The following is a 117,824-nucleotide window of genomic DNA, read 5'->3' as shown; positions in this document are numbered from 1 at the left end:
AGGGAGGCACAGTCAGGGGCCCCCTCCGGCCCCCAGCACCACGCACGGTCCCATCGCCGCGTCACGGTCGCCAGGCCACCGTCGCCATGGCACCGTTGGCCCCATGTCGCTAGGCAACTGTGGCCGTGTCCCGCTGGGGACGCAGAGCCCGCAGCCGCTGCCCCGAGAAATGGGGACCGGGTCCCTTTAAGGACCCCCGTGCCCGGAAGCGGCGAGGGCACTACATTTCCCAGAGCCCCTCGCGCGGAGCTGACGGGTGAGGCACGACCGCACGCGGCCGGCCGCGTTCCGCCCAGTGACGGATGCGCTCCTCAGCCAACCAGTATCACGATCCGCGTCAGTGGGCGGTGCCTGGAGGGAGCCAATGGCGGAGCTGGGCGGGGGCGCCCTGCGGCCAGTGAGAGGCGCGGGGGCGGGGGCGGGGGCGGGGCCCGGGGCCGGGCTGGGGGAAGATGGCGGCGGCGGTCGCGCGGCGGTGGCGGGCCGGGCTCCCGGGGCTGCTCGTGCTGCTGGTGCTGCGCGGGGCCCGCGCCGAGCAGACCGAGGAGCACCTGAAACGGGAGCACTCGCTCAGCAAGCCCTACCAGGGTGAGGGGCCCCGCGGGGGGGGTGGGGGTGTGTGCGCGTGGGGGGACCCCCGCGAGGGGGTGGGGGGGGAGCTGGGCGTGGGGGGGGCCCGCGGGGGGGTGGGGGGGAGCTGGGCGGGGGGTGGGCTAGGCGTGGGGGGGGGCCCGCGGGGGGGTGGGGGGGAGCTGGGCGTGGGGACCCCTGCGGGGGGTGGGCTAGGCGTGGGGGGGCCCGCGGGGGGGTGAGGGGGGAGCTGGGCGGGGGGTGGGCTAGGCGTGGGGGGGGGCCCGCGGTGGGGTGGAGCTGGGCGTGGGGACCCCTGCGGGGGGTGGGCTAGGCGGGGGGGGGCCCGCGGGGGGGTGAGGGGGGAGCTGGGCGGGGGGTGGGCTAGGCGGGGGGGGCCCGTGGGGGGGTGGGGGGGGAGCTGGGCGTGGGGACCCCTGCGGGGGGTGGGCTAGGTGTGGGGGTGTGTGTGGGGGGCCCTGCGTGGGGGGACCCCCTCGGGGGGTGTGGGGGGGGGGCCGGACGGGACACCTGCCGTATGGGGGTGATGGGCGCCTGGGGCGAAGGGGGAGCTCGTGGGTGGAAGGGGGTGCAGGCGGACCTGGGCTGGGCGAGAGGGGCTGGGACATTCGGGGTGTGGGGTGGTGGGATCAGGGGAAGCAGTAACTGGGGCGGGGAGGACGGGGGGGGAAGGAGTCAAAGTGGGGGAAAGGGGAGTAGGGAGGGGGCAGGCGAAGAACCTGAGGTAGCGAGTTGAGTGGGCGGCTGGTGTGGGGAGGACAGGGAACGGCAGGGTGGGGTGCAGAGGGAGCCGGGGGGAGTGGCTAGAGTATGGCAGTGTTTGGGGGGCGGGGAAGATGCAGGAGGGAGAAAGGCTGGGGGATGAGGTGTGTAGGTGGGGTGGGAGGAAGCAAGTGTACCTGGTGCTTTGTGCAGCTGTCTGGAGAGGGAAAGAGGAGGCGGCCAGGCGGAGGGTCTGGGAGGAGAAACAAGGCAGAGAAGGAAGCAGAGGGGTGGGTGGGAAGATGGATTGAAGGGGGGTTGGGTGAGGAGTGGCAAAGCACAGGGCGATCAGTGCACTTTACCATTGTAGGGCTGGTGCAAATGTTTCCCTTCTACCCGCCAGGTGTTGGATCTTCCAGTTCCTCTCTCTGGGACCTTATGGGCAATGCCATGGTCACGACTCAGTACGTCCGCCTCACACCGGACATGCAGAGCAAACAGGGGGCCGTGTGGAACAGAGTGGTAAGAATAACGTTCTCTAGCAATCTGTGAGGAGCGTTGGCACTCCAGGGTTTTGTATCTTGTGCAGAAGTGATTTCTATCTTTGGGCTGCAGCCAGTATGTCTGCATTCAAGGTGGTGAGGGGTAACAAGATGGTAATCGGGATGTCTTCATTTATGGAGTCAAGATTCTGATGGGAATCTGCTGCTGCAGGTTACAGGAAGTGGTGCATTGATGTTGAAGATCCTTTGCTCAAGTGCGGAATGAAGGGTGGATGGGCCTCGGGCAGATTGGCCAATAGTTTTCATGAGAGAAGACAGATTTGTGGAATCGTTGTGCAAAATAAACTCCAGCTACAGTTAATCTGAAACAAGCCTGTTGCTAAATCAGTGTCTTGGCAATGTCTCTGCTCTCGGTGTATCTATAGGAGGTCACTAACCTGGTGACGATGTTCCATTCCACTGAGCTTTTCCTTTGACTAAAAGCACAAAAAGGCAGTGCTTCTAACTGGCTTGCTCCCGGGCAATAGCCCTGCTAATTCTATTATGGAATTTGATCCTAAATCCCTCTATTATTATAGCTCAGATGTCCCATTCAGGATCACCGCTCCCTGTACATGGCACATTCTTTAGAGCCTGAGTGGATGAAGATCCATGTCCCCCAAATACAATGATTTATGAAAGAGGCTTTTTGTTCTGGGGTAATGTGAACTGTGTAGATGTGCAAAAGAACACTGGACCAAAGGCAGATCTGGTATAAGCAGTTGCAACTCAGATAAGTCAGTGGACTTGTACCTGTTTATACCAGTATGAGTTGGGCTTACTGAGTTTATCCTGTAAACTTGATCTGTCGTTCCCCTGCTCCCAGGTGCCAAGGTTCCACCAGAATCTGAAAACGACTAACCTCACCTCTACCTTTAATGCTTGGCCACAGCAGCACAAGTATCTGGGTTCTCTACCTTTCTTTGGTGGCTGTCAGTTTGAGTCACACATTCATCTCTCATCGAATGTTTATCTAACTTCAGGTTTCAGAGTAACAGCCGTGTTAGTCTGTATCCGCAAAAAGAACAGGAGTACTTGTGGCACCTTAAAGTCTAATAAATTTGTTAGTCTCTAAGGTGCCACAAGTACTCTTGTTCTTTTTATCTAACTTAAGTCTTGCCTGAGGAGTGGATATAATTTGCTTATGATGTGAAAAGCTGGAATTTGAGCCAGAAAGTGTCTTACGGTCAGTATATCCCCCTGTGCTGTTCAGTGCAGGCCTTCTCCACTTAAATCTGCTTGGGCCCTCTAACCAACACCCATGGTCTTCCCTTGCTGCGCGATAGCTGGTCTTGTAATGGATCCTCCTTTTTAAAAAAATCACTCAAACCTGAAGCTTTGATAGGATGTTTCTCTGGATTATAGCAGTAATCACACACTTTCCAAAGCTGAAAAATGCCTATTCTTGGTGAGTGCAATTGCAAGGCAAAGAGAAGTGTGGTCTCTTAGCTGTGATGTGGACACAGAAGGGCTTGCTATTAGAGGCTTTCTTTTTAGGGTCTTAGGGCTTTCTTTTAGGCCCATCATCTTGTTGTGCCTATAGTCACATGGTGCAGGATCGTGATGTAGTTTGCAAGTGTGTGCGCTGGATTTCAGTGTTTGGCAGAAAAACACGAGAGCAGTGATTCCCAATCTCTTCCAGATTAAGACGCCCTCCCATCTCTCAGTGGTCTAGCGAGAAGCCCTCTCCCATTTAGTAGTATGGAAAGGCCAGCGTGGTCACAACTCCCTCATGCTTGCATATGCTGGCCCAGGTTGAGCTCATACACTGCAGATCACTCCTTATAATGTCTGGCTGTGCAGTTGTAGTTTTTGTCTGCATTTTGTGCAGGCAGTGAATTTCATTGCCTAAGTTCCGTGATAGGGTATACAGTAGGAGCCACTCGAAGACATGACAGTTTGGGATGGAATTTATCTGTGGGGTAGATAGTGATGCTCTTTCATGTACTGTAGTTCCATAGTAAGCTTCCTGTAGAACTATTATGATTTCTGCTCTCTCCAAACAAGTACCTGTCTAATTCCGCCTGCCGTTTGAGTCCAGAATAGTTGACTGTGTGTTGGAAAAAGAGAGCTTGTTCCAAGAGCAAAGACACTGTAGCTGTACCAAGCCTTTCCAGGTCAGTACTCTTCTTGCAGCCCACTGCGTCAGGGATACTCTGCTTAGGAGGACAGAGTCCTGTCAGTTAATAGCCATGTCCTTTCATTCCATGGAATGAGACAGTTTTAAATCAGACATCGCTAACCCTTCAGAGTGCGTTGGACAGCTGCCTTCTTATATTAAAGAGCTGTGTAAATTGTCTCCATGGAGCTCGGAGGCCTCCCACGTCTCTGTACAATTGTCTGTATGATGTAGGTGCGTCTCTCTGACCTGAACATGTTCTAATTGTCTGTTGTGAGTCTGCCTTCCACAGTGAGTTGCCACGTACCTCTGGTACATATCTGTGGTGCGGGGAAGGCTTGATGCTGCTGCGTTTGGCAATCAATCCCCAGCTACGGACACTCTTGGGACACTCTTGCGAGATGTCTCTGACTGTGGATCTTCCTGTTCTTTCATATGGAAATTCAATACAATGCTGACTACAGCCCTTTTTAAGCATTTTATTTGTAATGCGTTTTCAGATGTGACTTTGAAATGGGCAGTTTCCCTTTACATTTGACTGTGGTCATATGGTACGAGTCCAGGAGTCGAAGTACCTGTCTAGCTGCTGACTCGTATCCAGGCTGGATGACTCGATGATAAAACTATTTACATTCTTTGCCTCGACTGGTTCTACGCTTCATCTGATGTTCATAAAGGGGTGTCATTTGTTCATCTATAGTGATGAAATCCAAGCCGCTCTGGGCCTGATTCTGATCTCTTTCCTTGATTTCACTGGTGTTACTCCTGGCTTCGAACAGTGCGAGATCAGAATCAAGCTCTTTGTTTTTATATCCATGATTCCCTAATCTTCCCTAATCCCCCTGTGATTAATTACTCTTGCTGAAATACAAAAGGTAAGGCCGTGCAGCCTATTGGCAAGGGACATGAAGGACGAAGACATCTCTGCAGTGTGGCTCCATTTAGCGGATGTATTTGTGCTAAGGCAGGCCAGTGCTTTTCCATGAGGCGGCGGATGTGTTGGTGCCATGGCTTGCTGTCTGTGCAGAAAAGCAGCTGTGCTGTCTGGCTGGGGACACTGCAACCAGTTGTGGCTCTCCCTCCCCATCCAGATGGAACAGATCCCAGCTGACATGGGGTCCCTTAGTAATGTTATCTGCCTGCAAGCCAATAGCCAGAAGGGCTGTGAATTGCAAGGGGTGTGTAGGCTATTGTCAAAGTCCCCCTGACTGCTGCACACGCTCTCCCCCTTTCTCTCTTGCAGCCTTGTTACCTCCGAGACTGGGAGATGCAGGTCCATTTTAAAATCCATGGGCAAGGCAAGAAGAACCTGAATGGGGACGGCTTTGCCATCTGGTACACCAAGGATCGCATGCAGCCAGGTAAAATACTCTCACGGAGGCGTCATCTGCAAGGGGAAGTGCTGCACAGAGCCTCCGCTGCCGGCTTTCTCCTGCCCCAGCGGAAACACGCTAGCCAGAGTGTGCCGCCCTTGGCTGTGGATGTAGATTGCATCTACAGCTGCTGCCATCCGGCTCCTATTTGCAGGGACCGACAAGGAGGGAGCCAGGAGCGACTGTGACCCCACTATAGCTAATACTGACTTTGCTCTGCAAAAGCTCGGGGTGACCATTGATGGGGGCTCTGAGGAGTCCAGAGTGGCTATGAATTCAGCTGTGCAGTAGCAAATTGCTTGCCCGGATTTTCAGAGGTGCAAAGCAAGCCCCATTCCTACTGCAGGAATGGAGGCTGCAGTGGCTCCAAAGCTCTGGAAATCAGACTTGTGCTGCGAAGGGCAGTGTCCTAGTGGGCTAAGCATGGGCCTGGGGCCAGGAACACCTGTACTCCGAAACTCTGCTCCCGTTTCCGCATCTGTCAAACGGGAAAGCCTCCTACCTCATGAGTTGTTTGTAAAGAGCTCTGATATCTAGCACTCCTTCTATGTAGATTGCAAAGTGATTCATCAGGTGAGAGTGTCGCTGTCTCCATGTGACAGATGGGGGAAGAGAGGTGCAGAGGGGGAGTGGCAGACCCGGGGATCGAACTTGGGTCTGCGGGGTATTGGTCCTGTGACATGGGCACTGGGCTCTGCTGCTCAGCAAGTGCTAAATGCTGCCACGCGGAGGGGTCTTCAGGCCCCCTAAGCACGGATCCAGGAATGGGCTCCTCTGTGGGGAGAGGGTGAAGGTAAAGGGTGACTTATCCAATGCCACTTGCTAACATTCCTTCCGAGCTGTTACTGGTGCTAAGCCAAGGCTACCTTCGGAGGCATCTCTGGCCTAGATCCTTGGGGGCAAACTCCTTCAAATGGGCATTTGCATGAAGTTGGAGGCCTCCCCACTGGCTCTCTCAAGGAGGCAAATGTCTGTCTGACACTACCAAATATTACTGCATCCTCTTCAAGCTACTCTTGTGGTTCTGCTCCAAGGTGGGGCCCATCGATGGCTTGGGGAGTAAATCTGCCCACGCGCAGGGTGGAAAGCACTCACCCCACTGTCTCTGCTAGAGCGTGACAGCACGCAAGCTGTGTCGCCCACTGTTCACACTCTGCCATCTGTTCCAGGGCCCGTGTTTGGGAGCAAGGATCACTTTCTGGGGCTGGGGGTGTTTGTAGACACCTACCCCAATGAGGAGAAGCAGCAGGAGGTAAGATGGCTTTGTGGCAGTTCCGAGGGAGGTGGGAGATGAATGTGAAGTTGTATTACCGTGGCTATGCCTCCAGAGCTTGGGGGCAGAGTTGGCGTATTAGCTTGTTCAAAAGGGGACTGGAACACGTGACTTAGGAGGAGAGACTGAGGGAACTGGGATTGTTTAGTCTGCAGAAGAGAAGAATGAGGGGGGATTTGATAGCTGCTTTCAACTACCTGAAAGCGGATTCCAAAGAGGATGGATCTAGACTGTTCTCAACGGTAGCAGATGACAGAACAAGGAGCAATGGTCTCAAGTTGCAGTGGGGGAGGTTTAGGTTGGATATTAGGAAAAACTTTTTCACTAGGAGGGTGGTGAAACACTGGAATACGTTACCTAGGGAGGTGGCGGAATCTCCTTCCTTAGAAGTTTTTAAGGTCAGGCTTGACAAAGCACTGTCCGGGATGATTTAGTTGGGGTTGGCCCTGCTTTGAGCAGGGGGTTGGACTAGATGACCTCCTGAGGTCCCTTCCAACCCTGATATTCTATGAAAAGGCTTTGGCCATATTTCTAGCCACAATGCAGCTGTATGTTAGAGATCCCAATCGCAGAACAGTCTAAACGTAGCTTCTTCTCCGGCTCCTCCTGGCTGCAGCTTTTGGTCACTTGCTATTGATGCTGCACTCTCTCCCCTCTCCTGTCTCTCTTCCCTTCGGGTTTTGAGTTTGCTGTCTTCCTTGTCCCTCTCCAGGGGACTAGCAGGAGGCAAGTAGTTCTTCATACATGGAGGGGGCTGCAGGCCAGACCAGTGAGCTTCCCTCTGCAGCCCCTTCTGTGTGTCATGGCATCTGGTGTAGAGGCGCACTCGCAAAGACTGAGCGATCCTGGTTAGTGTCTCCTCACTGCCGACTCCCCGTATGAAGTATCACTGCTCTGCAGGGCAAGTCCTGATGGTGGTGGGCATTGTCTGGCTGCCCAAGGCCCGTGTGTGCAGGCCGGACACACCGATTAGGACGAGCTATAGGCCTACAGCGGCCTTCGGCAGTGGCTGCGTACGCTTTGCAGGGGATATGGGAGAAGGAGAAATGGGAAGCAGTTGTACTCGTTTCCCTTGGGGATTTGGGGACTCCCCGGAAGCTGTCTGAAGTGTGTGGACACTAGCTAGTGTGGACCTGTAGTGTGGTGATCCTCAGCTCTGCATAGCAGTGGCCCAAATGCTAACATAAGAACAGCCCTACTGGGTCAGACCAAGGGTCCATCTAGCCCAGTATCCTGACTGCCAACAGTGGCCAGTGCCACATGCCCCAGAGGGAATGAACAGAACGGAGAATCATCAAGTGATCCATCCCCTGTCGCCCATTCCCAGCTTCTGGCAAACGGAGACTAGGGACACCATCCCTGCCCATCCTGGCTAATAGCCATTGATGGACCTGTCCTCCATTAACTTATCTAGTTTTTTTTCAACCGTGTTATAGGCTTGGCCTTCACAACATCCTCTGGCAAGGAGTTCCACAGGTTGACTGCGTTGCATCGAAAAAATAGTTCCTTTTGTTTGTTTTAAACCCGCTGCCTATTAATTTCATTGGGTGAACCCTAGTTCTTGTGTTATTCACGCCTTCTCACAACACTTCCTTATTTACTTTCTCCACACACGATTTTATAGACCTCCATCATATCCACCCTTAGTCTCTTTTCCAAGCTGAAAAGTTCCAGTTTTACTAATCTCTCCTCATATGGAAGCTGTTCCATCCCCCTAATCCTTTTTGTTGCCTTTTTCTGAACCCTTTCCAATTCCAATATTTTTTTTTTGAGATGGGGCGACCACATCTGCATGCAGCATTCCAGATGTGGGCACAGCATGGATTTATTGAGAGGCAACATGATATTTTCTGTCTTATAATCTATCCTTTTCTTAATGAGTCCCAGCATTCTGTTTGCTTTTTTGATGGCCGCTGCACAGTGAGTGGATGTTTTCAGAGAACTCTCCACAATAATGCTAAGATCTCTCTTGAGTAGTAACAGCTAATTTAGACCTCATAATTTTATATGAATAGCCGGGATTATGTTTTCCAATGTGTATTACTTTGTATTTATCAACATTGAATTTCATCTACCATTTTGTTGCCCAGTCACCCAGTTTTGAGAGATCCTTGTGTAACTCTTCGCAGTCTGCTTTGGACTTAACTATCTTGAGTAGTTTTGTATCATCTGCAAATTTTGCCACCTCACCGTTTACTCCTTTTTCCAGATCATTTACAAATATGTTGAGTAGGACTGGTCCCAGTACAGACCCCTGGGGGACACCACTATTTCCCTCTCTCCATTCTGAAAACTGATCATTTATTCCTACTCTTTGTTTCCTATCTTTTAACCAGTTACCAATCCATGAGAGGACCTTCCCTCTTATCCCGTGGCAGCTTACTTTGCTTAAGAGCCTTTGGTGAGGGACCTTGTCAAAGGCTTTCTGAAACTCTATGTACACCATATCCACTGGATTCATCTTGTCCACATGCCTGTTGACCCCCTCAAAGAATTCTAGTAGATTGGTGAGGCATGATTTCCCTTTACAAAAACCATGTTAACTCTTCCCCAACAAATTATGTTCATCTCTGTGTCTGACAATTCTGTTCTTTACGATAATTTCACCCAGTTTGCCCATTACTGAAGGCAGGCTTACCGGCCTGTAATTGCCAGGATCACCCCAGTACTAGCTGGTCAGGGCTTCCTGCACAGTGCTTCTGTTAAGCTGTTCTGGAGAACATCTCCTGTGCTCTAGAGCTGTACAGCCAGGCAGTGTTGTTACTTATTATTGAGACAAATGTGGGCTAAACCAATGAGTGTGTATTAGAGCTGGGCCCAAACACGCTTTCACTGAAGAATTGCTTTGCAAAGGAAACCAGCATTTTTGTCACACTTTCACTTTATCAGAAAATTTCCAAGGACATTGACAAAGGTTTTGTTTCAGGCATTTGGATTTTTCTAAAGTGAGTGGGGAGGAACCCCATGGCTCTCCTTTAGACTCCAATGTCTGACCAGCTCAGCTGTGCAGCTGGCTTCAGACCTTGAAACTGATTGAACAGATCTGCAGGTCTTGAATCAGCATCCAGTTTGGTTGGAACATTAACAATGGTCTGCCCTTGCTCTATGAAGGGCCATTGTACCCTTAAGTTGGATCCTAGATAATGCTGGGCAGCTGAAGAAGCCACACTGATGCTATTCCAGGGCTTGGAGTTTAATGGAGGATAAAGATCAGAATCCGAGCCACAATGCAGGGAGAAATGACATCATCTCATAGAATCATAGACTTTAAGGTCAGGAGAGACCTTTTTGATCATCTAGTCTGACCCCTTGCACAATGCAGGCCACAGAATCTCACCCACCCACTCCTGTAACAAACCTCTAACCTATGTCTGATCTATTGAAGTCCTCAAATCGTGGTTTAAAGAGTTCGAGGTGCAGAGAATCCTCCAGCAAGTGACCCATGCCCCATGCTGCAGAGAATGGCAGAGGCCCTGGGGGTTTTTCACCTATCTGCCCTGGAGGAAAATTCCTTCCCGACCCCAAATATAGCGATCAGCTAAACCCTGAGTATGTGGGCAAGACTCACCAGACAGACATCCAGTAAAGAATTCTCTGTAGTAACTCAGATCCCACCCCATCTAACATCCCATCACAGGCCATTGGGCATATCTACCCCTAATAGTTGAAGATCAATTAATTGCCAAAATTAGGCTATCCCATCATACCATCCCTTCCATAAACTTATCAAGCTTAGTCTTGAAGCCAGATAGGTCTTTTGCCCCCACTGCTTCCCTTGGAAGGCTGTTTCAGAACTTTACTCCTCTGATGGTTAGAAACCTTTGTCTAATTTCGAGTGTAAACTTCCTGATGGCCAATTTCTATCCATTTGTTCTTGTGTTCACATTGGTACTGAGCTTAAATAATTCTTCTCCCTCTGTGATATTTATTCCTCAGCCTTCTTTTGGTTAGGCTAAACAAGCCAAGCTCTTTGAGTCTCCTTTCGTAAGACAGGTTTTCCATTCCTCAGATCATCCTAGTAGCCCTTCTCTGGACCTGTTCCAGTTTGAGTTCATCCTTAAACATGGGAGACCAGAACTGCGCACTCTATTCCAGATGAGGTCTCACCAGTGCCTTGTATACCGGTACTAATGCCTCCTTATCTCTACTGGAAATACCTCGCCTGATGTATCCCAAGACCACATTAGCTTTTTTCACGGCCATATCCCATTGGCGGCTTATAGTCATCCTGTGATCAACCAATACTCCGAGGTCCTTTTCCTTCTCTGATACTTCCAAAAAGAAAAGGAGTACTTGTGGCACCTTAGAGACTAACCAATTTATTTGAGCATGAGCTTTTGTGAGCTACAGCTCAAGTGAGCTGTAGCTCACGAAAGCTCATGCTCAAATAAATTGGTTAGTCTCTAAGGTGCCACAAGTCCTCCTTTTCTTTTTGCAAATACAGACTAACACGGCTGTTACTCTGAAACCTGATACTTCCAAGTGATCCGTCCCCAGCTTATAACAAAAATTCTTGTTGTTGATCCCTAAATGCAGGACCTTGCACTTTTCACTATTAAATTTCATCCTATTACTATTACTCCAGTTTACAAGGTCATCCAGATCTTCCTGTATGATATCCTGGTCCTTCTCCGAGTTGGCAATACCTCCCAGCGTTGTCATCCGCAAACTTTATTAGCACACTCCCGCTTTTTGTGCCGAGGTCGGTAATAAAAAGATTAAATAAGATTGGTCCCAAAACTGATCCCTGAGGAACTCCACTGGTAACCTCCTTCCAGCCTGACAGTTCACCTTTCAGTGTGACCTGCTGTAGTCTCCTCTTTAACCAGTTCCTTATCCACCTTTCGGTTTTCATACTGATCCCCATCTTTTCCAGTTTAGCTAATAATTCTCCATGTGGCACCGTATCAAATGCCTTACTGAAATCAAGGTAAATTAAATCCACTGCGTTTCCTTTGTCTAAAAAAATCTTAAAGAAGGAGATCTGCAGCCTTTCTCCTGCCACAGATTTGTGCTGATGTCCGGTTACGGTCCGAACCAGACAGTCAAACACACACAGGAGGCTTTTATTTCTGTTCAGATTGGGCCCAGGGCTCAGTTCTGATCTCTGCCACTGTGAACTCCGTTGACATTTGTGGTGCGGCCTGGGATTCTCAGGGAACAGGTTTAGAACTCGGTCCCACATGAGATGGGAGTTCGTGCCTTGGGCTCATGTGCCCAGCTCCCCAGGACACTGGTGTCCACATGGCTCTGGGACTGTCCCTTGCCTCAGAGAAGCCAAGAGCCACTTCCTGAACTGTGAACACTTCCCTTCTACAGCAAGAGGGAGTAGAAACGCTGGACAAGACAGCGTCAAATCACTCTAATAGCGCCTGCAATCACAGCTGCACCCTCTTTCCTTACGTAGCTCTTCATTTCCTACGTGTAACGTGGGAGCACCCTGCTGTAATTTGTGTGTGTGTGATGGACACAGTTGAGGGTGCTGGAGGAATTGTAGATATGGGTGGTGGTGATTCCCGCCAAGCAGTCCTTTGTTGGCATGTTCTAAGCTCGGGTCCTTAGCTCTGGGTTAATGTGCTTTTGTGCTGTGGGATGGGGAAGGGAAGTACAGGGTATAAACTGTGCAGGATTACAGTGTGGGGTTTCTTGGGCCAGTTGCCTTTTTAAGCCATGTATTCAGTGGTTTGGTACATGACTTGCAAAATGTAAGGTACCCTCAAGTCTTGGCGAGGGGACAATGCTGGTGGTTTCCTAGGATGCATTTCCTTCCCAGTTTGCAGATTCATACTAAACTATTTGGTCAGTGACTGTCTTGTTCTGTACCCTTTCTTGCTCTCAATAATCCTTCTGGACTCAGGCTCAGAAGAGGAGGTATACCCCTGGAAATCAGGTATTTGCTCTTAGCTCATTTCCAGCCTCCGAGTCCCCTCCCCTCTCTCTGTCATGGGCACTTCCAGGGTGTTTGTGACCTTGCTGGGTGAGAGAAGGGCATTGCGAGAGTTACAGAAATCTTTATCTGACTGCGGCCAGTATGCCTGGTTCAGAGCCAGTCTCTCCATCTGCCGCCAGGTCCCCCGGCCAGCGTGCTTGTGACAGTGCGCTGGGCTGCTGATTACTTTCTTGTGACCTGAAGGAAGTCTAACGTGTGTAGCCTCCCCAAGCCCCTCACTCAGGGCCTTGCTGCTCGGGTGGTTTTGATGCAGCTGTCTCTTCCTGTGGCATCTCCTCATGGCTGCACAGGTCCTACATGCAGAGGAGACGCTGCAGCTCTCGAGCTTGTCTGTTCTCATGGATCCCTGCTGTTCTGAAGTGTTCCTGTTTCATTTTAGAATAAACAAACCTCTGTTCCCCCACCTTGTGCATCTCCCTGCTACGCAGCATTACGCCGGGGTCTGGCCTTGGTGCAGTGCTTGCCTTCGCTCGTCTTCTCATCCCCTACTCGACAGAGGAGGGTCCATCAGAAACAAACTAAGCTACACGTACCAGTGGCTCAGCTGTGGTGTGTTTAGCCCATCTGCTACTGCAGACCTGGGAAAGGACTCTGCCAGTGGGCCTCTGGGCAGCGTTGCCCATCGAGAGGTGTGGGAGTGCTGGGCCCAGTCTGATGCACAATGCGCATGTCTTGGTGGAATGGATCTTAATAAAAGAAAATCCCAACTCAGAGGAGGCGCGTGACCCCCGTGAACAGTGTCCTGGCTGGCCGGGGCCCCTGGGCTGTGGTAGCCGGATGTCCCTGTCCCAGATCCAGCCCGGCCCAGTGGTTCTACAACCGCTTGGCTGCCTGGCCTGTGCGACAGGCGTGCGGGGGTCCATGCCACGCAATCCACCCGCCCAGGGGTGGCAATGGGAAGTTGTGGGTGGTCTCTGTAGAGAGAACAGAGGCAGAGCCCATGTCCCTCTCTAGACCTGGGTGTCTCGGAGTCAGGTTGAGGCCTGGTGGTAGAGGGATCAGTCAGTCCAGTGCCTCCTGCCAGCACCTCGCTCCCTTGCAGACCCAGTCACGCCGGGCTGCGTGAGAATTTCGAGCGCCGGCCGAGGCTCTTGTCGGTCTCTCGGCCCTGATGTTGTGCTCCATGCTGTCAGTGTCCTGTGCAAAGCCGTGTTCTCTGCTGCCTGCCTGCATTTGCCCTGTTGCCCATGGTTCATATTGCCAGGCCTCCGCAGAGCAGTGTGAGGAGATCACTAACCTGCGGCCTTGTCCCGTGTTCCCTAGCATGTGTTCCCCTACATCTCCGCCATGGTGAACAATGGCTCTCTCACCTACGACCATGACCGGGATGGACGGCCCACTGAGCTCGGAGGCTGCACGGCCACGGTGCGCAACCTGAACCATGACACCTTCCTGGTGGTCCGCTACGTCAAAAGGAGGCTGACGGTGAGTGGTGACTCCTTGAGCTCTCCAGGCCCAGGTCGGCTTCATGTTGGGAGGGCTGGGCTGGGTTGCTCTGGGTTGAGTGAAGTCTCATGTGTTTCAGATCATGATTGACATTGATGGCAAGCACGAGTGGCGGGACTGTATTGACATGCCGGGGGTCCACCTGCCAAGGGGATACTTCTTTGGGACCTCTTCCGTCACTGGAGACCTCTCAGGTACCGCGCTGTGACCCTGGCCGGTGCTCCACAAGTGCTGAGGGTGGGCCTATGCTGTGCCTGCGAGTCTCCGAGCCGGGGTCTTCAGAGCCTGGGCTGCACGGCTGCTTCCGGCACCGGCGCGTGAGCCTGAGTCTGTGGACCTGGCTCTCAGGCTTGCTGCTGCGGGTTTTGAACACACAGTAGCTGCACCCGAAGTGACTGGGGAGCGAAGGCCCTGCCTTCACAAGTGCCTCCGGCCAGACCTAGCACGGTATTGAGGTGCCTGAGGTGTGTTTGAAAATTGCAGGGGGCACCTTCGGGCGCCGAACTCCCCAAGTCATGTCCTTGGAAGGGTCCTTGGCGTTAACCTCAGTCTGAAAGGCTGACGTTTGGTCCGAACGGGACACCGCACCCTTCTGTTTTCAGTGGCACCCCAGGAGCTCACAGGTGACACTTCTAGGCTTGGGGCACCTGAATTCTGCCAGGTGCCGGGGGGCTCCTCTGAGCTGACATAAACAGTCGGAGGATTTCAAATACAAAGGTGCCCACTCTGACTCCTGAACCACCTCAGCCACTCCCTGGCTCTGGGGATACCTGCAGCTGAACCTCTGGTGTTCACAGCCTGCAGTTCGACGGGGGCCTTGGGACATACTTTGGGGGTTTAGAGCAAGCATCCCTCTTACACAGTTTTGCAGGGCACTTCTTGAGCTTTCTGGCCCAAGAGCCATGTGCTCCTGTTCCAGTATAGGCGAGGGGACCAGTCTCGTGGACACTGATGCACAGCTGTCTGGCCCACTGAGGCTCTTGGTGAAACGAAAGCCTTGCCTTTTTCAGTCTGTAACGTCTGTGTGAATTCCGTTCAGATTATGCCATAATACCCGAAAGTACCAACCCCGTCTGCTTCAGTCGTTCTTAAGCCAGTTTAGAACAGGTTTGAATCAAGCCTCTACAAAAGCATGTTGATCACCAATGCCTGGATTCATTGTTTGCTCCAAGTAAAGTTCCTTTTATTTCCAAAATCTCTGCAGATGCTCGGGGAATTGGAGAAGCTGGCTGGGGCAGTTGAGTTGTCCTGCTAATATGTGTGACAGAAAGACAAAGGCAATGAATGCCTGTGAGGATGATTCTAATTTTCTGCCTTCAGGTTGCCAAATGGACTTTAAATCAGAGGTGCTCCCTGGCTGAACAACTCCTCATTTCTCAGTCTGAATTTCAGTGGCTTAAAGGCCCCTCGTGGCAAAGCGTGTTGTGCTGGACACGGTCCAACCACAGAAGATGGCAGGCGCTGCCCCGGGGAGTGGAGTTCTGCTTGCTCCGTGCATGGGTGCTTGGCTCCATTTGAGCAGATGTTCAGTGTTTCCCTCTTCCAGCCCCTCTGCCATCCCTGGCCAAGGTTCCTCTTCCTGCATACTGTCTAAGGCCATGTTTCTCTCGTGCCCCTAGATAACCATGACATCATTTCTCTGAAACTCTACCAGCTGACGGTTGAGCGGAGTCCAGAGGAGGAGAAGCGGGACAAAGAGGTGTTTCTGCCCGTTGTGGACAACCTGAAACTGCCCGGAGGTGAGTAGCGCACAGGTTGGTGAGGTGCAAGGCCGGGACCCACCAAGTACCTGCTCTCCTCAGGAGATGGGCTATTCCATTCATCAGGCGGGGTCCTCACACCATCTGCTGAAGCTCCTGCCTGTGAGCCCCTCTGCTTGAATGGCTCTATTAGCTAACGTTCAGCGTTCCTAGAAGGCGGGAATGATGTGACCGAATGCTGAGTGTGGATGTCCCCACATCTGTCCCAGTGCTCTCTGCAGTGTCGGCTTCTCCAGTACCCCGGAGAGAGGAGCAGCCACGGCCTCAAGCGGGGATTAGGTGTGCCGGGGCACAGCCTGCCCTGGGTCTCCCGGCTCCCGAGCACTGGAGATAGGGTGGAGGAGCTCTGCTGCATGGAGGTAGCCAAAACCCTGGCTGTGCTTTGAGATCCTCTGCAGGCTAGTGACCACGTAGCATGCAGTCTCTGAGCCAGGCTTTCTCACGTCTCTGAAATCTCCCCAGAGACCAAACCCAGATCCCATAGCTCAGGACAAACGCAAGCGCCTCCCTTTGGATGGAGTGCTGGGGAAGGTGGGCGGGTGGATGGCTGTCTCCCCTGGACACCGCAGAGATGGGCAATGCAAGTAAAACCCAATCAAGCTTGTATGCAACCCCCATCACCATAGTCTCTGAGCGTGTGGGATCTGTGGTGGCTAACCCGGGCTTGTGCCCCTCTGCCTTTGCCCCACAGTGGAGGCCCCACTGGAACCCATGAGCAGCCTGGCCCTGTTCTTAATTGTCTTCTTCTCGCTGGTCGCCCTGGTGTTTGCCATCGTCATCGGAGTCATAGTCTACAACAAATGGCAGGAACAGAGCCGGAAACGCTTCTACTGACCTAGGCGCCTGCCCAGCCCCTTCCCTCGGCACACGAGCAGCTCTGCTGGAGTGGGTTGGCACGTGCCAGAGGCTAGCTGAAGAGAAGCCCTTGCCTGCTCAGCCCAGACTTTCCAGAGCCTCTTCGGATGGCTGCTTCTTTGCTGGCCCCCATGGGGACCGCTGCGGTCTCTCTTCGAGGCTCCCAGCAGGAGTGGACGTCCTGGATCACATGGGGAGCAGGCTTCGTGTGACACGTAGCGCATCAGGAGACTCTCAAGGGTGGTGCAGTGACAGATGGGCCGTCCCCCAGCAGCTCTTGCTTTGCAAGATGTTTAGAAGATGCTTGGGGCGGGTGTAGCCGACTGCTGTGTCGTTTCCGTGTTGGTGAGCCTTACGTGTGCTATCTGGGGATGTTCCACAGCCCAGCTAGGAGGCCAGGCACTGAAGACTGTAAAATCCTAGAAAAGCCCCTCTGGCTTAAGGGTGAAACTTGGCCAAACCAAACGTTTCTTGCTGGTAAGAGGAGTAGTGTCCCAGCTCCATGGCCCTGCCCCCGCTGCTCGCGGCCTGTGTTGCCGTCCAGGTGGCTTTGCTGCCTGAGGCTGGTTGGGAAGGCCGAGCTCATCTGCCCCAGGCAGCTTGAAATCTTTAATCCTGGTTTTGCCATAGCACAGCTGAATCCTGCACCCTGAACGAAATATTCCACGTCTCGCTGCTGCTCCTCGTTTGGAAGTGGGGAATGGGCAGCTGTGCTAAAGGAAAACCCCTCGTTTTACAGTCACCCCAGTACGGTCTGGGCATGAACACAGATATTGGCTACTGGCCTCCCAGTGCCACCCTGATCCTGCCTGATCTCCCAGCACGATGGCAGGGAAAGCAAGGGCTCTTCCAGGCTGCACGGTCTTCTCAGCCTCTGATGGAAATTGACCTGAGCTGCTTCCATTCAGTGCCTCCACGATGCCACTGCTAGCCTGAGCTCACCTCCTCTTTCTCCCCGACAGCTGGGCTTTCCAGCCAGGGCTAAGGGGGTTTGCGCTGGTGAAGCATGCACTAAAAAGTCTCAATGCAGCCTGGTGAGACCAGGCCCGTCTGAGAAACCGTCTGGATCCCGGGCCCATTGCACAAGGGTCAGTACGTCTGCGTGCAGGGTCTCCATGATGCTTGTTGCTGAGCATGGGAATGTGGTGGGCAAGGGACAGCTAGTCCCGACCCACTTCCCTTTCGTTCACACGAAGCCAGGTCACGTTGCTGGGGTGGGGTTCACGTGATCATGTTGCTGTCCACATGCATGGACTCACGCAGCGACTCTGCCTGTTTTAACACTGGGTTCCATTGTAATAACCACTTGCTGCTGTCAGGGGGGCCTGTCCCTCCACCGCTGGGTCAGTCTGCATGCACTGCTGCCTTCCTCCCTTCTGTACCCCCCGGCTTGGAGCGCAGGGGCTATTTGCATGTCACCAGGTCCTGTTAGTGGTGTAGGTGTGATGTGAAAAGGCTCTGTTCTTTCTTCCTCACCCAGAAACCTGATGCCAGCATTTGTACGTGGTCCCTTTGTGTTTGTGAAGGATCTAGATCTGGTGTAACCAGGAGTTTGGAAGCGTGCTGGCAAAGGAAGGTCAGAGGGTTTATTGGCCTGGCGGAGACCTTAGCCATGCTTGGGAAAGAGAGTTCTGATCTCTACAAAAGCTTTGCTGCCTTTCAGGGAGGGTTAGTTATTTCCTACCTCAATGACTGCTGTGTTTTAATGAGTTCTTGCTTTCTGTAGGTCCTGCTGAGGGTGCTGAGTCGCTCATAATACCGATGCAGAGGGGGGAGAAGGGTCCCCTGGAAATTCTGGGTATAACACTTTGTCCCTGACACTGTTCCATTCTGTAGTGTCAACAGGCCTGTAGCTGTGAGCTCAATGTGGACAAGGCTTGGCTGGCTCGACACAACACACCAGAGCCATGTTCTCACCTTCTCCTAGCCAACCACGTCTAGCTGGATCTCGTGCCCTTGTTACAGTGACAGTAAAACCAGCCCCTGACGGCTCCTCCTGCCTGTCAAGCCATCTCTGGGGCCCAATAATGAGGGCTGGGATGAGGAGAAGGTCTGAGCTGAGGAAATGCCAGGACTCCTCAGAGGAACCTGCCCTTTGAAGGAGGAAGGTTTAGATTCAGAAAGTCCTCTCCCTTCCAATTCCTGTCACAGCAGCAGAGCCTGGATTCCTGATGTCTCTGCACCCAAGGGTGGCCATGGCCCAACTAAGTAAAGAACATGGTTATTAGCTAAGACTTTCAAAAGACTTGTGATTTTTTTTTTTTCTTTTTAAGTGCCTCAGTTTTTGGGCACCTAACTGGAGACATCTTAAAAAGCCTCCCTGTTTGGAGCAGGGCTCCCAGCCCCTTGTGAAAACCAGGCCCCTTTCAGGGGTCTCTGGCTGGGCACCCAAAATCCCCAATTGCTTTTGAAAGTCTTGTATGTAAACCCTGCCCTGCTCCGGGAGTGGCCAGCCAGGGGCACTGGGACAGGTGCGGTCACCAGCATTGCTCCTGGAGCTGTGCTAACATGGCCCAGCCAGGAAGCAGCTGTTGTAGCCGGTGCTCCGCAGGGAGCGTGAGAGGCGGCGAGCTGCGGCGTTGTTAACCGAAGGGTTCCTGAGATCTGCTGGTGTTGTGCCCTGTTGGGCAGGAGCTGCCAGTACCAGTGGCCAGATGGACGCTGCAATCTGCAGCCTTAATGCGATGGACTTTACAGGGGCATGAGACCTGATCAGCAGAGGTGCAGGTGAGAAACTGTGTGCTCTTTACCCAGACCCCAGGTAGCTCATGGCCTGGGGGTGAGGGTGAAATAGGGCAGGGGGAAGCCAAGTGACTTACTGCAGCTCCTGGTATGGTAAGACCTGCAGCTCTTGCATTGCAGGCCCGTGCTAATAGGAGGACGTGGGCTTTCTGAAGTGTGGAGTGACTGCAGGCCACAGCTTGGGGCCTCTGCTCTGGACACTGAAATATGATCCCTGCTTGCGTATCTTTGAGTTCCGCCCTGTTTCCCTCCCAACGCAGTTCAGAGCCGCGGCCTCTGTAGGAAAATCAGTGAGGAGGCTTCAGGAGGAGCTTCCCTCTGCAGAAAGGATCCGCCTAAGACGTTTGCTCCCGTGACTGCGTATCTAAGCCCCCTGCCCTGAGGGTGGCAACCTGGCATTTGCTGTAGCAGGGTGGCTTCGTCTGGTAGGATGCCTCTGGGGGAGATTTTACATGTGGCAAAGCACGAGGGCAGCCTGAAAGTGTGGGTTCTGCTTTTTTGCCTCTTTTAAAACATTTTACCTGATCAACAGAACTGTATGTGTGTACACCTGTTTCTGCAAGTGTAATTTGTGTCCTGGAAAAACAGCCCCCCCCCCGGGCTGTACTGCACTTAATCCTGGGGCGCTGCTCTTGTCTGCCTGCTCCGGGCTGCAGGGTTTGGGGTTGGGTATTGATGGACCTTATAGTTCTACAAAGACCCCGCCAGGTGTGTACGTGTCCATCTTGGCTCCTCCCAGGAGTTCCCTGGGCACCGTGGGGTAAGAGCTGCACTTCCCCTGCCCTCCTGCCCCTGCTGCAGCGGCTGGTAGGTACAGAACCGCCTCAGTGAAACATGTCTAATTCCTTCCCCGTGCAGGGCTAGCCCCGGGCTGCTGGCAGAGTGCTGGGGGGGACCCTGGGCTCGGGGGGGCTCTTATCTGAGCCACCCACCCTGGCTAGAGGCACAAATGCTAGCGGGAAGATAAAAGCCCCTGCCGCTGGGCCAGCGGGTGCATAAATAACCTCGATCAACAGGGCCTTGTTTTGATCATTACAAAGAAAACGTGACCCCCCTGGCAGAGCTGTGCCTGAGGATACTGGTGTAGGGGGGGTCTCTAGCAGCCTGACTCTGCCCCACTCAGTCCCTCTCCAGCGATCAGTCACTGGTATTTCATGCTACCTCCCTGCGGGGAGCAGTGCTCCCTGCTGGTGGCAGTGGGGAAATACAGCTGCCTCCTTGGGCGGCTGAAAGGGCCAAGGAGGCAGCTTTGCTCCTGCTGGGACTTGCCTCTCCCGGCCAATGCAGCGCTGGCCCTAACGTGACTTCCGGCTGAGGGCAAAAAGAGCCCAGAGCAAGCCTGGGCAGGAACTGCTGCGGGAGGCGAGGCGCGAAGTTGAGGGCTTTCCCAGCAGGCTGGGTGGGGCATCGTCCCCGGGCAGCGGCTGGCGCTCAGGGTTTCATCTCTGCAGCCCCATAGTGGACGCACTTCTGCGCTCGAGTGAGGCACCGTGAAGAACGTCTCAGGCGCTCGAGCCAAGGGGAAGGGCGTCCTTTCCATGCCTTTATTGGGGAACGCTGGCCCTGGATGCTTTCGGCCCAGAGAACGACCTTCCTGGGGGCAGGGCCGCTTCTGTGCTCACGCCGCTTTCTAGCTGCTGAGCTCCAGCACTGTAGTCACGGGCCTGGGCTCAGGGGCCCTTGGCCCCGGGGCCGGAGCAGGAGCCCAGGCCAGCAGAGCGGGTGTGGGGAGCGAGCAGTAAGACCTGCGGCTGCTCCCTTGGGGCAGGGAAGATCCAGGTGATGGTAGGGCAGGGGCTGGTGCCCAAATCCCCAGGCTGGGGGAGAGATGGGTCCCTCGGTGCTGGGGGACAGCCGGCGCTGTCTGTCATCCCAGGAGCTGGGCTGGCCTGGGGCCTACGGGCTCCCGCCGCTCCCCGCCAGCGGCTTGAGGCTCCCAAAGGAATGGAGGCTGCGGAAGGGGTTTATCAGCTTCATGGCCAAGTAGCGCTGGGGAGAGGAAGGGAGAGAGTCAGGCCCTGCAGCATCTCTAGCCAGCAAAGCGGGCTGGGGTCTGCCTCTTCAGCTGGCTCCATGGGCCAGCGCCCTCCCTTAAATGGGGCTGGATTAACCTATTGTGGGCCCCCCTGGGGGCAATGGAGCATGGCGTGGGGGGGCAGCCCCACTCTACCCCGCCCAGTGCAAGGCCCTCTACAACCCGGGAAGGTGCCAGACCTGCTGTGGCCCGCCCAGCCCTGTGGGCCTATGCTGCACACAGCCCCCCCTGCCCAACTCCCTATGCCCAGAGCCCCCTAGATCCCCTGTAAATGCACAGCACCCTGCCCAGTGCCCCAACGCATCTGCCCCACCCCCTCACAGCCCAGCCCCCCCAAGAGACCCCTCCCAGCCATACTCAACGGCTTTGCAGGGAGTGACTGTGTCCCGGGGCAGGGGATCCCTCTGGTCCCCTTGGGCATGAAGCCATCAGCCAGGGCCTGCCCCACCCTGGCTCCCTCAAGACGTGGCTGCCTGGAGGGGCCCAGCCAAGTCCCCCTCACTGTCTTGGCCCCCTGAGACTGGCCAGGCTTCTGCACCAGTCCCAGGTGGCTCAGCTCCGGGGAGACAGGTGGGCCTAACAGGTGCTGGGAAGCAGAGACGCCCGGAGCTGGAGGGGCACCGGGGTCCGGCCAGCGGGCAGAGAGGAGACGGGGCAGAGAGGAGCCCTTGGCTGGGCTGGGGGAGCCAGCGGGGTCCTGGGGCACAGTGCAAGCGGAGCAGGCTGGGGCCCGGCTCCACAGTGCCAGGCCTGGCGTAGTGGGGGCACAAGCTGGAGGGCAGCAGGCCCCGGGGCCCTGTGCTGCAAGGCGCTCCCCCCCACTGTGACCCCTGCAGGGAGCTTTGGCTCCCCCTCCCTGGGCTCCCCCCAGAACTCGGGCTCGGGCTGTGGCCCGTCCCGGGTGGCCCCGGGCAGGCTCGGTTGTTCCCTCCTTTGCCGGCCCCAGGGCTCTGGGGGGCCCCCCGTGGCCGCCGGCCGCGCACCGGGGAGGCGTAGATGAAGGTGGCCAGCAGGAGCAGCAGCAGGAGCAGCGTGGCCCCCAGGATGACCTTGCACTTGTGCGGCTGCCAGAGGACGTAGCGCAGACTCTTGACGGGGGCCGCGAACCACAGGAACGAGGCTTCTGGGCGCCTGCCGGGAGGAGACGGTGTCGGGCAGCCGGGTGGGGGGCTGGGCTCTTCCCGGGGCCTTCAGCTCCCCGTCCAGGCGGTGCCCTAGCTACCCCAGGTGACCCCTGTGCTCCCTGGGTCAGAGCAAGTGGGGGGTCCCTCCCCACCCCTTCTACCGGCCGTCCTGCCCCTTCGTCATGTGGCAGTGAGCACTCCCCCAGTCCCAGGGCCGGAGCAGGGGGCTGGGGCTTCCCCCACCCCCGGAGTCTTCTGGCGGGGTCAGGAGCCACTGGGGGCTTCCCCCACCTGCCTGGAGGCCGCGGCTCTGGTCTTACACCACCCGGCGGCAGATCTTTCCCAGGGCCCCCTGGGCGCAGGCCTGGTGGCCCAGGGGCTGATCCACCCCGGCTCCCGCGGCAGGGACGGGCATGGGGATGCGGGGGAGCAGGGCTGCTCGCTGCCCCGTGGCTGGACCGGGCAGCAGGAGGCAGGGGAGCCTTGGCGCCGGTTAGTGCCCTGGGAACGGGGCGTTTGGGAGCAGTAAGTGGTTGGGCATGTGCTCGGTTATTGATCCTCCTGGATCGATTCGGGGGGTTTCCCTTGTAACGCTCCCCCCTCTTGCCTCCGCCTCACCACCCCCCGCTCGCACAGCCGAGCCGGCTCCCCCCACTTACACGGGGGGCTGCAGGGTGGGGTTCATGTTCGGCTCCTCCCGTCCCTTCCCAGCCGGCCGCTCTTCCGCCTCCTTGGCCGTCAGCATCTCCAGCGTCATCTCGATCTTCCCCTGGAGAAGCGAGGCAGGCATTGGGCCATGGCGGCAAAAGGCAGGTGCCCCCCCCTCGCCAGAGGTGCTGGGTGCTCCCCGGCACCTGCCCGCAGCTGGAGGAGGATCGTGCCCCTGACCACGCACACAAACCTCTGGTTCTCCGACCCCCGGGGACACCCTAGCCCCAGAGGTGAAAGTAAGCCGGTACGCCCCGGTACAGCGTACCGGTAAGAGCCGGTGCACCGTACTGGGGCAGCCCGGCTTCCCCAGGGGGCAATTTAAAGGGGCGGGGGCTCTCAGCAGTGGCTGGAGCCGCAGGTCCTTTAAATTGCCTCCAGAGCCCCGCTGCTGGAGCCCTGGGGTAGCGGCTGCAGGGCTCCGGGGGCTATTTAAAGGGCCCGGGCAGTAGAAGCAGGGGAGCCCCGGGCCCTTTAAATAGCCCCCTGAGCTGCTGCTGCTACCCCGGTGGGGGGGCACTTGTCACGGAGTCCCTGGGCGATGCTCTGGAACTGCTCCCCATGAAGCCAGTCAGGACTCTGGGGCAGTCGCCTTTCTGTGAGCAGCCTGTCTTCAGGACTCACAGCTCACACAGCTTCCACCTTCCTGGGTCTGACCTCGGAGCATTCAGCATCCTCTGCCCCTCCGTGCGCTTCCCCCCCGCGAGTCCACTCAGGTGGGGCTCCTGGGGAAGCCAGAGGGTCCTGCACCCCAACTCCGCAGTCAGACGTGACTCTCAGCCAGCCAGTAAAACAGAAGGTTTATTAGACGACAGGAACATGGTCTAAAACAGAGCTTGCAGGTGCAGAGAACGGGACCCCTCAGCTGGGTCCATTTTGGGGGGCAGTGAGCCAGACAACCACGTCTGCACTTCACTCCATGTCCCAGCCAGCCCCAAACTGAAACTCCCTCCAGCCCCCCCTCCTCTGGGCTTTGTCCCTTTCCCGGGCCAGGAGGTCACCTGATTCCTTTGTTCTCCAACCCTTCAGCTCTCACCTTGCAGGGGGGGAAGGGCCCAGGCCATCAGTTGCCAGGAAACAGGGTGTTGGCCATTCTCTGTGTCCAGACCCCTGCACACACCTGCCCTCTAGGGCTTTGCAATGATCATACACCCTTACCCCACCCCCTAGATACTTAAGAACTGCATAGGGGAAACTGAGGCACCCCCACAATATTCGGAGGAAACATTAAGAACAGGCCCACTTCGTCACATCTCTCCCCCCTTCGAGATCGAACTGAGCGGGGTCACTTTACCCGGTGACCTGGGGAAGTTCGAAGCCACCAATGTTCCCATGGATGCCCCAGCGTCTCTCCCATTCCTTGGTAGGAGTTACACCAGGCCCTTCCAGTTTCACGCCCTCCCTTAGGTCGGGGGTGGTCGATAGCACTCGCATGCCGCATATGGGAAGGTTTATGCGGCCCATGCCCTTTGGCCACCCCAAAACCCCAGGGGGTCAAACTGGGATTGGGTTTTCTCCCAGAGCTCCAGTCTGGAGGGCTGCAATTCGGGCTCTCTTGGTTAAGGGCCCCCATCTTGACCTGGGCCACATACTGTTCACTTACAGAACTAGCATGGAGACATCCCTTTCTCCACAACCTTGTCTCCCCAACAAGCTGGCCCAACACAGCCACTTGGTTATAGGACGGTGTACCTTTCTTAACAGCTTTCACTCCATCTGAGACCTTCTCAAAGCTCTCCACACTGGATCTTTCAACAGGAAAGTCAGTGGATCCATTCACAACAGAAAATTTCTGGCTGTTAGGAACTGAAACTCTCTTGATTAAATCATTTTCACACCCTTCAGTTGCAGTAAACTGCTTGCAAAGACTCCATGAGGATTCCTTTCCCTAGGGCTTTTCTATGCAACAATTCACCCCTCACAGAAATTCTGCCCTTACCCTCTTCACCTAAGGCTTGCTCTAGGGGAACACTTTCCTGAGCAACAACAGACTCTTTCTGGGTCTCCCTTACATCCAGAATCACCTCTGGCCCATCAGGCGGATTCCTACACAATCCCCTTTCAGGCAAACTTACAGACTTCCTAGATAAAAGGTTAGAAGCATTCTCCTTCCCTTTGCCACACACAAGTTCAGAAGAAAAGGAGTACTTGTGGCACCTTAGAGACTAACCAATTTATTTGAGCATGAGCTTTCGTGAGCTACAGCTCACTTCATCAGATGTTTACCGTGGAAACTGCAGCAGACTTTATATACACTCAGAAATCATGAAACAATACCTCCTCCCACCCCACTGTCCTGCTGGTAATAGCTTATCTAAAGTGATCAACAGGTGGGGCATTTCCAGCACAAATCCAGGTTTTCTCACCCTCCACCCCCCCACACAAATTCACTCTCCTGCTGGTGCTAGCCCATCCAAAGTGACAACTCTTTACATAATCAAGTCGGGCTATTTCCTGCATAGATCAAGGTTTTCTCACATCCCCCCCACCCCCATACACACACAAACTCACTCTCCTGCTGGTAATAGCTCATCTAAACTGACCATTCTCCAGGTTTAAATCCAAGTTAAACCAGAACATCTGGGGGGGGGGTAGGAAAAAGCAAGAGGAAACAGGCTACCTTGCATAATGACTTAGCCACTCCCAGTCTCTATTTAAGCCTAAATTAATAGTATCCAATTTGCAAATGAATTCCAATTCAGCAGTTTCTCGCTGGAGTCTGGATTTGAAGTTTTTTTGTTTTAAGATAGCGACCTTCATGTCTGTGATTGCGTGACCAGAGAGATTGAAGTGTTCTCCGACTGGTTTATGAATGTTGTAATTCTTGACATCTGATTTGTGTCCATTTATTCTTTTACGTAGAGACTGTCCAGTTTGACCAATGTACATGGCAGAGGGGCATTGCTGGCACATGATGGCATAGATCACATTGGTGGATGTGCAGGTGAACGAGCCTCTGATAGTGTGGCTGATGTGATTAGGCCCTGTGATGGTGTCCCCTGAATAGATATGTGGGCACAATTGGCAACGGGCATATCTATTCAGGGGACACCATCACAGGGCCTAATAACATCAGCCACACTATCAGAGGCTCGTTCACCTGCACATCCACCAATGTGATCTATGCCATCATGTGCCAGCAATGCCCCTCTGCCATGTACATTGGTCAAACTGGACAGTCTCTACGTAAAAGAATAAATGGACACAAATCAGATGTCAAGAATTATAACATTCATAAACCAGTCGGAGAACACTTCAATCTCTCTGGTCACGCAATCACAGACATGAAGGTCGCTATCTTAAAACAAAAAAACTTCAAATCCAGACTCCAGCGAGAAACTGCTGAATTGGAATTCATTTGCAAATTGGATACTATTAATTTAGGCTTAAATAGAGACTGGGAGTGGCTAAGTCATTATGCAAGGTAGCCTGTTTCCTCTTGCTTTTTCCTACCCCCCCCCCCCAGATGTTCTGGTTTAACTTGGATTTAAACCTGGAGAATGGTCAGTTTAGATGAGCTATTACCAGCAGGAGAGTGAGTTTGTGTGTGTATGGGGGTGGGGGGGATGTGAGAAAACCTTGATCTATGCAGGAAATAGCCCGACTTGATTATGTAAAGAGTTGTCACTTTGGATGGGCTAGCACCAGCAGGAGAGTGAATTTGTGTGGGGGGGTGGAGGGTGAGAAAACCTGGATTTGTGCTGGAAATGGCCCACCTGTTGATCACTTTAGATAAGCTATTACCAGCAGGACAGTGGGGTGGGAGGAGGTATTGTTTCATGATTTCTGAGTGTATATAAAGTCTGCTGCAGTTTCCACGGTAAACATCTGATGAAGTGAGCTGTAGCTCACGAAAGCTCATGCTCAAATAAATTGGTTAGTCTCTAAGGTGCCACTAGTACTCCTTTTCTTTTTGCGAATACAGACTAACACGGCTGCTACTCTGACACAAGTTCAGGAATCTTTTCCTCCTTGCTACAGGTTTCCACACCCTCAGTAGGTAACACAATCACACACACTCATGCTCTCCTTGTGCCCTGGCTAGGATCTCACCCTGATTAGACAGAGTTGCTCCACCCTTTCCAACAACACACTAGCAACAGGCAAAATACAAGCACCAGAATTGTCTGGTCTCGGGGATTTTACATAGACCCTAACTGGATGCGACCTAGTTACAGGGCCATTCTCCCGAGCAGACAGAAACTTAGGACCCTTCCCTTCCTGGGCTTTAGCTGAATCCAGAACCAGCTCTGAGACAACTGCACGACCCTCAACCATCACAGGCTGAAAGGCCCGTTCTGTTAGCTCCACAGACCAAGAAGAGCCGGACACACTTTCTCCTTTACCAGACACCCAGGTTGGGATCTCTTTCCCTTTGTCCCAGCACACAAGGCTGGTCACAGACAACTGCTTGGAGATCAGGGTAGCTCCCTCCATAGGCAAGTCAATACCCCTGACAGACAGAGACCCATTTCCTTCACTGTCCCAATTCTCCACCCAGCTAACAGGTAAGGTCCAGGGACTCTCATCTTCCGCTCTCCTCGCCTTCCCACCCTGCTGACTGGACACAGCCATCAGATCACAAGGCTGCCTAGGCTCATCCAAACTTTCCTTACCAAGCACCTTGCCACTCCCCACAGATCCCCTGCCCTGCCTGTGTCTCCCCCCACTCTGCTGGGGTCTCAGCTCCCACTGTGCTCAGCGCTGCCCTGGCTGTCCCAGTGGGGCAGGCCACTGCTTTCCTCAATGCATCAGAGCCAGGGAGAGTCCCCACTCTTGTGTGCAAGGGGGCAGGGAGCATCTCTCTGTCCCACCCAGCCCCAGGGGTCTGGTTACAGGCAGGCAGGTAGCCTGAGCCTAGCGGCTCCTCCCTGCTGCCAGCCAGGTCATCTGCATTTTCACTGACCATTTCCCTCTCCGCCGATTGGTTCCCTGGATTCAAATTCAAACCCTTGGCAGTTACAGGAACAGGGCCTGGATCCTGTCCCAAAGAGACACAGTCACCCCATAACAGGGTCTCGCAGCTGGTGTCCTGGGGCACCCCAACGACCAGCCAGCCCCACTCCTCCTGGGTCTGCCCAGGGATCTGGACCATAGGGAAGGCGAGGGGTTTCGTCCCTGGGACCCTCACACAGCTCACACAGCCCCTCAGCATCTGAGGCTGCACCACCCAGGGTCTGACACCAGTTCTCTCTGTCCCAGGATCTCGCCACCCCAGGAATGTCTCCCCATTGACCATCCCCTTCCGCTCCCACTGGGGGTCTGAGGGGCCTGGCCCAAGGAAACTCCACACAGACATATAGGTTGGGGTCAGGAGTGGGAGCGTGTCCACCTCCCCACCCATCTGGCTGATGGAGTCTGTGGCCTTGGGACCCAGCAAGGGAGCTAGACACCGGGGCTTTTCCGCAGAGTCCCCTTGGTTCAAATCTCCAGCCTGCTCAAAGGCAGTGAGGTGGGCATCCACATCCCCCCCTCCTCAACCAGGGGCAGCAATTTAGTCTCGAGGTTCCCTGTGGAACTGGCCCCCCGGGGTCTATCCCCACTCACCCCGGGGAGGTCCCCTAGGCCTCTCCGCTCCCCACCGCCAGTTCATCCTGCTGCTGCTTCTGCAGCTCTTTCTCGGGCTCTCGCTGTCTCTCACAGTCCTCTTGCTCTCCCGGACTCAGCTCCAATCCCGTCCGTCTTGATCCCCCGATGGGGAACCCGATCGTGAAGACCCCCATCTGGTCGGGGACAGGAGTCTTGGCGATGCCTGGCTCCCACTCCAGCTGCTCCCAGATCCTGCTATAGCCCCAGTTGGGGTCAGGAATCTGTCCCTTAGAGCGGTCATCCTCCTCCAGCTGCACGATTAACTGTGCTTTGGTGAACTTTCCAACGCTCAACCCTCTCTTTTTGCACAGGGTTACAATGTCCTTCTTAAGGAGACGGGGACAGACCATCACTCCGCTCCTCCCAAGTTGTTGTGGACTCACAGGCCCGTGTGTTCTCAGCTCCCCACGGTTTCCAGGGAGAACCCCTAGTGTGCCAGCCCTTCTCGAGGTCACCACCTCTTTGCCAGGGTCGAGCTGCAGACTCCTCCGCCCCTTGGACTGCTCACTGCAATCCCCAGGGGAACCCTGTTACTGCAAAAGTCCTTCTCTCTCCCCGGGCCAAGCTGCAGGCTCCTCCGCCCCTGAGACTGCTCACTGCAGTCCCCAGGGGGACCCCATTACTGCACAGTCCTTCTCGCTGGTCACACACTCGCAGGGGTTAACCGCCCCCCGAAACCGCTCCTCTCTGAGCCTTCAGCAGGCCTGGTCCTCGGCAATCCCCCTTCGTGTTACTGCTCCCCAGTCACTTACTGCAGGAAGCGCCATCCACGGGGTGCAGTACATCCCACCGCTGCCACCAGTTGTCACGGAGTCCCTGGGCGATGCTCTGGAACTGCTCCCCATGAAGCCAGTCAGGACTCTGGGGTAGTCGCCTTTCTGTGAGCAGCCTGTCTTCAGGACTCACAGCTCACACAGCTTCCACCTTCCTGGGTCTGACCTCGGAGCATTCAGCCTCCTCTGCCCCTCCGTGCGCTTCCCCCCAGCGAGTCCACTCAGGTGGGGCTCCTGGGGAAGCCAGAGGGTCCTGCACCCCAACTCCGCAGTCAGACGTGACTCTCAGCCACCCAGTAACACAGAAGGTTTATTAGACGACAGGAACATGGTCTAAAACAGAGCTTGCAGGTGCAGAGAACGGGACCCCTCAGCTGGGTCCATTTTGGGGGGCAGTGAGCCAGACAATCACGTCTGCACTTCACTCCATGTCCCAGCCAGCCCCAAACTGAAACTCCCTCCAGCCCCTCCTCCTCTGGGCTTTGTTCCTTTCCCGGGCCAGGAGGTCACCTGATTCCTTTGTTCTCCAACCCTTCAGCTCTCACCTTGCAGGGGGGGAAGGGCCCAGGCCATCAGTTGCCAGGAAACAGGGTGTTGGCCATTCTCTGTGTCCAGACCCCTGCACACACCTGCCCTCTAGGGCTCTGCAATGATCATACACCCTTACCCCACCACCTAGAGACTTAAGAACTGCATAGGGGAAACTGAGGCACCCCCACAATATTCGGAGGAAACATTAAGAACAGGCCCACTTCGTCACAACTTACCTTACAGGGTGGGCTGGGGCTGGCTCTGACCCCCCTCAACTCTGCCCCTTCTGCCCTAGGCCCCGCCTTCTGGGGGCCAGAGCTGGCCCCAGAGTACCGGGAAGTCACTCGACTTACTTTCACCTCTGCCCAACCCCTGCCTCCCGCTCTGGGCCCCCGTGTCCTTGCGGCTGGCCCCCAGCTGGCTCATACCGACAGCCGCTGCCTGCCCTCCTCCTGCACCACGCATGGCCACCAGCCTCGGGCAAGCCTTTGCTTGAAGAGGGAGGTTCTCCTGGGGCGGCGGGCTCGGGCCGGGGAGTTGCTCTCGTCCTGCAGCATTTTCAGGGTGCAGTCCCGGGGGCGCCTGGCTGGGCACGGCATGCTGAGCAGTTTGATTTCCAGAACTCCTGCAAGCAGCACAAGAAAGCTGCAGGGAACAGCCCGGGGACAGGGCGATGGAGCCCTTCACGCCGCCCAAGGGCGCGCCCAGAGCGGACCCGACAGAGGCCCTGCCTGCCCTAGAGGGATGGGGCCGATCCCAGGGTGCTGCGCCTCACAGCAGGGGATCCATTCAGAGCCCCCCCCCAACAGGGCTGCTCTTCCCGCTTTGTGCAGGGACCGGGGCACGGTTTTGCGCCCCAGAAGTGGCTGCCTTTCCCTGGCCCTGCAGCATCTGGGCTGCTCTTGGGGACAGAAACGTACACGATCGTTAGTGAGGAGGGGACGGCCCTACGGCAACCTGTGGGAAGGGCAAACGTAACACGCTGCAGGGTAAACGCCTCACCGAGAAAATCGTCAGCCGAGAACTTGTCGTTGTCCCACACCTGGAGGATGAGCTTGGGGGGCACCTTCAGCACGGTCTCATCCAGGCTCCAGAGATACTCCTGTGAGCAGAGTGGGCGCGAGCTGAGTGGGTCCCCCCAGGCTGCGGGCAGGGCAGCTGCGGAGAGTCTGTGGCCAGCACGTACCAGCTGGGGGCCGGGTGACCCAGCTGGGTGGGGAAAGGGCAGCCCCGGCACTCGGCCTGCCAAGGGGATGCAGCGTGGGAGGAAGCGCCAGGCTGCTGGGGCACTTACCAAGTTGCCAGCCAAATGAATGGCTGTTTATAGGCCTGCAGCCTTTGAAGGGTTAATGCCCCAGCGGAGGCTCAGCGTGCTGCTCAGAGGTGGCCTTGCAAGTGGAAACCCCCCCCCACATTAGTGGACATCTGCAGCCTTCCAGCCTAATGCAGGGGCTGGGGCTCCCAGGGAAGGTCGTTATGGGAGGTGGCAGGTCAGGCTGCATGATGCTGGCAGTCAGGGTAGGGCCAGCTGCTGCGATGCCCTCCCCACACACAAGGTGGCAGCACCGACAATCCCTTTCCCCCGGCATGGCCAGCGCTCTGCCCAGCAGCCCAGCCCCAAAGACGGTCAGCGGGGTCACAGTTCCGGCCAGGATGGGCGAGGACAGACCCGGAGCAGGAGACAGGCTGGAGAAAGTTGGCCGCAGAGGGGCAGATTTAGGGCAGGAGCCCGTGCCCCAGGCAGGCAGCGGAGCACACTGGGACTCCGGCCAGGGGCACTACAGGCATCGGGTTCAAACTGCTAGGGGGACTGGCCCGCCTGAAACACAGCCTGGGCCCTACCTGCCCCTCGGAGCAGCAGCGATGGGTGTGGGGCCATAGCAGGGCAGAGCAGGCCGTGCTGGCGCAGGGAAGCGGATGCCCAAGGCGAGCAGCACCCACCTTCCTGGGCAGGACGCAGACCTGCTCCATGGGCAGGAACTCGAAGGGGAAGATGAACCTCCAGTTGAAGTTGCCCTCTCCTCCCAGGGACCTGTAGTGCACATCGGTTCTCTGCCTCTCCTCCTCCAGGCCATCCAGCCACCTGCAACCAGGAGCCCGAGGCTGGCGTGTGAATGGAGGGCATGCGGGTCCCACATCACCCTGCCCCGCTGTGCGACACGGCACCCGCCCTGCCCCGCCCTGCCTCGCTGCACCCGCCCTGCCCCACCCTGCCTCACTGCACCCGCCCTGCCCCGCTGTGTGACACGGCACCCACCCTGCCTTGCTGCACCCGCCCTGCCCCACCCTGCCTCATTGTGCGACATGGCACCCGCCCTGCCCCGCCCTGCCTCGCTGCACCCGCCCTGCCCCGCTGTGTGACACGGCACCCACCCTGCCTTGCTGCACCCGCCCTGCCCCACCCTGCCTCATTGTGCGACATGGCACCCGCCCTGCCTTGCTGCACCCGCCCTGCCCCGCTGTGCGACACGGCACCCGCCCTGCCTCGCCCTGCCTCACTGTGCGACATTGCACCCGCCCTGCCCCGCCCTGCCTCACTGTGCGACATTGCACCCGCCCTGCCCCGCCGTGCCCCGCTGCACCCGCCCTGCCCCACCCTACCTCGCTGTGCGACATGGCACCTGCCCTGCCTCGCTGCACTCGCCCTGCCCCACCCTGCCCCGCTGCACCCGCCCTGCCCCACCGTGCGACGCGGGACGGAGGACGTGGAGCTCCCGGGCAGCGGGGGGAATGCCGTGGAGCTTCTGGGTGACAGACACCTCAGAGCTCGGAGCCGCTGCTGGGGGTCCCCTGGAGCTGTCAGTCACAACGGTGCCAGGTGCTGGACCCCTCTCCCCACACAACGGGCTGGGGCTCTCTCCCCTCCCCGTGGGCTTGAGTCATTCCCCCCCCCCATTTTTAGCCACAGTCACAGACAGGTCAAGGCTTCTGTGAAGTTTGTTTGCTGCCCGCGACCTGGCCCTGTCACTGTCAATAGCCATGACAGCATCGGAAGTGGGTTTATGACAAAGCTCAGACTCCGAGCCCCAGAACAAAGCGTCCCAGCAAAACAGAAGGGTTCTGGCTCCCAGGCTGCCTCTGACGCCGGCCCCCTCAGCCCTGTGGCCAGGGCCCTCCGGGGTCTCGCTGCGTCTCCGAATCTCCGTACGGCAGGAGCCCCAGCCCTGCCCCCAAAGCTGGGGGGCTCAAGCACTTGTCACCCCCCAGCTGGTGCTGGCCCCACTCAGTCCTCAGGCTCCCGGGGCTTGGCAGGCGGCTCTGGCTGGAGTCGGCCCCCGGCTAATGCAGACCCTGCCAGAGCCTCCTTGCACCCCCAGCCACTGCAAACCTCTGCCCTGCCCGGGGAGGCAGCATTTATACCGGCCCCTTCTCCCAGCTCACCCCCCATTGGCTGGGAGAGAGGGAAGCCTGGCCCCGCCCACTCAGCCAGACTCCTGGGCCCAGGCCCTTAAAGAAACAGTACCAGGTTCCCGCCCTACTTCCCATCTCCCCACATCGCCCAGGTCCTTGTGTCCATAATCAGGCCTTTCGGCTCTGAAAGAGCCGTGCCGGGGTGGGGTGGACTGACCAGTAGGCGGCACTGCCCCTAAGGGGCAGACTACCCCATCACACATGCCTGTCCTCCATTCCCTTCCCAGCTAGCCCATGCATGGTGGGGCGTGCAGAGCCGATGGGAAGGGCCATGTGCAGGACCTGGGGGTTGGAAGGAGCTGGGGGGGTTGGAACAAGGCAGAATCCTCCCTCCACCGCTCCTGGGTCAGGCCTCTCAGGTCAGGGGCTCCTGCCTTTCCCCCTTTCTAGCTCTGTGCTAGACGGGCCGGCTCTGCTCAGGAGGGGCCCAGAGCGGCTGGAGCTTGGGAGAAATCCAGAGACATCCTGCTCCCATAGGCACCGACTTCTGGTGTTCCTGGGGGGTGCTTGAGCCCCCGCTCTGCCCTGGGCCCCACTCCCACGCCACCCCTTCCCCCAAACCCCCACCTCCCTCGGGCAGCATCTGGCCAGGGGCTGGGATGTCCCAGTCTCTCTACCAGTGCAGTCCCAGGAACTGCCGGCTGTCGACAACCAGCACAGACCTTGGGGGCTTGCTCTTATGCAGGTGGTTGTTGGCTCAGGGCCCTTGATAGCATCTCCACCACTGCCTGCCCGCCAGGCACCGGGAGCAGAAGCAGCCAGCTAATGACAGACCCAAGAGCACATTGGCTGGGCCCCAGAGCGCTCAGCTAAAGTCCCGATTCAACACCCTCAGAGCAAGACAAGTCTCAGAGAAAGGAATCAAGATCCATATTGATACTCAGCAGCCAGCGATTCCCGCACCTGCCAGCATCAACCCACTGGAGACCCACTGAGCTACGTAGAGAGACTTACCTTCAATGCTACCGGGGGTCAGCACTGGGGACACCGGCAGAGCCATGCGTTTGGGCAGACCAGGGCTGGGACAGCCGGGGCTGCGGGTCGGGAGCGAGGGGCACCGGCAAGGAGGGTGTGGGGATGGGGAGCCGCAGGGACAGCCGGGGCTGCGGGACGGGAGCGAGGGGCACCGGCAAGGAGGGTGTGGGGATGGGGAGCCGCAGGGACAGCCGGGGCTGCGGGTCGGGAGCGAGGGGCACCGGCAAGGAGGGTGTGGGGATGGGGAGCCGCAGGGACAGCCGGGGCTGCGGGTCGGGAGCGAGGGGCACCGGCAAGGAGGGTGTGGGGATGGGGAGCCGCAGGGACAGCCGGGGCTGCGGGTCGGGAGCGAGGGGCACCGGCAAGGAGGGTGTGGGGATGGGGAGCCGCAGGGACAGCCGGGGCTGCGGGTCGGGAGCGAGGGGCACCGGCAAGGAGGGTGTGGGGATGGGGAGCCGCAGGGACAGCCGGGGCTGCGGGTCGGGAGCGAGGGGCACCGGCAAGGAGGGTGTGGGGATGGGGAGCCGCAGGGACAGCCGGGGCTGCGGGTCGGGAGCGAGGGGCACCGGCAAGGAGGGTGTGGGGATGGGGAGCCGCAGGGACAGCCGGGGCTGCGGGTCGGGAGCGAGGGGCACCGGCAAGGAGGGTGTGGGGATGGGGAGCCGCAGGGACAGCCGGGGCTGCGGGTCGGGAGCGAGGGGCACCGGCAAGGAGGGTGTGGGGATGGGGAGCCGCAGGGACAGCCGGGGCTGCGGGTCGGGAGCGAGGGGCACCGGCAAGGAGGGTGTGGGGATGGGGAGCCGCAGGGACAGCCGGGGCTGCGGGTCGGGAGCGAGGGGCACCGGCAAGGAGGGTGTGGGGATGGGGAGCCGCAGGGACAGCCGGGGCTGCGGGTCGGGAGCGAGGGGCACCGGCAAGGAGGGTGTGGGGATGGGGAGCCGCAGGGACAGCCGGGGCTGCGGGTCGGGAGCGAGGGGCACCGGCAAGGAGGGTGTGGGGATGGGGAGCCGCAGGGACAGCCGGGGGCTGCGGGTCGGGAGCGAGGGGCACCGGCAGGGTGGGAAGGGGGTGGGCAGCCCCAGGGGCTGCGGGCTGGAATTGAGGGGCCAGGCACCAGCAGGGCTGTATGTGGGAAGAGTATAGAACAGGAGCTGCTGCTCTCAGTCTATCCGTTTTCTCAGCCTCCATGTCACTGGCTCCAGCCCCGTTCATCCGCACCGGGCGTCGGCTGCTTCCCAGGCAGGCCTGGCCGAGGGCCCGTGGCTGGGCTCCCTGGGGCCCGAGGGTGCAGGCGGCAGGCCCTCACCCTTTCACATAGATGTCGCTCATCCTCTGCCCCGTGATGCTGGTGTCCTGCAGATCCACGTCCCGCGTGTTCCAGACGATGCAGCGCAGCTCGTGCCTAGGGAGGGGCAGCGCGGGCAGCTTTGGCTGGTTGGAGGCTGGACACAGCCTGGGGGGGCTGGGGGCTGGTGCGCTCAGGCTGCCTATGGGCCTGGGCTCTGGAGGGCTGGCTGGGGCCGCAGGAACATGGAGAACACAGAGGACCCGGGAGCCCCCGGGCAATGGGAGACTCCACTGACCTCTCCCGAACCCGCGGGACTGAAGGGGAGAGTGTGCCCGAAGCAGGGGTCACACCTCAGGGAAGGAGCTGCAGATGGGCATGGCCAGGGCTGGGGCATGGCCCCGGTGCTCACCGTGCCAGGCTGGGGAGCTGGGGCGTGGCCAGGCTCTGTGGGGCTGCACACTGCCGCAGAGATCCCAGTGCTCTCCGGGGCGTGCTGGGTTTGTGGTGTGCCAGGGTTCGCCTGCCCAGGGCAGCGAGGGATTTGTCCCACTCACCGTTTGGGCTTCCGTGGGGTGATGTCGAAGGCAGGGCCTGGGGGGCCAAAGCTCTCTGGGAAAATGTCCACCCACATCTGCAGCTTCCCCTGCCGAGCAGACAGGAGCAGGCAACTTGTCGACACGAGCCCAAGCCCAGGCCGGCTCCTCGCCCTGCGCCGAGCCCCCCTGCCAGTGTCACCCCTGAGCGCTCGCCGGCCGTCTCGCTCCCCCACTGGCCAGGCCGGGGATGTCACAGGGCTCCTCTGCGGCCTGGGGGCTGAGCTCCCACCCGGGCCAGCAGGAGCTGCTGTTCCTGGGGAGGGATCCTCCCGCTCCAGCGCCTGGGGGAGGATGCAGCCTCCTCAAACAACAACCAACCTCCCGTCCTCCCCCCGCGGCTCCATCAGCCCCCTGCAGGGCTCTCGGCCAGCTGGTGTGTGGGGCCATGTGTCCCCCCCGCCAAAATAACCCCCACCCTGCACGTACACACGCGCATGCATCCCACTGCCCAGCTCTCTCACACCCACACACGTTTCCGGGCGTACACACGCGGCGTGAACACATCACGCAGGGAGGGGCAGCCTAGACCCGCACCCACAGAGCCGGGGAGCCGGGATCCCGGGGCGTCCTGCTCACGCAGCCGTTTCACGGCACAGGTCTCTGAGCTGCCTGCACCCTTCCCACTGGCCCCGCCGGCTGTAACCGTCAGCCCTGGCTCCGCGCTGGGCAGCCCACCAAGGACACGGGCCCTCATCCCATGTGACAGACCCGGTTTTCCCCACATCCTCTTGCAGTGGCTTTGGGGGCTCAAGGTGCTGGTGTGGGGCCCGGCTCACCGCTCTGGTGCCCTACCTGGTCGATGCCGGGCTGGATGCTGTGGTGCAGCGTCCTGGTCTCCAGGTGCTCGGGGACCAGCCCGCAGGTGCGGAGCAGATGCAAGGCGAGGCGCTCTCTCGGGGGGCCCAGGTGACCGTGCGCAGGGACCTTGCTCTCTGAGACGGGGAAGCCAAGCACAGCAGAGGGACGTGGGGTACGGGGGGAAGGGGGGGGGTTCCCATCGCTCCCTTCTGCCAACATCATCTCCCAGCTGCCCCGATTCCCTTAGTATCCTCTCCCACCCCCCATTCACCAGTGGGCCCCTGGGCCTCGCCCACCCAGTGCAGCCCACTCAGGTTGCTCCTTGCTCAGCGTCCTCAGGGCCATGCCCAGCTCGCATTCCCTGCAGCAACCGGGCCTCCAAATCCCAATCCCAGGGCCTGGGTCCTGACCCCCGCCGCATGGGCTGGCTGCCGGGAAACAGCTATAGAGAAACCCTGCAGTCCTTTGATGGCAGGGACCCCGTGTCTTACCCCGGGGCTCGCAGTGCCCTGGGAACCCTGTGTCCCGCCCAGAGGCTCGCAGTGCCCAGGAACCCGTGTCCTGCCAAGGGGCCCACAGAGCCCTGTATCCCAGCCCCGGGAACCCGTGTCCTGCCAAGGGGCCCCCAGCGCCCAGGGACAGGGTCTGACTTGTCTCTCCTGGGGACTCTGGGCACTCACCAAACTGCGCCAGCAGGAAGGCCCTGCCCATGAAGGTGGCTTTGCCTCCGTCTGCGCTGAACTCGGGCAGGGCCAGACTCTTCATCTTAGCAAAGTTCTCCAGTAACTGGGTGGGGAGGAGCTGGTCTCGCCACTGACAGGGGCCAGAACTGGGGGTGGGGGAAGGGAGGCAGCAGGGATCAGTGTGAGGCCAGGGAGATGGGTGCATTTTAACCGGCTACTCTGAAGCTTGGGCTCAGCTCTCTGACCCCACGGGGCCAGCTGTGCCAGGATTAGGGCACACTCTATGGGCAGCAATGTGTGTGCATTTCATCCCTGGAGCTCATGTCAGGGCTGGGCAGTATTGTCCCCAGAGGGGAAACTGAGGCACAGAGTAGGGCTGGGATCGCCCAAGGGTGCCCAGCAGGGCAGTGACATTGCTGGGAGCAGATCTCAATTCCTGGCTGGTTGTCCTGTGCTCTAACCATGGGCGGGGGCTCCCGAGTGACCCCCAGTGCAAGTGAGGCTGGGACTGGTCTGTCCCTGAGCCCTCCTCCATGCTCATCATCCGATTCTCACCCCTGCACCATTGCCCTCCTTACTGGCGCCCCCATGCTGGGTTCCCCAGTGCTCTCCCCATCCCTAACCTCTGCCCCCCTCGTCCGGCACAGCAGCCCCCTGCAGCTTCCTGGGGAGCGAGGAGATTTGTGTGCACACAGAGCCAGACCCCTGCTGTGGGCTGACCTGTGTATTGCTGGGAGAGGCCAAGGGACCCCATCACTTCTGCAGCAGGGACAGATAAGTACCGGGGTGCATCTAGCCCTGGTGTCCCGATCACACAGGGCCCAACACCCACTGTGCAGACCCAGGAGCCTGCCTCTGCCTGGGTCACGGTGGCTGGCTCCCGAGGGCCTGGGCACCGACGCAGGCTGAAATCCTCTGGGTGGGGAGGCTCTGCCCCAGCTCCACAGCCCAGATGGCAGGGAGAGACTCCGGCCTTGCCCTGGCCCAGCTGGGGGGAGGTGGGGGAGGGTGCTGGCCACTCACATGCAGTAGGACTGGGGCAGCCCGCAGTTGGCCCGGAAGCGGGACAGGACTCGGTTCTCCAGGTCGATGCTGGTGTCCCCTATCTTCTGGTCCGGGAGGACGAGGTCGTAGTCAAAGAGCGAGATCTGCAAGTCCTTCTCCCGTGGGAGGGTGCACTGGAGCTCAAATATCCTGATGGGACGGTGGGCAGGGGCAAAGAAAGGGACGGGAGCTCGCTCTGCGGCCCGAGGGCTCTTGGCCTCAGCTCCGCCTTCCCTCCTGCCCTTCCACCTGCCTGGGCCAGAGCCCTGGGGGACTGGGGAGGCCCAGAGCCCGGGGAAAGGCCACACCGCACAGCGAGTCCCTGGCAGGAGGAGATGGTCTTGGGGCTTTACTGCCACCAGACACTCCAGCTCTGTAGCTCTGGGCCGGGCCTGACACAGGCCCAGCCATCCCACCTCTGCCCCCTCTGCACGCAAGCCAGCTGCACACTGCAAGGGAAACGCTTCTCGGCACATTCAGAGCACGGCTCAGCAGGGCCAAGCTCCAGGCCGAATGTGGGTTTATGTGCCCTCAGTTTCCCTCTGGGCTCTGCACTGATCGTAAAGAGGTGGGACCGGCGTTTGGCTCCCACAGCAGCCTGGTTAGGGCCCAGAGCCATCACAAACTGACCGGAGCCTGCACCTGTGAATGGCACATGAGGCCTGGACATTCGCTGCTCCTGAGCACAGCCATGAGGAAGGAGATTCCCCCTCTCTGCGGGGAAGCAAAGCCCAGCTGGAGGAGACAGGAGGCAGGTGGCTGGGGGAAGAGCTGAGCTCACATTGTGCATCTACACTGTAAAAACCCACCAGCGGCAGCGAGTCGCAGAGCCTGGCTCGGGATCACAGGGGTCGTGCTGTGGAGCTAACCAGCCCCGCAGACATTCCCACGTGGGCTGGAGCTCGGGCTGAGACGCCCCCCCCAAAGCCAGACTTGCTGCTGCTGTGGGGATTATTCTGCAGTGTAGACACACCCAGCGACACAGGGCTCTGACCTAGACAGAGGCCATGTCCACACTACACAGCTGTGTTGACCTGTGTTACAGCACTGCAGGAATTACTGTGGTTTTTCATGTTCACACTGTCCTGCCCCGTCTGTCGGTGGCGCACGTCCTCACCTGGAGCACTTGCACCAACTTAACAGGGGCAGGAGGGCCGGGTGGGGGGGCTGAAAGCCCAGGCTCTCGGTTTGGTGCCAAGCTCCCAGCTGGAGCCTGGCTGCGGCCCGGGCAGGGGAGCTCTGTGGGCAGTGGGGAGCTGAGAGCCCGGACAGCACCTGGCTCCGGCTGGGAGCGCTGCTGGGGCTCACAGCTGGAACCCCCACCCTCAGTTTCAAAACAGGGACCCTACCAGTGGTGAAATTGACCCCCTTGTCAATTCCACGGCTCCCCCTCTCAGCCACCCTCTGCTAACCTAAGGGGGCTCAGATTCTGTAGCCAGATGACTAATCCATTGCTGCCTTGTTTTGAAAAGGCGGCCTGGTGTCTCTGCCAACGCACTGAGAGCATACACCCTGGAGGGAAGGGGTGTGCCCACCTGTCCTTTTGCCCACTACCGGGTGTGACGTTAGGAGTGTAATATAATATCTCATTGAAAGGTGACAGGGCCAGAAAGCGTTAATGAACTCCCCGACTGACCTGACCCAGGGCCGAGCTTTAGAGACGGGTTAGGAAGAGATGGAAATGAACAGAGCTGGGAACTGCAGCGGGCCTTGTCAGAAAAAGAAGGGGAGCTGTTTGCTCAGGGCTTCTGATGAAGCAAACGAGGCTTGTCTATGGCTGTGGCTTTGAGTCAAAGATCAAAAGAGGGGTATTAACGTTTAGGGAGCCACTTGAGTGCAATAGTATCTTTGTCTCTCTGGCTCTTGGAAGGTTGTGGTACCCGGTGTCTGAACTCTCTAACACGGGGGAGGCCAACCTGGGCCCCCGGAGCCACGTGCGGCTCTTCAGGAGTTAAGAGGCGGCTCCTTGTCTAGGCGCCGACTCTGGGGCTGGAGCGACAGGTGCCAACTTTCCAATGGGCCGGGGGGGGGCGCCCTGCTCAACCCCTGGCCCTGCCCCCACTCCACCCCTTCCTGCCCCCTCCCCTGAGCCTGCCATGCCCTCGCTCCCCCTCCTCCCCGGAGCCTCCTGCACCCCACAGAACAGCTGATCAGTTGGTGCGGGGAGGGAGGGGGAGGTGCTGCGCAGTGGGGCTGCCGGTGGGCGGGAGGCGCTGGGAGCGGGTGGGGTGGAGCTGATGGGGGTCTGCTGACGTATCACTGGGGCTCTTTGGCAAGGCACATGGGTTAATTCTGGCTCCTTCGCAGGCTCAGGTTGGCCACCCCTGGTTTACTGGATAAATGACCCTGGGTTAATTCCTGTGATGTCTGGGAGAAGGGAAGTTGAGCCTCTTGTCTTCTCAGGCCAAAAGGCTGCTGGAAATGTATAAAAACCCTGGGACACGATCCTGCTTCATCTCTGATCTGCTCTGGGTTTCAAGAAGGGGAAACCCTGAGCCATAAGGATTGAGATCCCCAGTCACTGACTGGAGTCACCCTGAATATGGACATTGGACTATAACCGATGAACTATTTCTAAAAGAAAAGGAGGACTTGTGGCACCTTAGAGACTAACCAATTTATTTGAGCATAAGCTTTCGTGCTCATGAAAGCTTATGCTCAAATAAATTGGTTAGTCTCTAAGGTGCCACAAGTCCTCCTTTTCTTTTTGCGAATACAGACTAACACGGCTGCTACTCTGAAACCTATTTCTAAAAGGACTTTTGTCAACTACAAGCTCATCTCTGCTCTGTATCTGAACCTCAAGAATTGAACTCAAGTCTGTCTGGATCTTGATCTTTTAACCAACACTCTCTCTCTTTTCTTTTTTAATAAATTTTAGTTTAGTAAACAAGGATTGGCTATAAGCGTGTATTTTGGGTAAGATCTAAGTTATAATTGGACCTGGGTGTGTGGCTGATCCTCTGGGATTGGAAGACCCTTTTCTTTTATATGATGAGACAAGATTTTCAGTAATCACTATCATACCTGACAGGTGTGTCTGAATGGAGGCCTGAGGCTGGCTACTTTAAGGGAACTGTGTTGTTTGGACGTCTGGGTGACCAGGGAGGTGATACAGAGGCTGTTTTGGGCTGGCTGGGTAAATCTAAGGAGTGGAATATCCACCAGCATTTGGCGTTTGTCTGCCCCATTCTGTTTGCAGTTCACCCTAATTGAGTGACCTCAGCTGGCTCTTACAGACACCATCCTCGCAGGCACTGAGAGTATGCACCCTGGAGGGAAGGGGTGTGCCCCCATCTTTTGCCCGCTACCAGGCCATGTTCCCTTCGCTCTGACCTGTTCCCTCCAGGCTGCTCGGTGATCCACAGAGCTCAGGGTGGGGTGGGCAGGGTTTAGACCCTGAGCTGCCCTGGGGCTCTGGAGAGCTGCCGACTGGACTTACCTGCCGAAGACAGGTTCCAGGGTGTTGGGCAGATACTGGTCTCTGTCCCCCAGCTTCTTCTTGCCCAGGGTGACCCTCACGTAGGGATCACACTGCAAGGGGCACAGCCAAGAAGGGGCAGTTAATAAACATCCCCCTAGTGCCACGCCCTGTTCTTGTCACATCCAGGAATTGGGGGGTGGAAGCGGAGCCGGAAAGGGGCTCCCAGGCTGTGTCAGACGGGCCTAGGCACTGGACTGAAGCTTGAGGAGCACAAGCTGATCTCTCCCCGACAGGACCCGGGAACAGGGCCGGCTGGGACACGGCTGTGGCATCAGTCAGAGCTGGGGTAGCAATTAACCCCTTGGAACTGGCCAAGTGCCTCCAGGAGTGGGACTCTGGATTGTCAGGTCCCTTAGGGTACAGCCACACGGCAAACCACCACGCTGCAGGGCTGGTCTACAGGCTCATGCGACAGCGGGGCTGGAGCCCAGGCTCTGAGACCCTTCCCTTCGTCAGGTGTCAGAGCCAAGCAGGCATGTCTACGTGGCCACTCAGGGGGGCTGGAACTATTTTTAGAGTGGGGTGCTGAAAGCGGAACCCATGTATTTGGTTGTTATTACTACTTCAAGCCAGGGGGAGCTGCCGCACCCTCAGCACCCCTGCGGCTGCTTTTAGCACAGTAGTGACCCCGGATCTGAAACTCCCGGACGTGGCTTTATTAGGGCACTGTCGATACTCTTCCAGGGCCGTGCACCAGCCCAAGGAGCTTTGTCCCAGTGCCACAGGGAGTGGGTGCTGGGTGGGGGGGAAGCAGTGTGCAAAGCGGGTGAGAAGACCTGGGAATTGGGCAATTACCAGGCCGTTCCTATCCTTTGGCGGGAGATTAAAGGCCCGGATGATGTAAACCCGGACCAGACACTTCTGCGGTTGGCTTTTGGGCAGCTCCTGGAACTGGCGTGGCGGTGGTGGGGAGCTGGGGTCCTCCGGCAGTGGGTAGATCTGGAAGAGTCCCTGCAAACAAACCAATCCACGTGACTTCTAGCTGCTCAGATACTGGATTGACGGAGTCTTGTCCCCTGAGCATCTGGGGCCCATTCCCTGTTGGGAACGGTGCTACTCGTGCTGTTGTGCTCAGAGACCGGAGCAGGCAGCGGCTGGGTACCGTGCCAGCGGCCATGCTCAGAGATCAGGGCCGATGGAGGAGGGTCATGGTGCCGGCTGGCATGCCTGGCCCTGGATGGCGGGTGTGACGGGTTTCCCCCAGGGTGCCACTTGGAACTGGCGTACCACTGAGCCTGCCTGACCTACCAGCCTGGGCTTCCTTTCACACTGTACTGCTGAGACAAGCCCTCAAGCCCCATCCAGCACATACTGTGATGGTACCCTATGGAAATATGCTTATGAATGTATATATGGAATAACTAGAATATGTTTTATGCTACATATACCATGTAACCTATCTCTGTAAAGGTTCTGATCTACTGAATCTAGTCATCCTATTTGTATGCATGTATCATTTTTTTATTCAAAGTTATGAATATTGGCTGTTGTCAGGGTTCCCTCTCCCTCTGAACTCTAGGGTACAGATGTGGGGACCTGCATGGAAGACCCCCTAAGCTTATTTCTACCAGCTTAGGTCAAAAACTTCTCCAAGGCACAAATCCTTCCTTGTCCTTGGATGAGTACTGCTGCCACCACCAAGTGAGTTCGACAAAGATTCAGGAAAAAGACCACTTGGAGTTCCTGTTTCCCCAAAATATCCCCCCAAGCCCCTTCATCCCCTTTCCTGGGGAGGCTTGAGAATAATCTACCAACCATATGGTGTTAAACCAGGTGAGCACAGACCAGACCCTTGGGTTTTTAGGACACTAAAAACCAATCAGATTCTTAAAAAACAGAACTTTATTATAAAGAAAAAAAATGTAAAAGAAACACCTCTGTAAAATCAGGATGGAAGGTAATTTTACAGGGTAATAAGATTTAAAACATAGAGGATTTCCCTCTAGGCAAAACTTCAAAGTTACAAAAAACAGGGATAAACCTCCCTCTTAGCACAGGGAAAATTCACAAGCTAAAACAAAAGATACTCTAACGCATTTCCTTGCTATTATTTACTATTTCTGTAAGTTTAGATGTATCATTCATTAGGAGCTAGATTACTTGCTTGGTCTCTCTCTTTGTCTCCGGAGAGAACACCCAAACCCAAAACAAAAACCTGCCCCCACAGATTTGAAAGTATCTTCTCCCCTTATTGGTCCTTTTTGTCAGGTGCCAACCAGGTTATCTGAGCTTCTTAACCCTTTACAGTCAAAGGAGGGATTTTATGCTACCCTTAGCTGTAGGTTTATGATAGCTGTGTACTTGCTTGATTTTTAAGTAGCCTTTGTAAAGCATTTGGTCAGCTTCTTGAGAAAGGCATGTGCAAATTAAGTGCCCAATCAAGAAGCACTTAAGGGACAAAGCATCTTGGAAGGCTCCAATCCACATAAGAAGTCTACATGAGGACGTTCAAGGTAGCAGGTAAGCAATGGCTGCTGCCTGTAAAAACTGAGTCATGCATGGACATGTGACTTGCCCATGTGACTCCAAAACTCCATCTTAGAGCTGGACATTGCATAGGAGGGGGGGGTCTCCACCCACAAGAGAAAGGACCCAGCAGATCGAGGGACATGATCGTTCCCCTCTATTCGATACTGGTGAGGCCTCATCTGGAGTACTGTGTCCAGTTTTGGGCCCCACATTACAAGAAGGATGTGGAAAAATTGGAAAGAGTTCAGCGGAGGGCAACAAAAATGATTAGGGGACTGGAACACATGACTTATGAGGAGAGGCTGAGGGAACTGGGATTGTTTAGTCTGCGGAAGAGAAGAATGAGGGGGGATTTGATAGCTGCTTTCAACTACCTGAAAGGGGGTTCCAAAGAGGATGGATCTAGACTGTTCTCAGTGGTAGCTGATGACAGAACAAGGAGTAATGGTCTCAAGTTGCAGTGGGGGAGGTTTAGGTTGGATATTAAGATAATCTTTTTCACTAGGAGGGTGGTGAAGCACTGGAATGCGTTACCTAGGGAGGTGGTGGAATCTCCTTCCTTAGAAGTTTTTAAGGTCAGGCTTGACAAAGCTCTGGCTGGGATGATTTAGTTGGGGATTGGTCCTGCTTTGAGCAGGGGGTTGGACTAGATGACCTCCTGAGGTCCCTTCCAACCCTGATAGTCTATGATTCTATGAAAGTCTATTTAAGTCTGTGGGAGACCCCTCCATTTTGTCTTCAGCTTGCTCAAGAGATAGCCTCTCCACCCCCAAGGATACCTGACAGAAAGTGGAACAGAGGACAGCAGCTACAGGGGGTGTGAGTGATTGCTGGACCCAGACGTAAAAGGAAGCTTACTGGGTGAGGTTTTTATCTGTATTCGGTTTTCTTACAGTATTAGACATAGACTTCCGTGTTCTATTTTATTTTGCTTGGTAATTCACTTTGTTCTGTCTGTTACTACTTGAACCACTTAAATCCTACTTTCTGTATTTATTAAAATCACTTTTTACTTATTAATTAACCGAGAGTATGTATTAATACTTGGGGGGGGGCAAATAGCTGTGCATATCTCTCTATCAGTGTTACAGAGGGCGGACAATTTGAGTTTACCGTGTATAAGCTTTATACAAGGTAAAATGGATTTATTTAGGTTTGGACCCCATTGGGAGTTGAGCATCTGAGTGTTAAAGACAGGAACACCTCTTCAGCTGCTTTCAGTTTAAGCCTACAGCTGTTAGGGGACGTGGTTCAGACCTGGGTTTCGGTTTGCAGCAGGCTAGTGGGTCTGGCTCAAACCAGGCAGGGGATGAAGTCCCCAGCTGGGAGGGCAGGAAAGGAGGGGCAGAAGCAGTCTTGGCACATCAGTTGGGAGCCCCCAGGGGGTTTTTGTGATCCAGCCCGTCACACATATACACCCAACTGCAGCCTCACACACAGATGCTGAGTTCAGTTCTGCATGGGAATGCTCAGCTAAGGAACTGCCCAGGACTCAAGTGTCCATCCCCCTCTGGAGTGCAAACCCAAAATTGTACCATCTTATGTTGCACAGAGAATTGCACAGCATAAGCTCATGAAACTCACTCCCTCCCGCAATGTGTTGAGAGATTTGCAACAGCTTTTTGCCCCCCAATTAGGAATTCCACACACTGGGCTTTTGACAAAACAAAATCAAGTTGATTAACTACAAAAGATAGATTTTAAGTGATTCCGAGGGATAGCAAACAGATCAAAGCAGATTACCTAGCAAATAAAAGCCAACACACAATCTGAGGTCTGGGCTCAGCCCTCCAATCCCAGCTCAATCTTTTTCTTTCTCAGGTGTTGCCAGCAGCTTTCTTCCTTGGGTGGGGAGTTAGTGAAGAATGAACCAAGATGATGTCACTCCCCTGCCTGAAATAGCTATTGCCCACGGTGGGAACCGTTTGTCTCCAAATTTAGTACCCATGCCAGACAGTGAAAAAACACTGGTATTCCAAGATGGATTCCAGTATCAGGGGACTTGGTCACATGTCTCTGGAGGGCCATAGCAGCCATGAGTCAGAGGCTGATTGTAACATCCTCGGAAGCCTCCCCAGGGGGAGATTAGCATCTTCTAAGACCTATTGTTCTCTCTAATGGCTCCTCCTGACAGCCAGCCATCTAGACTGAGTGCATTCTGTCTGGTGGGCGCTCCCCAGGTGTAAACACACTTGTAATAGATGCATAGACAATATTCCTAACCTCAGATACAGCAACGATACCGGCATACAAATAGGATAATCATGTCCAGTAAATCATCACCTTTCTAATGATCTCTCACAGGTCTTATTACATCGTGGTTATGCCATAATCATATCATAACAATCTCTCTATGATGAGTATGGGGGTGTAATGCCACAGCGGGATCTGGGAGCTTTGTACTCTGAAGATGGCACACACCGCACTGGGTGAAGGTTGAGTATTTGTCACTAGACCTCAGCTGACCAGCCCCTTTGCTCCCCCGTGTCCAGCTCCTCTGGTGGCTGGACACAGAGACACTGGGCTGTGGAGGGGCAGCTGCTCCTAGGGGTAGGACCTTGTTGATATGCCCTGGGAGCTTCGCAATGAAACCCCCCAAAAAGCCAAATACCTGGCGCCTGGTTCTCACCTTGAATTCCCCAACTACCAGGGGGTCTTCGCTGGCCGCCTCCCGCCCCCGCCCGCGGTACAGCCTGAAGGTCTGGCAGAAATCCTGCAGGCCCTGGAACTCCGGCACGGCCTCCAACTCACAGTGATAGACCTGCCAAGGAACCACAGGCTCAGGCTTTGGACACTAACAGCTTGGTCGTGCAGAGTCTGTGCCATGGGGTCAGCAAGGGCTGGTACTGAGCCAGGGAGGAACAGGATCCCCCAGAGGCAGATTTCTACACCAGGAGCCTGGACTGTCCTCCACTGGCACCATTGTGAGTGACCAGGCTAGCAGGGTGTGCCTGATTGTCCTCTGTTGGATGCAATCAGAACTGGCCAGCTGTGAATGCGTCATACGCCCCATCCCGCAGACAAGAGATCCACTGTTAGCTGTGCTTGTAGGGCAGGGGCTCTGAGCTCTCTCCATGAGGCTGCTGAGAAGCCCGGAGAGCAGCACGGTCACGAGGCCATGTATTTGTTACAATATCTTAGAGTCTTATAGAGCCCCACCGACTGGTCTGGGAATTACTGATCCCTAAACCACTTCACCTGTCACAGAAATGCAGCCACTTCTGGGGTGGAGCGTGGCAGCTGTATGACTGCAATGTACATACAGTTCTGGACAGGGAATGAGGAAGGACTTGGCATCCTGTTTATGTGCCAAGGCCTATCTGGCTGCGAGCATCACAGCCTCTCCGCTGTGACTACTGTGGAATCTAGCTACTGAGGGAAACCCCTTGTGGCCAGCCAGGAAAAGACCAGCTCTGATTCCCCACAGAACTCCCGGGGCAAGGGGAGAAATAGCTCCCTTGCCCAGCTGTCTGAGGGCCAGACTGGCTGGCTGTGGGGACCCCACTGGCCGTCAGAAGGCAGGTTCCACCTGGGTCAGGGCAGTCATCATCCCCAGAGCAGAGGGGAAACACCTCTCTGCAACCCCCGGTCCAGGTTCTACCATGTGTGACTGCCAGCCAGGCGCACACCTTCAGGCTGTCCAGCCCTGTCTGCAGGTAGTCTCCGCTCTTTGCCAGATCCCCCGTGGCAGCATAGAACTTGCTCCACCAGTCGACACACTCCTCCTTCTCCTGGGGAAGAACAGAAGGGAAAGCAGCATGAGCCTTGCTAGACAGTGGGGGATGCAGGCATCTCTGTTGCACTGCTGCTGAGAGCTGCTACCCCACTGGGCATGCGGGGCTGCTGCTCCAAGTTCCTTCCGACCCCCCTGTGAAACCCACCTTCTCTGCTCTTGGTGTGGTTCGAAGCCACGACTCAGCAGCCATCCTGCCCAGCATCTGCAGAGATGAGGAGAGACAAATGTGTCACGCCCAAGGAGCTTAATACACCTTATGACACGGCACCCCGTGTTCTTCACAGTGATGTTATTATGATATGATTATGACATAATGATGATGCATTTTGTACAAGATGGGAAAAGTTTTCATTGGTTTTCATTCATTGCTGAATATGATTATCCTATTTGTATGCATCTGTATCTGAAAGTATGAATATTGACTGTGTATCTGTATTTCAAATGTGCTTACTCTGGGTGACACCCACAACTAGCCTTTCAGGTACAACAAGGAAGAAGCCAGACAGTGCTGATGGCCCATCAGCAAAGACAATGGACCATGGAAGAGCTGAGCCTTCCTGTGAACGCTCCAGACAGCCTGTAAGTAATGGCTGCTGTGACTCACAAAATATGCAAGGCCATGTGACCAGATCACATGACTCTGGACTCCATTTTGGGGTGTCTGTATTTTTCCACTAAACTGGTCTGGGAACCAAGTTTAAAACAAAGGGTTCCCGCCAGATGCAAATGCTATATAAGACAGGGAGTGACATCATCTGTTCTTCTTCACTTCCCACACAAGAGGACTCCTGGAAACACCTCAGGAATAAAGACTGAACTGGGGGAAGTGCTGGACCCAGGCACAAAATGGGAAGTGACCTCCTAGGAAGGATTACTGTGGAAAGGGATCTGGGGGTCATAGTGGACCACGTATGAGTCAACAGTGCAACACTGGTGCCAAAAAAGCGAACATCATTCTGGGCTGTATTAGCAGGAGTGTCATAAGCAAGACACAAAAAGTAATTCTTCCGCTCCATTCCATGCTGATTAGGCCTCAACTGGTGTATTGTGTCCAGTTCTGGGTGCCACATTTTAGGAAAGATGTGGACAAATCGGAGAAAGTCCAAAGAGCAAGAAAAATTATTAAAGGTCTAGAAAACATGACCTACGAGGGAAGAATGAAAAAAATGGGTTTGTTTAGTCTGAAGAAGAGAAGACTGAGCGGGGACATGATAACAGTTTTCAGTTACATAAAAGTTTGGTACAAGGAGGAGGGAGAAAATTGATCTCTGAGGATCGGACAAGAAGCAATGGGCTTAAATTGCAGCAAAGGAAGTTTAGGTTGGACATTAGGAAAAACTTACTGTCAGGGTGGTTAAGCCCTGGAATAAATTGCCCAGGGAGGTTGTGGAATCTCCATTATTGGAGATTTTTAAGAGCAGGTTAGATAAACATCCATCAGGAATGGTCTAGATAATACTTAGTCCTGCCATGAGTGCAGGGGACTGGACTAGATGACCTCTCCAGGTCCCTTCCAGTTCTATGATTCTATCTTCTCTTATCTTCTAAAGGGATTTTTAGCCTGTGTATGAAAACCTGGGGAACCCAAGCTGCAAAGCAAATACAGCTTGTGCCTTAAGAATCTGCAAGCCTGCTTGTACCATCACTCAGGGTGAGAAACTGCTAATTCATATTCAAATTTGAAATTGCTAATTCATCATCAGCAAATTTGCGGATGATACTAAACTGGGAGGAGTGGTAGATACGCTGGAGGGGAGGGATAGGATACAGAAGGACCTAGACAAATTGGAGGATTGGGCCAAAAGAAATCTGATGAGGTTCAATAAGGATAAGTGCAGGGTCCTGCACTTAGGATGGAAGAATCCAATGCACCGCTACAGACTAGGGACCGAATGGCTAGGCAGCAGTTCTGCGGAAAAGGACCTAGGGGTGACAGTGGACGAGAAGCTGGATACGAGTCAGCAGTGTGCCCTTGTTGCCAAGAAGGCCAATGGCATTTTGGGATGTATAAGTAGGGGCATAGCGAGCAGATCGAGGGACGTGATCGTTCCCCTCTATTCGACATTGGTGAGGCCTCATCTGGAGTACTGTGTCCAGTTTTGGGCCCCACACTTCAAGAAGGATGTGGATAAATTGGAGAGAGTCCAGCGAAGGGCAACAAAAATGATTAGGGGTCTAGAACACATGACTTATGAGGAGAGGCTGAGGGAGCTGGGATTGTTTAGCCTGCAGAAGAGAAGAATGAGGGGGGATTTGATAGCTGCTTTCAACTACCTGAAAGGGGGTTCCAAAGAGGATGGCTCTAGACTGTTCTCAATGGTAGCAGATGACAGAACGAGGAGTAATGGTCTCAAGTTGCAGTGGGGGAGGTTTAGATTGGATATTAGGAAAAACTTTTTCACTAAGAGGGTGGTGAAACACTGGAATGCGTTACCTAGGGAGGTGGTAGAATCTCCTTCCTTAGAGGTTTTTAAGGTCAGGCTTGACAAAGCCCTGGCTGGGATGATTTAACTGGGAATTGGTCCTGCTTCGAGCAGGGGGTTGGACTAGATGACCTTCAGGGGTCCCTTCCAACCCTGATATTCTATGATTCTATGATTCAATCTATCTAGTATGTTAAGCTCAGTTTGCATTTTTGTTTTATTTCTTATGGTAATCTACTTTGATCTGTTTGCTATCACTTATAATCACTTAAAATCTATCTTTTAGTAGCTAATAAACTTGTTTTATGTTTTAATCTAAGCCAGTGTGCCTTGGGGAAAATCTCAGCTTGGTTAACACAAGTGTGCATTGTTCTCTTCACATTGAGGGAGAGACAGACCAGCTATTAAACCCATATACTGGCCAAAATGTGAACAGGGCAGGATGGTACAGCACTGGGGTCCTCGGCTGGGGAGATGGGCATAGGTGCCGACTCCGTGGGTGCTCCGGGACTGGAGCCCCACGGAGAAAAATTAGTGGGTGCTCTGCACCCACCAGCAGCCAAGCTCCCCGCCCTGCCTCACCTCACCTCCTCCTCGCCTCCCACCGAGTGAGCCATGTCCCCGCTCCTCTGCCTACCTCCCAGCGTTTTCCACCCGGCCACCGCCAAATAGCTGTTTGGCTGCTCCAGGAGAGGGGGAGGAGCGTGAACATGGCACGCTCAGGGGAGGAGGCGAGGACGAGGTGGGCTGGGGCAGGGACTTTGGGGAAGGAGTTGGAATAGGGGCAGGGAGGGGGCAGAGTTGGGGCAGGGGCTTTGGGGAAGGGGTTGGAATGGGGGCATGGAAGGGGTGGAGTGGGGGCGGGGCCGGGAGCAGGTCGAGCACCCATGGAAAAGAGGGGAAGTTGGCGCCTATGGAGATGGGGGGGTTTGGGGCTCTCCACTGTTGGTTCATGCAGTGGCCGGCCAAAGCCTGCATGTAATTGCAGCTGGGTGTGTCCCTGCCTGTGTGAATGCTGGTGGGAGTGTGGGATCGGCAGCGGTCTGCAGCTTGTCACAGCAGCACAGTGCAAGAGGGAGCCCAGGCTGGACAGACAGAGGGCTTAGTGGCACCCCAGTTCCAGGTTGCACCCCGCGGGGACCCGTCACACACCTGATCAGCTCCTGCCTGGCCCACCAGATGCTGCCCTGCTGCTGGGCTCCTGATGGCTCAGGACGTGACCCCCCAAGTCCCCTTCGGAGACATTCTAGGAGCCATCTCACATCTCTTAGGTAAGTGGAGGACTGGCCAGGCCAGCTGGAGGGTCTGCAGGGCCCTTGTGAGGAGTGGTAACCCAAGGATCGAGCATGGGAATAGGGTACCTTTTCCTTCAGCTGGCATTTTGATCGTTAGCTTTGGCACGGCTTTAACAGCATCTGTGTTAGTGATCCAGGCCCAGCAATGTTCATATGAATGGCCCGGCGTTATTGTAGGGGAGAGCTCTGTAGATAGGTCACTGCAGCAGGGTCCCACATGGCTCAGGGAGCCAACATGGATGGGCAGGAGTGTCCTGCTGCTGCCTGTCTTTTCAGCTTCCTGGAGGAGGGGCATCTGAGGTGGGGAAACTGAGGCACAGTGAGTGCATAGCACTGGTCCAAGTTTACAGCAAGTCTGTGACAGAGCTGGGTATAGACCCCAGATCTCCTGACTTCTGTCCCCCCTGCTCTAACCCCTAGATGATACTGCCTCATAGGGCCCTTTAGACTGGTTAAAAGCCGGCTATGCGAGCACAAAGCCAATGCACCTTGGAGTGAGGGGCAGCACTGGGGCTTCCTGTTAGAAGTGCAGTGAGGGGAGCCCTAAGGGTTAAAGCAGAGCTGAGGCCCGGGTCACCCCTCGCTGTATCTGTCAGTGGTGCTAGACCAGGAAAGCCTATGGCACCGGGTGCCATTCCCATGAGCGTTGCAGAGAGAGGGGACCCAGCAAGCAGGTGGCTCTGGGCTGCTGGAGAGTAGCACTCACCTTCGCGATCTTCCCCTTGGAAGCTACTGTGTGGGGCAGGGAAGGGAGGGGGAGAAAAGAGACACGGAATTAATGGCAACATCGAAATAGCCCCAGGAGTCTCCCAGCTCCTACAGCAGGAATGGCGAGGCCACACCAGCACTGCATGACCACACGGGGCCCATCTGGCCTGAACGTCTATGAATTAGCCCTTTAATGCCACAAATGAGGAAAAGAAACTAGGACTCTTTACGCTTACTGTGGGGCCTGGACTAAGCCATTGGTTACCACGTAATCTTGCCACCGCTGGAGGTCAGGAGTCCAACTGGACTCCCGTGACTGGTCAGTGTGGTTATTCAGAGCCCAGCCCCTAGATGGCATTTCTTTACATTGCAAAAGTAACCCGGCATTTAGCAACTGACCGGCACAACTCATGGGAAGCCAAGGCTTCTCGCAGGCAGGCTGTTCAAGGCGAGGACTGATTGGCATGGGCACTGCTATGTGTGGGGAGCTCAGGGCTGGATTAGCAGGGGGCTGCGGCTTGGGAGGGAGGGCCACTGGCAGAGCTGTGGGGCGGTGGGTGGGCACCCCACGACTGGAATAGCAGGCGACTGCGGATCCCAGGTATGTGCTCAAGGGGAATACATCTTCCTTTAGTTTTAATGTTGGGGGATGTGCAGTCCTGGCGCTGCAGGGTTAAAAGATTCTGTGGGGTGATGGTGGGGGGGGTTTTTCTGCGTTAGAGCACAGTGGCACCATGCTGGAGCCCGGCCTGGCAGAGCCGATGGCGCCAGATGGTTGGCTCTAGGGGAACACGTGGGGTTTGGCAAATAGTCCCACAGGAGGGCGACTGGCCGTGACAGACCGCGAGGTCCCTGCCAGCAGTGGGAGAAAGCCAGTGTTCCCCAGAGGTCCTGGGAGCTGGGCTGGATGTGGGGGATGGTGAGTGGGACTCATTGGTTGGCCTGTACCTGGGGGTGGCAGGCTGGGATGGTGCCCCTCTGCTGACGGCTCACACATGTACTGGCGCAGGGATCTCACGCTGGCCTGGCCCACCACTGGCTTGTGCCCAAACTCACGGTTGTCCACGACCTTCAGCTCGATGGGGGGCATTAAATCTTCTTCCATGGGTAAGTGCTGTGGGGCAAGTAGGTCCATGAGCTCCATGGGGAGGCAACAGAAGGCGCAGGCAACTGGGCCACCACCTAGACACGCAGCCATGGAGCACTGTAGACAGACAGACAACGCCAGCCACAGGGCTAGCGAGGGTGTGGGCCGGTGGGATCGAGTGGTCCCTGGAACTCTCCAGTCATCTCTGACTCCCAGCCAGCCACGTAGGCAGGCGGGAAGGGAAGTGGCTGAGCAGCAGTGGGTGGAGCCGCCCTGCCCCATGCTTCTGCCCTGCTCACCACTCTCATGAGGAAGACATTGATTGGGAAGTTGGGGTTCTCGCGGAGGTCTCTGATGGGAGCCGTCTGGATGGCCTCTCCTGCACACTCCACCACCAGGCTCGGCGACATGATGCTCAGCAGGTTATAGCTCTGCAGGCCCCGCAGGCCCCAGGCCAGGATCTGGAGGGGAGAAAAAGGCGAATGGCTTGGTTGTACCATGGATGGACGTCACGAAGGAGGGCTGGGCTGGGCCCAGCTGGGCCAAGTCTGTGCTCAGTGATTCAGCACCAGTCCCACTGGCAAAGACACCAGGGGTGAAGCTGCCGATGTGGCTCTGGTGTGAAATCTGGACCTTTCAGAATCAGAACAGAGCTTAGAAGCCAGCCGGGCCAGAAACTCACTGGACGAGAGCCCTGGCCATCCCCTGAGTGTATTGGACGCCCAGCAGGGAGAGGAATGGGCTGGACTGCTCTGGGGCCCAGGGAGCGATGGAGGGGCTGGTGACAGAGGCTCCCCGGCACAAACTCCCACTGATGTCCTGCCTGGCCAAGCAAGGTGGTGGGTGGGAAAAGGGAGACACTGCAGCCGGTGTTTGTGCCAGGCAGAAGGGATGGTTCTGGGTGTCAGGAGAGTTACAGTCAGGAATGAGGGGCTGGGGTTAACCAAAGGGAGAAGCAGGGTCTGGAGGGAAGTGACATGGTCCCATCGCTCGACACTCACTCTTTGGTGACTAGACTGGAGGGACAACCTCGCCCTGGCCCCCCCGGCAATAAGCGGGCGGGACTTCCTGGGCATCTCCATTCCCATCCTGATGAGGAGGAGCAGCAGCTTGTCCTCTCAGGAGGGGAGGCACTTGCAGGTCATTCGGGCCATGGACCTCTGCCCAAAGTGCTGGTTTGATCTTTGTAGCTCTGCCTGCAGCAGTCCCCATGCGGGGGGCCTCCCAGCTCCAACCCCGCTGTTCCCCAGACCCTGCTGGCTGGAGGCAGTCAGGGCCTCCTGTGGGGTAGAGATAGTGGCTGACGCCCAATAGCTTGGCAGGGTCTGTGGCAGTAACAGGCATCACCTTTGGCAACGCAACGTGCCCTCCGCAGCAGGGGCTTGTTTCCTCCTCCCACCAAACAAGCTACTTCTGCCCCAGAGTCCACGTGAGCAGAGGGGCCCTGGCTGTCACACTCACCTCAATGGCCATCAGTCTCAGTGTGGGCCGGATGCCGCTAGGGATGACGTAGACCCCGTTCTTCCAGGAGGGGGCGGGAAGGTGGCCTGGTGCACCATCCTGGGCGGGGAAGGACAAGGCTGTTGTGTAATGCTTGGCTCTTTCTTTGTACAAAACGGACGGAGGACTTTTGTGCCGGGGAACGACCAGGACTGGCAGCCAAGGGCAATTCCTCTGGCTTCCACATCGTGCCCCATGCCAAAGTGACCCCTCCAGCCCTCGGGGACCTGCTACATGGGCCAGGGGGCTCAGTCTCTGTTGCTCACCATTCCTGGGAATGCCAGCAAGGAGCCTGAGGAAGAGCGTAGCTTTTGTGTTGGAGACACTTGTTCAGTGGAAACTCTCCTGAGATTCTCCACCAGGATGAGTGATGTGATGTCTGCCAGTCCCAGGGACATCTCATCTGTCTCCCGTGCTCGGGCAGGACCAAGTAAACCTAGACCAGCCCTGACAGTGTTTGCTCACTTGTTCTTCAAAACCTCCAGTGATAGGGATTTCACAAAGCCTGTTCCAGAGCTCAACTATCCTTAGAGTTAGAAAGTTTTTCCTAATATCAAACCTAAATCTCGCTTGCTGCAAACTAAGCCAATTCCTTCTTGTTCTGCCCTCGGTGGCCATGTCAAACAATTGTATACAGTGTCGTTTTAGCTGTGTCGGTCCCATGATATTGGAGAGACAAGGTGGGTGAGGTCATATCTTGTATTGTATTGTTGGTGAGAGAGACAAGCTTGCAAGCCCAGAGCTTCAGGTCTGGGAAAGGTTCGCCAAGTGTCACAGCTAAAGACAAGATCGAACAGATAGTTTAGCATAAATAGCACATATTCTAAGGAACTCCTGTAGTCACAGGACAAAGCGGGGGTAAGTGGGTTACAGATTGTTATAGAATTGTAGGGTTAGAAGGGACTTCAAGGGTCATCTAGTGTAACCCCCAATAAACCATTAATCCAGAATTGTATTAAGTCTAAACACACGGAATTTATAGTTTATTACAACAATTTGTAACCCACTGATCCCCCTATTTGTCCTGTGACTTCAGGGGTGTTAACAGGCCACTTCACCTTGAATGGTCCATTCCAACGTGTGCTAACTACTTACGCTAAACGATCTGTTCAATCTTGTGTTTAGCTGGGACACGTGGGGAGCCTTTCCCAGACCCGAGGATGAGCACTGTGTGGCTCAACTGCTTGGCGCTCTCACCAACAGAAGTTGGTCCAATAAAAGATATCACCTCCCCCACCTTGTCTTTCTAATGGAAGACAGTTAATCACCATCTTCCTTATAATAACTTTTTACATATTTCAAGACTGTTATCAGGTCTGGAATACTGTCCAGTTCTGGGTGCCACACTTAAGGAAGGACGTGGAAAAATTGGAGAGCATCCGGAGGAGAGCAACCGAAATGATACAAGATTTAGAAACCCTTATCTAGGAGGAAAGGTTAAAAAAAATGAGCATGTTTAACATTGAAAAAAGCAGACTGAGGGCACCTGATAACAGCCTTCAAATATGTTAAGGGATGTAATAAAGATTCATGGATTCCAAGGCCAGAAGGGACCATTGTGATCATCTAGTCTGATCCCCGGTTTCCCAGAGGCCAGAGACCTGCCCACTATAATTCCTAGAGCAGATCTGTTAGAAAACATCCAACCTTGATTTTAAAATGGTCAGGGATGGAGAATCCACCACAATGCTTGGTAATTTGTTCCAATGGTGAATTACTCTCGCTGTTAAAAATTTACACCTTATTTCATAGAATCATAGAAGATCAGGGTTGGAAGAGACCTCAGGAGGTCATCTAGTCCAACCCTCTGCTCAAAGCAGGACCAACCCCAACTAAATCATCCCAGCCAGGGCTTTGTCAAGCCAGGCCTTAAAAACCTCTAAGGAAGGAGATTCCACCACCTCCCTAGGTAGCCCATTCCAGTGCTTCACCACCCTCCTAGTGAAATAGTGTTTCCTAATATCCAGCCTAGACCTCCCCCACGGCAACTTGAGACCATTGCTCCTTGTTGTCATCTGCCACTACTGAGAACAGCCAAGCTCCATCCTCTTTGGAACCTCCCTTCGGGTAGCTGAAGGCTGCTATCAAATCCACCCTCACTCTTCTCTTCTGCAGACTAATTAACCCCAGGTCCCTCAGCCTCTCCTCATAAGTCATGGGCCCCAGTCCCCTAACCATTTTTGTTGCCCTCCGCTGGACTCTCGCCAATTTGTCCATATCCCTTCTGTAGTGGGGGGCCCAAAACTGGACACAGTATTCCAGATGTGGCCTCACCAATGCTGAATAGAGGGGAATAATCACTTCCCTCGATCTGCTGGCAATGCTCCTACTAATGCAGCCCAATATGCCATTGGCCTTCTTGGCAACAAGGGCACACTGCTGACTCATATCCAGCTTCTCATCCACTGTAATCCCCAGGTCCTTTTCTGCAGAACTGCCGCTTAGTCATTTGGTCCCCAGCCTGTAGCGGTGGATGGGATTCTTCCATCCTAAGTGGAGGACTCTGCACTTGTCCTTGTTGAACCTCATCAGATTTCTTTTGATCCAATCTTCCAATTTGTCTAGGTCACGCTGGACCCTATCCCTACCCTCCATCGTTTCTGCCTCTCCCCACAGTTTAGTGTCATCTGTGAACTTGCTGAGGGTGCAATCCATCCCATCATCCAGATCATTAATAAAGATGTTGAACAAAACCGGCCCCAGGACCGATCCCTGGGGCACTCCGCCAACTAGACATAGAGCTGTTGATCACTACCCATTAAGCCCGGCAATCTAGCCAGCTTTCTATCCACCTTCTAGTCCATTCATCCAATCCATACTTCTTTAACTTGCTGGCAAGAATACTGTGGGAGACCATATCAAAAACTTTGCTAAAGTCAAGGTATATCATGTCCACCACTTTCCCCATATCCACAGAATCAGTTATCTCATCATAGAAGGCAATCAGGTTGGTCAGGCATTCCAAGTTCTGGCAGCATGAGACCTTCAGCATGCGTCATTCAGATTGAAGTCCCCCATGATAATGTATTTTTTCCCCTACACAGTGTGGATGGATGCGTAAGGAAGCAGTTATCTTGTTCATTTGTGGGATTTGGTGGTTGGTTGCAGACTCCAACTAATACCCCATCTTGCACTTTAGCCATTAGAACATTGATCCATAAGCATTCAAGAATGTTCTCTTCCAAATAATCAGCGACTCAGAAACAGATAATGCCATTTCTGACATACATCTTTTGTCCACTTGCTCCTTCCTAAATAGGTTATAACCATTGATTTTAACATTCCAGTCATGGGAATCATCCCACTGCGTTTCAATAATAAAGAGGACGATGACCAATTGTTTGCCATGTCCACTGAAGGCAGGACATGAAGTAATGGGCTTAATCTACTGCAAGGGGGACCCTTTTTTGCACCATCACACAGTTCACTCATATTCAACGTGTGAGCCACTATAACCCCCAGATCCCTTTCACCTAGCCAGTTATTCCCATTTGTATCTGTGCATTTGAGTTTTCCTTTCTACGAGCAGTATTTTGCCCTTGTTGCCATTGAATTTCATCTTATTGATTTCAGACCAGCTCTCCAATTTGTCAAGGTCATTTTGACCTCTCGTCCTGCCTTCAAAGTGCTTGTGACCCCTCCCCTCAGTTTGTACAAACACCTTCCCCCCAAATAAAACACGCGCCCCTTTTACCTTGGGATTCAATAGGAGCTCAAAGGCAGCTAAGAGCTCGCCCGCTTCCTTCTGCTGCCTTGTGATTGGATACCACTGGAGGTGGGGGAGGTGTCGGGATCCAAGATCCAGACATACTAGTGGGGAACACATGCTCCTCCCCAGGAAGTCATCCTTGTCCTAATATAAAGAGGAGACGTGATCAGATCATGTGAGTCATGGGCCTGCAGATCCCCTTCACCTGCTCCTCCTTTACCCACTTCCCTGGGATCTCGCACTTACAATGATATCCCGGTCAAACAGCTCCAAAACCACCAGTGGCGGGTCCTGCAGGGTGGCCTGGGGGTCTCCATAAATCAGCACATGGTCAAAGATTAGGGTCTGGTCCCAGCTGGGGCTCAGGGTGGCAGCCAAGGTCTGTGTGCGCTGGCTCATGTGCAGGAAGGACACGTGGGCATAGGGATCTGGGGGAAGGAGACGGGAGAGACGGGAGGTTCAGTCCTGTCAGAGCGGGCAGAGTGTCCCGTCCGGACACAGCGCCATGGGAGAGATGTAGAACTGGCCTATCTGAACAGCACCTGTGCACCCCTTGGACACAGTGTACGCCCAGCAGCCGGGAACCCGTAGGGCCACTGTTTGTACAGCGTAGGTCATTCAGAGCTCCCATGCCCAACAGAGGGGACCTGTCTGGCCTCGGTGGGTCATAGCAGGGGTGGCACCAAGAAGATTTGCGTTATGATCTGAGGGTGCCAGGAGAGGGGTGGGGTAGAGCAGGGAAGGTCAGAAGCTACATGTGTTGAGGGTCATGGGGTTTGCCTCCTGTCACCTACCGGAGGAGCTCTTGCCCGCGCTTGGTGTCAGATCCCGGGCTTGGTAGATGTAGCAGCGCAGTTGGTAGTAATTGGGCTCTGGAATATGAAGAGTTCACAGGTCTCACCCACACTCCTCCTTACCTGCTATGCAGAGGTGCCCTGCGGTGTCCCCCCACTCCTGCTGTCAACCAGGGCCCAGCTGCAGAAGCTTCAATCCCTCACTCTGGCCATGGAGCGGGGCCCAGGAGGAGCCAATAAATCGCAGGGGCCCTGAAACAATCAGTGGATGGAGGGACAGATTTGGGGGGCCACCTTCCTGCTGGGGCTCTGCGGCCGGGTGCGATCCCCGCCATGCCAGTAACTCACTCTGGAAGACACAGGTGATCAGAGGAGTGTTCAGCTGCAGGATGTTCTGGGCTGGGGACCTCTTTTCTCTCTCTCCTTCCTCCAGGAGTTTTTTCTCTTGCTCCTTCTGTTTCTCTTTCTCCTCCTCCTCTCCTTCCCCCTTCTCTTGATCTTCCAACTCCACGCCCTGAGCAGAGAGCAGCCCTCAGCCCCTGGGCACCCTGAGCTGCAGGATCTCCAGCTGGAAGTGTGGGCCCCGGGTGGAGCTTTCACTGACCAGGATGCCCTCGCACCTCCTTCCGGCTGTAGGTTTCCAACTCCACTGGGGTCTATAACCCCCCACCCCCGGCTATACATCCTCACGAACACAACAACCACTTCCTCCCACCTCTGTTGTAACTATCCCCGTCATCCCTCTCCGCTCCTCTCTACGGCTGCGTCTCCCTGGGGCTCAGGAGCAGCCTGCCTTGGGGCTGTGAGCTGCCTTGGGGCAAGTTGACCCTTACGTGTCAATCAGCCCCCTCTGGCCTACGGAGACCCTGCTTTGTGCCAGGGGTTTGTGCTAGTGGCTGGACAGGTGCTTTCTGGGAGAGGAAAGAAGAGAGGCTCCAAGGGGAGACAATGGGCCAGAGGCTGCACCCCTCCCTCTCCAGCCTGGGACCACCCATGGGCATAAGGCTGCACGATCAGGTCTAAGGAGCAGCCAGGGGTTTCCAGCTGAGATCTGCCTGCCTCGGGGAAGCCTCCTGTTGGCTCACTCTGCAAGACTGCTGCCTATGAGCCGCCCAGTTCCCGTCCGGCTGTGGTAACAGGCACAGTGCAGATACAGTGGGTCTGGCCGGCCGTTGTGGGGAGGTTGCAGCCATTCTAGCGTTTGGCCAGCTGGGGACGGGATCTTACCATGTGGGCTAGAACAGTGGCCAAATGAACAGTCAAGAGCGATGCCCCTGTGCTGCCCGGCCTCTTACCAGGGAGCCCTCCAAGAGGAAAATGGGAGCCACCCTGGTGGGCTGCACGGGCACGAGCTTCCTCCGCCAGCAGCGCCGCCGGTAAGTGTCATGCGCCCGGGGCTGCAGGTGGAACTTCCAGCCAAAGAAGGAGGCGTATTCCCAGGCGTCCTCTTCCGCCGGCTTCCCTGCGGAGTGCTGAAAAAACGGGGGGAGAGCTGCACAGCAAGGATCCGGCTCAGACTGAACCCTGACCCTCCGTAAGATTCCCCCGAAGCAATTCCCCGCCCCGGCCACCAGCTTTCACCCCAAGACATTTTGGAGCTTCCCAGCTCCACTCTGCAGGCCCCAGAGGCTCAGGTGCAATCCGTGAGCCTGGAGGGGCGTCTCCGGACAGCTCTGTGGACTTCGGCGGAGCCCCGGTGATTGGCAGAGGAGCCAGGCCGCCTTACACCAGCTGAGGGTTTGTCCTCGCAGTGCAGCGCTCCTCTTTGTCACAAAGGCTCTCCAGAGCGTGTGCGTCTGAAGTTCCCTCACCCCGGGGTGCTGGGAGCAGCCCCTTCCGAGCCAGCCCCACAGCAGGGACCATGAGCACAGCCCCTGCCCTCAGCCGCTCCCACCACGTACCAGCCGGAGAAAGGAGGCGATTTCCTGCTCCTGGCTCTGAGCGTTCAGGTCCCGACAGCGTCTCCGCAGCCAGCGCCGACGCCGGTGTGTGTGGTATGTCTTCTCTGCAGCGTTCCAGGCCTGGGGGGTTCCGGTGGGGGGGATGCCAACGCCGTACTCCCAGCCTGAGAGAGGAGCCCGGCTGCCAGCAGGACCGGGGAGGAGGCCCCAGGCAGGCATGCTCACACCCTGGCGAGCAGACCCTCCCTCCTGAAACCAAGCAACCTCCTGCCTGGCCTCTCCTGCTGCCCGGGCTCACGCCCCAACCAGCCGGGCTGGACAAGGTGCTGATCCTGTGACTGAGGCTGGCAGGGAGAAGCTGCACCCAGTACAGGTGTTCATGCACCAGACCTCTCTGTCCTACAGCAGGGACAGCCTAGGAAACTCTCCTCCCCCCCGCCCCGCCACCATGTGCCCACCAGCCCAGCTCTGGAGCCGGCTCCTCCAAGGGCGAGAGGGGGACTCAGTCTCCATGGCCTGTCTGCTGAGGCTGCCAGCAAGATGGGCAGCTTGTGCCAGCGGTGGTGATCCTGTGATGAGGACGCTTGTCTGCTGGAAACCGGCTAAACTCATTACTCTGGGCTGCTCAATGGCCCCACAGACCCTTCAGGATGTGCCCAGGGGAACACAGTCAGCACTAAGCCCCACAAATCTGGGTGGGCAGCAGCTTGGTCCTGGCTCTCTGACCACTCCACATTGCAACCCCAGCAGCCACACTGATTCCCCTGGAAACAAGCACAGAAAGGCCACTTACCGGCCTCATCCACAGCTCGGTTCACCTCCACCCTCCAGCTTTCCTCGAAGTGCCAGCCCTTAGGGCACACGATCCCTTCCCTTGGGGAGACAGCGGCTCCACCCTGGAAGCGAGACAACAGGGGAAATGCGGAGCTGAGCATGTTCGCTGGAGGTGCCCCAGAGCTTTCAGAAGGGTCCAGCAGCCACGGTGGGGGCCAGACGCTCTGGAGAGCCCAGCCCGTCGGGGGCTGAGCCCGTTGACACACCCAGCCCTGAGTGTAACAGAGGGAGCTGCTGGGAGCTGAGCCCCTTTGCAAATCATGTCCTCAGAGACCAGGGCCCAGGGAAAGTGTCAGCACCACAGAGACCAAAGCCTCTGGGCATCCCCTGGAAGGCAGGACGCAAACCAGGGTGGGCAGGAAAGCAGGCTCAGGCTGCAGGCTGGAGCTGGCATGTATCCTGGACAGGGGCTGAGGTTCTGGTTTGACGGCACAGATCAACGAAAAACAACCTCCAAGACGACCCCTCCCACCAGCCAGTGCTGCCCAGGGCTCCCTCCTTTCCTCACCGCATCGGTGTTGGGAGAAGGGGCTGGGGCCCACTCTTCCCCTGGCTGCCGGCTCTCATTCTCATACACCTCCTCCAGCACCTCACTGTAGTTGGTTTCAGTATCCAGCAGCAGCCTGTGTGGGGGGCCGGGGCAGAGTTAGGAACGCAGGAGTCTCATCTCATGGCTTTTCCAAAGGCTCTGTGTGGATCCTCCTGTCATCTCCTGTTCTCTCCCATCAAACCTCAGGGAGCTGAGTGCCCAGAGGTCCCTCTAGTCCAGTACCTGGCACCTCCCTTTGGAACCCTCTACCAGTGAGGGAGGATGTTCCTCCTGACCCCAGCTGGCGATCCTCTTACAACTTGAGGCCTGATACAAGGTCTGAGAGCCCTGGGGCAATAGTCCTCGCTAGCATGACTGCAGACACGATCCTGACTGGGACATGCCTAATCTCTCCTGGAAAGAGACTCATCTATTTGCTTCAATAGTATCCTGCAGCAGCGAGTTCCACAGTTTACTTGTGCAATCAGCTCTCCAGGCCCTTCACTAGCTCAGCTCTCCCCATCCTACTCAAGCACTGATGGGGGGACTCAGCTGGAGTCACATTTAACTCTTTAACCACCTTCCCACTAGCCAGTGTCTCAGGTTAACTATCTGTCGCATAGCAGGATGTTTCCCAGACCCCATCTAGTGCTGTTTCCTCCTTTTGCCATGTCAGGTGTATCAGAGAAAGGTGTAACCACACCTCCTAGCACCCCTCACGGCACTGTACTACACACATGGGAGGTTTCTCTCAGAGCCCCTGGAAATCCTCCCCCTCACATGGTTTTTGGGCTTCTTCCTGGCCTGGTTGTCATCGTCAGGGAGGAGACGGCCCCTGTGAGGTGCTTTCAGCAGGACTGCATGTCACACGACTCACCTCCTCTGTGGCTCAACTGTCCAGTCGCCATCCCAGTGCCAGCCCTTGGGCAGCTGGAACTTGTCCCTCGGGACACCAATCTTCCCGGTTATGTCCGAGGAGCTGGGGTGCTGCATCAGCCCTTTGGACCCCCACTTCCCAAAGATCTTCACCTGGTTCTCATACTGAGCAGGGCCCAGGGGAGCGACAGACACAGACAGAAGCAGGTCAGTGCAGGGGCAATTCCACGGACACCAGGCGGAGTCCAGGGGCGGGGTGAGCGCTGGGCATCTCCAGCAAGTGCGGGATGGCAGAGGGGCTGAGCGGAGCTGCTGTGGAAGGTGCGTGTGATGTGCGTGAGCTCTTTTGGGCTTGGCTTTGGGGTCACAATCCATCGGCCTGCTGGGGGGTGCGCCCAGTGTATGCAGCATTCTCTGTCTGCACCAGCACCGTCCTCGTCCAGCAAGGGAATCCCGCATACCTCCCTCCCCACAGGGGAGCCATGGCAGATTATCCCTGCCCCAGGAACCAGAGGCCTCTCGCCCCAAAGCTGCCCTGCTCCTGCTCACCGACTCTGCATAGACCCCGATCTTCCCCTCAAAGTGCCTCATGAACTCCTGGCTGTCGGACACCAGACTGAGCCACATCCGCATCCGCAGCTGGCCATGGATGGTGTCCTTCCCGTCACTCTGGGGGCTCTGCAAGAGGAAGGCAAAGGGGCCGCGCTGCACCCGCTCCAAATGCAGCCACCAGGCGTGGGCAGGGCCGGCTCTCCCCGCAGCCCGAGGCGAGCGAGAGGGGCGGAGATCCTGGCCCGTCTCCTACCTTCAGGAAGAGGGTGTGGGTTTTCCCACACAGCTTGCCACAGGCGCAGGGACCGGCCTTGGAGAACATGATGGTGTGAGCCTTCACCCGGGCATAGGCCACCCGCTTCTCCTTGCACAGCATCCAGATCGCCACGTCGGGCATGCTGGCTTGGGCCTGGGCGTGGCAGCACGTCAGGAGAGAGAAGAGACGGCACAGATGCTATTGCAGGATACTCCTGGGCTGCTCTCCTTCCCATGGCAGGGGCTGTGCCAACTCAGCCCCTTAGGGTCCCCCCTCATGCCAGCCTGGCCCCCCTGCTAGGCCTGTCTGCAGGGGCAGCCCCCAGGGTGACCAAAGAACCATCCTGCCCTTCTGCGAGCTCTGCAGCACTGACTCAGCATCACGCCTAGCTCCCAGCGACCCAGGGAACGAACAGCAAGGTCAGAGACTGCAGAGCGCGGGCCCCATGGCTAAGCATGCCTCCCTTCTCCTCCGGAACAGGTCTGGAGGATGCTCAGCCCGGGAGAGCTACAGACCTGCCGCTATGGGGCTGCCACTGCAGAACTGCACAAGTTTCAGGAGGCAGCAGACACTAGGGGAGAGGCTGGTGGGCATGGCCGCTTGGGGATGGTGTCTGGGGGAGGGGCGCAAGGCCTTGGCATACCTCCGGAGTGACCGAGTTGATCCTCTGCAGCCAGTCCTCTACCTTGAGGATCAGGGTCTTTGGGTTAGTCCCAGTGCTCAGCCTCTCTGCAGACCTGGCTACTTGGTGGAGGAGCCGACCACGCAGGTCCCTCAGCTGTTGATCCAGGACTGTGGCTGTCATCCGACCTTCCAAACTGGGCAGCAGCCTTCTGCAAGGAGCATCAACAGGGAGAGGTCAGAATTCCCTCACTGCCACCAGCTACCCAGGGCAGAGAGAAGGGGGGTCTGAGAACTGACCTGCCCCTCGGCTCACAGGTGGAGAGATGAGAAATGTGGAACTGACCCACGGCATCATGTAGGTCAGAACTGGAAAAGACGTGGCCCGCCCCGCTCCTGGCCAGGCAGGATTGCTCCCTGCCGCACTTTGGCAGTGTTTTGTCCAGTCCAGTTTTACATGTCCCAAGCGATGGACATCCCACCCCGGTCCCACATCCTCACAGATCTCACTGGCAGGAAGCTTCCCCTGACAGTCAGCCTTCGGTTTCCATTTCTCAGTTCTGTCCCATCGCTCCTACTTACCCCGCGTTCCCACCCTAAACAACCCCCTTTCCTCCTTGGGGTTCGCACCCCTCAGACTTTTCCAGACTATTATCACTTTCCCCACGCCCCAGACACTGCTTAGCTCAGGTGTAACCCTGTTAGCTCTCCAGCCCCATTTCTCCTAACTCCTCCCAGCTGGAAAATACCCTTCTGGAGATGAAGACATGTCATGAGGACAGAGCCTGAGCTCCACGCTCGGCTAGGAAGCCAATAGATGGTGCGGACATGGACAGACACTGGAGATCCAGCATGGGAGAAAGGCACTGAGAGAGCTTGCACCATAGTCTGGCAATCAAAAGCCCAGAGTTGCCAACCTCTGGAGACAGGATCGTACGATACATCCTTCTCGTACAGTTCTGGAGCCCCTTCGGTAATAAATGATACTTTGCCCTTCTACGGCATCTTCCCCGGGAGGATCTCAAGGCCAGGTGCTCACAGATTGCGATCTCTGTCCCACTGGTGAAAATCTGGAGTGACTCCACTGAGGTCAATGTTGCTACTAGGGAAACTGAGATAACACGAGGTGTTATTCCCATTCAACACAGTGAGGATCTAAATCACAGAGATTAAGGGCCAGGTTTCCAAAGGCGCTCAGCACATTGGGGGCATGTAGGGTGCTGCACACTTGGAAATCTGGCTCTGAGGTCTGGTGTAAGGCTGGCCCATGCTGTGTTCAGGGTCACCCAGAGCCAGTGACAGCGTGGGGAATGGAACCCAGGAGTCCTGACTCACCGTCTGGGTACCATCGGCAAAGCACAGAGAGATCCTGGAGAGCTACAGGAGTGCAAAGCAATTTATTACTTTATTACACATCCTCAGAGATAAAAGCTGTTCACACTCCTGACCTGCCCACACGGGGGTGTCTATACTGCAATTAAAAGCCCACGACTGGCCTTTGCCAGCTGACCTGGGCTTGCGGGGCTCAGGCTTGTGGTCGGCTCAGGTTGCTGCTGGAGCTCTGGGACAGTCCCATCTCACAGGGTCCTAGAGCCTGGGCTCCAGCCCGAGCCTGAATGTCTACACTGCAACTGAACAGCCCCTTAGCTGGAGCCCCGCGAGCCCTAGTCAGCTGGCCCGGGCCAGCCATGGGGGTCTAATTATAGTGTAGACATACCCAGGGAGACCAACACTTAGTGCCCTGGCTCACTTGCAGTCCTCCAGCAGCTCTTCCAGCAGCTTCTTCCAGATGTTACCCAAAGATGGATCCTCGGCGTTTCGGACGGATCTCAGAGCATCCAGATTCAATTTCTGATGGAGAAGGAAATTAAGTCAGACTTTATCTGCGGCTCATCCTCCAACCGGTGGGCCAGGGCACAGTGCAACTAGGGCTTGATTCAGCTCCCAGTCAAGTCTACAGGGAGTCGTTCCATTGACTTTAATGGACATTCTTCCCTCAGGACAGATCCAGTATTTGGGTCCACCTCGAGCTGTGAAGGGGAGGAGCTTAAAGAGGAGCCACAGGAAGAAAGGAGCGAGGAGAGCCTGTGCACGAGGGGTTTGGGTGTGGCTGGCGTGGGAGCTATACGAAAGTTATAATAGTCATTAGAGGTAGAAAAGGCCTGTTAGTGCCCATCCAGGCCATCTGCTGTGAATGCCGGATTGTTCTCTACTGTACACATGCCAGGGTTTGGTTGAGTCGAGTTTTTATTGTCTTCCACCCATAGGTGCTGGAACTAGGGGTCCTGCCACACCCCATGGCTTGAAGTGGTTTCCATTGTATCCAGGGTTTACAGTTTGGTTCACTGGCTCCCAGCCCCCCTGCTTCCATCCCTTTCCTTGGGAGACAGACGATTCTACAGCCTAATACATCCTGCTGTTTAATTCCACCCCTCACTCCTCACTCCAACCTCCTTGTGCCCCTAACCAGCCCTTCTCCTTCCTTGGCATTTTACCCCGTAACACACTTGCAGACTGTTATATTCCTGCCCGTAGTCACCACTTAGCCAAGTGAGGGCCAGTTAATCAGTTGAATCGTCCCCTGCAGGCTCACCCCTCCAGCCCCTTGACGGTTTTTGTTGCTCCTCTCTGAGCTCTCTCCAGCCTGCCAATATCTCTCTGGCGTTGAGCTGTCCACAGCGTTCCAGATATGCTCGCATCAGAGCTGTCCCCTGCGGGCTCTGTGACGGGGTGCCCCTCTGCATGCAGCCCCAGAACTGCACAACCCCTTTCTGCTGCTGTCCCTCATCCCAGATTCATGCCTAGCTTTGCAGCCTGTTCTCGGTGATTTGCCCTGCTCCCTGCAGAGCCAGGACCTGCACTCACCAGCCTGTCCCGTGTGGAGTGCATGATGTTCAGGGTGTCCATGTAGTAGCTAGCGTCCTCCCAGAAAGAGGTGATGGCCACCATTGGCTTGGTGTCGTACCACGGCAGATAGTGATAATGGTTTCCTGGACAGCAGGAAGGAAAGTGAATGAACCACTTGGCTCAGGGGAGCTCAGGCATGTTCCTTAGGGAGATGCTGGGTAGAAGCAGGCTGGGTGAGTTAATATTAGCAGCGTGCACCCTATGCAGCTTCTCTCCCCTGCTGCTGGCCCTGGGTTTGTAGGGCCTGACACGTGTCACTCTGTGAGGGCCCCATGACAGCTTGAGGAATAGGTCTGTGTCCAGTTATGAATTCCAGCTGGTTGTATGAACACGGTTTGTAACTGTAACCATCACTGGGGATTAGGTCCCATGAACTAGACAGGGAGAGAGGGCTTGTCTGCACATGTCGTTATTCCAGAATAGCCTCTGACCTGTCAATTTACAGCCTGCCTTAAGTATAGACAAGCCCTGAGGAAGCTCTGTTGGGAAAGGCATGATAAGGCCATCAGGAGCTATCACCAGTGCATGGCTCTCGCCGAGTGAACCATTGCCTTTGCGTGGACTCTCTACACAGAAACCTGTCTGGGGCAGGGGGCTGGAATCCCCGCAGTCTGGGATGGTGGAGAGTGGCAGCATCTCCACTTGATTCCCTGCCCCAGAGGGGCTGAGACCGCTTTAAAAAGGAGTGCCTCTCCAAGCCAAAGGAGCAACTGGGGAGTGTACGTGAGGGGTGGGGCTGGGACACTGGTGTCAGAGTCTGGGTGGCTGGACTGTGGGTTCCTACTGCCAAGGTGGATGTCAGATACAGGGTCTGCACCTGGGACTATGCCCGAGGGATCCAGAGCAGGGACACTGACCACTCACCACTCAGACGACCCAGGGGGTTAGCAACACATGGGATGCAATGGTTGGATCTCCTCACAACATAGAATTATAGAATATCAGGGTTGGAAGGGACCTCAGGAGGTCATCTAGTCCAACCCCCTGCTCAAAGCAGGACCAACCCCAACTAAATCATCCCAGACAGGGGTTTGTCAAGCCTGACCTTAAAAACCTCTAAGAACATAAGAACGGCCATAGTGCATCAGACCAAAGGTCCATCAGGCCCAGTATCCTGTCCTCTGACAGTGGCCAATGGCAGGTGCCTCAAAGGGAATGAACAGACAGGTTATCATCAAGTGATCCATGCCCCATCATCCAGTCCCAGCTTCTGGCAAACAGAGGCTAGGGACACCATCCCTGCTCATCCTGGCTAATAGCCATTGATGGACCTGTCCTCCATGAATTTATCTAGCTCCCTTTTGAACTCCATTATAGTACTGGCCTTCACAACACCCTCTGGCAAGGAGGTCCAGAGACTGACAGTGCATTGCATGAAAAAATACTTTCTTGTGTTTGTTTTAAACATGCTACCTATTAATTTCATTTGGTGGCCCCTTGTTCTTGTATTATGAGAAGGAGTAAATAACACTTCCTTATTTACTTTCTCCACACCAGTCATGATTTTATAGACCTCTATCATACCCCCCTTAGTTGCCTTTTTTCCAAGCTGAAAAGTCCCAGTCTTATTCATCTCTCCTCATATGGAAGCTGTTCCATGCCCCTAATAATTTTTGTTGCCCTTTTCTGAACCTTTACCAATTCTAATATATCTATTTTGAGATGGGGCGACCACATCTGCAGGCAGTATTCCAGATGTGGGCGTAGCATGGATTTATAGAGAGGCAATATGATATTTTCTGTCTTATTATCTATCCCTTTCTTGATGATTCCCAACATTCTGTTCACTTCTTTGACTGCTGCTGCACATTGAGTGGATGATTTCAGAGAACTATCCATGACTCCAAGATCTCCTTCTTGAGTGGTAACAGCTAATTTAGACCCCATCATTGTATGTGTATAGGAAGGAGATTCCATCATCTCCCTAGGTAACCCATTCCAGTGCTTCACCACCCTCCTAGTGAAAAAGTTTTTCCTAATATCTAACCTAAACCTCCCCCACTGCAACTTGAGACCATTGCTCCTCGTTCTCTCATCTGCTACCACTGAGAACAATCTAGATCCATCCTCTTTGGAACCCCCTTTCAGGTAGTTGAAAGCAGCTATCAAATCCCCCCTCATTCTTCTCTTCTGCAGGCTAAACAATCCCAGCTCCCTCAGCCTCTCCTCATAAGTCATGTGTTCTAGACCCCTAATCATTTTTATTGCCCTCCGCTGGACACTTTCCAATTTTTCCACATCCTTCTTGTAGTGTGGGGCCCAAAACTGGACACAGTACTCCAGATGAGGCCTCACCAATGTCGAATAGAGGGGAACAATCACGTCCCTCGATCTGCTGGCAATGCTCCTACTTATACAGCCCAAATTGCTGTTAGCCTTCTTGGTAACAAGGGCCCACTGTTGACTCCTATCCAGCTTCTCATCCACTGTAATCCCTAGGCCCTTTTCTGCAGAACTGCTGCCCAGCCACTCAGTCCCTAGTCTGTAGCAGTGCATGGGATTCTTCCATCCTAAGTGCAGGACTCTGCACTTGTCCTTGTTGAACCTCATCAGATTTCTTTTGGCCTAATCCTCTAATTTGTCTTGGTCCCTCTGTATCCAATCCCTACCCTCCAGCATATCTACCACTTCTCTGGCTGGTGTGTCCAGAGACTGGGACTGGCCCCAGCCCAGATAGAAGGGGCTCATGGCAATCTGCCCCCCAGGAAGAGAGCTCGTCAAACATTTTCCAATAAACATTTTTCTATTGGAAAATGCCACTTTGTCAAAACTGAACGTTTCTGTGAGAACGGGGTGATTTGGACATCATTTCATTTAGGAAAAAAATTGACTAGAAGTGTTTCAAGAAGCTCAAACCAGAACATTCTGACCTTATGGGAGCAGAATGTTTGGTTTCAAAATTGATATTTTTGTAATATAAAATTAAAGCAGTCGAAATCAGAAGGGAATGTTTCCGTTTGATTAAACCGGAACACTTCAACTGACCCCAGTGACATTTTCTGGATAATTTCACTTTACAGAAAAGTTTGGAATTTTTTTGTTTTCATTCTGACTTGGAAGAGGAACAACCACTGAAATGTCTGGATTTCCTGCAGAACGGAAATTCTGCTCTCTCTGAATCTGGCTCTTCAATCCCTCCATCTCAACAGAGCTCTTCCTTCTCCTGACTTCCTCCCTGCTTTCCCACCCCATCTTGCGCTTCCTGGCCAGCCTGTCTCGTCTCCCCTTTCCTTGCCTTGCTCCTACCGTCAAACACAGCTTGGCTGTACTGGGTGGTTGAGGAACAGGGCTTGCATGTCACGTCAAACTTGTTGCCATAGTTCCCGATGCTGACCTCAAATTGGATTAGCTCCTTGATAGCGGGCAGCATGGTGGCTGAATAGAAGATGGCACACAGGCCATACTTGCGCCGGGACAAGTATCGCTGGCAAAGGAAAGACCCAACAGGCAGGGTTAGGATGGGGAGGGAGCAGGTGATGGTGTCTTGGTCACTATCACCTGTCCCTGCTGGTCATCAGCAAGGACCCAACCTGAGACCCGCTGCAGCAAAAGCACCAGCCTCTGCTGTTTGAGTTAAAGGAGTGACAGCCCTAGCTGATGGCAGTAGCAGGCTTGTATCCTCTGTGTGGGCCAGTCACCAGCAGGAGATGTGATCATACTGTGTCATTCTATACCTTGGGGGAGCATCCTGGAACCCCCATATTCCTCATTTTCATATAATTGTGATCTTACATATAAAGCAGGCCTTGTAAGGTATCAGGGGAAAGGTTATGATCTGCTGAAAGTCATTTCTCTGTCCATAGATGTGTATCATTAACGCATATGAAGTTGTGAGAATTGTGTTGTATGGTGGTCACTCAAACATGCTGTAAGTTGGGGAATCAGCGAGATATTAGCTATCCAGAGGCAACATCAAGGAAAGAATCAACGCCCGGGCAGGGTGTCAAACAACCCATCAACAGCCATTGTCCAGCAAGGGAGCGACAATGCAATGACTCACCTGCATGAGGCCACACCAGGGGAATTGCTCAACCTTGCATAGTTGCCAACTTTCACGCGGTAAATAAGCACCCCGACTTTCACAATAAGCCAAAAATCAAGCAAATCCCATTTCAAAACAAGGCCAAAACAAGCCAATCCCTAGGAACCCCAACACCCTACGTCACTAGATTCCCCCAGCATGCAGTCTGGGACTGTGGTGGGCCCGCTGTGCACCCCTGACTCTCTCCGCTCCTTGCCCCTGTTTGCCAGGAGCTAATAAAACAAAAGAAGCAACAAGCTACAACAAGCAACAAGCTACAAGCCAAAAACTAGCCAACAAGCAACTCACAAGCCAATTAAGCCAAAAACAAGCCCAATTTCTGCATTTTTTTCGCAGGTTTGGCATGTCTGCAACCTTGCTGGGTGACTCAGCAATGCCCCCAGACATGCCTGGACTTGTGTTCTCCAAGCACATGGACTGAGTGTATAAAACAGACTCAGTGGACACACACTGGGCCTTCTCCTGGCCCCACCTACGCTGCAAGCAACCAAGACACTGAGAAGAAGACAAGACTCCAACAGAGGAGACCGGCCCAGGTTTAAGGAACAAACCTGTATATTGAGGACTGCAATATCCAATGGGGTGAGAAAAACTGCTTCATCTAGATGTTACTCTCTCTAATCGGGTTGAGAGTTCAGACTGCGTGCTGATATTTTACTTCTTTTGGTAACTAACTCTGACTTTTTGCCTGTCACTTAAAATCTACCTTTTATCATCAATACATTTGTTTAATTGTTTATCTTTATCAGTGAGTTTGTATGAAGTGTGGGGCAAATCTGCTCAGGTTTGACAAAGGCTGGTGTCTGTCCACTTTCCATTGATGAAGTGGTGACAGTATATTCCTGGGGTACAGTGCTGGGAGCTGGGGGGATTTGGCTGGTGCCTTTCTCTGTGTGATCCATGAGTGGCTCTGGGAGCATTCATGCAATTTAGCTGGGGGTGGGGGCTCCACATGCGGTTATGCTGAGTGATCACAGCGCCTGGAGGGGTTTGCTGCTGGTCACTAGCCAGGCATTGTGAGAGAGAGCCCAGGCTGGAGAGAGTTCAGGAGGCACAGTGGTCCCACGGTCCCAGGCTGCACCCGGGGGTATCCCGTCACAGCGGCGCAGCGAGCAGCGAGAAATACACAGCTTGTTGTACTGAGCAAGATTTGCACTTCATACACTGATATAAAGGCTTTAAGTGTGGTGGCTAAGGACAGTCAGGAGGAGGCTACCGGTTTGTTATTTTCTGTTTGCTTGTTTCAGGAAAGGGAAGTAGGGACAGAAAAGCAGGAAAATGAGTGAAAGCAGAGAAGTGATTGCGAGGTGGAGCTTTTTAGGCTGCAGGTTGCAGAAAAAGAAAGAGAACACGAGAGAATATTGCTACTAAAGAAACTGGCCATGGAGGAGAAGGAAAGAAAGAGAGAGAGAGAAAGAGAGAGAGAGAAAGAGAGAAAAACCACAAACTGGACTTGCTAGAGAAGCAGAACCAGAAACCACTGACCCCAACCATTCCCATCACTCCAAAAATCCGCAGTTGGGACCACCGATGGCCTGCATACGAGAAGACCAATCTCTGCACTGCAGTTGGAGGCAACACCACCTCGGGAAGGGATGGGGGTTTGATGCCTGCCAGGGAGAGAACTGTCCAGGTTGTTAGCGGCCAGCAAATTTCAGCTGAACCAGAGACAGACCCAGCTCTAGGGAGCAGAGAGAAATGGGTCCCAGAGGAGAGCCCAGAGAAGGGGCAGGGAATCTCAGAAACCACTGAGGTGGGTGAGGATTCCTGTGACTCTGTAACACAGGGAAGCAGGGTGCTTCCAAGTATGGGAGGGGCTGAGACAAGCTCCTTTCCAGCAGAAGGCGACATGCCCTCAGGCGCAGGGGCAGGAGAGGGGTGGTCAGTGATTAAGGAAACTGTCCCAGTTGTTAGCTGGAAGGGTTCTGCAGCTGAACAAAAGATAGAACCCTTCCTAGGGAGCACAGAGAAATGTGTCTTGGGAGGGGGCCCAAGGGAGGAAATGGGGGAAGGAATAGTGGGAGTACAGGAATGTCTCCACCCTAGACACTTGGGGCAGGATGCCCAGGACACTAGCAGGATGGCTGGTCAGCATCTGTCACCCAGGCACTCAGCCCATGACCCAGGTTTTGAGAGGGATTTGTGTAACTGACCTCCTGGAGGGGAGCAGTCACACAGCTGACTTCCCAGGGACAGAGAAAGGGGTGGCGGAGGGCACCCCAATCCAGGTTCCAGTTTTTCAGGATGCTATTCCTGATAACTGTTTGGAAAGTAACTGTGTCTCTTTACATCAAGATGCAGCTCCAACGCCTGTGACAGCAGAGGAGTTGGGACCAGGAAATTGCCAGGTGGTCGTTTGTGAGAATGCAAATGACCCTATGGGCGGGGATGGTGAGGGGGGGGGTTCCCCCAGGCGGGTGAGAGTCAGGGAGAAGTTATGGGAAAGCTGCTGAGAAAAGGTGAATCTGATCGAAGGTTAAACACCCCTAGCCCAGAGAGCAGGGATCACAGCCCTCTAGGGGGCAGGGAAGGACTCAGTGCAGGGAGGGGGAAACACAGGGTAACCCACAAAAGGGAGCTGGATTTTCTGCATATGTACAGTTCAGGGGTTGGGAGACCGCTCCCCAAAGGGCCAGCCAATGTGCAGGATCCCCCTGAACACCTATCTTGCCAGACCCTGAGGCACCAAAATTCCAGAAACATGATTAAATTAAGAACCCAGGCAGAGGGGAACACTGGAGGGAAAGAAAAGCCAGTGACTGATGACACAGGAAAGAGTCAAATGACACCCTGGGGTTCCTGTTCTCTAAGTCACATACCCACCAGGAACACACACGGCCTCTGATCCCGGTGGGGAAAGAACCAGACTCATGGGATCACCAGTGATGGGACCTTTGGAGGGAGGCTTTGCCGAACCTCAGGCTGCAGCCCTTCTGTACTTTCCTAGGCACACGGGGATTGCCAGATGGGATCAGGCCCCATCTAGCCCCATGTCCCACAAGGGCCACCACCACCTGCTTCAGCAGAAGGTGCAAAAACCTCACAGTCACAGATGTGGGATAATCTGCCCCCATGATGGTCTCATTCTCACCCTGGAAAGTTAGTAGCTACACCCTGAAGCTTGGGAGGTTTTATCTCCCTTCCAAAAAGGTATTACAGCGCTTTATTTTGTCATTCCCCATCTACATTTCCTCTGAATGAGGAGGCCAAATGTTCTGTCTCAGATGTCCCTGGTAGCAGAGACTACAGAGCTGCTGAGAGGTGCGTTGGTGGGGAGGGACCAGGGATGGTTGTGGCATGGTCAGCGTAACTGGGTGAGATGTGCTCCAACCTCTTTCCAATATTCTCCCAGCACCAAGAGGACAGATTCTGGGGCCCTGCCTTTCTCACGGATACAAGACATGTTTTGTTGTCAAGTTCAAGTCTGCTCTGAGACGTGGCAGTAAGAACCGCACGGTGAGTTTATTATGGTTCCTATCTCAAATGGGCTCAGGGGCCAAGTGAACATGTGTTTCTGTCTAACTGCTGTGGGCTCCTGGAAGAGCCATTGGGAAGCTCCCAGGGCAATCACTGCTCATACAGGGCTGGCTGGGATGCTCACACAGCATTACAATTCATAGATGATGTGCAGCTTCCCTTCTGCTGGAACTGTTTCCTGAGAAGCTTTGTCCCCCTGCTCCCCTTCCCAGCCCCGTTCGCTGTTAGGCCATGGCTGGCTGGGGTGTTGGGGTCACACACTCAGTCAGGGCTAGTTACCTCCACCCTGGCAATAGCTTCTGCAGGGATCTCCTCTATTTCCTGTTCGGGGGTCCTATCCATGCTGGTGTTTAATTCCACTAGAATCCGACCTCGATAGGCCACCCCTTCCTCCTGGAAGACAAATGGGTCCTCAGAAGAGGGGCGGGAAGGGGATAGAAGAACAAGGGAATGGGAGACCCTGTAAGAGGGGTAAGAGAAGAGAGGGAGGAGCACCGGGAAACTTTTCTCACTCTTTTTCCAGGCCTGACATCAAGCGCAAACAGCACAAACAACTGTCTGAGCCCCTCACTGAGATGTTTACGGGGGCTCCATGCAGGCCAGGCTCTGCAGCTCATGGGACAACTCAGGGCAGCAAGAGGCAACTTATGGGCCGAGCAGGAGGAGAAAGGTCTCTGGCAGATTTCTTCCTGTTGCAGATTGCCCCCCTCCCAGGTCTGCCCCTGCTCCTTCAGACCTCTTTGCCACCCCTCCTAACTTCCCCTTCAATAACAGCCAGAGGTAGCTCAAGCTGACGATGCAGGCTGGGAGCATTAGTAGGCTGGAAGTGGCCTGCTGTCCCAGGAGCGACCATGCCTCCGTGCCTTGTGCTCAGAGGGGAAGGCGGAGGACAGACACTGTGTGTGTTTGGGGAGATGGGCTGTCACCTACTGGTCACCCTCTCATTCCCCCGGTACAATTCACCATTCTCTGGAGCAACTTGGGGAACTGTAGGGTGCTCCCGTCAGTGAGGGGCCAGGGTCAACCCAGTGCTGTAGTGGGCATGCCAGATGCCATGCTACGACCCACTGGCATGGACTCATGGCAACCCCAGGGCTTGGGAGTCATGAGGACCCTGCCCCCAGGCCATGGTCTTCCTGGGATCCAGGCCATGAACGGAAGGGAGACACTTACGCTCCCAGAGTTGAGTTTCTCATTCGGGTCGTGGAGGCTGGTGAATTCCTTGGGGCTCCCGTAGAGGGTCAGGAAGCTGGGTCCAAAGCATGGCAGGAACCCGGAGAAATCCCCTGGAACCAAGAGAGGAACCTGAGACGAGAGAGCCCAGAATGAAGCCAGCTCTCGATGGGCAGTCAGAGCCCCTTACCTTCTATCTCAGCCCCCGTGGAAGACACCTCGGACAGGCTGATGTACGTGGTCCCAAGGATGTCCGTTTTTCTTGCTCGGTCCCTGGAAGTGCAGAGCAGACAGCAAAGAGCCTTTCTGTGGTATTGGAGCGGGCTGGGGCGGCTGCTGAACAAAAGGCCCACCAAGCTCTGTGCGCCCCTACCAAACCCTGGGGTCTACAAACACTGTCTTCTGCCTACCCAGTCCTTGTCGTCAAGGGGCTCCGAAGCCTGGGACCAGGGCATTTAAAACTTGGCCAAGGCTCTGGGATGAGACTGCGGTCCACACTGGCACTGCTGTGGCCCAAGGGAACTGTCTGCTGTAAGGATCGTCAGGGCAGGAGACAGAGCTTCCTTTGGGGCCAGCCGCAGAATGAACTTCCCTGGAACCAAGGGCCATCCAGACCTCCCCCTTCCTGCTGCAAGGACCAGGCACACTTCCCTGACCTGCCTTCTCTAACATAACATGTCTGTGTATTTATGAACCCCACATGGGTCCCTTCCCTTCCACCCACCACAGTGTCCCTGCTGGCTCTTCCCTCACCAGACTGGCCAGCCTCACCCCGTCCTGCTCTCCTCAGTTACTCCCCTTCCTCTGGGGGTAACGCCAGGATTGCCTGCTCCAGGCGGGGACTATCCAAAGTGCTGCTTACCTGTTCAGAATGGTTAGCTTGATCTTATCATACACGGATGGTAACTGCAATGGGAAGGTGGCAGGTTAGAAGGGCATATGTCCCTGGGGCCAGGCCCAGTGTGCCATTTGACACAGCAAGGCTCTTCCTTCCCACAGTTTATATGGCAGGGCTGCCCTGCTTTTGTTGGCATACTAGGAAGGATGTTGCCGTGTGGACTGGTGCCAAAGCCATTGGATGCCCTATCTGGCTCTTCAGCTGTGGGAGCTGGGGATGGCCAGTGGACGGAGAAGCTGAAGCACTGTCTAGGGGGAGCAGAGGGAGGCACCCGTTATGGGGAACTCCCCCTCTTGAAGGGTTACTAGCTCCACAGAGCAGGTGCCTTCCTTCCTTCCCCTCCCTGCAGACAGGGCTTCCAGCCTCTCCCACTGCCGCTCCACTACAGCAATCCCTAGTTCCCAGTGTCAGGAACGTGTGCAGGGCAGAGACCCAGCCCCCACAAGAGGGAAAGGACATGACCTTCCACAAGCTCTGTGTGTCACTTCTCCTGCCCCCCTGTCAATACTCCTTGGACTCTGGGCTGCAAATGCTGGCCCCCCCAGGGAGAGACACTATTAGGGTGTCTATGGCAAGAACTCCCTTAATCCTCTTTCAGGAAATGAGAATTTGGGTAACTCAGGGGGAAAGAAGGGATGCGGGGGAGATATTCAATGCAGATTGTCAGGGCTCTGACAACATCCCCTTCCTACCGAGTCATCCATCTCACCTGAGCAGGAAAGAACAGCACCTGGTTCCACTCTGGGTTGGCATTTCTTGGCATCACTCTGGTGCAGTGCTGAGAACATTGAAGGACACTATTAGCAACCAGAAATCAACACCTCTCCTTCCAGCTACACCCTCTGTAGGTCAATCCCTTCCTTCACCCATCTCAGTTCCCTGGGTCATATTTGCCCCTCCGCAAACAAGCGTTTGCTCTCCAGGCAGCACTGCAGAGCCTTAGCAGCAATGGGGTTTGGTTCTGTCTCATGTACCGTCAACTCCATCGCCAGTTGCACTCCCATCATGGGATCATCAGGACTGGCGTTGACTTGGGGAGGCTTAGAGAAGTCACAGGAATGAGGCATCCTTATGTGAGGGGCCCTGCCTGGCATTTCTCAGTGTCAGAATCCCACCGTCGCTTCGCTCCCCACAAGATCATTGGGAGAAGGGCAAGGAAAAGCAACCCCGCTCTCTCCATCTCAGCACATCAGACTGTCCTAATGGCAGGACGTATCTGCCGACACAGCAGAGGCAGCTCCTCCAGGACTGTTAACACACAGAGTCAGGGTGTCACAGGGCCTGTCGATCAATCCTGACACGCAGGGGCTGTTGTGATAATTGGGCCGACGCATTTACCCTTACTGTGAGTTTAACTGTAAAGGTGAGTGTACATTCATAAGATCTTACAATGAACTATAACATCAAGCACTCATGGGAATAGATACAAGAATAGTGGACAGAAAATCTATTAATCTAAACCAAGAAGGCCACATTGATATAATCCAAGGACAGGAAATTCTACTTGTCAAAAACAGATGATGTGAAGCCGGATGTTAATGAACCAGAATTGGTGTTTCAGAGTAGCAGCCATGTTAGTCTGTATCTGCAAAAAGAAAAGGAGTACTTGTGGCACCTTAGAGTGTGTTGGATATTAGGCCTAATTAGTGGACAAAATAATGAGGGAACGGGCTATTGCACCCAGCACTCCCTTTCTGAAAACCAAAAGGACAGAGGTTACTGGAGCAAGCTTCACCATCTTGGCTACGACCCCCGCCCTGGGACCATGGGCCTTCATCATCGTCCAAGGCCCCAACTCCGTGGGTGCTCCAGCCTGGAGCACCCATGGAGAAAAGTTAGCTGGTGCTTAGCACCCACTGGCAGCCAAGCTCCCCTCCCTCCCCCCAAGTCCCTCCCGCCCGCCGCAGGCCCCCGCCGATCAACTCCTCCCCCTCCCTCCCAGGGCCTCCTGCATGCCGCGGAACAGCTGTTCAGTGGCGTGCAGGAGGCGCTGGGGGGGGGAGGAGTGGGGATGGGGCGTGCTTGCGGGAAGGGACGGAAAAGGCAAGGTGGGGGTGGAGCGGGGGCGGGAAGAGGAGGGGTGGGGCGTTGGGGGAAGGGGTGGAGTGGGGGGCGGGTACTGGGGCGGAATGGGGGAGACTTGGGGGAAGGGTGGAGTGGGAGCAGGGCCTGGGGCTGAGTGGGGTTTGAGCACCCCCGGGGAAAATTAGAAGCTAGTGTCTGTGATCATCCTGATCCTGAGAAGTGTGCTGATCAGACCAATCCCGAAAGAGGGACCCAGATGACATTGCCACCCCTGCCGGCTTCAGGAGAATCTCAAACACCACCTGGGATGTAAGACTGTCTCTCTCTCTCTCCACTTTGTGTGTCCTTTTCCTTTCCTGCCTTAGTTCTTCTCTTTCCTATCTCTCTCCTTTTACCTTCTGCTTAACAAGAGACTGGCTTAGCCAGCCAAGCCTGGATATTTTTAGCACTGCTATAAACCTGTGACCAGAAAGAGGCAGCTAAAAGCAAAGGCCTAACCATCGCAAAGCTGGTACGAGTTTGCCAGGCCTCAGAGTGCCTTGTGCCTGTGTTTCTCCAGCAGGGAGGCTGCAAGTGAGAGTCAACACCAGAGAGAGAAGCTGCATTTTCTACCTTTCCTGTTCTTTCCTCTCCCCTTTTGTGTGTGTTTTTCTTGGTGTGTCTTCTTAAGAAACAGGATCAGACTTTAACAACAGCAGCAGCAAGGACAGCTCCAACCCTTCTCAACTTGCTTCTTCTCTTTTCCCCCAAAAGGACAGTTATTACCATCTGAGAGACTGTCAAACAACGGTGCTTTTCCTTCAAAAATTGACGTCAGCAACAACAGTGACATCTCCAGCCTATCTCAACTAACTCTGGGCTTGTCTTCAAGCATAGCACTGTAGCTGCGCCCTGTAGTGGTGTAGTGAAGACGCTACTATGCGGATGGGAGAGCTTCTCCCGAGGGCATAGTTAATCTCCTCCCCAAGAGGCGTAGCACTGTCTACACAAGGGGCGAGGTCGGTGTAACTACGTTGCTCAGGGGTGTGGATTTTTCACACCCCTGCGCGACGTTGTTATACCGATACAGACCTGTAGTATAGCCCAGGCCTTCTCTTTTACTCAAAGAGACAATTTCAGACTTTAACCAACCGCAGCAATCACAACTCCAGCTCATTTCAACTAATCATAGAATCATAGAATATCAGGGTTGGAAGGGACCTCAGGAGGTCATCTAGTCCAACCCCCTGCTCAAAAGCAGGACCAATCCCCAATTAAATCATCCCAGCCAGGGCTTTGTCAAGCCTGACCTTAAAAACTTCTAAGGAAGGAGATTCCACCACCTCCCTAGGCAACGCATTCCAGTGTTTAACCACCCTCCTAGTGAAAAAGTTTTTCCTAATATCCAACCTAAACCTCCCCCACTGCAACTTGAGACCATTACTCCTTGTCCTGTCCTCTTCTACCACTGAGAATAGTCTAGAACCATCCTCTCTGGAACCACCTCTCAGGTAGTTGAAAGCAGCTATCAAATCCCTCCTCATTCTTCTCTTCTGCAGGCTAAACAATCCCAGCTCCCTCAGCCTCTCCTCATAAGTCATGTGTTCCAGACCCCTAATCATTTTTGTTGCCCTTCGCTGGACTCTCTCCAATTTATCCACATCCTTCTTGTAGTGTGGGGCCCAAAACTGGACACAGTACTCCAGATGAGACCTCACCAATGTTGAATAGAGGGGGATGATCACGTCCCTCGATCTGCTCGCTATGCCCCTACTTATACATCCCAAAATGCCATTGGCCTTCTTGGCAACAAGGGCACACTGCTGACTCATATCCAGCTTCTCGTCCACTGTCACCCCTAGGTCCTTTTCCGCAGAACTGCTGCCTAGCCATTCGGTCCCTAGTCTGTAGCTGTGCATTGGGTTCTTCCGTCCTAAGTGCAGGATCCTGCACTTATCCTTATTGAACCTCATCAGATTTCTTTTGGCCCAATCCTCCAATTTGTCTAGGTCCCTCTGTATCCTATCCCTGCCCTCCAGTGTATCTACCACTCCTCCCAGTTTAGTATCATCCGCAAATTTGCTGAGAGTGCAATCCACACCATCCTCCAGATCATTTATGAAGATATTGAACAAAACCGGCCCCAGGACCGACCCCTGGGGCACTCCACTTGATACCGGCTGCCAACTAGACATGGAGCCATTGATCACTACCCGTTGAGCCCGACAATCTAGCCAACTTTCTACCCACCTTATAGTGCATTCATCCAACCCGTACTTCTTTAACTTGCTGACAAGAATACTATGGGAGACCGTGTCAAAAGCTTTGCTAAAGTCAAGAAACAATACATCCACTGCTTTCCCTTCATCCACAGAACCAGTAATCTCATCATAGAAGGCGATTAGATTAGTCAGGCATGACCTTCCCTTGGTGAATCCATGCTGACTGTTCCTGATCACTTTCCTCTCATGTAAGTGCTTCAGGATTGATTCTTTGAGGACCTGCTCCATGATTTTTCCGGGGACTGAGGTGAGGCTGACTGGCCTGTAGTTCCCAGGATCCTCCTTCTTCCCTTTTTTAAAGATTGGCACTACATTAGCCTTTTTCCAGTCATCCGGGACTTCCCCCATTCGCCACGAGTTTTCAAAGATAATGGCCAATGGCTCTGCAATCACAGCCGCCAGTTCCTTTAGCACTCTCGGATGCAACTCGTCCGGCCCCATGGACTTGTGCACGTCTAGCTTTTCTAAACTACTTTCTTCTCTTTTACCCTTCCCACTACAAAACCCCCAAACCAGTTATTACCGTCTTTAAAACCATCTAAGAGACTGTTTGCAGTGATGTTATAACTGTGTTGGTCCCAGGATATTAGAGAAACAAGGTGGGTGAGGTCATATCTTTCCTTGGCCCAACTTCCGTTGGTGAAAGAGACAAGCTTTCGAGCTACAAGGAGCTCCTCTTCAGTACAGAAGAGCTCTATGTAGCTTGAAAGCTTGTCTCTTTCACCAGTGGAAGTTGGGCCAATAAAAGATATCAACTCCCCCACCTTGATTCTTTAAGAGACTCTCAGACAAGATGTTCTTGTGGCACCTTAGAGACTAAACAAATTGGCTAGTCTCTAAGGTGCCACAAGTCCTCCTTTTCTTTTTGCGAATACAGACTAACACGGCTGCTACTCTGAAACCTGTCATCAGACAAGATGGATTTTCCTTCTAAAAACTTTCTCCAGTTAAAGGGAAAGGGAATGAGGATTGTTGTTAAAATTAAAGCCTTACTTAATACTTTATATTTCAGATGCTTTACTTGTGTTTCCTTCTCTTCTGTATCATCAATAAAAAGTTAAAAGAATTTGTAATAGTGTGTTTGCCACGCTGCTGAGCAGGCTGAGGTCTCTGTGTACCAAACCTTGGACCTTGTTTAACATGCTTAATGTTGGACAGTGACTGGCTCATATTAACACCTTTGGCCCATGTATTCCATCCGAATTAATACAACAGGGCCCAGTTTGACTCTCAGCCCGCAGGGATGGAAGTTGTTTGGCTGTGCGGCTGCAAACAAATCTTGCTTGGACTCCAATAGAGCAAGTTCGCTATGGAAACTGCCGCAGGATAATAACTACCAGCCCGGCCGTGGTACCAGGAGTGCACTGGTTACCATACGAATGGGATAGGGATTCAATCCGTGGTGTTCTGTAGAAATTCCTACTGCTAGGTTTACTTTACAGGTGTATCCACACGTCTGCTGGACGGCCCGACGGCATCTGTAACGAATGGGCCCGCGTGTGTCTGCCGCCTACCGGGTGCAATCAGTCCTGCTCAGCCGTGTGTAACAGGCTCTTTACTGTACTCCCAACAGCTCATGGGGATTCTCCTTTAGCTCAAGGGGGGAAGCTGAATTCTATCACCTCCGTTGCCGTGGCACTTCTAGGGGCCACACATTTGTTACTGCACTGATGTGTTAGAGTTTAGAGTACAAGACTGGCTGTTGGTGAGGAGACTGAAGTTGCCAGATGCTCTCCCAGGAGGTCACTTTTCTGACCAGAGCAAGCCGTCAAGAACACTATCCCCAATAATGTCACGGCTAACCTGGTGGCTGAACTTTGTGACTTTCTCCTCACCCATAACTATTTCACATTTGGGGACAACGTATACCTTCAGATCAGCGGCACTGCTATGGGTACCCGCATGGCCCCACAGTATGCCAACATTTTTATGGCTGACTTAGAACAACGCTTCCTCAGCTCTCGTCCCCTAACGCCCCTACTCTACTTGCGCTATATTGATGACATCTTCATCATCTGGACCCATGGAAAAGAAGCCCTTGAGGAATTCCACCATGATTTCAACAATTTCCATCCCACCATCAACCTCAGCCTGGTCCAGTCCACGCAAGAGATCCACTTCCTGGACACTACAGTGCTAATAAACGATGGTCACGTAAACACCACCCTATACCAGAAACCTACTGACCACTATTCCTACCTACATGCCTCCAGCTTTCACCCTGACCACACCACACGATCCATCGTGTACAGCCAAGCTCTACAATACAACCGCATTTGCTCCAACCCCTCAGACAGAGACAAACACCTACAAGATCTCTATCAAGCATTCTTACAACTACAATACCCACCTGCGGAAGTGAAGAAACAGATTGATAGAGTCAGAAGAGTTCCCAGAAGTCACCTACTACAGGACAGGCCCAACAAAGAAAATAACAGAAAGCCACTAGCCATCACCTTCAGCCCCCAACTAAAACCTCTCCAGCGCATTATCAAGGATCTACAACCTATCCTGAAGGACGACCCAACACTCTCACAAATCTTGGGAGACAGGCCAGTCCTTGCTTACAGACAGCCCCGCAACCTGAAGCAAATACTCAACAGCAACCACATACCACACAACAGAACCACTAACCCAGGAACCTATCCTTGCAACAAAGCCCGTTGCCAACTGTGCCCACATATCTATTCAGGGGACACCATCACAGGGCCTAATAACATCAGCCACACGATCAGAGGCTCGTTCACCTGCACATCTACAAATGTGATATATGCCATCATGTGCCAGCAATGCCCCTCTGCCATGTACATTGGGCAAACTGGATAGTCTCTACGTAAAAGAATAAATGGACACAAATCAGATGTCAAGAATTATAGCATTCATAAACCAGTCGGAGAACACTTCAATCTCTCTGGTCACTCGATTTCTGATCTCAAAGTGACTATCCTTCAACAAAAAGACTTCGAAAACAGACTCCAACGAGAGACTGCTGAATTGGAATTAATTTGCAAATTGGATACAATTAACTTAGGCTTGAATAGAGACTGGGAATGGTTGATTCATTATAAAAAGTAACCTATTTCCCCTTGTTTATTCCTCCTCCCCCCCTGAAACATGTTACCTACCGTTTTCCCTGCAAAACTAACTTCCACGGAAGGGTCAACGCAGATTCTTTTGTCGACATGCATATGGAACATGGACCTAAAGTAATGCAGAAAGGAGTCCTCCACTGGAGAGGGAAGAGAGACGTATTCGTGTCAGATAGCTTTCGGCTGGCACAATTAGCTCCTGCTGACCGTCTATGCTTGACTGGGAGACCCAAAACCTCCCCTCGGCTGAGGGACGGGATTCGAGGGTAACAAGGGTCTACAAGGGCAGAGGAAGCTGATGACATTGGAAAGCAGGCAGGCAAAGTGGGGGGCAGGCCACCCTACAATAGTGGGCAAAGATCCTAATGCATTTGCCTCCAGCCCCTCTAGGAGCTGTCACTGCAGAGGGGTGAGCCACAGGGACTGTCAAACCCTTGTGCTTCCTATGTTGTGGTAGCAGCCATAATTGTGCTAGGTGCTGCGCAAACATCACAAGGCCCAGACCCTGCCCAAGGAGCTGAAATGACCGAGGAATCATAGAATATCATAGAATATCAGGGTTGGAAGGGACCCCTGAAGGTCATCTAGTCCAACCCCCGAATAGTCCCTGGAGTCCTGGCTCCCATCCACCAGCTCTGACTCCCAGGCCATGGAGAGGTATCCTCTGCGCTATATGACACATACTTTGGGGTATATCCTCAGCTCTGTATATGCGGAGCTGAAAGGTGGCCATGCATACAGGCATCGCGGCAGGCTTGAGAAGGCTGGACTCGACATCCTCGCTCTCCATAGGCTTGTCCAGCTCCTGAGAAGAGAGAAGAGTGCTGGGAATGTAGACAGGCCCAGAACACAACCGCAAGACAGTCCCACCAGCAGAGCAATGGAAGAAGCAGAGGAGGGGATGTGGTGTGTCTGAGACCAGGCGTCTCACTGCTCCAGAGAGAGCCAAAGGCATGTGGTGAGCAGGTTACTTTGCAGCCTGTGCGGTGTTAGGGTCAGATCCTGATGCCCCTGGAGCAATGAGGGCTCTGCCAGGGGCTCCAATGGGAGGAAGACTGGGCCCTTGTGCTGCGGCCGGGAGCCATCTTGGGGCACTTGTGTATGAATGGCGGCCTGCAGGGGCCAGAGAGCACGGCCTGGGGTGGGCAGAGCACGAAGCCAGGTATGGAAGGGTGAGAGTGCAGACGCAAAGAGTGACCTGATCTGCAGAGACACTGAGCACCCACAGCTGCCTCGACGTGCCGCGGGAGCTCAGCGCTTCCGACAACGCAGGGCTCCTCTGCTGAATCACTCTCGACTCAGGCTAATCACTGCTGAGTCTTGCTGGTCGGTGGTTCAGTGAGTTCCAACAAGGGCCCGAAGCATGGGCGGCTGGTGACCCGGCCATTGGGGGAGGCTAGCCCCCGGGCCCTCCCCTTGTGCCCAAGGCCCTGCCCCTCCCCATCTGACCCCCCTTCTGCTTCCCCTCCCCCACAGGAGCCCAGGGCACCCCCACCGCAGCCCCCAACCCCAGTGCCGGGCCGCCAGGGGGCGAGGCCCCAGCCCTGGTGCTCCGGGTGGGGTGGCCCCGGCACCGGCTGCCCTGACTCCCTGCGGGAGGCAGGCCAGCCAGCCCCAGCCAGCCCGGGCCAGCCAAGGCAGAGTGCTCTGGGATCCGCAGGAGGGGGCCTGGCCTGGGGGCGGGGTGTGGGCGGGGCCAAGCTAGGCGGTTCGGGAAGGCACAGCCTACCCCTGCCCACGATACCCGCTGCCCACGGCCTGAGGCGGGGTCCTGGAGGGAAGCCTTGGAACAGCCAAGGCAGGTGCAGGCTGTGTTCATGTTTTGCAGATATCAGTTTGCAGATATCAGATAACTGCAGATATCAGTTTTGCAGATATCAGTCAGATATGTTTTGCAGATATCAGTAGACCCAAGACCGTGGGAGGGAACTGCGGTGGTTTGGGCACGGACTCAGGATGGGGTAGGAACTCAGCGGGATCACTGCCGGTGTCATGTCCCTTTCACAGGTGGTGTTTACCGGTGCCTGGTCCCCGGCTCCTAGGACACAAAGGCTGACTTTCAAGTAGCCTCTCAAGCCCGCATTCAGATGAGTAGGGTGGTAAAGGCTGAGCCATTTCCAGCTGAGAGCATGGCCTGGGAGAGAAGGACAGCAGCGTCTGCTATTTGTGCAACTCATCGTATTCTTCCCACCCCACACTCAGCTTCTTTCCAGGCACAGCTTCCAGGGCCACAAGGGACCACTGTGACCCAGAGAAGCTGGCTAGGAGCCAGCAGCATGCCCTGGTTGCCAACAAGGCCAATGACACATTGGGCTGCGTTAGTAGGAGCGTTGCCAGCCGATCGAGGGACGTGATTGTTCCCCTCTATTCGGCACTGGTGAGGCCACACCTGGAGTATTGCGTCCAGTTTTGGGCCCCCCACTACAGAAGGGATGTGGACAAATCGGAGAGAGTCCAGCAGAGGGCAACAAAAATGGTCAGGGGGCTGGAGCACATGACAGATGAGGAGAGGCTGAGGGAACTGGGCTTGTTTAGTCTGCAGAAGAGAAGAGTGATGGGGGGAATTTGACAGCAGCCTTCAACTACCTGAAGGGGTGTGTGATCTTTCACTCCATATTCTTTATGAAAATATGCTTATGCTATGAACAGGTCATAACTGAGATGTACTTTATGCAAGATGAGTCTTGTAAGGTATAATTGGAAAGGTCGTAATTTACTGAATGTGATTATCCTATTTGTACGCCTGTATCATTTCTGTATCTGGAGTTAGTAATAGTGACTAGGTATCTGTATTTCAAACAGCCTTCACCTACCGGGAGAGTCGTACACATGGCCAACCTCAAGCTGTGGAGAGGGAAATGGAGCATGTTAGGGGATAACAATAACAACACTACCCGGCATTCCTCTAACACTCTCCCTCTCAGGATCTCCATTCAGGTGGGGAAAGTGAGGCACAGAGCGGCAAAACGATGTGCCCAAACTTAACGGCAGAGCCTGGAATAGAACCTGGACCACTTGACTCCTTGTTCTGTACTTAAAAGCACGGCACAAGGCCGCGCTGACGCTAAGGGCTGGTCTATACTTACCATGCTGCTGCGTTTCACTGGTAGCCGTTCTGCTGGAGCACTTCCTGAAGACGCTACTACGCTGACGGGAGATCGTCTCCCTTTCACGGAGGCGCTCCGCCTCCCCAGGGGGCGGTAGCTATATCGACAGGAGAAGCCCTCCCACCGACACAGCGCGTCTACACCGGGGGTGAGGTCGCTGTAACTTATGTCACTCACGGGGTGACTCATTCACACCGCTGAGTGACATCACTTATACCGACGTGAGTGATAGCTCAAGCCTAAGAGACACAAAATCAGAGGCAAAGTAGAGCTAAGCTAGCCGCTGTTGTTCCGGCTCTGCTCATTCCTATTGTGACGTGATGCTCCATATTCTGTATAGAAATATGCTTATGATGTGAATATGGCATAACTAAGATCTACTTTATGCAAGATGGCTCCTGTGAGATCTCATTGGAAAGGTTCTGATTTACTGAATGTGATTATCCTATTTGTATGCCTGTATCATCTCTGTGTCTGAAGTTAGGAATGCTGACTATGTAACAATTACAACTGTGTGTGTACTTGGGGAAACACCCACCGGACAGCAGGCAATCTTCCTGAATGAGCCATTTAAGAAGGACAATACAACTCTGGAGACACTAATCTCCCACCTCCCGGAGGAGCTTCCTGGGATTGCATTGACACTACAAGATCCGGTGGTAATGTCACCTGATGAAAAATACCCCCTTAGACACGGCTGGTACTTTTCCACTGGAAGCAAAGGCTTCCCGCCTTATGTCAATTCTATTCGAGGCTGGGAGGCAAGGCCAATGGGATTCTCCTCCATTGCCTACCCAAGAAGAAAGACTGCTGAAAGTACCTGAAGAGACAAAGGAACTAAGCTGAGGGAAAGGCAAGGGCTGAGTCCAGACTGAGACAGTCTAAAGAGTCTAAAGAGAAATAACTGGAACTCTGAGCTACAGAAATTCTGCATCCTGCCCAAGTCAACAATTAGGGTGAGAAATTACATGTTTAACCTGTTTCCTTAGTGAATCAAGCTTAGTTTGCGTGTTTTGTTTTATTTGCTAAGTAATCTGGGTGTGTGCTGGAAAGGGGTTAGAGAGCCTGGCACAGCAACCCAGTGCAAGGGAAACCCCAGGCTGGCAGGGCTGAGTGGGATCCCAGCACATCAGGTGGCATCCCGGATTGGGGTAGAGGTCTAAGCCATCACACCTGTCATGCGTGGTACTGGGAAATGGGGTGGGGGAATTGGGCTGGCTCCAAAACAAGATTTAATGAAAAATCTTGATGTTTCAACATTTGCTTCCATTCCAATGCAGAACAAAACTAAGACCTTTTAAATTGGGGAGAGGGATTGACCAGTCCGTCCCAGAATGGCGAATAGCTGGCCGTCTAAGGCATTCCCTTCATTCAGGCTAGGGACTTGAACCTTAGGGCAGGTCTACACTATGGGGCAAAGTCGACCTAAGTTACACAACTCCAGATACGTGAATAACATAGCCGGAGTTGACATACCTTAGGTTGACTTATTGCGGTGTCTACACCAGTTTCTCCCGTCGACTTACCTTATGCTTCTCACTCCAGTGGTGTACCAGAGTCAATGGGAGAGCGATCAGCAGTCGATTTAGCAGGTCTTCACTAGACCCGCTAAATTGACCCCTGGTGGGTCAATCACCACGTGTCGATCCCCCGGTAAGTGGAGACAAGTAGCTAAGGAGACAAGTACCTTAGACTCCTACATCCCAGGTGTGTTCTAGACAAGTAGCTATTCTGGCAGTCTCTTGCTCTGGTTTTGACCAGAAATCCCATCCTGGACCTGAGAAACCTTTCTGGCAAAATTTCAGTCAAAATAGATGTGTTTCTGTGAAAATGTCCAGTTTCAGAAAACCAAGATTTTGTTAAAAAGTGCCTGACCAGCTTCAGTCAGCAGTAGATGAAGTCATGGTTCAGGGACAGCTGTTCACACCCAATTCCTGGCTGCCTAGAAAAGTGGTGACTGACTAGGAGAGAGACAGGGACAAAAATCTAGGAACATATGTTACAGTGGACAAGACAGACAATTTCATCCGCACGTTACCACAATGTGCCAGAGGCAGGAGCAAGGTAAGGGGGAGAGTGTTCATAGGTAAAATTTTAATGAATGACTGGAGTAAGGATAAGTTATTGACCCACTTGAGAATTGTAACCAATTGTGGAGATCGCTACTTGGAGACAACGGATGATTCCTAAAGAGCCCCTTGGGAGCAGGGCTGGCCAGAAAACAAGAATCCCATTTCACACATTTTCACAGTTTTGGCCTTTGTTTTGTTTTGCACTGGGACAAGCAGAGCCCTTTGAAACCTTTCACCAAAACCAGAGCATGAGTGCGCATCACTAGAACAGCCCACTGGTTAGGGCACTCAGCTGTGATGGAGGAGGAAGTAGCTCAGGTCTGCTCTGCTCTGCCTGATTCAGAGGAAGGACATGAAGGTGGGTCTCCCATACCGTAGATAAGTGCCCTAACCACCTGGCTATTGGCTATTCTGAGATGGGCTGGTCTCTCTCTCTCTCTTGCTCCCTCCCTTCCAGGAAATTCTCAACCAGCTCTACTTGGGAGTGAGCATTGCCTGTATGCTGGTTGCCACACCCATGCATGCAACATCACCAGGGAAATATCACCAGGAAAATATCTACTGGCATGGTCCAGTCAGCTGGCTCTGCCAAGATTATTACATCAGCTGTCACTCACCTTGAACACTCCAATGATGGAATCCGCTCGCACTGCCCTTGAGTTCAACACCTAACAAACAAACCCAAGACTTCGGTTCACCATTCTTGTGCTAGGAGGTAAAGCCCCCTTCTTCACCCCCACCCACCTGAGGGACAGCATGATGGATCTATTATCCACAATTCCCAGCTCTGAGGCCTGAAGGGTCTGTAGGCCTGATTCTTCAATGCCTTGCACCCTGTCTCATCACTTACACCTGTGTAAAATTCTACAAAATCAGAATTCTCCACGCAGCTTGCATAGGAGAAATGACTGCATAAAGTGCAAAGCAGAGAAGAATTGGAGTTCAAGTCTTGAAAGCTCTAAATGGCAACTAGGCTCTGTGAATATAAAGTCCATAGATTTATAAATCTAAAGGTCAGAAGGAACCATTGTGATCATTTGGTCCTGCATAACACAGGCCACCAGACTTTTAGGTGTTTTAGAAAAATATCCAATCTTGATTTAAAAATTGTTAGTGATGGAGAATCCACCATGACCTTTGATAAGTTGTTCCAACGGCTAATTACACTCAGGGGTAAAAATTTGCTCCTGTATTTGCCTGGCTTCAACTTTCATCTATTGGATTTTGTTATACCTTTGGCTGCTACACTGAAGAGCTCTCTATTCTCGAATTTCATTTCCTCATGCAGGAATTTATAGACTGTGATCAAGTCACCGGATATGTCACAAGCCCCTTAACCTACCCTTTCGATAAGCTAAATAGATTAAGGTCCTTGAGTAAGGTGACCAGATGGCCCGTTCTTATAGGGACAGTCCTGTTTTTTGGGACTTTTTCTTATATAGGTGCCTATTACCCCCCCACTCCCTGTCTCGTTTTTTCACAGTTGCTATCTGGTCACTATCCTTGAGTCTCTCACTATAAGGCATGTTTTCTACTCCTTAAACATTCTCATGAACCTTCTCCAATTTATCAACATCTATTTTAAAATGCAGGCACAAAACTGGACACAGTATTCTAGTATTGGTCTCACTGGAACGGAACTGGAATGGAACTGGCCATACTGGAACGAGAGATTTTGAGCTGCTCTATTTTCCTAAGCACAGCACTGAAAATATTGCTTTGACACCATTAACTGAAAATAGGGGGAAGAACTAAAAATTTTTTGAGTGACCAGGGAGATTGAAGTGTTCTCCTACTGGTTTTTGAATGTTATAATTCCTGATGTTAGATTTGTCCTGACATCCTGGAATTATAATGTTCAGATTAGAACACTTCAATCTCCCTGGTCACTCAATAACAAACTTAAAAGTTGCAATTCTTCAACAAAAAACCCCTTCAAAAACAGCCTCCAGTGAGAAACTACAGAACTGGAATTAATTTGTAAACTGGTTTCAGAGTAGCAGCCGTGTTAGTCTGTATTTGCAAAAAGAAAAGGAGTATTTGTGGCACCTTAGAGTGCTGGTAATATCTGACCTTAAGTGATCACTCTCGTTACAGTGTATATGGTAACACCCATTGTATGTTCTCTATGTATATAAATCTCCCCACTGTATTTTCCACTGAATGCATCCGATGAAGTGAGCTGTAGCTCACGAAAGCTTATGCTCAAATAAATTGGTTAGTCTCTAAGGTGCCACAAGTACTCCTTTTCAATTTATAAACTGGACACCATCAAATTAGGCCTGAATAAAGACTGGGAGTGGCTGGGTTATTACAAAAACTAATTTCCCTCTGCTGATACTCACACCTTCTTGTCAACTGTTTGAAATGGGCCACCCTCATTACCACTACAAAAGTGATTTTTCCTCCCTTGGTATTCTACTGTTAATTGAATTGTCTCGTTAGGACTGACCCCCCACTTGGTAAGGCAACTCCCATCTTTTCATGTACTATGTATAAATATACTTGCTACTGTATTTTCCACTCCATGCATCTGATGAAGTGGGTTCTAGCCCACCAAAGCTTATGCCCAAATGAATTTGTTAGTCTCTAAGGTGCCACAAGGATTCTTCATTGTTTTTGCTGATACAAACTAACACGGCTACCACTCTGAAACTTGTTAATCTATAATTGCTTTGACCTACTCTACCCTTGTACCAAGACTCAGGTTACAGTGTCCCGTGATAGCCATGTATGGACCATGATTAATTCTTATGCAGTCAGAAGACACCACTGAGCATGCTCAGGGAATGCACAGTAATGGCCCATTAACGCTGATTGACATCACGATTGGTGCATCAGCAAACAGACTCAACATCCAACTGTTAGAAGAAAAGACTTAGAGGGCAGGGTGCTTTAAGGTTCTCCAGCGCCAGGAGAGCAAAAGTAGGGACTCGGGTCAACTAGGTAGAAGAGACGTGATGCGAGGTGTGTCCTGCCCTTCATCTGGCCTATACCTGGAGTAGCAGGGAGGGTCCTGCCAGTGAGCTGTGAGATGCAGGAAGCCAGCTCCAGAGGTAGAGGGGTTCTGGTCTCACTATTGTACCTGTATGTTTATGGTCTCGTCAAAGACCTGAGTAGGCGTCTCATGGAAGTTCCGGAAAAATATCTGAGGAAAATGAGGAGAGGTAAATTTAGCACAGTCCCAAACCTGCCTGCGCTCTCTGGGGAGCTCAGGGTCCCACTCCCATGCAGTGAGGGGTTGCCAGGTTTGGCTGGACATATTCCTGGAGGTTCCATCACGGGACATAATCTTTAATGAAAGATTAACCTTTAATTCCTGGAGACTCCCGGACAATCCTGGAGGGTTGGCACCCTACATGCCCCACCGAGGAGTGCAGTCCAGACACTGCCCTGGGAAGGAAGACTGTAACTCACAGGAACGTCCGCATCCCTCCTCAATCATGCCTCCAACTCCCTCAATAACTGGTGCCCTGGGACCATCCTACATTGACTTTGGGATTGGCTCACAGACTAGAGAGCCCTCTCCAGCACAGGCTTGGTAAGTCCCCAAAAGCAGGCGTGGAACCACAGGATGCTCACCCACCTCATTAAAATAGGGGTTGTTCCCCATTTTGATTCTCGTCCTGTACACGTGGTCTCCAATGAAGACCTTCACCACGGGCTTGATGTTGTTTCCCTGGAGCTGACGGCCTTCAATGATCCTCACACGCACCTGCAGTGAGAAATACAGTGGTATGATTTAAAGGGTCCCAGGGCAGGGATGTTCTGTTCGCCCAGCTGGGCTCCACTGCTGGAACTGGTCCCAATGCCATCCTGACCTGGGGCACCATTGGAGGCGGGACGTGCCAATGACAAAGCAACCCCAGAATAATAATATCCATTTCTGTTATTTCCCAAGGCATCCGCTCCATCCAAGGTAGCAGGATGAAGCCCATGGATGAAGGAACATAGAGCTGGGATCCTCGAATCCTACGATGGAGAGGGAACTAATCCTGGTACACTAGGTCTATCGCTGTGGGGAAAGGACTGACTTGGCCATTGAGACCCATGTACGGACCACCTTTACTGTTGGGCCTGGGCTATATCGGGGGGGAATCTCTCTTTGACAGATCTCATCTTGGCATGGTTCGCAATACCTGGAAGTCCTGTTTTTTGTCTGCGAGTTCTCTTCTGGGATTTATTCGGCTGCTGATTCCTTCCCTCTGATGATCCTTTCCTGTAATACTCCGGATGGCTGTGGTGACCTCGCCGTGTGCCTCTGGGGATGGTCAGAAAGGGAATGGATTGGTCTGGGGTGGATGACTGGAAGAATCATCCTTTCCCACAGACCAAGTCAGAAGAAACATTCTCTGCTCCTTCTTTGGCAGTTTTGTCAAGGAAGGTGTCAGACATAGGAGCTTTAATTCCACTTGTTTGACACATTGTGCCTGTGATTGCAAAGTGTTCAGGGTCAAAGCAGTTAAGTGAGAATCTGTTACACAGACAACTGGACGTGAGGAGGCTAAAAGCATGTCCCATTATAAATGCCCCATTACATGCAGTGTGCATGATCTCCTGAATACACACGTTGTGCCCAATGCGGGGGTGAGCTCTGATCTTCACAGGGATCAGTTGTGAGTCCTGCTGCACACCTGCACAGATGGGTAAGGGGTAAAAGGAGATCCCGTAAATCCCTGAGCAGGCTACCCATGTTGCTGGAGGCTGTGCAGGCGGTCAGGGGCTGCATGTGGGCTAGGCGGGGGGAAGACTGAATGAGTCTGGTCACTGCCCCTCACAATTCGTCGGTTCCAAAGCCAGAAGGGACACTGTGATCATCTCATCTGACCTCCTGTATAACACAGACCAGAGACCTGCCTCACAATAATCCCTAGCGCAGATCTGTTAGAAAACCACCCAGTCTTGATTTGAAAATTGCCAGTGATGGAAAATCCACCATGACCTTTGGTAAGTTTTTCCAATAGTGAATTTAATTACTATTGCTGTTAAAAATGTATGTCTTATTTCCAGTCTGAATTTGTCTAGCTCCAACTCCTAGCCATTGGACTGTGTTATGCCTTTCTCACTAGACTGAAGAGCCCATTATAAAATATTTGTTCCCCATGTAGATACCGACAGACTGTGATAGCTCAGTGGTTTGAGCATTGGCCTGCTACACCCAGGGTCGTGAGCTCAACCCTTGAGGGATCTAGGGCAAAAATTGGGGATTGGTCCTGCTGTGAGCAGGGGGTGGGACTAGATACCTCCTGAGGTCCCTTCCGACCCTGATAGTCTATGATATGTCACCTCTTAACCTTCTTTTTGTTAAATGAAATAGATTGAGCTCCTTACGTCTATCACTATAAGGCAGGTTTTCTAATCCTTTGATCATTCTTATGGCTCTTCTATGAATCCTCTCTAATTTATCAACATCTTTCCCGAACTGGGGACACCAGAACTGGACAAAGTGTTCCAGCAGTGGTCGCACCAGTGCCAAATACAGAGATAAAATAAGCTTTTGACTCCCACTCAAGATTCTACTTTTTACGCGTTTGGCCACATTTTCCAGGGACCTTATGCATAGCCCCCCAGTTATTTTTAGTCACTGTTTCCCAGGGTAGAGTCCCCCCCGTGCTGAAAGTATGGCCTACATTTTTTGTTTTATATTTAGCCATATTAAAACACATATTGTTTGCTTGTGCCCAGTTTACCAAGTGTATCCAGATCACTCTGTATCAGTGACCAGTCCTCTTCATTAGTTATCACTCCCCCAATTCCTGTGCCATCTGTTAACTTTATCAGGGATGATTTTATGTTTTCTCCCAGGTCATTGATAAAAATGTTAAATAGCGTAGGGCCAAGAACAGATCCCTGCAGAACCCCACTAGAAACACACTTGCTTGATGATGATTCCTTTTGTACAATTATATCTTAAGACCTATCAGTTAGCGAGCTTTATATCCATTTAATGTGTACCATGTTAATTTTATATCATTCTCATCATAAAGTTAGTTTGACAGGATCTATTTTCCATAAACCCATGTTGATTGGCACTAATTATATTACCCTCCTTGAATTCTTTATTAATTGAGTCCCATAATAGCTGCTCTATTACCTTGCCTAGGATCGATGTCATACTGACAGGTCCATAATTACCCAGGTCATCCCATTCACTGTTTTTAAAAATTGGCACAATATTAGCCTTTCTCCAGACTTCTGGAACTTCCCCAGTATTGCAAGACTCATTGAAAAAACAACGTTAACAGTCCAGTGAGCTCCTAAGACAGCTCTTTAAAAACTCTTGGATGCAAGTTATCTGGAGTTGCTGATTTAAAAATTTCTAATTTAGTCACTTCTGTTTAACATCCTCATGGCATACTAGTAGAATGGAAAGAGTATTATCATCACCATATGAAGAAATTACATCCCAAATATGTTTTTATTTGTCCCTAATGCACACCAGAAATATTTATTGAACACTTCTGCCTTTTCTGCTTTATTACTTATAATTGTACCATTTCCACTGAATAATGCACCAATACCATTGTCAGGATTCTTTTTGTTCCTAATATTCTTAAAAATCTCCTTTTTATTGTCCTTAACTCTTCTGGCCATAGATTTCTCCTTCTTTCCCTTTGCTTCCCTTTACAATTTTCTACAATTAATAGCTTCTGATTTATATTCATGACTATCAACTTCTCCTGTCTTCCATTTGTTATGTATATTTTTTTATTTTTTCATCTCCGCCTTCACTTCCCTGCTAAATCAGGTTGGTTTTTTTAAACTGGTATGGCTTTCTTTCCTGGTTGTGGGATTGTGGCTTTTGGGACATCTGTTACAGTGTTCTTAAACAATTTCCAATGATCTTTCATATTTTCCTAATTAAATTCTTCCTCCCAGATTATTTGGATCATAATTGTTTTCAGTTTTGTGAATTTGGCTCTTTTAAAGCACCAAATCTATCTATCTATCTATCTATTTATCTATCCCCATCCACCCCACCTCTCTATCTATCTATCTATCTAATCTAATCTATCTATCTCACTTGTCAGGACTTTATTCTGTTTGCACATTATATAGATGATCAGATCATGATCCTCTCTACCAAAGCTACCGTTAATTGTTAGTCCTGTAATAAGTTCCTCTTTATCTGTTAAGATGAGGTCTAATAGAGATTTCCTCCATGTTGGATGCAGCACGTTCAGAGTTAGGAAATTGCCATCTATAATATTGAGAAATTCCAGGGATGTTCTGGTACTGGCAGCATGAGACATTCAACAGGTGTCACTCAAATTGAATTCCTGCCCACTGTGTCAGCCCATGTCCAGGTGTTGGTGCAGAGAGGGAAGCAGGCTATGTTAGCCAAAGGGGGGCTACTTCACTTCCCCATGGGAGCACGGGGGAAGTAGGGACTAGATCGTGACTCCCAAAGTCACAGTGTGGCCCAGCCCACAGAGATTAGAGTTGGCAAAGGACCTATCAGATCATCTTGCCCATCCTCTCGTGAGCCAGGTGGTGCTGTCCCATGTGCCCCATTCTCCAGGGTGTTGTCCAATTCAGTTTTACATGATGTAAGTGATGGCGCCTCAACCACTTCTCTTAGGAGATGATTCCTCAGGGCACAGGGAGGAAACGGGCATCATAACGGTCTCGGAAACTGGTAGGAACGGTCACATACTCATCATGGGGTGGGGATGTGTGAGATGGAGTCAGGTTGGGGGTACTTTTCCCCTCCCCCCATGCTTTTCCCCCAAACTCAAGAAAGCTCCCCTCACAAGAAACCAAGGCCAAGTTGATTTGGAAAATATAAACAGGATAAATTACATTTACAGCACAGGACTGACCCGCCAACAGATGCTCACTTACCTTCACCACTGGCTTTTTGTTTTCCTGACTCCCCTATTGCCTTGAGTCCCGGCGGGGTGTAGGAGGCACTTAAATTGATGGTACACTGAAATTCAACGACAAATAGAATTAAAGCCCCTCTCTTGGTTTGAGAGGAGCAGCCGTGTTCGTCTGTATCCGCAAAAAGAACAGGAGGACTTGTGGCACCGTAGAGACTAACCAATTTGTTTGAGCGTGAGCTTTCGTGAGCTGCAGCTTTGGGTGTAGGTGTAGTGACACTGTTCCCAGTGGGTACCCTACCCAGAGTTCATTGCAGAGTTGCACCTAAATACCATGCAGGCTCTGTTTGTTTCCAATACGCTAATGGCCCCAAACCCTGCACGTTACTCTAAGGGTGCAGGGGCTTTTCCTTTAGTGCAGAGGTCCCCAAACTGTGGGACGCGCCCCCCCTAGAGGGGCACGGAGGAATGAGCATGGGTCAGCCCCCATGAGGGGGCAGGGAAGGAGCGCTGCCAAGCCCCGCTCCTGGCCCTGGCCCCAGCTGCGGGCCCTGCGCCTAGGGCTCCGCTCCTGGCCCCGTGCCTGAGATCCTGGCTGCTGGCCCTGGGGCTCTGCTACCAAACCCACCCCTGCTCCCAGCTGGGACCCCAGCCTTGGCCCTCTTATCCCTGTCCACATCCCCTCCTCCTGGAGCTGCAGCCCTGCCGCGAGGTAAAAAGATTGGGGGCCATTGGGGTAACCTGTGTGTGTTGGTCCAATTCTCTAGGTGTCCATCCTTGCCCCCCAAATGCCCTGAGGCAGGGTAAGTGTGAGGAGGCTGGTCCTAGGGTCCCCATCCCTGTTACCATTACCCAGCATGCCCAGTGCTGTCCCGCCATCCTGCTGCCCAGCCTGCTCCACGGGACCTGCACAGCACTGCAAGAACTCACTCTTTCTCCCGCACCCCTGGCTCTCTGTCTCTCATGTTCACCCTCCCTCCAGGGGGAGACTGTCAGGGGATCTCCTGCGCTCCCCTCAGGAGGGGGAGACAGTTGGGGAATTGCCCGCACTCCCCCCAGGCCGGGGGACACAGTCAGGGCATCTCCCGCACTCCCCTCAGGCCGGGGGACACAGTCAGGGGATCTCCCGCACTCCTCTCAGACAGGGGAGACTGTCAGGGGATCGCCCGCACTCCCTCAGGCCGGGGAGACAGTTGGGGGATCACCCGCACTCCCCTCAGTCCGGGGAGACAGTCAGGGGATCACTCACATTCCCTCAGGCAGAGTTGTCCTCCTCTCATCGTCCCAGCGATCGCATTAGTCAGTCTTTCATCCCCACAAGGTTCGCCCAATTACAAGGCTCAACATCGTTGGCAAGGTGAGCACACTGCAGTTTTCACCATCTCTCATCTACCTAGCAACAAGTGTGGCTCCCTTTCTCATCAGACTCATTAACCCAGGTTACAATCGTTAGACCCATTTTACAGATGGGGAAAACTCCAGCAGGAACCATCCCTCTACTGATGATCAATCCAGGAGAGACCCATCAGACCCTAATACTGTCTAGGAGGATGTGAGTATGACTGTAGCTATGTGCATGGAGGTATCTAGGATTTGATATGCTGTGATATTCATAACTTTGCTGGTAACTTGAATAAAATTGATAAAATATATTAGACCTTGTTCTTGTGAGTGTCTGTGTTACTTTCCTTGGTCTTCATGTGTTCCTGTAAGCTATAGATCTGAAACAAGTGGCAGTGGTAACTCTATTGAACTTTCAGAGTGGGAGCCATGTTAGTCTGTATCAGAAAAAACAACGAGGAGTCCTTGTGGCACCTTAGAGACTAACAAATTTATTTCGGCATAAGACTTTCATGTGTTAGAACCTACTTCATCAGATGCATGGAGTGGAAAATACAGGAGCAGGTATCAATAGATGAAAAGATGTAATTTGCCTTACCAAGTGCGAGGTCAGGCTAACGAGATAATTCAATTGACAGCAGGATACCAAGGGAGGAAAAATAACTTTTGAAGTGGTAATGAGAGTGGCCCATTTCAGACAGTTGACAAGAAGGTGTGAATAACAGTAGGAGAAAATTAGTATTGGGGAAAATTAAGTTTAGATTTTGTAGTGACCTAACCACTCCCAGTCTCTATTCAGGCCTAATCTGATGGTATCCACTTTGCAAATTAATTCCAGTTCTGCAGTTTCATGTTGGAGTCTTTGAGAGTAGCAGCCACGTTAGTCTGTATTCGCAAAAAGAAAAGGAGGACTTGTGGCACCTTAGAGACTAACCAATTTATTTGAGCATAAGCTTTCGTGAGCTGTAGCTCACGAAAGCTTATGCTCTAATAAATTGGTTAGTCTCTAAGGTGCCACAAGTACTCCTTTTCTTTTCATGTTGGAGTCTGTTTTTGAAGTTTTTTTTGTTGAAGAATTGCCACTTTTAGGTCTATTACTGAGTGATCAGAGAGATTGAAGTGTTCTCCTACTGGTTTTTGAATGTTATGATTCCTGATGTCAGATTTGTGTCCATTTATTCTTTTTGCGTAGAGACTGTCCGGTTTGGCCAATGTACATGGCAGAGGGGCATTGCTGGCACATGGTGGCATAGATCACATTGGTAGATGTGCAGGTGAACAAGCCCTTGATGGTGTGGCTGATGTGGTTAGGTCCTATGATGGTGTCCCTTGAGTAGATATGTGGACAGAGCTGGCACTGGGGTTTGTTGCAGGGTTTGGTTCCTGGGTTGGTGTTTCTGGTGTGTGGTGTGTGGTTGCTGGTGAGTATTTGCTTCAGATTGGGGGGCTGTCTACAAGCGAGGACTTGCCTGTCCCACAAGATCTGTGAGAGTGATGGGTCGTCCTTCAGGATAGGTTGTAGATCCTTGATGATGCGCTGGAGAGGTTTTAGTTGGGGGCTGTAGGTGATGGCTAGTGGCGTTCTGTTACTTTCTTTGTTGGGCCTGCCCTGTAATAGGTGACTTCTCAGTACCCTTCTGGCTCTGTCAGTCTGTTCCTGTATTTTCCACTCCATGCATCTGATGACGTGGGTTCTAGCCCACGAAACCTTATGCCCAAATAAATTGGTTAGTCTCTAAGGTGCCACAAGGACTCCTCGTTGTTTCTATTGAACTTGAGAGTGTAGCCACTAGAGCCGAACTCACAGTGGTGCAAAACAACATCGCTAAATTCACGTTAAATAAAAATAGGCTACACTATTGTGATAATTAACCCTACAAATTTACCCTAATTTCGAATTCAACTGTAAAAAGTGAGAGTGAGTTTATAAGATCACAATTACTTATAAGAACAAACATCGCTGGGCAAAAGTAGGAAAGGGAGACAGACAGACTGAATTAGTCCCAACAAAGAGGCCTCCTGATATAACTCAAGGACTGTTTTAAGATCATGCCTGGTAACAAGAGGGATGGGTAATTCTGCTCACCCATCCCTTTGTGGGTCTGTCAGCTCAGAGATCCAGGGGAGGGGAGGAAGGAGCTCAGGGCATTGTCAAAGTTGAAGAATCCTGATCCTGCTGACCTAGCTTAAGGGCCCGAGGTGGACTGGTCAGGCCTGGGTTCCCCTATTCACCCCCTGATGGAATTAGGCGTGGAGAAAAGGTAGGCCCCCAGTCACCGGGAATAGACTGTCAGTCCCACTAGGCTGTGAGCCCAGAGGCTGTGTCATGCTTGGCCAGAGGGGGCACGGTTACACTGATGCCCCGTCTCACAGGGTCCTTAAAAAAAGAGACTTTGGGGAGAAAAATTGGCTACTGGAGTGAGCTTATCATTATGGCTGCCACCCCGCCCATCTCCTGGGACCCTGGGACGCCACCATCATGATGCCGAGCGAAGTCCTAACCAGACCGGGCCAGAGAGAGGGACCCAGATGACATCACCACTCTGCCGGCTCCAGCTGAATCCCAACCTGGGATGAAATGGGATCGGGCTAACCGCAGCTCCAGACAGCTCAACTAACTTCTTTTCCACCCAAGGACAGTTATTACCATCTTCGATGCTATCTAACAGACTGTCAAACACCGGGGAAGCACGAGGTTTCCCTTCTGAAAACTCTCTCCAGCGAACGGGACCGGGAACAAGGGATGTAGTTCAAAGGAACACCTTACTTAATGTTTTGCATTTCAAAGGCTTTCACTGTTCCCCCTTCTTTTCTGTACCTTTAGTAAAAGGCTAAAATGTTGTTTCCTTGTGGGTTTGCCATGGTACAAAGCAGGCCGAGATCTCTGCATACCAAACCCCGGACGTTTTTGGACACTGTCTGACCTTGGACAATGACCGGGTTACGTTAGCGCCTTTGGCTCATTTATTGCATCTAAATTAAAACAACAGGATGCCCCTTCTCTAAATCCTTCTTACTTACGCCTGTCGGCTGGTGGCCACTATCCAGGAGGGGCAGGTCCTTCAGGGTGAGTACGCTGCTTGGTTTTGCAGCAAGAGATGTTAGAAATACAGTAGCGGAGCCCAGATCCCTGGAGGATAGAAACACCTGCTTGTCAGTAGCACTAACATTCCCCCGGCCCCAGTGCCAGGAAGGGAGTCTCACCTTGATGGACTCAGTGAGGCTCACAAGATGTGAGAAGGGCAGCCAGTGCTTTGTTTTGAAAGGATGGAGGAACCCTGTGGCCCAGCAATTAATGCCATACAAAAGTCTTGGTTAGATTCCTCAGTGCCAGACTCCCCTCTTTGCAGAGAGAGGGTCCTGGGCAGGGGCAGGTACATTCTGATTTTGAGGGGGTATTTGGGGGTAGAGCAGAATTGTTACTGCTTGGAAATGACCATTTAGTCTTTGTCTTGCCCAGGAAAGGCAGCAAAGCTTAGGTCAGGGGTAGCTGGCACGTGTTAAATCCAAGCTACATGTGACCATATTCCTAGTTGAGACCAAGCTTTAGAAGGAGCAACAAGAGAACCTCATCTGGTCTCCTTGGCTGGAAGGCAAATACTGTATTATGTGTGGGAGTGTGTGCATGTGGATACGAAAGGCTGCAAAAGGATCAAGAAGGGCCCTCCCCCAAAGAGCCCAAGAGGCTCTGTCTTTACTTGCTGTTCGCAATTCACCTTTTTGTAGCCAAGTGACCCCACTCCCGGAGTTGTATGTCCACAAAGGAAGCGCTGTCCAGGGGCCGATCAACCAGGAACCACACCAGCGTCTGCAGGGAAGCAGTACAATATACACTTCACTGTACACTGTGGGTCTGATCCTGATTTCATAGAATCATAGAATCATAGAATATCAGGGTTGGAAGGGACCCCTGTAGGTCATCTAGTCCAACCCCCTGCTCGAAGCAGGACCAATTCCCAGTTAAATCATCCCAGCCAGGGCTTTGTCAAGCCTGACCTTAAAAACCTCTAAGGAAGGAGATTCTACCACCTCCCTAGGTAACGCATTCCAGTGTTTCACCACCCTCTTAGTGAAAAAGTTTTTCCTAATATCCAATCTAAACCTCCCCCACTGCAACTTGAGACCATTACTCCTCATTCTGTCATCTGCTACCATTGAGAACAGTCTAGAGCCATCCTCTTTGGAACCCCCTTTCAGGTAGTTGAAAGCAGCTATCAAATCCCCCCTCATTCTTCTCTTCTGCAGGCTAAACAATCCCAGCTCCCTCAGCCTCTCCTCATAAGTCATGTGTTCTAGACCCCTAATCATTTTTGTTGCCCTTCGCTGGACTCTCTCCAATTTATCCACATCCTTCTTGAAGTGTGGGGCCCAAAACTGGACACAATACTCCAGATGAGGCCTCACCAATGTCGAATAGAGGGGAACGATCACGTCCCTCGATCTGCTCACTATGCAAGAGGATAACCCAAGTGTGGCTGTTGATTGACCCCTGTTGCATATCTGCTCTCTCTGGGTCACTGGTTCCCTGTGGGCTCAGTTTTTACCTCTTCTCTTACTAACCCATGTTGCTCAGTCGTCTGCTATTCTGGGTATGTCTACACTGCAAAGAAACACCAGCAGCAGTGAGTCTATAGACCCAGGCTCACCGGGCTCAGGCTACAGGGCTAAAAATAGCCAGGGACATGTTCTCACTCTGGCTGGAGCACTGGCTCTGAAACCCAGTGAAGGGGCGGGTCTCAGAGCCCGAGTGCCAATGTCTACACAACTATATGTAGCCCCGTAGCCCGAGCCCTGTGAGCCTGTATGTGTAGACTCAGGCTCCGTGACTCACTGCGGTGGGATTTTTTTTTTTTTTTGCAGTGCAGATGCACAGTGGCCTGGAGGACTTAGACTCATAGACTTTAAGGCCAGAAGGGACCACTGTGATGGGGGGAGGGATAGCTCAGTGGTTTGAGCATTGGCCTGCTAAACCAAGGGTTGTGAGTTCATAGAATCATAGAATGTCAGGGTTGGAAGGGACCTCAGGAGGTCATCTAGTCCAACCCCCTGGTCAATCCTTGAGGGGGCCATTTGGGATCTGGGGCAAAAATTGGGGATCGGTCCTGCTTTGAGCAGGGGGTTGGACTAGATGACCTCCTGAGGTCTCTTCCAACCCTGATATTCTACGATTCTCCTGCACATTACAGGACACAGAACCTCACCCACCTGCTCCTGTAACAAACCCCTAACCTCTGGCTGAGTTACTGAAGTCCTCAAATCATAGTTTAAAAACCCCAAGCTACAGAGTATCCATCATTTACTCTAGTTCAAAGCAGCAAGTGACCCGTGCCCCATGCTGCAAGGAAGGCGACCACCCCCACCGTGCCCCGGGTCTCTGCCAATCTGACCAGGGACAATTCCTTCCCGATCCCAAATATGGCGATAAGTTAGATCCTGAGCATGTGGGCTAGGCCCACCAGGCAGATACCTGGAAAATAATTCTCTGTAGTAGCTCAGAGCCCTCCCCATCTAGTGTCCCATCTCTGGCCATGGGAGATATTTGCTGCTAGCAGTCACAGATCGGCTACATGCCATTGTAGGCTGTCCCATCATACCATCCCCTCCATAAACTTCTCAAGCTCAGTCTTGAAGCCATTTAGGTTTTTGCCCCCCACTGCTCCCCTTGGGAGGCTGTTCCAAAACTTCACTCTTCTGATGGTTAAAAACCCTTGTCTAATTTTGAGCCTAAACTTGACAAATGTGCTAGCAGCATGGAGTCTGCCAGGCTGAAACAGAGGCCTGAGGGGGCTGCACCCATGTATTCACACCCTACACACTAGTGTAATAATCCTTGTACAAGGCATGCTTGGAGGTATCACCTGAAAACTCATAATTTGCTGGTCAGTATTATCATGGTAAAGTGAATATAGTAACATTATATGTAAAGTTATGAACATAAGCTGAAATAATGATTGAAGTATGTTTTCCAGATAAATCTGGAGAGTGGTTAAACCAGTTTCTCAAAGACAAAAGGGCAAGCTGACACACCAGCCAGGTATCAGCAAAGCTAATGGGCCTTTACCTACCAAGTGGCCGGTCTTTGGCAAGGAAGGGGGGCAGGGACAAAGAGATCTGCATCTTAGCAAAGAAACAGCATGAAGTCTCCTTCTTCCTGCAGACTGCCTGTCTCCTGGTTTTTAGCTGGAAATGCTTTTCAAAGAGGGACTAAAAACTATAAAAAGGAGGGGGCAAACACCCCAAGTCACCCCCTTCTCTCTCCCTACCTATCTCATTCTCTGTACCTGAGAAAACAAAAGAAGCAGCCATTGGACCCTGGGGGAGGGGAACTGACATGAAGAGTTTGGTCAGTAATGCTGCTGGAAGCATGTGGTGAGAAACTTTGCTTTGGAACTAATAAAGTTTGTTACATTAGACACTAGAAAGTGTTTTATCTGTATTTTTCTTGTAAGCCTTTCTGACTTTTATGCCTCATTGCTTGTACTCTCTTAAAATCTCACCCTTTGTAGTTAATACACTTGTTCTATTGTTTTATCTAATATAGTGTGTTTAAAGTGCCTAGATAACTCCATTGAGTGTGGCGAGTTCTGTGTATATTATTCCCTTGAAGGAATAATGGACTTAATAGATTTGGACTGTCCAGGAGAGGGCTGGGCAGTACAAGACATACATTTCTGGGGGGAAATCCAGGACTGGGGATGTGCTGGGGTCACCCTGCAGTATAACCACGGCTGGTAAAAGACAAGAGGATAACCCAAGTGTGGCTGGCAGGCTGCAGTACACATAATCTGGGAGTGACTTGCATGCTGGTGGCTGTTTGAGAGCAGTCCACGTTGGAGGCTACAGCAGGAAGGCACTGCAGAGGCATCCCAAGTTACAGGACAGGGGTGACACAGTTGCTCATTGGTCTGGATTGTACCCTGGTAGGTCCCACCTATTCCAAGCTTTTCTTTGACCATCCTGTACTTGTAGTACATATTCATATATGGTTCAGTCATGGATTGCAAAGGTTTCAGGGACCTATATGATAAGGTCAGGTTCTAGGACCCTGTAGAGAGCCGTTGGGCTGGTGGCAGGTGCTAGGAATAATTTCTGCTGACTCACCTGACAACCAGATGGGAGAAAGCTTGGGCTGAGTTTTCTGTTTTGTTATAAAAACCATAATACATGCAAACCCCAGGGAGATGGTAAATTCAGAGCAGTGTATATGCACATGCTGTGTTAGGAGCAGAGTGGGAACACCACCTGCTTACAGGGTCTTACCTCATTCCAAGTAGGATTCTGTTCCTTCTGTATGACTCTTGTACTTCTTGTGACATCTAAGAGAAATTAGACATACCGTGTATTCCCCCAGCTTGCAGCTCCATGGAAGTGGTGGTGTCTGAAAGTGTGTGTGGGGAGGGAACGCAGCCCATGTTTACTGTGTTCTCTGGGTCAGGTATCTTTTTCTTATGATATCCAGTGTTGACCCCAGCCTGCTTTTGCAGGGAGCAATCTTGCCCTGGGAGGGAGACGGACTGGATGAGTGAATTGGTCTTTTCCATCTCCAGGCTATTTCATAAATTCAGAGATTCCGAGGCCAGAATGGACCACTGTGCTCATCTAGTCTGACCACCTGGATACCACAAGCTAGAGCACAGCCCTGAAGGTCAAATGCCATACAGAAGTCTAAACTTCCAAAAGTTTCTAAGGGATATCGATGGCCAGTTGCCATTAATTTTAATGAAATCTCGGCATCCAAATCTCCCAGGGGGCTTTGAAATCTCAGCCTTCATGTCTATGAATCTACGCTTTCTTCTCTTGTTTTCGTTTTGACCTGCTCTGTGCTTTGGGCAGACCCCTTAAAAATGCTGCTCTGAGCCCCTTTAACTCCTGAAGGCACTCCCCTTGGGAAATCCTTGAGACACTCCTCTCCCCAGCCCGTCACTACCCCAAAGTCTGTGGATCCTGTCACAGGGGTGAGATTGGCCCTTTCAGAGAGAGCAGGGCCAGTGTACTTGTGTCACATCAGCTGACCCAGATTCGACTTTAAAAGAGGACACCTGGGTCTGGGGAAAGAGAGGCCAGGTGAGTGAGAACTCGGAGGCTGCCGGAGGGCTGTCAGGGTCCCCTGGGAGGGGAGGCAGTGAGCGCCTGAGAGGAACTGTTCTAAAAGGGGGCCTCCAGGGAGAAAAGCCCTGGGGGGTGGTGCTCTTGAAAGAGAGCACAGAAGCAGGAGTCAGGAGCTGCAGGACTTCCTGGCTAGGGGAGGCCATGAGAGTCTGAGAGGGAAAGGGGAGAAATCCCTTGGGAATTGTAGCCAGGGTGAGATTTTGTTTACGTTTGGAGAATAAACATGCCGAAAAGAGACGTGGGTGTGGCGGAGTCGTTACCAAGATGGGGAGAAGCCCTGCCTTGTTACAATCCCCAGCTGCACAGTTCATGCACGGAGGGGCTTCTTGTCTTGTCCTTCTATACTTAGTAGATTCATTTCCCCTGTGTCACTCAGCCAGGAAGAGGAGGAGGCCCTTAATGTCCAGAGACCACTTTGTGATCCTCAAACAAAATACACCCGAGAAAGGCAGAGGAGGATCAGTTATCTCCTGGAAAATGCTAAACAAACTGCTGTTACCTCTGAAGCTGGCAGACACGTATGAGTCGGGTGTGGTGAATTTTGCAGTTGGGATGTTAGCAGACAGAATGACGAGGTGTAGCATTTCTGCTCCCTTCTTCACGGCAAATGGCTTTATTCTGCAACGATGCAAGCCCTTCAGTCCTTTCTTATTTCCCCTTCACTCTGCCCCATCCCTGTTTTTGTCCCGCTGTGGGGCTGTTAGTAATAATAGCTCCTGTGTTTACAGCTTACCTCCTAATGCCACTTGGTGGTTTTGTCTCAGAAGTCCTGTCTGGATGGAATGCGATTTCCGTTTCCAGGAAGTAGATCAGAACAAGGAGTGACATCATATAGAGGAAAGGGTCAAATAGCGCATCCAGGAAGTGATGCCATAATTGGAAGGAAAGAGGCTTCCATTCATAGACCAGCTATGATCAGCTGTTTAATCATGTGATATGGTTTTTGAGATAAAACCTGACGTGCTGACCACTTTGGGTATTGGTAATACCTGGACACTCTCTGGAATCTTGAACAAATTCCCACTCTGGTACCTGCATTCAGCCTGCCGTTTCAATTGGATGCAATGCTTTTTTCACTGTCTGACCTAAGACATTCTGTAGTGTTGATATGAGTTTTTAAACAATGGCCAAGCTACTCTCCAGAGTTGGCTACATTTAATTGATGGGCAAATAAACCATAAGCACCCCTCTTTCTTAAAATGAAGCTTTGCTCTGTATTTTGAGTCATTTATAACATTTTGAAGACTTGATATAATAATAAGTAATCATTTTCAGACAATGTCCTTTCCTTCCCTGAAAATGTACCTAGTTACCAAGGGTGTGAGGCTTAACTAATGTTCAAGTGCTTTGAGATTCCTGGAGATAGAGAACAGCAATTAGTCAACAGAAGATCTAATTATTTATTACTGCTTATTTCAGCAGCTTGTGGAAACTTCCTAAGCAGAGTTATAGGCTGCTGGGGATGCATGCAAACCCTGAGGGAGAAATTCTGCCACCTTGAAGTGGAGGGGTATTTTGCCACTGACTTCAATAAGGTCTGAGTTTTCAGCCTGACCATCTAAGTTCCACTGTTTCTCCGTATCATGGGACATGTCTTGCTTCAGTTAGCCAGTTATTTGGCTGAAACAAGATATGTGCTGGTATTTAAGAGCATAAGAACGGCCATACTTGGTCAGACCAAAGGTCCATCTAGCTCAGTGTCCTGTCTACCGACAGTGGCCAATGCCAGGTGCTTCAGAGGGAATGAACAGAACAGGTAATCATCACGTGATCCATTCTCTGTCACTCATGTTAGGATATAGATATTCAGGCCTGTCTGTAAAGGCCTATACTCTAAGAATTTAGGTGTATTCTTATCACTTGGCTAGCGATAGAGGTATAAAAGAAAGAATCAAAACCACTGTCTGCCAGTGTAAGGGCCTTCTCTTACTGTGACAGTTTGTGGCCCTGTGCTTAGGCTCAGGCCTTTGGCTAAGCAGCAGAGGCAGCCATAAGCTGGGAAGCGACCGGTCACCTCCTCACATTCCAAACTAGTCACATTGAAAGAAGGTGCTATTGGGCTGTTAGGCACTATCAGGACAGGATTGTATTCCTGTCACCTCCAGAGAAAGGGAAGTGCCTAGAAAATGTAAAAGGAAACTTAGTTTGATAGCATCCTGTCTGGCAAGAACTCACTTATCAATAGCTGGGATGTGAAATCCTCACTTCTGTGTTGTCTTGTCATTATAGTTCCCACTTTGCTATTGTTTGTCTGTATAATCTCTGTCTGGTTCTGTGATTGTTCCTGTCTGCTGTATAATTAATTTTGCTGGGTGTAAACTAATTGAGGTGGTGGGATATAACTGGTTACATAATCATGTTACAATATGTTAGGATTGGTTAGTTAAATTTCAGGAAAATGATTGGTTAAGGTATAGCTAAGCAGAACTCAAGTTTTACTATATAATCTGTTGTCAATGAGGAAGTGGGTGGGTGTGGGAGATGGGAACAGGGAATGGGAGTAAGGAAATTGGAATCATGTTTGGCTAAAGGCAGGAATGGGAACAGGGACACAGGTGTAAGGCTCTGTGGTGTCAGAGCTGGGAAGGAGGACACTAAGGAAGGAAACTGGAATCATGCTTGCTGGAAGTTCACCCCAATAAACATCAAATTGTTTGCACCTTTGGACTTCGGGTATTGTTGCTCTCTGTTCATGCGAGAAGGACCAGGGAAGTAAGTGGGTGAAGGAATAAGCCCCCTAACAACTCACTCCCAGCTTCTGGCAAACAGAGGCTCGGGACACCATCCCTGCTCATCCTGGCTAATAGCCATTGATGGACCTGTCCTCCATGAATGTATCTAATTCTTTTTTGAACCCTGTTATTGTCTTGGCCTTCACAACCTCCTCTGGCAAACAGTTCCATGGGTTGACTGTGTGTTGTGTGGAAAAAATACTTCCTTTTGTTATAAGCCTTCTGCCTATTAATCTCATTTGGTAACCCTTAGTTCTTGTGTTATGAGGAGTAAATAACACTTCCTTATTTACTTTTTCCACACCAATCATGATTTTATAGACCTCTATCATATCCCCCCTTTGTCACCTCTTTTCCAAGATGAAAAGTCCCAGTCTTATTAATCTTTCCTCAAACGGAAGCTGTTCTATACCCCCAAACATTTTTGTTGCCCTTTTCTGAACCTTTTCCATTCCAGTACATTTTTTTTTTGAGATGGGGCGACCACATCTGCACACAGTATTCCAGATGTGGGCATAGCATGGATTTATAGAGAGGCAACATGATATTTTCTGTCTTCTTATCTATCCCTTTCTCAATGATTCCCAACATTCTGTTTGCTTTTTTGACTGTCGCTGCACATTGAGTGGATGTTTTCAGAGAACTGTCCATAATGACTCCAAGATCATAGAATCATAGAATATTAGGGTTGGAAGGGACCTCAGGAGGTCATCTAGTCGAACCCCCTGCTCAAAGCAGGACCAATCCCCAACTAAATCATCCCAGCCAGGGCTTTGTCAAGCCTGACCTTAAAAATATCTAAGGAAGGAGATTCCACCACCTCCGTATATAACGCATTCCAGTGTTTCATCACCCTCCTAGTGAACCCCCTCTTTGGAACCCCCTTTCAGGTAGCTGAAAATCTCCTTGTTGAAGATCTCCTTCTTGAGTGGTAACAGCTAATTTAGACCCCATCATTTTATATGTATAGCTGGGATTGTGTTTTCCAATGTGCGTTACTTTGCATTTATCAACATTGAATCTCATCTGCCATTATGTTTCCCAGTCATCCAGTTTTGTGAGATCACTTTTGTAGCTCTTTGCAGTCTGTTTTGGACTTAACTATCTTGAGTAGTTTCATATCATCTGCAAATTTTGCCATCTCACTGTTTACTCCTTTTTCCAGATCATCTGTGAATATGTTGAATAGGACTGGTCCCTGTACAGATCCCTGGGGGACACCATTATTTACCTCTCTCCATTCTGAAAACTGACTATTTATTCCTAATCTTTGTTTCCTAACTTTTAACAAGTTCCTGATCTATGAGAGGACCTTCCCTCTTATCCCATGACAGCTTACTTTGCTTAAGAGCCCATGGTGAGGGACCTTGTCAAAGGCTTTCTAAAAATCTAAGTACACCATATCCACTGGATCCCCCTTGTCCACATGCTTGTTGACCGCCTCAAAGAATTCAAGTGAATTGGTGAGGCATGATTTCCCTTTACAAAAACCATGTTGATTCTTCCCCAACAAATTGTGTTCATCTGTGTGTCTGACAATTCTGTTCTTTACTATAGTTTCAATGAGTTTGCCCATTACTGAAGTCAGGCTTACCGGCCTATAGTTGCCGGGATCACCTCTGGAGCCCTTTTTGAAAAATTGGCATCACATTAGCTACCCTCCAGTCATTTGGTACAGAAGTTGATTTAAATGATAGGCTACAGACTACAGTTAGTAGTTCTGCAATTTCACATCTGAGTTCCTTCAGAACTCTTGGGCGATACCATCTGGTCCTGGTGACTTATTACTGTTTAGTTTATCAATTTGTTCCAAAACCTCCTCTAAGGACACCTCAATCTGTGACAATTCCTCAGATTTGTCACCTAAAAAGTATGTCTCAGGTGTGGGAATCTCCCTCCCATCCTCAGCCGTGAAAACCGATGCAAAGTATTCATTTTGTTCCTCCGCAATAGCCTTATTATCCTTGAGTGCTCCTTTAGCATCTCGATCGTCCAGGGGCCCTACGGGTTGTTTAGCAGGGCTTCCTGCTTCTGATGGACTTACTTTTTTTTTTTTGCTATTACTTTTTGAGTCTTTGCTTAGCTATTCACATTCTTTTTTGGCCTTCCAAATTATATTTTTACACTTCATTTGGCAGAGTTTATGCTCCTTTCTATTTTCCTCACTAGGATTTAACATCCACTTTTTAAAGCATGCCTTTTTCCCTCTCACTGCTTCTTTTACTCTTTTGTTTAGCCACGGTAGCACTTTGTTGGTTCTCTTACTATGTTTTTTAGTTTGGGGTGTACATTTAAGTTGTTCCTCTAGTATGGTTAAAAAGTTTCCATGCAGCTTGCCGGGATTTCACTTTTGGCACCTTACCTTTTAATTTCTGTTTAACTACCTTCCTCATTTTAGTGTAATTCCTCTTTCTGAAATCAAATGCTACCTTGTTGGGCTGCTGTGGGGTTTTTCCACACCACAGGGATGTTAAATTTAATTATATTATGGTCACTATTACCAAGCGGTCCAGCTATATTTATCTCTTGGACCAGATCCTGTGCTCCCCTTAGGACTAAATCAAGAATTGCCTCTCCTCTGGTGGGTTCCAGGACCAGCTGCTCCAAGAAGCAGCCATTTAAGGTGTCAAGAAACTTTCTCTCTGCATCCCATCCTGAGGTGACATGTACCCAGTCAATATGGGGATAGTTGAAATCCCCCATTATTATTATTATTATTTAGTTTTTTATTTTAATAGCCTCTCTAATCTCCCTGAGCATTTCATCACCACTATCCTAAGGGATGTCTCTGTCCGAACCACATGCTCTTCTGCACCTGTCGGCTTTCCCCCAGCCCTCAGTTTAAAAACTGCTCCAGGACCTTTTTAATGTTAAGTGCCAGCAATCTGGTTCCATTTTGGTCTAGGTGTAGCCCATCCTTCCTGTATAGGTTCCCCCTTTTCCCAAAAGTTTCCCCAGGTCCTAATAAATCTAAAAAGAAAAGGAGGACTTGTGGCACCTTAGAGACTAACCAATTTATTTGAGCATAAGCTTTCATGAGCTACAGCTCACTTCATCTTTATGCATCCGATGAAGTGAGCTGTAGCTCACGAAAGCTCATGCTCAAATAAATTGGTTAGTCTCTAAGGTGCCACAAGTCCTCCTTTTCTTTTTGCGAATACAGACTAACACGGCTGCTACTCTGAAACCTGTCATATGCAAGGTAATAAATCTAAACTCCTCCTCCTGACACCATCTTCTCATCCATGCATTGAGACCCTGCAGTTTGCCTGTCTAACTGGCCCTGCGTGTGGAACTGGGGGCATCTCGGAGAATGCTACCACAGAGGGCCTGAACTTCAATCTCTTACCTGGCAGCCTAAATTTGGCCTCCAGGACCTCTCTCCTACCTTTCCCTATGTCACTGGTACATACATGTACCGCAACCACTGGCTCCTCCTCAGCACTACACAAAAGTCTATTTAGCTGTCTTGAGAGATCCGCAACCTTCACACAAAGCAGGGAAGTCACCATGCGGTTCTCCCAGTCATCGCAAACCCAGCTATCTATGTTTCTAATGACCGAATCCCCATAACTATTACCTGTCTCTTCCTAATTAGTAGAGTTGCCTCCCCTGCAGAGGCATCCTTAGTGCGAAAGGATACCACGATATCATCTGGAAGGAGGGTCCAAAGATTGTTTCCCTCTGCTCCAGTTGGATGGTCTCCTTCTCTGAGACTTTCATTCTCCTCAACAGCACAGAGGCTGTCAGACCGGGGATGGGACCGTTCTACTGTGTCCTGGAAAGTCTCATCTATGTACCTCTCTGTCTCTCTTAGCCCCTCCAGTTCAGCCACTCTGGTCTCCAAAGCCGGTACAAGGTCTCTGAGGGCCAGGAGCTCCTTGCACCGAACGCACACATACAGCATCTGCCCATAGGGCAGGTAATCATACATGCTGCATTGGGTGCAATAAACTGGATAGGCCCCACTCTCTCGCTGGACTTCTGCCTGGATTCTCTTTGGACTCCTGAAGCTCTTTCCTTTGTTGTTGTGTTTTTATAAGGGATGTTTTGGGCCTTAAGTTTAAAGAATTTTAAATGTATGTAGCCCCTCATAACTCGTTTGCAAAACTTCCTTGTTCACTAGCTTCTCCGGTCGCTTAGAGTGGGCTTTTTAAAGCCCTGGTCTTCCTGAGTAGCCCTGCCCCCTGGCTAAGGGTTGATGGGTGCTAAAGGGCTTAGGAATCAAAGCCCCGTTAAGAAGCTCTCAACCTTGCCTAGCATGCTGCTAGGCTCAGCACACCCCAAACTAAGAGACCACGGGGTCTATTTCAGTCGAGCAGCAAGTACATCACAAACACACACACTACTGAGAACAAACTTACCCCCAGGGTCCCGTAATCACTCCTCCTTCACCTGGAGAACTCCCTCCCCAAACTCCCCCGTTAGCCGCTCCTGGTCGCTAGCGCCAATCAGACTGGAAAACGGATACCCTAGGATGCCCAGAAGATGCTGTGTTATTTCAATCCCATAACTGAGTCCCTGGCTCACTAAAAAAATCGGTGAGAACCATGAGCACAGACATTAGATCCCCGTCAGGCTGATGATGGCGGTGGGGCAAGCAGCCTAGACCCACGGTTCAAAAAGGGCCTCCAACGGTATTGCCCGAAAAATGCTGGGGTAGGGGAGCTATGGTCTTGTGGGAGGTGCCATGGCTCATTGGGGGGCCCTGTGTCTGGGCAATGGGCACCATGGGGGGGCCCTGTGTCTGGGCAGTGGGCACCATGGCTCGGGGGGGGGCTGTGTCTGGGCAATGGGCACCATGGCTCGGGGGGGGGCTGTGTCTGGGCAATGGGCACCATGGCTCGGGGGGGGGCTGTGTCTGGGCAATGGGCGCCATGGCTCGTTGGGGGGCAGTATGGCTCGGGGGGGGCTGTGTCCGGGCAAAGGGCGCCGTGGGGGGGCCCTGTATCTGGGCAATGGGCGCCATGGCTCGGGGGGGGCACCATGGCTCGTTGGGGGGCAGTATGGCTCGGGGGGGGCAGTATCTGGGCAATGGGCGCCATGGCTCGTTGGGGGGCAGTATGGCTCGTTGGGGGGCAGTATGGCTTGGGGGGGGCTGTGTCCGGGCAAAGGGTGCCATGGGGGGGCCCTGTATCTGGGCAATGGGCGCCATGGCTCGGGGGGGCACCATGGCTCGTTGGGGGGCAGTATGGCTCGGGGGGGGCAGTATCTGGGCAATGGGCGCCATGGCTCGTTGGGGGGCAGTATGGCTCGTTGGGGGGCAGTATGGCTCGGGGGGGGCTGTGTCCGGGCAAAGGGGGCCATGGGGGGGCCCTGTATCTGGGCAATGGGCGCCATGGCTCGGGGGGGCACCATGGCTCGTTGGGGGGCAGTATGGCTCGGGGGGGGGCAGTATCTGGGCAATGGGCGCCATGGCTCGTTGGGGGGCAGTATGGCTCGTTGGGGGGCAGTATGGCTCGGGGGGGGCTGTGTCCGGGCAAAGGGCGCCATGGGGGGGCCCTGTATCTGGGCAATGGGCGCCATGGCTCGGGGGGGCACCATGGCTCGTTGGGGGGCAGTATGGCTCGGGGGGGGCAGTATCTGGGCAATGGGCGCCATGGCTCGTTGGGGGGCAGTATGGCTCGGGGGGGGCTGTGTCCGGGCAAAGGGCGCCATGGGGGGGCCCTGTATCTGGGCAATGGGCGCCATGGCTCGGGGGGGCACCATGGCTCGTTGGGGGGCAGTATGGCTCGGGGGGGGCAGTATCTGGGCAATGGGCGCCGTGGCTCGTTGGGGGGCAGTATGGCTCGTTGGGGGGCAGTATGGCTCGGGGGGGGCTGTGTCCGGGCAAAGGGCGCCATGGGGGGGCCCTGTATCTGGGCAATGGGCGCCATGGCTCGGGGGGGCACCATGGCTCGTTGGGGGGCAGTATGGCTCGGGGGGGGCAGTATCTGGGCAATGGGCGCCATGGCTCGTTGGGGGGCAGTATGGCTCGTTGGGGGGCAGTATGGCTCGGGGGGGGCTGTGTCCGGGCAAAGGGCGCCATGGGGGGGCCCTGTATCTGGGCAATGGGCGCCATGGCTCGGGGGGGCACCATGGCTCGTTGGGGGGCAGTATGGCTCGGGGGGGGCAGTATCTGGGCAATGGGCGCCATGGCTCGTTGGGGGGCAGTATGGCTCGGGGGGGGCTGTGTCCGGGCAAAGGGCGCCATGGGGGGGCCCTGTATCTGGGCAATGGGCGCCATGGCTCGGGGGGGCACCATGGCTCGTTGGGGGGCAGTATGGCTCGGGGGGGGCAGTATCTGGGCAATGGGCGCCGTGGCTCGTTGGGGGGCAGTATGGCTCGTTGGGGGGCAGTATGGCTCGGGGGGGGCTGTGTCCGGGCAAAGGGCGCCATGGGGGGGCCCTGTATCTGGGCAATGGGCGCCATGGCTCGGGGGGGCACCATGGCTCGTTGGGGGGCAGTATGGCTCGGGGGGGGCAGTATCTGGGCAATGGGCGCCATGGCTCGTTGGGGGGCAGTATGGCTCGTTGGGGGGCAGTATGGCTCGGGGGGGGCAGTATCTGGGCAATGGGCGCCATGGCTCGGGGGGGCACCATGGCTCGTTGGGGGGCAGTATGGCTCGGGGGGGGCAGTATCTGGGCAATGGGCGCCATGGCTCGTTGGGGGGCAGTATGGCTCGGGGGGGGCTGTGTCCGGGCAAAGGGCGCCATGGGGGGGCCCTGTATCTGGGCAATGGGCGCCATGGCTCGGGGGGGCACCATGGCTCGTTGGGGGGCAGTATGGCTCGGGGGGGGCAGTATCTGGGCAATGGGCGCCATGGCTCGTTGGGGGGCAGTATGGCTCGTTGGGGGGCAGTATGGCTCGGGGGGGGGCAGTATCTGGGCAATGGGCGCCATGGCTCGGGGGGGCACCATGGCTCGTTGGGGGGCAGTATGGCTCGGGGGGGCAGTATCTGGGCAATGGGCGCCATGGCTCGTTGGGGGGCAGTATGGCTCGGGGGGGGCAGTATCTGGGCAATGGGCGCCATGGCTCGTTGGGGGGCAGTATGGCTCGTTGGGGGGCAGTATGGCTCGGGGGGGGCTGTGTCCGGGCAAAGGGCGC

General features: G+C 53.3%; 2 protein-coding genes across 4 annotated transcripts; one reads left to right on the top strand and one right to left on the bottom strand.

The window, feature by feature from the left end:
- Positions 1–432: 432 nt before the first annotated feature.
- On the top strand, positions 433–19,887 carry LMAN2L (lectin, mannose binding 2 like). 3 transcript variants are annotated; one of them, XM_073325451.1, is made up of 9 exons: positions 433–588; positions 1,697–1,815; positions 5,198–5,315; positions 6,497–6,579; positions 12,458–12,490; positions 13,814–13,975; positions 14,076–14,190; positions 15,616–15,735; positions 16,448–19,887. In XM_073325451.1, exons 1-9 carry the CDS (start codon positions 453–455, stop codon positions 16,588–16,590), a joined length of 1,029 nt encoding a protein of 342 aa, XP_073181552.1. In that variant the 5' UTR covers positions 433–452; the 3' UTR covers positions 16,591–19,887. The 3 variants fall into 3 exon arrangements, with proteins under 3 accessions (XP_073181552.1, XP_073181553.1, XP_073181554.1); XM_073325452.1 differs by lacking the exon at positions 12,458–12,490; XM_073325453.1 differs by lacking the exons at positions 433–588; positions 6,497–6,579; positions 12,458–12,490 and having other exon boundaries at positions 1,726–1,815.
- A 991-nt stretch (positions 19,888–20,878) lies between these two features.
- FER1L5 (fer-1 like family member 5) lies at positions 20,879–109,598 on the bottom strand. Its single transcript, XM_078850636.1, has 52 exons — positions 109,533–109,598; positions 103,614–103,705; positions 102,919–103,027; positions 98,579–98,663; positions 94,873–94,994; positions 94,320–94,448; positions 93,819–93,881; positions 91,351–91,401; positions 88,368–88,398; positions 87,573–87,688; positions 86,239–86,359; positions 85,591–85,694; positions 78,889–78,957; positions 78,144–78,187; positions 77,472–77,554; positions 77,282–77,394; positions 76,388–76,501; positions 71,836–72,013; positions 68,548–68,672; positions 67,433–67,533; positions 65,705–65,894; positions 65,059–65,214; positions 64,803–64,931; positions 64,255–64,418; positions 63,357–63,471; positions 62,808–62,910; positions 62,015–62,178; positions 61,409–61,585; positions 60,408–60,462; positions 60,114–60,191; positions 59,566–59,747; positions 59,305–59,463; positions 55,572–55,670; positions 54,410–54,571; positions 53,972–54,137; positions 53,022–53,047; positions 48,743–48,799; positions 48,491–48,625; positions 47,491–47,622; positions 43,188–43,343; positions 42,351–42,442; positions 38,888–39,058; positions 37,862–38,010; positions 37,176–37,315; positions 36,342–36,430; positions 35,806–35,901; positions 32,055–32,196; positions 31,116–31,215; positions 30,542–30,738; positions 23,172–23,281; positions 22,372–22,519; positions 20,879–21,342 (listed from the first exon to the last, which is right to left on the bottom strand). The coding sequence occupies exons 1-52, from the start codon at positions 109,596–109,598 to the stop codon at positions 21,250–21,252; spliced, it is 6,048 nt and encodes a 2,015-aa protein (XP_078706762.1). The 3' UTR covers positions 20,879–21,249.
- Positions 109,599–117,824: the final 8,226 nt, after the last annotated feature.

Source organism: Lepidochelys kempii, chromosome 26, assembly GCF_965140285.1.
Source record: "Lepidochelys kempii isolate rLepKem1 chromosome 26, rLepKem1.hap1, whole genome shotgun sequence".
Lineage (NCBI taxonomy): Eukaryota > Metazoa > Chordata > Testudines > Cheloniidae > Lepidochelys > Lepidochelys kempii.
The sequence above is the reverse complement of the archived record's forward strand: the minus strand, read 5'-3'. Positions and strand labels throughout refer to the sequence as shown.

Bases quoted from the DNA above. Each gene is read 5' to 3' on its own strand.
- LMAN2L (XM_073325451.1), top strand. From the start codon at position 453: ATGGCGGCGGCGGTCGCGCGGCGGTGGCGGGCCGGGCTCCCGGGGCTG. The intron at 13,976-14,075 runs GTGAGTGGTGAC...CATGTGTTTCAG, and splicing joins ACGTCAAAAGGAGGCTGACG to ATCATGATTGACATTGATGG. The intron at 14,191-15,615 runs GTACCGCGCTGT...TCGTGCCCCTAG, and splicing joins CGTCACTGGAGACCTCTCAG to ATAACCATGACATCATTTCT.
- FER1L5 (XM_078850636.1), bottom strand. From the start codon at position 109,598: ATGTCCCATGATACGGAGAAACAGTGGAACTTAGATGGTCAGGCTGAA. The intron at 60,192-60,407 runs GTGGCCCCCCAA...TTCATATTCCAG, and splicing joins CGCAGAGCCCCAGCAGGAAG to AGCCCAATTACTACCAACTG. The intron at 42,443-43,187 runs GTAATTGCCCAA...TGCCCCTTGCAG, and splicing joins CAAAGGATAGGAACGGCCTG to TGTGATCCCTACGTGAGGGT.